The sequence below is a fragment of the Calypte anna genome, chromosome 13 (assembly GCF_003957555.1).
Source record: "Calypte anna isolate BGI_N300 chromosome 13, bCalAnn1_v1.p, whole genome shotgun sequence".
Lineage (NCBI taxonomy): Eukaryota > Metazoa > Chordata > Aves > Apodiformes > Trochilidae > Calypte > Calypte anna.
The window spans coordinates 16,008,249-16,136,485 of record NC_044259.1 but is presented as its reverse complement, the minus strand read 5'-3'; the positions used below and the strand labels follow the sequence as shown (position 1 = coordinate 16,136,485).

Sequence of the window (128,237 nt, the reverse complement as noted above, 5' to 3'; positions counted from 1 at the left end):
ACATCACCCTGAGCTTTCCTTGTGACCAGGGGCTGAGTGTGGCTGGCTCAGACTGCCTTCTCCTGAGGAGTTTTTCACTGGATGCTCCAGGTGGATGAGGAAAGGTGAAAGCAATGGGGAGAGAACCCCAGGAGGAGATGCTGAGCCTTGGCTGGTGGTGGGAGCTGAGGTGTGGGGCAGGGCTGGCACCCACTCGTGTTCCCCTCCCCACGAGGGGCAGGCAGAGCTCCTGGGGGGCTCCTCAGCTCAGCTGCCTGAGGACAGAAAATTGGTGTTGCCAGAGTGGTGGCCACGAGGTGTCCTGCTGCAAGGTGACACGGAGCTCATGTGTCTGTGCAGGGGCTCTGTGAGCAGCAGATTCAGCAGCACCATCACTGCAGCACCCAGGAAATGCTGATGATGTTCATGCCCAGCATTGATTTCCTTTTGACCTCTCCTTTTGACTGGCATGCAGCTTTGCCTCGCCTGTGTTCGATGGGTTGTTACTCCTGTTCTGGCATTCCCTTCATTTTTTCCTGAAGCCAAGGGAAAAGCTAAGTCACCTTTACCTGCTCAAAGGCACCACGGGTCCCATCTCCCCCTTGCATGATTTACCAGGTGGTTTGCAGAAGGAGAGAAGAGGATTTTCTGTGCAGCTCACAGAGGCTGCTGTCTGGAGGGGAGATGCTCTCTGTGTCACTGTTGGCCGCTCAAAACCCCAGAGCTCCTGCCCAGCTTGCTGCTGACCCCACTGTTGCTTTCTCCTCTCCCTGCAAACGGGACTTTTGAGCCATTTCTCATAAAAAAACAAACAGTGGCCTGAAGTTAAAAATAAAAACGTACACCCTGGAGATCCACACTCCTTCCAAGTCTGTGCTGCAAGCAAGGCCTCTGTTTATGTCCTGCAGGGTGCACATTCTGTTCCAGACATCTCGGGTTTTTTCCGTGGGCTGCAAGGAGCAGTTTCAGGCTGCACACACACACACAGACACACACACACACAACACACACACAGACACACACACACAACACAGACACACACACAGACACAACACACACACAGACACACACACACAACACAGACACACACACACACACAGAACACACACACAGAGACACACACACACAACACAGACACACACACAGACACAACACACACACAGAGACACACACACACACTCAGACACACACAGAACACACACACAGACAGACAGACACAGACGCACAGACAACACGCAGACACACACACAACACACACACCCTGGGTACAGTAACTCCAACCCTGCTGCTGGGAATGGAAATCCACCCAGGGCTCTGCAAAGCATTCCCAGTGCTCCCTGGAGCTGTGGCTTTTCTGGAATTGGTGTTTTTTTGGCTCTGACAGTCAAAGAACCTCAGCTTCAAATCCTGGGGGGATCCATCCAGGCTTCTCCAGCAGAATCTGCTCCTCCAGCTTTGCTTTGAGATCTCTCAGGTACCCTGGAAGGTAAACTGCCTGTGCCTGGTGTTACCCCTGAAGGGGAGGGAGGATTCTTCTTCCTGGGGTCAGTGAGAAGGAGTGAGAGTGTCCCCTGCCTGTCCCCAGAGTGGGGCAGAAACCCCCAGGGCTGGTGCTGTGAGTTCTGCTGCTTTCAGAGGAGGAAGGAGCAGGTTTGGATTGTTTGGAACACCAGAGGCACCACAGGTCCCCACCAGCAGGGCAGGGGTTAACTGCTGACTTTTGGTACTGTCCCTAAATTAAGAAAAAAACCCCAAAACTTGAAATCTTTTTCCTTCAGGTTTCAGCTGTGCTGTGCCAGCTTTGTCAGTGTCACTGCAGGACAAGCAGCATGGGACAGGGGTGCAAGGTCCTGGAGCTCCCCAGGGATTCCAGGTGAGGAACAGCACCAGGAGTTGGGTGTCCAAGGGGTGCCCTGGATCTCCTCTTCCCAAGGGATCTCTGCTGGGCAGCATCTCTGCCTCAGCTGCATCTGCTGGACACGTGTGGCCTCTTCAAATGAGCATCTTTGGTCTTGCTCAGGTCCTCTGCTCTCCTGCAGTTTGTCTCCTCCCAGCAAGCAGAGCAGCAGGAAGGTTACTCCTGTGCCTCTCTTTTCATCACTTGAGAGTATTTGTACAGTGGCAGAGTTTGATTTCCAAAGCTCTGCCTGTTCCCAGCTGGAGCTGAAGACATCTGCTCCAAGGGTTGGGAGTCACTGCCTGAGCTCCTGCCTTCAGCTCTGCTCCTGGGCAGCAGCCCCAGCAGGGCAGGGAGAGCTCTCCATGGCAATCCCCATTGAGGGATGAAGGGGATGAAGCAAGGCAGGTAACAGGAAGGGGCTGGGCCTGGGTCTGGGGTTTGAGATCTTACTGCTGCTGCTGCAGGAAAACTTCCTGATGAACATCATGGGGTTTGAGATGTTGCTGCTGCAGGAAAGGCCACTTGGGACCATGGTGATGCGGCAGCCAGCAGCCCCTCCTGCCCTGCCCAGCCCCCTCTGCCAGGAGATGGCATCTCCTGAGTGGCCTCAGAGCCACATCAGGGGGACCCCAGCTCCTTCCCCTCACCCTGATGTTGATGCACCTCAGCTGAAGGTGGTCACTTCCTCCACCTGGTGCCTGTTGCTCAAAGGTTTGAGCAATGCCTGGGGTGGTTGGGCTGTGGGCAGCTCCTTGGGTGCTCCAACAGCCCTGAGGGTGAGGAGCCCAACTCCTGGGCAGAGCTGGGAAGCCTGGGGGAGCTCTGCTGCTCCTGCTGCTGCTCCTGCTGCTGCTCCTGCTGCTGCTCCTGCTTGGCAGGGATGAGGCATCCTGGACCTGCACCTCCTTATCACAACATCCCACAGGAAGTCTTTGGGCTGTAGGTTGGTCCCAGATTTCAAAAGCAGCCCTGGAGATAAGGAGATGTCAGTTCCTTGTGACACACAGAGCTGCTCTGCCTGTGGCCCAGCCCTGGGCAGGGACAGGAGCCCCTCTGTGGGTGCTGCGGGGGGGTGCTGGGGTGGCCCTGGTGCCTTCCTGCTCTCTGTTTGCTGGTGGTTTCCTGGAGCTGCTTTGGTAACACGTTTTTTCTGTGGCTGTGTCTTCTCAGAGAGGAAGTTGTAGACCAAGAAAAGGCTGCAACTCTTCTTACCTCAGGGTGGTGGTGGCAGAAAGGAACCATCGTGCCCTGGATCTCATCTTTTTTTCCTGTGACAAAACCAGGAGCTGACATCAACAAGAGGGAGCTGCTGCCCCTGCTGGGCCCATCACTCAGTGCTGCAGACTCCAGGGAGCTGGGCCAGTCCTGGCCCCCTGGGTTTAAGCCCATAAAGCCATTATTCTACATGCTGCTATTTATTTTTTTTTTTATTTCAAGATTTCATTTCTCCTGCCTTTTCTAAACAGCTGAGAGAGAGAGGAACTTTCTCCAACCACTGTGCTTTGGTTGCTCCCCTCGATCACTTCCTGACCACCAGAACCAGAGTTCTGCTTCATCTGGAACTTGCTTTTCCTTCTCAGTTAACTCCTCAGGGTGAGGTTTTGTGCCTCTGGTGGGACAGGCTCAGATTTTTTTTTCATTCAGGGAAACCACAGAGGAGATGCAGAAGGCTGCAGTGACACAGGGGTGCAGGGAGAGGACGAGGGGCAAGGGTTTCAAACTGGAAGAGGGGAGATTTAGGTTGGAGATGAGGAAGAAATTCTTTAATTTCCGGGTGGTGAGACCTGGAACAGGATTCCCAGAGGAGCTGTGGCTGCCTCATCCCTGTTCCAGCCCAGCTTGGATGGGGCTTGGAGCACCCTGGGCTGGTGGGAGGTGTCCCTGCCATGCAGGGGGTTGGATCTGGATGATCTTGAAGGTCCCTTCCAACCCAAACCATTCCATGGTTCTACAGGGGAGAGGATTTCCTTGGCACCTGAACATCTTGCTTCCTGAAGGCAAATTATTTTAGGGATTTTTATTTATTTTTTTGCTCACAGAATGAATTTCTAGAATGTTTCTTCTGATGCCACCAGAGCCAGAAGGGAAAAGAGCAGCAAGAGAGCATGAAGGAAAAGCCTGGGGGTATGCAGGGGGCATCAGGGCAAGTCACCTGGTGGCTTCCAGTGCTGATTTTGGGCCACTGGTGGGACCTCTTTGGGGCAAACCCCCCCATTTCAAGGCTCTGGCTTGGGGATTGTGAAAGGTGTTTGCCAAACAAAGGCATTTACACACAGTGACTTAGGGAAAGAGAGGGTACAGGTGGGTTTTGGTGGACTGATTTTTCCTGCCAGAGATGCTTTTCACTTTGGAGAACTCTGGTGTGTTTGAAAGGGCTGCACTCAGCAATTCTGCCCTAATTACTTCAAAAATTACAGCTACCAGCAATTCTTATTTTATTATTTTAGATATATATTATACTTTTCAATGGCTTTTTGAGCATGCTGGATGCTAAGACATTAACTACCAAATTTTCAGGGGGTAGATTTATTAATAGCAGCTGTAACTAGAAATCTTGCCTAATTTTAATCCTGTTTTTGATCCTGTTTCCCATATTACCAATCTGACTGATAAGATTTGCAGGAGACATTCTCGGGGAACAAGATAATTACAGCTGTGCTGCTTGTGCTGCAATAATTAATGATCCTGAGCTTTATTCTCTGGGCTTGTTTTCCTTGTGCAGCTCCAAGAGTTTAAATCAAAGGTCTTGATCCCTGTCATTCCACGTGACATTGTTCTGAGGCTGCAAAAGCCATCAGCCTGCAGGCAAATTGATTTTTTCAAAAAATACAGTTTCAAGCTGCAAACCATTTCTGAAATTATAGGGTAGTGAAAAGCAGGCCCTTCCTGGGGAAACTGATACATTTATTTTTATTTTTTTTTTAAGAACTGTAGGCTTGGACTGATGTAAGTGTTAACATGGAGGGCTCTGTCCTGGGCTGGGGAGAAGCCTCATAGATCCTGGCAATTGCCATGAATTCAGGCTCCCATTTTGAGGGGGAAAATAATCCTTAACCAAAATCCAACTTCTCAGATGTGCTGTAGTTGAGTGTCACCTCCTTGCCAGGGTTTGGCTGGGAAGCTGCAGACCCTGTGGGAGCTGTGGAAGAAGCAGGAGCCTGGGCAAGATTAGTCCAGGGCAGGTCCAGGTCCTCACTCTCAGAATTTGGGGATGAATTCCCTCTTTTTCAGGATGTCTGCAGCCAGGGGAGTTTGAGAGGCAATGTCTTCCATCAGCACTGTCTTGTCCTCCACCTTCATCCCTTACAGTCAAAGCCTGAGAGCTCATTAAGTGTTGCTAATTAATCTGTGAGTTGCCTGTTTCCTGCTCAGGCTGCCAGTTCAAGAGGCAGCTGAGCATCATCACTGGAGCATGTGGCAGCCTTTGCTCTCTCAGCAGGAAAAACACTTTCACCAGGAGCACTGTAACCCCCTCCTTGCCTGTGGTGTCCCAGGGGGTTCCATCCACTCGGGTCAGATGTCAGGAGTCACCACACCTTCACACTTGTGCCCCACTTACCATCCACCAGTGCCAGCCCCCTGGAGATGCCTTTGCTGCTGATCCCCATCTTGGGCACAAGTTTCTGCTGAGCTCTGCTCTCTTTGTTTCTCACTCTAACACTTCACTGGCTTTGGTTGCAGATTTGTGTCCACATCCTTTGTTTGGGCCACAACTGGAAGAAAAAAAAAACAGCTCTGGGGTGCTTCCTGTTACTGCCTCAAATTCTCTTTAACTGCAACCCCCAGACTGTTTCCATTTCTTTTGGTACCTTCTTTGAAAGTCCAGCACGTTCAGAGTCCCCTCCTGGAGCCAGGCTCAGTTTGTACTTCACAAACCAGGAACTGCTACAGCAAGTGTTTATAGGAAAGAAAACACTTGGACTGCAAAGACAACTTTGCCTTGGATCAGGACAGCAATGAAACCCAACTGCTGAAAGGCAACCCAGCCTTCTCTGGAAAGAATCTGCCCTCTGGCCAGAGCCCTGGGAAAAATATTAGTCACTAAAAGAGCTTGAAAAGCTCAAATGTTGAGATATCTGCTGGGCCCATCTGTGGCTTCGAGCAGGAGCACTGAGAACGTTCCCAATGGGATGGAGGGGAAGGAGGGGACTTGCAGGGCAGCTCCTCTGCAACACCTCAAAAAACCAGTGAGCCCCACTCAGCTCCCCAGCAGAGCCCAACTTTGCTGGTTCCAGTTGTGCAGTGGTTTTCTCCTCAGCTGTTGGCAACAGTATTTCCTTGACAAGGTTGTTGGTGGTGTTCAGGTGTTTCTGGAAGTCAGTGTGGTTCCTAGAGGCCAGGCAGCTCTCTGCTGCAGGCATTTCCCTGTGCTCCCTTCTCCCATGGCTGTAGGAAATACTTCTCCAGACACAGCTTTGCTGGATTCTCCAAGAACATCCTCCACCACCCTTCAGTGTTTCAGGCTGGGCAACTTTTGCATCTCTGTGTGGAATGAAAGAGCCAAAGATCTCATTGCTCCTCTCTGGGTCTCATTGCCCTTCTCCTAACTGACACAACCTTTCCTGATTTTTTAAATTCACAGGATCCTGGTAAGAAACCAAAACCAAAGCAGCTCATCCTGCTCTGAGCCAGGGAAGTGACTCCCATGGTGGGTAAGTGATTGCAGGCAGGTGGTGTTTGTGTATTTAGGTGGCATCTGGTTTCCCTGGGTGGTGCTCTGAGCCAGGCACTTGGTAACTTGCATCACCCTATGATTCACCCCATCATCTGACCTTCAGCTGCTGCTCTCCTGCTTTGATTTCCTCCTGCTCCCCACCAGTTACAGTAAAGGAAATTCTTCCTGTGTTTCATACACAACACTTCCTTTCGTTCAAGGCAGACTGGGAATGGTTGCACTTCTAATGTTTAAAAACCCAGCCAGGACAATAATCAGGACAAAAATCTAAAAAAACCAGCCCAGGTCAGTCACAGCCTCCCCTCCTGGGTCCCATCCCTGCCAGACCCTTGGGGTGGGATGCCAAGGTTTGCAGTGAGGGTCTCTCCCCATTTTCTCTGCTGAGAGGAGAAGTCAGCAAATCCTCCAGGAGGAGTCAAACTCTGTGTGCTGGCTCTTGCTGATGCTCCCCCCTGCAGCTGAGAAGAGCAGCCAGTGGCCCTGGAAGGTTTGGATTTTTGATGCATCAAGCTAGAGGAGAGTCTGGTGGGCTCCCAACAGGAGCAGCTCTGCTGCAGGAGAGCTGCTGGGCTGTGGGATGAGGCCACCACTGGCTCTGGGACACTGCTGAGGATCAATATGCTCTCTCTGTGGGGATCAATGGCATCCACTGTGCTGCAGGATGGCTGTGAGATGTCACCAAGGACAAAGCCTCTGGAAAGAGGGGAGGAAAAGAGCATCGGGTGGCAGAGGAGTCATCTGCAGATCTTTTTCAAGTTAAAAATAGAGAGGATATTTTTTTTTTTTGCCTGCAGGAGACAGTTTGTTCTGCTTTGCTGCTGACACCACGTGAGCCCGGGCCGGACGCTTCTGCATTTGAAGACTAAAACTGAGAAGGCTGAAAACAGGAACTTTCTGGATATTCTGCATGCCTGAGAGTGAATGGTTTCAGTGAGTGGCCTGATATCATCTCATCCATATGGTTGTGCTTGGGTGGGGGAACTGAAGAGCTCATTAGCTCTGTGGGGTCATTAGAAGCTGGAGAACAGATCCTAAGGAATAACAAGGATGTATGTCACTGTGCTGATAAAAGCAGCTGCCTCTGCCACCGACTGCTGCAATGCAAAGGAACCCAACTGAACAGCCTGGAGGAGCCTGCTAACTCACTGCTGTCAGCAGGAGCTGTTTATACTCTCTTGATTGGAAAAATCAGGCCCAAAACACTGAAATCTGACTAAAAGCAGAGGATGATAGAGGGAATTTTGGCCTACATAGCTTTGCAATGAGTTCACCGAGTGCTGCTGCCTCCCAGGCCTGATCTGAGTCTACTGAGCTGTGCAAGACTTCTCTGGAAGCAAATTACAGTTTACAGAGAGAGGCAGGAGCACAAACACACAGACACCTCTCCTCCAAACATCCAGATCCTCTGCACAGCATGGAGTGATCCTCTGATCCAGATCCTCTGCACAGCATGGAGTGATCCTCTGATCCACATCCTCTGCACAGCTGAGCTCTTGGCTCAGGGTTGCCAAGGACCCTGGCACTGACACCAGCAGCAAGGAAGTGCTGGGAATGGGAAGTTTCCCCCAGCCTCAGGCTTGGTTCAGGTGCTGCAGTAGCTCTGCTGGGGTTTCACAGATCAGTAGCCTTCCTTTGACTGCAGAAAGCAGAGAAATAAGGGCATCAGGGGGTTATTCACAATTTCTTAACACAGTTGACTGCCAGTGAAGTCTAGACTGTTGGCCTGTTAGTTGGCAGCAGAGAGGTTGTTTGTTATTTTTCCACATGCTCAGAGAATTACTCCATTTACTTAAAAAAAAAAAGGGGGGGGGGGAGGATTGAAATCCTATTTACTCAGATCTCTGTCATATTTAAACTGGCTCCTCTCTGCAGGCATGCCCTGCTCTTTTACTAGCTCAACAGCATCAGCCAAAGTGTTGTCCACTTGCAAATGTCATGGATACACAGAAGGGTAATACTGAGTTATGCAAGTGTTTGGCCTTTTGCCTCTGAAAATAGCTACTCAGTAAAAAAAAATACAAATACCACTGCATGTTCTCACTGGGTTACAACAGGTCACAGTCACAACCCCCCCCAGTGTTTGTGAAGCCAGTTTATGGTGGTACAACTTCAAGTAGACCCCCCAAAATTAATGGAAAAGGCATTAAAACTTTGGAATAAGCTTTGCTGAGCTGGTTGCTGGTCCCAGATTACTGATGGGGAGTTGTCCAAGGCAAGAGTGTTCTTCCTTTTTGTTTTTGGTTTGAAGTCTTCATCTTTTCTCTGTCCCCAGCCCATCCTCTTACTTGCCCTCCCCTTTCTAATGGTTTTCAGCAGATGAAGAAAGCTTTGCAGCTCAATTTTTAACCTGATTAAAACAACAAAGCAAATGCAAATGGGGCAGTCTCTAGACTCCAGATTGCCTCCTGTCAGGGCAGGTTTTTCCCTTGCCACCCCCAGCTGTCATTTTTTCCAGGCTGGAGCCTGGACATCTGTATGCTGTTGCTGGAGACCTCCAATATCCAGACAGGTCCATATGCTCTTTTAGCTCTTGCCAGCCAAGTGTTGGGGCTGGAATCAAGTGGATCTGCAGGCTGTGCACTGTAAGAGGAAAATGGCAGCAGACAGACAAACCATTTGATGGAAGAGCCTGGGTTCAGACAGAAAGACAGAGCTGCTCCTTTTGCAGAGTGTGTTTGGGGCAAGAAGTTCTGGCTTTGAGCAAACCAACTGCCTGTATTTTGTAACAATTTTCAATGTTTTTGTCAGTTCTTCCTCTGTTTCATCAGACACTTGTGATAATGTTGTAGACTCTCCCATGCCTGGGGCAGGCTGGGTGCTCTGGTGGTTTGGCAGGAGTCCTCTGCCTCCTGATCCCACTGACATTTGGCAGAGTTTGGTGATTTGGTGGCAGGGACAGGATGGGCAGAGAGCCCTTCCTCCCTCCAGCTGCACTTTTGGGGTCACTCAGTGGGAAATGAGAGCCCTGCCTGGTGAGGGAGTGGGACATGGGGGAGAAAAGAGGTGGATGAGAAGGTAGATGGAGGAGTCACGGGACACCAGGGCTGTTTGAGTATAAATAACTCTCCCTGTCCTCACTGCCTGCTGTCAGAGCATCCCTATCAATGCACCCCTTTGTTTTCACAGAAACCTCAGGAAATGAATAGCAAATACCCCAATTCACTGCTGGCTGGAGCAACTGCTCCTCACTTGGGAATGAGGAGGCCAGAAGCTGGACATGACCTGACAGGATGGCCAGGGGGACACCTTCCTAACCCCACTATGCACCCTCAAGCATCAAATATTTGTTATTCCCAGAATTCTGTCCTCTCTGGAGCTTTTCCTGTGGGGAGCTGGGATTGGGATTGTTCAGCCTGGAGAAGGGAAGACTCCAGGGGGATCTTAGAGCTGCCTTCCAATACCTGAAGGACCTACAGGAAGGGTGGAGAGGGACTTTTCATCAGGGTGTCCAGTGACAGGACAAGGCTGAAATGGTTTTAAACTGGAGGAGAAGAGGTTTAGACTGGATCTTGGGAATAAGTTGGAGGGTGGAGAGACTCTGGAGCTGAGAAGTTGTGGCTGTGCCCTCCCTGGAGCTGTTCAGGGCCAGGTTGGATGAGGCTCTGAGCATCCTGGGCTGGATGAGAGGGGAGGTTGGAGGAGATGAGCTCTGAGGTCCCTTCCAAGCTCTGTGACATCCCATGAAGTCCCTTCAGGCATGAGGAGATGTTCCCTTCAGCTGGGAGCTGAGATGTAGGAAATGGTTAATTTTGCCATGCTGGAGCAATGGTTCAGCCTGCTCCAGGCAGCAGCTGGGGCTTGTCAACCCCTTCTCTTTGCATGTTAATATAATCTGAAGGCTTTTCAATCTTCATGCTCACTGTATTCACAGTACATTCACACCAGCACTCAGCACATCAGAGCCCATCAAAGATGTGTGACAGGGAGCAGGAAAAGCAAGGAAAATTGCAGCTGAAGGTAAAGCATAAGGAGAGAAAGCATCCCTGCACTGGGAAGTTGTTAAGCTTCCCTTTTGTTTCAGTCTCCTTAATTAAGGCTGAAAAATCAGGGTTTGACCTCTGTAATTGCTTAAGTGCTCATGGCTTTCTAGTTTTACCTTTCAGGAGAAAATCTGTAGGTGGAAGGAAAGCCACACCAGGCTTGAGTGAAAGAGGAGGAGAAATGGGTCTGCAGTTTTAAAAATATTGTGATGCAGCAGAGAGGCAAAAACCTCAGAGTTCCCATGCCTCATTCCTACTTTCTGCCATTATCCCTTGAAGTTCTTGGGGTGCACCTCGTGGGGAACTTTGCCTCAGAAGAAGCAAAATCAAGGCCACAAAAGGAACCCTTTGGTTCTCACTTCCCATTTGGAAAAAGTGATTTTGGTTTTTTTTCACGTTTTTTGGGACACAGTTTCAGAAAGGGAAATTCTGAGCTGCAGAAAGGCTGTTGCAGAGAGGGGATCAATGCCCTTGCCTGGGTTATTGGGTCAGGTTGGTGCCATTGGCAAAAATGTAACTTCAATGACAAAGATGCAGAGCACAAAGCCACTCCTTAGCACTTTTGCCTCCCTGATTTCAGCCTCTTTTAGGGAGCTGTGACAAATGTGTTCCACTTGGGAAGCTCATCATCAGAAGAAGCATATATGGTAAAAGAGGCTGACGAGATTCCTCCCACTGGGGGATCCCACAACATTTTGTTTTCCTCTGGTTGGGCAGAGAATCAGTTTGTGTGTCTTCCTTGTGGTGTGTTAACCACACATGTAGCTGGTAGTGCTTGCCAATGAATGAAGCTCTGAAGGGGAATTTTTTGTTTTTTTTTACCCCAAAGCTGAAAGAAATCAGAAACAACAGCCTACCAGCCATGGTGGAGAGCAAGAGGAAGGAAACGGCCAGGCTGGAATAAAATTCAGGGGAACTAGAAACACACAGAATGCTTAAAATCTGACTAAGAGAATTTCACTGTCTGATGACTGTGCAGGGGGAGAGGTGAGGAAGTGGAGTTTTACCCAGAAGAGTCTGGGATACTGGTGAGGTCACAACTCGAGTCCTGTGTCCAGTTCTGGGCCCCTCAGCTCAGGAAGGAGATTGAGGTCCTGGAGCAGGTCCAAAGGAGGCAACTGGGCTGGTGAAGGGACTGGAGCACAGATCCTATGAGGAGAGGCTGAGGGAGCTGGGGGTGTTGAGGCTGGAGAAGAGGAGGCTCAGGGGAGACCTCATCACTCTCTACAACTCCCTGAAAGGAGGTTGGAGCCAGGGGGGGGTTGGGCTCTTTTCCCAGGCAACTCTCAGCAAGACAAGAGGGCAGGGTCTCAAGTTGTGCCAGGGGAGGTTTAGGTTGGAGATGAGAAAGAATTTCTTTCTGGAGAGGGTGATCAGGCATTGGAATGGGCTGCCCAGGGAAGTAGTGGATTCTCCGAGTCTGGAGATCTTTCCAAAGAGCCTGGATGTGGCACTGAGTGCCATGGGCTGGGAACCACGGGGGGAGTGGATCAAGGGTTGGACTTGATGATCTCCAACCCAGCCCATTCTATGATTCTATGTGCACATGGTGGTGAAAGGCATCAGATGAAAAGATATCTCTGGGAGTGCCTGTGAGCCCAGAGAATGGAAGGAACATTGCAGGAGGAGGAGATGCACTTTGTCATTTAGCTGCTCTGCTCCAGCTGATGGATGTTTGAAGCAGAAACACTTCATCTCTTGAGGCTGCAGCCCATCTGTGTAAGGAGCAAGACACCTCTGATTCTTCTAGGACAGGCTGCAGATATTGTGATTCTTCAGTAAATAAGAGCAGGCAGGAAGTGACCAGGCTTTATTTGGGCAGAGTGATACAATCCAGACAAAAGGGAAGCAAATTCTCCCCTCTGAAGAGGCAACAGGCATCCTGCTTGGCCACATCCTTTCATCCCTGAAATTATTTGCTTGTGAAAGCTCCTTAATTAAGTTTAACTAGGGTGGCTTTACCATGGGGAGATGGAGGCTGGAACACCAGTGAGCAGTTAGGATCAGGAGACTCCTGCAGATATTTGGGGAACTAAACCTGAAATGGCCCCTGGAATCATTGCTGCTCTTAGAGCCATCACATCCCCAAACTCAGGTGTTTTTGTCTTGTTTCACAGCTCAGTGGAGCCAAGAAATGACACTGGAACAGCAGCTCCAGCTCCTCTTGAGAACCTCTGTCCCCCTCACGGGTGGCTCTTGGATGACAGAAAGATCATTTGTAAGAAAAGGAATCCTGAGGCTACTCATTTTATTCCCACGTTGCCCATTTCTGCATTATCCTGACTGCAGAGATACAATAGGTGGTAGAATGAGTTACCTTCTTAAAAAAAAATGGGATTAGGATTTAAATTATTACAGATCCGTGAGGATTGTCATAATGCAGATTTGTTACATTTTTTTCTAAGTTTTTTTCCAGCTACTTGCACTTGGGGAGTATTGACTAACCTTTTACAAGGCCTTTAACTATAAACAAGATGATGAAGGACTTGGTTTGCTCCTACATCTCTGGTAAAAAGAAAAATGATAAAGCTAGCCTGAAGGTAAAAATAATAAAAAAAAGAATCTCATAATGGAGAAGGATTCAGACTTCAGTCCTTTTCTGCTTGCTTCTCCTCCTGATAGGAAAACTTCTTATCTTCAGCTTTTCAATTTGGGTTCCTGGCAGGAATCTCAGAAGATTCCCACACTACTGGAAATAATATTTTATGTACTGAAGCTGAAAAATGTTCTGGCAAATAACTAGTACAAACTTCTGACCTTTGGAACAGTAATAGATGTGGTATTTGGAAACGTTAATTTTACCACGGAAGTTCAAAACAATAATAAAAAAAATGACTCTTGATAGGCTTTCTGGGGCTGAAACCCTGTTCTTACCAGATTTTTTGTTTTTGAGAGCATCTTATGTTGTTTCTCTGGTGGTTGCAGTGACTTGGTGAGGTTAAAATGGTTGCTTTTAAGATGCATGCTGTCCATTCTGCAGTGATAGCAGGCACAGCAGCAACAAAAGGCTGAGGAAATGTCAAATTTGCTGAGGAAATGTCAAATTTCCTCAAGATTTTTCTTTGAAGGGAACACTGGAAATATTATAAAACAACTTGGAATGGTCAATAAAGTCCTTGAGGACAAGAGAGAGAGTTGTGCCATAAAGGGCAAAGCGGTGAAGAGAACAGGAAGGAATAGCTGGAGAAAAGGAAGAAACAAGAACACTCTTGTTTATTAGGAAGGAAAGAGAAAAACAAAGCAGGACAAACACAAGTTGTGCGGCTTTGATCTCGTGGATTTCCAGACTTGGGGTAAGGAAGGAAATCTTCTGAGGAGTGTTTGACAAGCAGCCACTGCCTGTTGTCCCCCAGGGGCTGTGGAGCTGGAAGGGGAGGTCTGGGGAGGACATGGGAACCAGCACAGGTCCCTTTTGTACAGATCCCACCAGAGATCCCAGCCCGGAGACTGCTTTGGGTTGAAGGCTGAGATCCGAACCCGGCAGCTGTCAGGATTTCCAGCCTGGTACTGGAAGCCCCTGAGGGGAACGGGCTGAGGGAACCACAGCCCCACAAGCTCCAGGCCCTACCAAGTAAATCCTGACAAATAATTCCCTAGGAACCGTGAGGGAAAGGCAGGAACGATGCAAACCCAGGAGTTAATGGTGAGGAAGCTCCTGGTGCCATGAAGTGACCCTGCCCGTGGGACACCCCAGCTGGAGAAGTGCTCCCCTTCTCGATGTCAAAATGCAATTCATGCCGAAAATTGCACTTTTTTCAGGAGAAACCCCCCCTTTCTTTTTTTTTTTTCCCAAGAGAACCCTTTTTTCAAGGGTTTTTCAAGAGAAACACAGCGGGCAGCGCGAGATAAACACTGGGGCCGCGCTCCAACGGCTGCCACTGACTCTGCAGGCATCCTGAGGGGGGATGTGGGTGCGTTCGGGATGGCGGGGACAAGCGGTGGCCCGGCTGAGGGTCCCCGATCCCGGTCAAGTCCCCATTCCCCTCCCTATCCCACTCCCCATCCCTGAGGTGTTCCCGTCCCCTCCCGCCCTTTCCCGCCCATCCCTCACGGACCGCGCGGCGCCTCCGCCCCCCCCCTCCTGCGCATGCGCCGAGCTCCTCCCAACCCTCGCGAGCCTTCCCCTGCGCGCGCGCGCGCGCGGGCGGCTCCTCGGCCCCGCCCACTCCGCGTTCCACCGCGGGCGGGCGGTTGAGTGGAGGGGGCGGAGCTCGTTGTGGCCCCGCCCCTTCTCCGCCGCCCCGCCCCTCGCCCGTCTCGCTGATTCTCTGGGTTAAAGAGCCCGCTCCCGCACTTTTCTGCCCCGGGGGGCGGGGGGGGGGGAATGTGCGGTGGGTGAACGTGCGGTGGCGGAGGGGGCTAACGCGGACCGTGGTGGTAAGCGCTTGAAAGGAAGGAAGGAGGCGAAAGGAAGCCAAGGGAAAGCATCCGGCAAGGCGTCGCCGAAACTCCTTCACCCGCCCGCGTCTCTTTGCGCGGCCCCGGCGTGCGGGCGGGCGCAGGGAGTCCCGCTCCGGTCGGTAACTTCCCGCAGCCCGTCCCAGCGGCGGGGCCGCGACGCCGCCCGCGCCCGCCATGGGGAGCGGCACCGGGAGCCGGGGGAAAACGGCGGCGGCGTTGGCCAAGAGACCCGGCTCCACCTGCCCCGCTCTCCGCTGCTGAACCCGCAACGCCGCCGAGGAGCCGCCCGCCTGGTGAGCAGCCAGCCCGGCAGCCCCACACCGCGCCCGCCCCGGGGCCTGCCCTCAGCACGCTCCCCCTCGGCCTTCTCCGCTCCTTTTCTCTGAGGGAAAAGCTCTGGGAGGCGGCGCGGCCTCCCCAGCGCCCAGAAAGTTTCGGGGAGCGTCCCCGCCCCGCCACGGGGCAGCGGAGAGAGGGGCCGGACCGGACCGGACCGGGTCGGGCCGGGGGAGCGGCGGTGGGTCCGTGGTGTTCCCCGAAGCATCGCCCCCCGCTCCCTCCTTCTCTCCCCGCTTCCCTCCTTCCCTCCCCGCCGGCTGTTCCTGAGGAGTTACGGACCTGGAGGAGCAGAGCAATAGAATGACCTCTCCTGTGGACCCCCAGATTAAACAGGCTTTAAGAAAGAAACCATCAGAACGGACCCCGGAGGTAAGGGAGCGGCGGCTCCGGTTTTTATTTAAATTTTTTTTTTATTTAATTACTATTATTATTTATACTTTTCCCTTGCTTTCTGCTCGCTGCGTGGTGCTTGCATGCTGCGAGCCAGGCTGGCGCTCACAAACTTCGCCCGTGTAGAGTTTTTTTTGGGGGGTTTTGTTTATTTCTTTATTTATTAAAATAATATTTATTTATTTCTGCTTTCCAAAGTTGGGCTGCCCCAGCCCCAGGAAGGTTTTAAAGGTCCGGCAACACTTTAGATACGGACTTAGGGATGTTTTATGAGCTACTGCTTCAGGTAGGCTGTAGGAAAAAAAGAAGAGGTGGATCACTGGAAAAGAAAATTATGCATGTTTCAGTGATGCAAAACTTCTGGGAAAAGTTGGGGAGCTGAAAGCCTTTGCTTACCTGTACAGCGATGCAGATTTAAACAAAACCAGCTTAATTATGCTGCTCAGGCTTCATAAAGAGATGCCTCTCCAGTGAGTGGGAGTGAAAAGATGTGTGAGGCTGGTTAGCTACAGTAAAACACATTTTCCAGTGAGCTGCCTGCTCTGTCCCTTCCCCAAAAGCTCGTCTGTAATCAGCCATGTGTTCTTGTGAATGGTAATGTCATGGAGCATTAATTTCATAATGAAATAAGTTTGGTAGCATTTGGTTTTCCCTGAAAGGCTGGTGGGAGTTTGTTTGCCTACCCCCAGCCTTTTTTTTTATTTGTTTCCTGTGCTGTGATTTATATATTTACTTTTTTTTTTTTTTAATGTGCTGAAGGATCAGTGGTAAGAAATGATACACTCTTTAGTTTGTCCCTTTGAGACCGGGGAACATCTGTTCTCCCTTGATACTTGATGGAGAGCAGAATGTCCTTGCCTGGTCTTCCTTATAAGTTAATTATCAAAAGATTTCTCAGGGAGATCTGCTGCAGATTTCTCAAGGAGGACAAGGACCCTGATTCCCCTTCGAATTCATCCTTGAAGTGGCTGGAATACACATGTCCAGGGTGTTTACTTGCCCTGGGATATCTGATACATCCCTACTCGTGTCTCTGCTCCTAAATTAATGATGAGGCAGTCCCAGCAAGAGAGCTGCCTCTCTCTTCTTATTTTTATCACTCCCCTCTTACTTCAGACCTTTCTTTCTCTCCAGCTCTGGTCTCCACTTAGGAAAATTCCTCTGCAAGTGTGGTTTGCATTGGGCAACTGGGTTCATCACAGAAGTGTCATTCAGGAGGCAGCATAGTGTGCTGGCTTGTCAGGAGGTTGATTTTTGGGGAACAGGTAATCTCAAAATATCTGCCCACAGCTGCTGGTTGCAGTACTGGTGTCTCACAGATGTGTTGGGCTTTTGGGTATTTATTTGGGTTTTGGTTTTTTTTTTGAGATGCCTCCAATTCCCCCCCCCATCCCTTCAGCAAGTGGAATTTTTTAGAATTGCCACCTGATTTTGGCTAAAATTACATTCAAATAAAAACACTGCTTAACGTTTTAAGGTGAAAAAGGCAGAGCTCAGCATCTCCAGCTGCTGTGGACCATCCAGCTGAGCCCAGGAGCATCTCTGTGGGATGCCACAGAGGCTAACATCAGGGTTGTGAGCAGTTGTGGGGGAAAAAAATAAAATGATTCTTTGCTAATCGAGCTAGTAGCACCTCTAAAATGATTTATTTATTATTTATTTAATATCACTTAATTCCCTTGTTAATCCAGCCCCTTTTTGGCAGGCATTTAGAGGCACTGCACAGTGGGGCTCCTTGTGTTTCAAGCTAAACACCTACTTAGAAGTTGGCAGGGTTGGGACCTCTCTTCTTGTTGCCTGTTGCTGAGTGGGTAATTACAGTCAAATCACTTTTGTTTTTTGGGGTGCTTTCAGTTCTAATCTGATTTCAAGAAAAGCTGTTCCTCATTTCAATAGCACGGGGCATCTGGGGGTCCCTGTTCTGGAGCTGTGCAGCCAAAAAAAACCCCTTCAAACCTCCCCTGTGTGGCCACACTCTGCCAGATTTCCCAGGCATGAACTCTGAGATGTGATGACAGATGGATAGAGGGTGATAAGGGCACTGGAGGAAACAATTACAATGTAATTTATTTATTTTAATTTTTTTTAGAACGGTGCTGAGCATTCTGACTTGTCAACTTTCTTCTGGATGTTGCAAGACTGAGGTCAGGGAAGTCAAAAACCTGCTTAGAGCAGCTTTTAGGGTCAGACTCCAGTTGAGGGTGTACGAGCTGGTGACTCCTGGCTTCAAGCATCCAAGCTGTGCACAGACAAAAAGTGTGGCTTCTTTTCTCCCCTCCTACTCTCCCAGCAAGGTATCAGCTCCTCCCACATGAAATCAGCTTCACGGGGCAGAGTTTTTATACAGGAGGGAAAAAACCCACCAGAATTCCCCAAGCAGTGACTGCTATTTTGTGATGAGCCCAAGCTGCTTGCCCAGGAGTTTCTGTCTCTTTGAGTCCCTTTCTGCCTCCTCCACACTTCAGACCCTTCAGTTTATAAGAGGAGTTTACCTGGGTATTACAAATTACAGGGTTGAGGCTGCACTGATTAATGGGATGGTCTGGTGCTTCCTGCCTATCATCTGTACAGCAGTCTCTGGAAAAATACAGATAAATAATCCACACATCCAGTTTCCCTTTGGAGGGCTAGGATTAGCTACATGATTTTGACTTTTAACACACTTTTTCTTGACAAAGTGTTTGGATTTGTGAGCTCTAAGGAGCTAAGAAGGGAGATATCAAAGTGTTTTTGTAATTTACTTGTTTTGGGGAATTATCTCCATGGCTTGTGCAAGTGAAAATTTTAATTCTTGATGCTACAAATATTTTTGTTTGGAAAAATCTCTGTTAGGGCAAGTTTTCAGTGTTGTGGTAACATTCCAGTGTTTGCTAATTGTTAAAGTGTATAAGTTATGCATATAAGACATGTACCCACTTGATTTTTTTTTTTTTCTGGTTGTTGCTCAGATACTTCATGTGTTATAATCTTCAATATTTTTGGCAGGGGGTGGTGGTGGTGGTGGAATCATTTTGATGAGCTCCTAGAGATTGTAGCTGACATGAAATGGTGTGTACATTTTTATATAATTGCAGTTCAGAATTGTAGGGATCCCTGGTGCAACCTGGGTTTTCTTGGGCAAAATCTTCCAAAATGTTTTCTTGTGGGCTGATAGCCACGGATGTGGCAGATTGGAGCTCTGGGATGGAACTAGACCTGGAGGTGACCAATATAAATCTGTCTGTCTCTCAGGTTCAGCCTGAAAGTGTGGAATTTATTTGCCAGGGTTCTCTCAGATGTTAGTTTTGATAACAGATTATCCTAACAAATCATCTCTGCTCTGCACACTGTCTTGTCAGGCAGAGGAAACCTTTGCAGTAATTAGACACTTAGTCACTTTTTAAAAAAAAAAAATCTATTTTTAAACCACAGGATTTCATACACTTTTAAAATATTTTAATATCTGCACTTATCTTCCAGGGTTATGCAGAGGTGTGTGTGGTGGTAGATGTGGGAGTATTTAGATGTGCAGATGCTCCTGTTCTTGCAGGTTGGGATGTGGGATTGCTTTAGCTGTGTCTGGCACATCATCTTGCCTGTTCTTGTGTCACAGATTGCTGGGGATACCAAATCAGTGATCTGGAGGATATTTTGATAGAAGGAGCTAATTTTCCCAGAGCAGTAGGAGGGAAGGACAAATGCTTATGTGCTCTCTCATGAAAGGTTTAATTTTTTGAGGCCCAGAGTTCCTTATCAGATCCATGCAAAGGCTCTGATGTTAGTTTTTTGGGGAGTGGTTTAATGCCTCCCACAGATAAGGTCTGAGAGGCTGATAGGGCAAAACAGCAAATGATTGTGCTCCTTTTTTTCTTTCTCCTTCCTTCTTGTCCCCTCCCCCTGACCGTATTTTCTTCCATTTTTAAAGGATCATTTTGCCAAGATAGCTTCTTTTTAGTTCTTCATGGCTTTGTTCTAGGCAGTATTTCCTTTCCATGCTTCAGAAAGCTTTGCCTGAATTTGACTTCAAAGAGTTGGAGTTTATTTTTATACACTCAAGCTCTTGTATTTTTCTAGCTTTGTCTTGTTTCTGTAATTCTTGATTAATGTTAATTCAACTTTATTTGGCAATACTAATAACTCCTTCTCTTCCTGTTCCCTTCTTATTAATGCAGTGGAAAGAGAAAAAGCCTGCCTTGCACAACTGTGTCATAACAGGGGCTGCTATTTGGAGGGTGTATGGGATCCTTCTTGACTGCCTAGATATAAAAAAATAGATCTAAATCTATTCATACACAAATAGTACATTGATGGGCATTATAAAACGTCTGTAATAAATAAAATAAATTATTGCTGACAGCATAACAAAGGCCCTCTTGTACTGTAGCACAGCTGAGCCAAACAGAGGAGAACATCTGCTTCTTGTTTCTAGAAATAACTGGTATTTTGAAGTGGGTTTTTTCATCCTTTTAATAATTTTCTGTAAACTGGGTAGGTGAAACAGGGGATTAGCCTTTGTGAAATTCCATTGTTTCTGCAGCTCACTGAGCTTTTAGCAGTGGAACTGTAACAATGGGGTTGTTTTCGGACACCCATTTAACACAACCAGAGCTGTGGAGCAATCCCACAATCTGGATGCTTGCAGTTATCTTAGAGCTCAGAAGAAATTTGTGTTCAAGTTGGAGCTGCTGGGTTGTAGCTTGTAAAAGTTCTTCCCTGCTAGTTTGTGGGCCTCCAAACCAAAATACAACCCAGCATCTCCAACTGGATTGAACACCAATTTCTTCTGAGCTCCGAGATAACTGCAGACATCTAGGATGACTCCTGCCATCCTCTTCTATTGCCTAACCTCTGTCTTATGCTTTCATTCCTATTTTAATATTTAGTGATGCATCCTTCTATAGCTGATGTTTTCTACATGATGAATAACATTTCTGGAGCTCCATCTGAAGGTGACCAGCAGTTACCTGGTATAAAATACTTCAGATTATTCCATGTCTTTGCCAGAGGACCTTCCCAAGCTGGATAATCAAAGATGAACTGAACTCTGTAACTTTTATCCCTGCCTTTGCAGGGTGTTGGTTCTGTCTTCCTGTGGGACTGAGCTTGGAAGTTGGAGGGGCCCTTTAAAGCTGGTGGTTTGGTTATCACCCAGTGATTGGGAAAGTGAACTGATGTGCCTGCAATTCACTACTGATAAATTTCCTGGCTGGGTCATTGTGTACCTTGTGCAGATTGCTTTGCTCTGCTCATATGACAACAATTATTATTTACAATTACAAGAAGGTAAAGCCTTGTAATATAATGATGAATGCCTTTTAAGCAGTCCCTGTGAAGACAGATAGGGTTTGATTTTTCTTCTGGATGACTGAAAAATCAAATGCAGACAAATCAGTTGGTTTATTAGCAAAAGCTGAGTAGTTGCATCTTTAAAGAAAAAACTTGGAAGTGGCTGCACTCTCTCATCACCACCAAATTCTATCAGCATCTTTCTGAGGCCAGAACAGACCTAGAATTGTGAGGTTTTCCTAACTGTTGATAAGTCTCTTTAGATAAATTAGATTGTAAAGATTTTTTTTTTTCTTTTTATAGCCTTCTAGTAGAGTTGAAGTTCAGAAGAGTAGTGCCTGAGGAGTGACACAGTGGATGTCACATCAGTGGCTGACAGCTCTTACGGTTCTTCTAGTCTTAAAAGTAGAATATAGTTTCTTTGTTAATGAAGAAGGTCCTCAAGTTCTTTGGCATTAAGGAAACAGTAATAATTTTAATAATTTTCTTCTGTAATAAACTTTCTCTTTTCCTCCTGCCCTTCCATGCCACGTAGCTTTCAGCTGAAGGTAAAACAAACCCACATCTTTTTTCCCAAGCTGCTCATTAATTTAATGTATTCAGGCTCATGAGAAATACAGTGTCTGACAAGGCTTGGAGCTTTGGGAGAGCTGCCTCTCTTCAGCCATCAGCTTGATGTTTTAAGAAGTTTTTAGTGCTTACATTTTACTCTGTTTGTCTTGTAGGAATGCTTGGGGTGGGCATTTGTCTCTTATTATTCCATCTCTTAATGCAGTGTAGTGTAGTCCTCATCTCAATGAGACCTGTGGTTTTCCTGTAGTAAAAACCAAAAAAAGCCAAGCATTCAAACTCTTGCACTGCCTCAGTAAAATGCTTCTTGATAATTCACTTTCATAAACTCTGTATTTGCCCTTTTTTATGAGATGATGAGGACTGATGTTTTTTGTTGGCCACCTCTCAGCCTTTTACTGCAAAAGCTCCAATTGGAGACAAATTGATGGGTGTTTGCTGGTAGCTGCTCAGTTTGTTTGTGTTTGACCAGTTTTTGGAGCTTGTATTTGTTGTGGAGGAAGCAGGACTGACTGTGTTGTTCACGAGTCTGATTATTTGTGTCTCAGTCAGGACTGATGTATGCTGAGCCATGGACAAGGTACCACAGAGGAGAGCTTCTGGTCTGCCTGTTCTGCAGCTGTTTGTCTGGAATACCTGCAAGGAAACTTAAGGAGTAGTTTGCAGAAATAAATAATTTTTCCAGCTTTCTTAACAGTTAAGGCCTGTTGAATTCAGCCAAATTACAGGTTCATGGTTCCAAGCAAATAAACTGACTTTCAGGGCAGTGTTTTAGTACATAAACTGGCTTTACAGAAGTGGCATTGGTGAACAGATTCTTCTTAAATTTAGAATCTTGTCTTACAAGGTTTCTTTGTTCAAACAAATTAATATTAAACAAGTAGAGAAAGTAACATGAATGTTGCTGAGCCAGTGAGGGGTTTTTTAGGTTTTAGACTGTCTTGCAGATGATGCCTCTGTGCCAAGTGATGCTTTTTGGCTTTGTGTCCAGGACTGGAAGGGTTATGGGAAGTTACCTGCCCTGAAGTTACCTACCTACCAGAACCAGCTGGGTTTGATGCTTGGTTTTTGATTGCCAAATGCTGCTTCTGGGTCATGACTAATGCAAATTCCTTCATGTAGGGCAAAGTCTGCTATGCAGAACAGGGATGCATTAAAAAGAAAATGAAATTACAGCAGGTTAATAACTCTGTGGACAATGGCTCCTGTGCAGGGGCATTGTTTGCAGAAAGTTGAGGGTTTCTGCTCACTGAGTCACTGCCTCAGACATGAAAAGGTGAAAAGCTTTTCCAGTGCTGGTGGTTGTCTCCTGGGTGTAATTTCCAATTCTGATTCAGGAAAACAAAGCAGTGAGTTGGAATGTGGTTCTGGTAGGGGCTGCAAGGGACTGGGGATCTTCAGGCATTGTCCTGGCCTGCTGGAAGTGTTCCTACCCCAGTGCAGCTCCAGCTTTCCTGCAGAAGGGAGATGCTCAGAGAGGTGAAGCTGAAACAGAGCTGTGAGATCCTGAGGAATGATTGAACATGGGTATAGTTGAAAAACACAAAAATACATCTGGTTAAGAACCTGCTGAGCACGGTTGTGTGCTGCCTGCTCATGTGGCTTCCTGCACTGGTTGTGTCTAAAACTTGGTTGGATTGTCCAATTTGAACATCCTATTTGAGTGTAAGGAGCACTCTGTGTGGAGTTACACAAAAATCTCTGAGGCTGTTGCCTAATCTTGCTTGCTCCTGCTTGTTGGGCTTCATTTGAAGGAAGTGGGGCCACAACAAAAGCAGTAACCAAACATTTGGGCTTTGTAATTTGTGTGTCAGTGCTGCTTGCTTTCTATGACTCTTTGTGCTTGCGTGTGCTGCACACCTTATTGGTACAGCTGAGGTTTTTAGGTGTCTTTTCTGCAAGATACACATGGGAAGTAAGGATTTTAAAGGGATTTGCATCTGAGACACTCTTGTATGTGTGAATTTTCTATGGGAAGAAAAAAAAAAAATGATCATGGTGTTCCTGTGTGGTTGTTCTGTTGGAGCTGGCTGGATCAGAGGGTGCTCCAGGCACCTCTGCTCCCAGACCCTTCCTTGGTGGGGGATGGCAGGTGGTGATGTCCTCACAGGAGGCTGTTGGGGTTTCCTGAAAGGGATTCACATCCTTCTCATTCTTTGTATTTATTTTTTTGTTCCAAGGAGTTGGTTTTAGAAAGTGAACTTGTGGTTCTAGGGTTTTCTGGCGTGACAATGGAGTTGTCAGCAAGGTTTTTGTGTCTGGGAGGTTACTGTAAAACAGAAACTCAGTGTTTTCACTGTGTGGTTGTCAGAGGATGCTGGAAGCTTGCAGGGATATTATTTATGGGTCTTTTTCAAGCTGTTGACCAAAGTAACTGTAGCTACAGAACAGAAATCACAGCAGCTTGCTTCTGATAATCTTTCCAGTAAATGCGGGATTTAGTGCTCACCAGATGTGACTCTGCAGACCAGGTCATACATTTTTATTGAGAAAAAAAATTGAGGCCCAGTTCTCTGAGCTCTCATGATGGGATGGTGGTCAATTTACCTTGCAGGACGTTGAAAAATAACTTTTATTTTCTGAATGCTGCTGTCACAGAAGACTTTTAGTGCTATAGAACAACAGCAGAGACCTTGCAAGCCAGCGAGGGTGATGCAGAAGTCACCTGCAGCTTTCCAGTGCCAAGCTCTGTTTGGTTCTTTTCAGCAATTAATATGCAATTAATATTTCTGCTTTTTATGAACCCTGAACCTTGTTACAAAGGAGCAAATGAATTTGGAGGGAATCAGGGTGGCTGCTTCCCAGGGATCTTCTGAGCAGTGTGTGAAGTCTTGTTGCTCTAAGATTACTTTTCCTACCCTTGCTTCCAATTACTGTTCTGAAACACTGTTTTTTCATTCTAGTGGCAGCTGTGACTGAGAGTGAAACCAGAAATTATGATGGAGTTGTGGAATTCTGTATTGGAATTTATTTCCTGTAGTAAATACCTTTCCCATGCAGTGGGGTCATGCACTGAGTTTCATCTGTGGTGTGATAATTTAGCTACAGATTTTCACTGGTGAATTAAAATTAAAGTATGTCGTGGGATATCTTCCTGAAGACCTATTTTCTGTTGCATTATCTGAATTTAAACAGTGATTTTTTCAGGGAATTCTTGGGTAGTAAGGGTGTGTTTTACGAAACTCTTAAGCTGAGTTAAAAGGCAAGCCCAGTGCCTTGTTACTGACCTTGCAGTAAGAATTCCTCAGAGATGTTAGAATAGTGAAGAAGAGCGAGAAAAGGGTGTGGAACAAGGTGGGAAGAGAACTGCAAGTACATTTGGTGGTCAGAAAAGTTGCCAAATGGAAGAAAAATACATTTCTTCCCTGCTTTTGTTCTCTAAAACTGCAAGGGGTGGAGGGCGTGCAGTCGAGACATGTAGGTGTTAAATTCCTGACAGAAGCAGTATTGAAGCCCCAAAACACTGAATTAAAGTAATAATAATTAAAAAATCTTAATTTTTAATCTTTTCAAGTAGTCTGTGAAAACTTGCTGTGTATAAAAGTTACCTAAGAGTTTTCCTGTCAGTTTTATTCTGGCAAAACCAAATCTTGCATCACTTTGTGTAGGAGGAAATGGATATCAGTTTATATGCAAAAATTAATTTTCACTGAGAAATGGATTGGAGAACAGATAGAGGCTTGCAGCTTCTGTAGAGGAACTTTGCTATGCTAATATTGCCAGACTATTTCTAAAACTGGGAGATCTCCTGATTCCAGTGCCCACAGGCTTAAAGTATAGAGGGTTTCCTTTGTTTGATGAAACTCTGATACACCCTTCTTCCTCTTTTGGTTGCAATTCAGTATTTTGGAAATACCCTTGGAAATACACTTCAATTCTTGAGCATTCTGCATCTGATTTCTCCAGGTTCTTTAGCTCTGTTAATTATTGGTTATCTTGTAGCATGTGAAGAGAGTTTAGCAAATTCTTGCCGGATAGAACAAAAATTACTGCCTTGGGGGATTCTCTCTTTGTAATCTTTTTGTGCCTGATTAAAGCATTGACATTTAAGCACTCTGCCCTCCAAAGACTGATGAATAATGGGCCTCAAATGTTGGTCTTTTTGGTCCAGAGGGAAAGAATTTCTTGTGCTGTGTTGCAGGCACATACAGTTTGGCCTTTTGGGCTAATATGAATTTTTACAGAGAGAGTTCCAGACCTGTTGTGTATTCCACTGGGACAATTTGCATTTGAAAGAGCTGGAGAGTGAGGTTGCCCTTTGTAAACTCTTATTTATTTAGCTTTAAAGGCTGATGGCATCACTCCTGCTGTTGGATGTGGCTCTGGGAGGGTTTTTATGCTCTTGTCACAAAAGGTGGTGCTTGCCCATGGCCACCAGATAATTGTGGGGTGTCTAGGGAGGTTACTCCACTTAACTCTGATTTTTGTACTCGGGGTTCTGTGTAACATCATCCAGCCTCCAGCAGGCTGTGTTGGTTTGACCAAGCAGAATCTTTCCAACTCTTGCAAAATGAGTTTCTGCTCCTGTTTCCCATTTGAATGGAAGGAACTGTGAGTCCTATATCAGGCTGCTGACCTCTTGTCAAGCACGTTTGTTTTTTCCATTGGTGTTGGGTGGTGAGGCTTCCTTCTGCAAACTCTTCTCTAGATGCCATTAAATGGGACTTAGAAGATGGTTGCTGGAGTCTTCAACACGTGCTGGTTTGTTTAAAAGCAAGTTTATTATATTCCCATGGAGGCTGTGGTTGAATAAGACTGGAGGAGTGAGATGTTGGAGGAATCCCTGGCATGTTGTGTTACAAATTAGTGTTGTTCATGGTTTCATAGGAATGAGACAGTTGAGATGGGTTTGTTTGGGGTTTGTATTCAAAGGTAACTTCATTCTCTAAAGTTTTTGATCTCTGAGGGTTGACTGGCTGGTGGGATGGAGTAGAAGAGTTGTCTGTGTCACCTCCTCCACTGCAACCCAAGGGATGCAGCCCCTGTCCCCTGTGTAATCCATGGGTGCTGCTTTGATTTAGTACAGAGGTGGGGAAGGCTGTTGCTCAGCATCTTCTCTGTAATTCTGTGAATGTTATTCATGAAGTGTGTTACACTTTGGGAAGCTGGGTACCTGGTGAGTAGGCTGCAGGATTTGGAACTAGAAATTCCTGAGTAACAGTATTGTCTTGTGGTTGATTTTTTAGTCCCTAGCAGTGCACTCATCTGTTGTTTCTCCTAATGCTGAAGCTGTTAATTTTCTTAATTAGAATTAGTCCTTTTGTAACATTATATCAACTGTAATTACTGGGGAAGTGCACAGGTATCTGTACCTCTGTTTATATTGATTTGATTTCAAACCTGTCAACACAGAAATGTGAATAGGCTCAGTGAATGCTCCTCAGTTTGCATTCTTCAGGTTCTTTGTGGTCTCTGGCACAGGAATTGTTGAGGAATTGAAAAGTAGATGTGGCTGAGTGTCAGAGTCTTGCTGTGGTGATTTGCATTCAGATGAATCTAATGTAATTGTGGGAATCTGCCCTGAGATAATTTAGTTTGTTTAAGGGATGTAGCCTACTATAAACCACAGTAACTTTCCTGGATTGCTCTGTTTGGTAGTGCTTGGGCATCCTAATCTCAGGCTGCAGAAGGGCTTGCCAGGAAAACATAATCCTGTTGTCCTCTACAGGAATTCCTTCAGAGTTCCTAATGTTCCTTAGTTCCTTAGTTATGGGATTAAAATACCTCCAGCTTCATTTTAATTCCTGTGGTCGTAGGACAGCTTTACTCCTATGTCTTCTTCCATTCCCCAGTTAAAACTTTCTTATTCTCCTGTTGTTTTAATGTGCTGGTGCGTTGTCAGCAATGTTGAAAACACAGAATATTGTAGTTGGAATCAGTGCAGTGACTGTAATATTCTACTGATGCAACAAATAGTTTCAAGGCAGGTTGTTCCTCTCCGTTCCCTTGATACTGAGTGGGTGACTCAAGTTATAATATTGATAAGAGATGTCATTTTGTCTTCACTATTTATTAAGCAGGACTTAATTTCCTGACAGGCATGATCCTTGCTTGCTTGAATTCACAAAAATATATACTGCAAAAGCAGAAATGTGCCCTAAGAAAAAATAGGAACATTCTCAACCATTTGTATAGAAATTGGATGATGAGTATGGTGGAAACAAACTGCAGTGAAGTGTTACTGTGCTGGCTGCTGGTGTTTGAAATACCTGTGGAGCAGGAGCTGTAGTTCTGGGACCCTTCCCTTGGCCTTGGAACCACTTTGGGTTTGGTTCTGTGTTCTGTTCTGGCACACAGACACCCAGGATGTCCTTACCAATAAACACAGAACTGACCTTTGGATTTCATCCTCTACCTCCTCTCTCCTCATCCCCAGCTTTCTGTACCAAATCTCTTATTAAATAATCTGCCTTTTTTCTTACTGTTTCAGTGTTCTGACCTTTCAGTTCTTTTTTATTATTATTCTTATTATTCTTAAAAGGAAATTTCAGCTGTTGGTACTTTTTGCCTTCTCCTCTTTTTAAAAGAGCAGGGAGTTTCTTTGTGAATCAGGCAGGCTGATGTTTTTGGAGTTCTATAAGAAAGGTTTAACTGAAATAACTGCTATTTGATAGATGCTTGTCCTCTGGAAGGGAGATTAATTTTGACAAGTAATCAGCTGCTCAACTAGAGAAGTGCTGATTGAACTGGAAGCTTGGAATTGCCTCTTATGCTTGTTGATTTTGGGTGACTTTTCAAGAGCCTGAGTAAGGAGGCTGCTTTTATGGGCTTCAAGCTCTTACTGGAAAATATTTGGTATAAAATCCTGTTATTTGATAGATGTAAGCATTGAGATTTAATTTTGGATATTCTGAGCTTCCCACCCTATTGAACTAAGAGCAGCTTGCTTTGGGTTTTCTATCAGCATATAAACCTAAAAGATCCTTTAAGTAATGAGTGTCTGGGAACTTTATGGTAATGTTTTACTTGGAGATGCTTTTTCATAGCTGTACTTTTGTTCTGAACTCTGATAAGGTTTGAACCACATTTCAGTCTTCAAATATTCAAAACTCTCCATAAACTGCTTGCTTTGAAGCAAAGGCATTTGATGTTCCTGTCTCTCCAGTTCAGGGCCCTTGGTATTTCACTCTGCAAAATCAGCTTTTCCAAAGGAAGTTTTTTTCCTCTGGTGAAGTCAGGGTTCCAGAAATGCTGACTCGGTGTGATGAAACAGCAGTAAAAATAATACTTTTTTTTCCCTCTGTGTTCCTTTAAATGTTTTTCTTTCTACCAAAGTTATATCAACACAGTCCAGTGTTGGTAGGTGGAAGGTGTTTATCTTTAGTGGGTGTGGGGAGCTGTTGGTGAGTAGAGAAACTTTTATTTTCATGTAGAACAATTTGCTGTTTTTTTAACAATTCTTTAGCAGTATTCTGCTGAATGCTGGTACTTCCTAAACTGTAGTAGTGGTTCTAGGGCCTCTGTTCTTAAGCAAGATTGGGCTTTCTCAATTTTTTTTTTAAGGTTCCATCTGTTTCCAGGAGTGGAATGTAATTCTTAAATCTATGCCTGTAAACTTTGAGTGCATGTTACAAGTAAATGGTACATAAGAAAAGGAATATATATGCTGTATTAGCCCCATTGAGATACAACTTTTGCAGGAGAGAAAGAAAGAATAAAAAACAGGATAAAAGTCTAAGTGCACAACTATTACTTCTGGCAGTCTGCAAAGACAAAAGTCAGATTTTAGTTTCCTGCTTGTGGCCAGACTATTATTAAACTGATGCTGTAGTTGTAATTGCCTCTTGGATTTACAAGAGAGTGAAACAAAGGCCCTTTTAATCACCATTCTTCTGTATAAAGGTACTGTAGACATTTCCTTTGTAGAAAGGTACTGTAGACATTTCCATTGACATTTCTTCATTTGGAAAAAACCAACATCACTCTTCTGTATGGATAAATGTGAAGTTCAGAGTTCAGGCAGGAGTCGTGCATCATTATGGTCATCATATGGTCCATAGCTGCCTCCAAGCACCAGGAGGTTGTGGATGGATGAAAGATTGTGACTCTAAAAAGTCAAATCCTTGAGCATTTAAAGCTGCTCAACAGGTCAGGTGTGGTGAGGCTCTGCTACACAATATAAATGGTTTTTAGCAAGGTCTTAGCAAAACTCAGCATTGCTCAAAAGCTCTGTAGCAAGTAGACTGAAGCCAGAAAACCATCACCTGTTACAGTAAACAGAAAATTTCTTTATGGAATAGATGCTGGTTTTTTTCTGAATAATAGAACATGGCTCTGAAGTGGCCCAACCAGTTCATTTGACACAAATGTTACTGGATGCAGTCTCAGGCAGTGATTAAGAACATGCAGGAGTTTGCTGCCAGTGTGCTTTATGAGAAGGACTTTAATTTGGCTTTTTGAGTTGTTGGCATTTCCTATAAGGCATGATGAACCTTGTGAGTGCTGCTTAAACTGGGTCAAGATACTTAGTTCAAGTCTTTGGAGAAGATTTTCATTCCCTGACTGACTAATCCATCCCTTCTCCTCCCTAATAGTGCCTCAGTGCTTGTATTTACATCTTGTTTTCTTTTAAAAAGGCCTCCAGGTAAAGAGGAGGAGACTTTAAAGAGAATTGTTGCTCTAGGTATGGCCAAGTCAAGAGTCCTCTGCTGATGTTCTGCACCACTTTTTTATTGAAGTTCAGGCCACTGAATGGACAGAGTAAATCCTGAAGATGGAGGAGTTGCTTCCTGGTTCATGTCATCATCTTCCTTTTCTTCTGGAGACTGCAGGCTCTGCCACGGACATCATTTAAATGCAGTTGAGATTTCCTCCCTTTGAGCTGGGGGACAGCTGGTGGTTCCAGAAGCTCAGCCTACAAACCACCCTCCCCAGGCTTGGTGAATTTGCCCCAGAGATACCTTAATATGTAAAAACGTGGATCAGAGAACATTTAAGTGTGTTTCTGTATTTTTATTTCTGGTATTACATTATCAGGAAAGAATTTGGGAGGACTATTTTTACAATTGGCCTTAAACTCTGACTAAAGGCAGCAGCCTGGATTCCAGCCTTCGATGAAGAAACAGGAAGGGAAGCAATGAAAACCATAAACCATGCTGAGTAACATTTCCTCTCTTCTGCTACACCCCCCGAAGGGTGACAAAGTCTTTATTGAGCCTGACAGGGTTCCTAATAAAAGATGCATTCAGCCTGGATAAGGAGCCTGCTGAATCACTGGGAAGCAAGTCATGGAGCAGGCCGGAGGGAAGCCTCCTAGTTCCAGCTCACACAATCTGCTCCCCCTGCTCCAAGCATTACTTCTGTTTGCCTTACTGAAATCTAGGCACTCAAATAACAAATATCATATGGAAAAATCCAGCCACTGGCCAAGAGGGGGTTAAAATCCTTGTCCTGCTACCAAGTGCTGAGTCTGAAGTTTGTTTCCAGCCTTGTGGTGCTCTCTGGTCAGAGCACTGAAGAGAAGAAGCAGCAGCTCTCTGGGACAAATAAACAGGGGAGTTGTGGCAGCTTTCAAACCAAGCAGCTTCCTTCCCTGGAAGAGTTTCCTACCTGAGAGTGTTTTGAAATGTCAGTGGCATTTGAGAAGCTGTAACCATATGGTTGAGCTGTTGTTTCAAGGACAGAAGTGTGAGTCTGTTTCTGTTCAACTCTGATGGGTCTGAATCTGTAACAGAGCTGTAGAGCACTTTGCTCTGAAGCACACAAAATGCATCCTGGCTGCTGTCTTGTCTTGCCTTGGAAAAGGAATCCTTGGAAAAAGAAGGCAGAATCCCACCTGCTGTCCTTTGCTCTCCTGTCAGAAGTTCTGGAGCAGGGCATCCCGGGTGGCTTGGCAGCCCGCGTGGGTTGGGCGTGGGGAGTTCTGGTGAGCCAAGCATGGCTGCTTGCAACAGGAATTTAATGGGTTTGGGGTGGAATTGAGAGACAGGTTTTGCGTGGCTCTTTGGGACAGGTTTGCATCTGAGAGCAATCTGTCTGGAACTTGCTGACATGGCTGTTTCTTGCATGTGGCTTTGAAGTGTTGGTACTGCTGTGCAAGTTTCTGCTCTTATTCCCTGTGCAAAACTCTAAAGTGAGTGAATAATACCTGCTAGGTATTCTTTGAAACCTCTCATTTAATTTTTGGTGGAGATCTAGGGCATCTCAACAAGTCCAAGCCCATCAGGATCCAGGAACTGGAAGGGGGTTGGGGGATCAGCAAGCCTACCAGGCAGTGCTAAAAGGGGGTTTGAGGGGATTTATGGTTTCTTCAGCTTCCCTGATACTTCAGTCCAATCACTGAGGATAGCTCTTTGTGAGATTTATTACAGTTTGCAACTATGAGGTCATTTTGGAACAATTTACTCTGTTTTCCTTAGAAATAGAACAGATTTCCTGCTTAGTGTGTTAAAATAATCATATGTCACTGAAACACCTGGCTGGGGTCACATCATGTGAAGCCTCATGTTTTTATTTTATTTTTATTAAGTGGAAAATTGTCCTTGGTGCAATGAGTTCACCCTGGGCTCAGAGCACCCACACAGCTTTTGCCCACTTTTCACACTGCTGGGGAAGTTGTGCCAGAGCCATTGCTTGGAGCATCTTGATGTGAATTAACAGTTGGACTGGCTGGATGTGTTGTTCTGGTTTGTTTGGAAAACTTGGCATTCAGAACTCCATACTCCAGGCCACTCTTGTTCCATTGGATCCTTAAATCCAGGCTTTGTAATGTTGCTCCCTGGATTAAAGGCAAAAGACTGGGAGAGAAAACTGAAGCAGAAAGAAATGATATAAACTCACAAATTGAGCTCAGGTGAGGGAGAGGCAGGAATAAACTCCTGAGTGAGGGTGGGCATTAAATTGTTAACTCAGAGAAACTTCAAAGGTGGCTCAATAAATCACTTTAGCCTTAGGACACTGGTAATCTCTGCTTCCAGGAGTTTCCTGGATTAATAAAAGGGTAGAGAGGCCATGGAAACCCTTGGTGGTGGAGGTGGCCATAGGGGGAGAGGATTCCTTCCAGCAGTGCTTGGTGCTCCCGTGCTGTGGTACTTGTGTGGAAGCATCCAGGTCCTGGCTGTGTTTTAAAATGGATGCTGATAAGGAAAGTAGGGATGATGGTCACTTGCCCAGCAGTTTTGAGGTTTGATTACATACTTGTGATGACTTTTTTTTATTTTATTTCAACTTGGCAACTCGGAAATGAGTATTTCCCCATCCTTCTAAAAGTTGTAAGCAGTGAATTCTTTTCAAATCAAGTTTTGGGGTGAATTGGTGATAGTTACTTGACTTGGTTTCATGTGATGAGTTTTCAGTTGCTGCTAGTGAAGCTTCTTTTATTTTTCCATGTTCTACAGTTGTGGTGAAAATGAATTAGCATCTGGCAGGAAAAATGAGAAGTGATCCAGTTGTTGAGTGGTTTACTTCATGGTCTGTTGTGATGAAGATGTTACCATAAAAGAAAGCTGATTTATAGGACATGATATTATTACTAAAAACCTCTGTTTTTACACTGCCTTTGGTTTAGTGGCTGGGTAGGGGTTTTGTTGGAAGGATGTGTGTGTGTGGGTCATAAAAGCTGCTTCTGGATGCAGCTGGGGCTGCTGGTGCATTGATGCTGGGCCATGCTTTCCTTCTGGCCAGCTTCTTGACAGAAAATAGGGTTAATTTCTGCTTAAAGGACCTCTGCCACCTATCAGGGAAGGTGGTTTTCTGTCAGATTGAAGGCTAGAAGTGGGTATACCATTTAAAAGTAAATAGTGTGCTTTACTTTCAGCTGTTATTTCATCTGAAAAGAAAAATTATAGAATAAAACAGTTTTGACCTTGGTTGAGGGCACATGGAGAAATTGTTTTGCGTCAGTAATGGTGTTTTGGTTGGGCTTTGGCAGAAGTACATAAGGAGATTAGCAGGAAGGGTGTGGAAAGGGTCTGTAACTTTTTAGTAAATACTTGAAGCTCTGTTCTTGTAGCACTGCTTGTTGCCCTTTGATACTGTCCTTTTATGGCCCTTTCTTTTCATAGTAGATATCTGCAAATAATCACTTTGTACCATGGTTATGTGTTTGCTCTTTATAACCGGTGTGGCAACATAAATCCCTTTTTAAAACTAACAGCTCCCAGTCCTATTTTCAGTTTGACAGAGCTCAGGTTAAAGAAATCAAAGCTTCCATCTCCATTGGAGGGGTTTTTGGGTGTGTGGGGCTGTCCACGAGGTAGCCACAGCCCCTGCCTGGTTGTGGCCACTGGCTGCAGTGAGATGAAAATCTTGGAAGAAGAATAAAATGAGACTGAAAATGTGGTGTGTCAAACATAATTTCAGTGCCATTCTAAGCATTTATTCTTAAATGAGACAGGGCTAATGGAACAAACTTCACTAAGTGTGATTGATGTGAAATTTTGCTATTGTCAGGAAAAACTGGGCTAGATTTGCTGCACATTTATAGACTGAAGTGGCATGTGAAGGAGAGAAGGAATTCCACCTGGCTGTCTGAAGAACCTATTTGGAGAAAAAAACCAAACCAAAACAAAAAAGAAACCTAAAAATGCTAAACAAAAACCAAATAAAAATTAGACACAAAAAATTGGATGGGTACATTTGGCAGGCTGGAAGAAAGAAGCAGCCCCAGACCTTCCTGGGAGACTTGATTACTGATTTACCTCTTGTACTGAGTGGCACTGGACAAAATCACCTGCTCTGCTTCATCAGGAGAGGGGATTGCTTTAAAAGACAATTATTTTTAGGGAGAGTGTTGCAGATCCTGACTTAAAACTGCCCTTAGAAATGGATGCAGGAGTAGTGAACACATTTAGCTCGTTGCAGTGTTATGTGGCTGGGTAATTTGTGTGTTTCCTATTGGATTTATCAGCATTAGAGCAGCAGTATTGACTGGCTGAAGTTAAATGCCCTCTGCTGTGATGAGGCAGGAGAAGTTTTGCCTTCCCTTTGCTGTGGCTCAGCTGTTCTCTCTGCACATCTCAACAGCCAAAGGCTGAGCTGAGGGATGTTTTCCAGGCACAAAATAAATCCCTTTAAGCAAATCTCTCTTTTGATTTGCCAGCTCTTTGTTCATCAAGCACCTCAGTGAGCAGGGTGGGTGGGTACAGTGGTCCTGGGTGGAATGCAGGAGATGACCCATGCTGCATTTTCCTGCCCAAGGGGCTGTGCTCTGGGGAGTGCTGGAGCTCAAGGATATGATAATCTTACATATGTGCAACTTGAAAAACTTGGTGATTTAACCTGAAGAAGTAAGCTTGTATTCTGCTTGCAGTTTTCTGTGATTCACGACAGCAGAACAAATCTAAAATGTATTTTAAAGGCATTCAATTATGTCTTTGTCTCAATTAGGCAGCAAAACATTGGGAAAAAAAAACTGTAAGAAAGTATACTTAGCTTTGTGGCAATTCACAGCCAGAAGATTAAAATGAGTTTGGACTGTGTGAAATAGGTGCTTTGTAAATACATGTGTTCAACATTCAGGCCTTTTTTGTTTTGTTTTTAAATGCCATTACCAAACCCCTGAAAATTAAAAAGTAAAATCAGAGTTTTATTTGCTTTACATGGCCTGTAATTACGTCTGACCTTTCCTTTGGTTTAACAGTCTATATCTGTTACATTTCTAAACGTTGACTATTAAGCCCAAGAACTTTTCTTAAGTAAATCCATTGTAAATTCTGAGGCTCCTGTTCAGATTGATTTATCTTCTGTAAACACTGTGTACAGGCAGCACTTGGAAATTCAGAACATATTTTCCAAAGCCAAGCTGGAGAGACTGCTGGGTGGTGTATAATGATTTTGTTGTGCATGTATTTCAGGCTACCAGCCCACCTGTTCAGGATAGTAAATTAAATGATGAATAGCCCTACTGAGCTTTTCCCTAGCATGTGGTCTGCACCAGCAGCACAGATATTTCTGTGTCTGAAGAGGATTCAGTGCAGTGAGAAGTTTAAACAGCTGTATCTCCTAATTGCAGCTTCTATGTAAAGCCCAAATTTTAAAGTGGAAAAAAAAAAAAGCACGTTTAAATATTGTTGCTTCAGAAATGTTTGCTGCTGTGGTTCCTGCAGGATGGTGCTGATGTGAAGCTGAGTCTTAGCAGGAGGTGGGAGGCAAATCTAAAACTTCATTGTCTTCTGCCAAAGGGTATTTTGGGGTGACTTCTCCTGGTACCCTCAGGCCAAGGACTGGGCTGTGTTGGAGGGTGGAGCAGAGTTTGCAGCAGGGCTACCAGCTGGATCTGAGGTGGATATGAAATAGCTTTTTGTCTTTAAACGTAACACTTTTACAGTGAAAATGTACTGTGGTTCTCTGCAGCTATATATATATAGTGCCCAGACTACATGGTTTAGGTGTTTGCTAGGGTTCTTTGCTATTAGCAAACTAATTTGGCAGAACTCCCTCTTTAAAGAGGTGTCACAAGGTTTCACCAGTTTTTTAGCTTGGATGAACAGAATTGTCTTATTTGGCTTATTCCACTTGTTGCTTGCTGCTCTGTCCAGTCATATAAATACTATTTTCTGAGATATTTTTTATCTTTTTCAAGTGAAACTTGAGCTTCACTCTTTTCACTTCCACAGCTGAAGTGTGGAGAGGGTTCTTCAAGTTTGCATATGTCCTGACCTCTCTAATAGCTGGGGTTCTGTCTCTAGAATTGTCTCATAAGTTTATGATATCTATTGTGGAAGCTGAGAAAGTGATGCTGAAGTGATTAGATGCTACAAATGAAGTTGCTCATGTCTCTTTTTTTCCTGTTTTTCTTTTTAGGACTTAAATACTATCTATTCTTTCCTTCATGGCCTGGACATCCTCTCCCATTTCAGGGAACATCAGCTAAGGTAAGGTTAGCAGAACTGGTAGCTGTGACTGTGTTTTTTTGGAGATGAGCAAAGCTTTTGTCTGCTTGCACTTGGAGGTGGCAGAGCATCAGATTAGCCAGGTCCATGGCTCAGCTAAGCCACTGCAATAACGTGGCATGGAATCTGGACTAATTAGTTTTGCTAAGAGCAAAGGCAGAGCTTACTCCCTTTTGTCTACAAAGGACTGTGTAGACCGTGCCCTGTGTTCACTCTAGATTACAAAAGCTTTTCAGTGCTTCAGACATTCAGATGATCTCAGAATACATCAAATGGGAGGCAAACAAAGCACAAAAAGTGCGTTGGAAGTATTTGAGTTCCTTGAGTTCTGTTGCTATGGGTAATTCCAACGTGTGGGAGTGATTTAAACACTTAGAGAACATGCTGTATATTATCTATTTGGATAATGAAGAACACTGTAATGATTGGAGTTTTATGGTTCAGCACATCCTCTGTTTAGAACAGAAAAACAGTTGAATTTGAGGCCTTCGAGCCTTAACACCATTCAACTGAAATGTTGGGATTACTGGTTTGTGGTCTTTGAGGATTAAAATTGAAATTAAACTTCTCTCCCTCCCTCAGAATAATGTCATCAAGTGCTCGCTATGAGAGGTACAAGGGCAACCAAGTTCTCTTTTGGTAAGTACACAGCACTTGTTGGAGTTCTCCAGCACAACTGCAAACTCCACAACTGTTTTGCATGCTGTAACACATCACTTGCTTCTTCAGGAACTGTAAATGTAAGATTTGACACAAAATCTTGGCCAGAGTGGTTAAAAGCTGTGTCAGGAGGTGGCTGTAACTGGAGTATTGTGTAGACATTTGAGAGATGCCCATGAATTCCCAGCATGATTCTCACCACCAGCAGTAGTGTGTCCCTGCAAGATGGATTAAATAAAAATCATTTTGTGTCACCTCCTGGGTTGGTGGGAGCTGTGGTGAGGACTCAGTAGGTGGCAGTCTTCCCCTGGAGCTGGCACTGACTGCATCCTCAGGAACCCCCTTGCTTTGGAGGAGCATCCTGAGTTAGAGGAGAGATGGAGCTCAAACACTGTTTCTTCTTTTGCTTTAAATTGCTGGAATTAGTGTTTTAGCTCAGAGATCTGTTTAGTTTCCTACTGGAAGGCAAATGCACTTAAAAAAATCACATTTTAGCATAGTGTATGTTGTATTTATCCTCTCACAGCTAATCCTAGCTTACTGTACATCTTCCTGTACACACCAGTCTAAAAGAGATGCCACCTCCCAGTGCCACAGACCTGTCCCAGGTCGATGTGTGTGTGTGTGGGGCTGTGTGTTGGGAAAGGAAGGTGATGTTGGGCTGTAGCTGGGAAGGATCAATGCAGTGCAGATCTCCTGAGTGAAACACAGCAAGTTCTGTGCAGCTCTGGGCTGAGTGAGGGTTCAGCAGATCCCTTGCCCATCCATCTGGGATGGGGTGGTAAGACTACAGGTGCATGCAGGAAGGGCAGGAATGGAGGAATGCAAAGCAGGTATCAGATATCAGTCTTGTGTTTCATCTGTAGCACTTGACAGGTCCTTGTGGTATTGCTGCCCATGCTGAACTGCTTATCAACTTCAGCATGGCATAAACATTTCTCTGTATTTGTATTTTTATGTACACTTTAATTGAAATGGTTTTTAACTGCAAATTAATTATTTTATTTTGAAGTTTTTAACTTCAGATGTCAAATTTCAAGGTGTCAGAAACACTGAACATAAACATTTTTTAAAAAGTTAATTCTTTGTAGCATTCAATGAGAGGTCTTAGGATTCCAGTCTATGAATCAAACTGGTAGAGTGGTAGATGATTATTTCATTACGAAGATATTTTGGATAATATATTTCTGGGTTCCTGTAAGAAGAAAGGAGATAACAATGTCTTATTTTCTTACAGCTCAGAAACTATTGCAAGATGCTGGTATATACTGCTTTCTGGATCTGTGCTTATGAAGGATTCCATGTTTTTACCACCTTGCAGGTATGCAAAGTTGTTATTATTTAAGATCTCTTTTTTTAATAAACACTTCTGTATATGTTGATGTTACTGTACATTTATTTCAATTTTAAAATATTTTTGTTAATTTGATAGTGAATGAAATGTTCTGCTAATTCAGTCTAAATTCCCATTCACTTTCTCTGCACACTGACATTTCTCTGTGAACTACTGCCCTACTTGGGATTTAAATCTCATTTGGCTTTTTAGGTTTATAAGAGAATTCATAGTTGTCTTGTTAACTTGGGGGCTCTTTGAATAATTCCTGTTGTGTTTTGTAGTGAGTCCCCTGTCTCAAAAAGCATGGCTGTAGATCACACAGCTTCTCCTGTTTGGTTGGGGGCCGTGTTTAATGCTAGATATGATTTTTATGCAAAGCAAGAAAAGAGGAGCCAGCAGCATCAGTTGGAGGGAGCATATGAGAGGAGTCTGACTCCATCTCCCAGCTGAGCAGAGTGAAGGTTGTGACAAGCCTTCACTGAAGCATGCTCTGACTCCAGCTGGACCTCTCTGCACTGTGCTACTCTGCTTGACCTTGTACATCACTCAGAAATTCTGCTGCACTTGGATCTTGAAGCTGCATGTTGCTTATTTGTATTCAAGCTGCACTTCCAGGCTAGGCAGCAGTGGGTTTAAAAAAAAAACCAACAGATAAACTCAGACATGCCTTGGTACCCAGCTTGGAAGTGTGTTTGTGACAGTATCAAAAGTGCTGCTGGCTCTTAAATGAAATAAAAGCTTTCCCCTCTGGGGTGGTTCTGTGAGGCTGCCCATGTGATGAATTTATCTTTGATAAACAACTTGATGCCATGCTCTCTGTGCTTGATGAGCATATGATCCTATACCTGTACAACATGAATGAAATAAACTATAGAAGAGGACACTGTTTGGGATAGTGATTGATCTGTGCTTTTTGTTTTGACAACAGGGAAGTGGTGGGGATTAAAAAAACACCCCATGCCTGAAGTGTTCTGAGATTGCTGAAGGGATGGAGCCATCCTTGCAGCCAGTTAGGTTTTTGGTAGGTTTGCTGCTGCTCAGCCCCAGGCATCAGATAAAGCCCAGATAAAGCTGTTTGATTTGTTAAATATGGTGTAGAGGTGTTCTGCACAAGCAGAGGTGACCAGAGTTTTAGGGGCAGGTGTCACCTGCACAAACGGGATGCAGGAGACTGATGGTGGCTTTGAGATGGCCTGGGGGAAAATGGCTGAGGACCAAAATATAATGTAAGGAAGGTGATAAGTACCAAGGATGAGAATTTAGAGTTCAGTCAGGAGGCCTTCTAGTGCTTTGAAAAGGTCAAATGGCCAGGTTTGAATAATTGTCATTCTGGAAGAACTGGGTAGACAGAAGCATTTTGTCAGACAGGTAACAGCTACTGGGTTTCAGTTTGAAACTCAGCCTTTGTGTATACTCCATGACATTCCCCACTCCCCAACCTTTGTAATGCTCATGTGGTCATTTCAATTTTGTATTTGTCCTCTGGAGCATTTGACAAACCCCTCATGTTTAAAGAACTTCTGTACATTTCAAGGTTCTTTTGCTGGGAACGCTGGAACAGTTTTGTATAAAACGTGAGAAGCAGGATATTGGGGTTTTTTCAGTTAGAGGGAGCTGCTTCCTGGCCCCCTTTTCTTGTAGAGTTGTTGGGTTTTAATCTGTTTTATTTGGCAGTCATTCTTCAGAATTCAAGACTGTATTATAAGGTAGCAGCTTTTGTTTAACAATGATGTGAGAAACTGCTGCTGCAATTGGTTGCTACAAGATGCTCTCAGCCTCCATAAATAAGACTGGAAGGCAGTGATGATTTACTGAGTTTCCTGATACCTTCTCACAAGATGTGTCCTCTTTCTGTCATCTACCCTACAATTACCTTGACAGATAGAAGACTTCAGCAGACAACTGTAAACCTAACCAGGTTAAGATGTTGGTTAAGGTCTCCTTCCTCTGCATGCCTTGTTTCATCCACTTATCCACCATTCAGTACCTTTAGAGCCAAGAGAGCTTCAGGCAAAATTGAACCTTCTTCTGCAGAGCTTCTGGAAATAAAATATTCTGTAGATTTAAACCTGACAAAGGTGCAGCCCCACAGCAGCACAAGAAGGTGGGCAGTCCCTGCTTTGGTGACTTTACTCACTGGAATATTTGCAGACCTGTGACACTGTGCTTGAGAAGAGCTGTCTGTTCAGTTGTTGTGTTATGTTTGTGTGCAAGCTCTAATTCAGAAATTGGCTTAAAAATTGGAGGAGTAAAACTTGCATCCAGTCAGTGTTCTGACACTGGTGATGATGATGATGATGAGAAAAACTTTTGAGGGAAGAAGCAGATGGGTCAGTAATACTGGGTACAAAGTTGGCATAACCTTGATTACCCTGTTGCCTGGAGACTGATTTGTCAATAGGTTTGGCATAGTAGGAAAAGAATTTCATCCAGAGGGATGGCTGGAACAAAAAACCAGGACTGAGTGATTTTGTGGAAGGAAAATCATGTCAGCAAGTTAGAGTTTTTTGTGTTAACCTTGCTTGTTAATCAAGATAACTCATGTGAACAGGATATTTGGAGGAGATTACTCACAGCAAGATAAGCCCTAGGAAATTTATCAAGGATCTGGAGGAACTTTTGAAGCCAATTATGTGGATGAAAGCCTCCTGCAGCTTGGAGAATTGAGCCTCAAAGGGCAAAATACAAAGTCTTGCAACATTCAAGATGTAGTCTTATTAAAAGCAAACACTTCTCTTTTCCAGGCCCTTTCCAAGAAATGAATGAACAGCCCTTCCAAAAAATCTCACAAGTGGAGAAAATTGGAATAATTTTCTTGTTCAGGTTGTGCATTTCTTGGCCAAAAGCACTCACTTTATCCAAAATGGAGGGGTGGTGGTAATGTTTTGTCCTTTCACAAGAGCTGTAGATGCATCAGGGACTCAATAAGCCATGTCCCTTTTTTCCTCTTGGTAAATAGAGAAGACAGAAATGCAAGATCAAGAAAACTGTCATAAGGAAAGAGGAACTCCAGTTTCAAGCTTGGCTTGACATTATTTTAGCTTGTTTCATAATAAGGTAATAATTGCAAAGGACTCTTTTAAGAAGCACAGATAATTCAGTGCTATTCCAAGACTTGCAATTTGCACAACTTGAATTCCTTGTAATTTAGCCACCTTTACATTTTGATGCATGATGAAACCTTTGCTTTCAAATAGATTCAAAGTACCATCTAAAACGAGATAAATTTTGCTTGTACAATCTGTAGTGCTCTTTTCTGCAAGCTGTGGTGAATTTGTCTTTCACTGGAAAAGTAAATAAGCAGCTCAGAGCTCCTGCACTTATCCTACTAGAAGGTACACAGGTATTTTTCTCCTTCTGATCTTCCTTTCCATACTTCCCTAAATAATGCTTTCTGCTTTGAGTGTACCTGCTGTATCCAAGCTCTGTCCCAGTGCTCTTTGTATTTCCTCTTCTCCATCCCAGTCTCTTCCATTTGGCTCCCAATGGCTGTAACTTGGAATATTTCTTTCCTCCTCCATCAGCTGCCAGGATGTGTTCTACTCCCCTGCTGGTATACAGTCAATATAATATTTTTTTTTTTACAAACTCGGTTCTGAATTGTGATCCTGGTTGAAACAATTGTGCTTTAAATCTCTCACTGTGCACGTGACTAAAAATTGCAGGGTTCTTAGGATGAAACTCTGGCAATCTGTGCTTGCTTCAGACTTCAAAGCTCTTTTCAGCTAACTTGTAGACTTATTTCTCTCCTTTCAAGAAGGCAGCTTTAGGCTTACATCCCTGTGCTTATCAAGACAAAACAGATTTCATACTCTCTGCTGGATAAGATGGAGTGGTTACTCAGTGCATCTATGGCTCTAGATGTGGTGCTGTTTTCCCTGGGTATTTCTGTAAGTGGTGGCTGCAACTTGTAGCATTGCCTGACAGCCAGCAAGTAAACTAACACTGCAGCACAACTTGGGAATGCTACCAATAAATGTATTTTGTAAAACTAATTAATTCAGATCTGCTTGTTGGTATTGAAATTCTCCTGGCAGTGCTAGTGCTGTGATGAAAATTCTCTGAGGAAAAAGGGAATGAATGGGAGTGAGAAGAGGCAGTGCACTGGTGAGAGGTCCTGTGTCCTGCTCTGCCAATTGCAGTTCCTTCAAGCTTCTAAATAAACCAAAAGAGCCCATAATGCAGGACTGTATTAATATATCACCTTGTCCACAGTTCCCCTCTCCACAGTAATTTCTTTTTATTCTGTCCATTGTTTTTTCCACCAACTGCTCTGCAGAGGTTTTGGAGGGTGCAAGGGGTGCTGATCCCCCCACAGAAATATTTCTACTCAAGACTCAAAAAGTCCAAGAGATGTGGAACTGGAAGCAAAGGGTAATTTGCAGCTTGATTGTATCTAAAATATAATTTTATTCAGCCTATTTAGTCACATGGAATAACTGCAAAGCTTAGCAGAAAGTAAAGCAAGATACAAGCTGCCTCAAAGCATCTTCAGAGTGTAAAGTAATTAGTGCAGACATCTTGAGCTTGCAGCCTGCAATCAAGTTGTGTGTTATGCAGCCTCCAAAATCACTCCCAATTAAAACTTGGAGCAAGCTTAAGAGATAAACCTACTAAGTGTTGCTGTTACTGAGAGCTAATGCAAAAAAAAAAAAAAAAAAGGGGTTTGATGACTGAGCATTAATTGAAGTTGGTGTTTTGCATTCAGTGATGGATCTTCTGTCTTCAGGTTTCCTTTTAAATCATTTTCTGCTGGTGGTAGGTGTTTGAACACTTAGATACTTTGTTGTTTTGAAATACTCAGGACTTGCACATAGCATGGTCGAGCTGAGGAAAATCTAGAGGAATTAAGATCTCCATGCAGATGGCCAGAAAAAGGAGATATCCCCATGAGGATTGCAGTGTCAGCTGCATTCACACACCAAGTGAGCCCCAGGCAGCATCATGGCACTGTCATTTCCAACTCTGCAGCCACTCAGGTTTCCCCTCTTTGTTACTTCCCAGCCAATGACAAGGAATTTCAGCTGTTAAAAACCCAAACATGTCCATTTTGTATGCAACTCGCCTCTTCCAGGCAATGTGTTTGCACTGGAGAAACGGAGCAAGGTTACTGGATGCGTGTGGAGTCAGGGGGTTCTCTTGGCAGAGGCAAGAAGTACAGTTTGTCTCCATCTTTATGTTCCCCAAAGCAGCCTGACAGGCACTTTGAGAGACAGGAATATTCCTGAGAACAAAATACCTGCATAAAATTGCAAACCTTTAGCTTGTGACACTGATAACTGGTACATCAGTGTCCTACCCAGCCTTACAAGTAAGTCAGTACCAAGTATTACTGCAGATAATCTAGCAACAATCAAGGATAATTATCCTCTGATACCAATTTATATCCCCAATTGGATAATTTTATGGTGGGTTTTTTTTTTTCAGTCCCTGGAAAATACAGATGTAACATTGCTGACATCTTGTCATTGAAGGTTCTGGTACATGGAATAGCCAAAAATATTGTTTCAGGATCTAGTAGAATATTGGAAGTTTGGAAGTGCCTGCTAATTAAGTGTTCAAACAAATCATAAGGCATTCAGTTTCAATCTCCATTTGTTTGGAGGCTGAATGCTCTTCAGGACAGGCTGTGTTGGGTTTTTTTTTTTACCTTTCAAGTGTGCACTGTATTTTGAATATTGCATAATGAGAAAACAGCAGTAAAGAGTAACTTCAGCATATTGGTGTCAAGAAATTCTCAAGGTAGATGTGACTGTTATCTCTTAAATTTGTCAGTCTTGAAATTCCAGGTGTATTTCAGTACTGAGGAGGCTTAACAGCTGGATATTCAGCATTTTTAAACATTTCTCTTCAGAAAGCTGTAGGTTTTTTGTGTGTCCTACATAAAAACTACTTTACATTCCGAAGATGTTATGGTGGAGGCTTTTCTGAGTAGTTTGCTTTGCAAAAATAAGGTTTGTTGTAACAGCTTCAGTGCCTTAAAGCAGTTTTAAAGAAGTATTTTGGGGAATGGGCGTGAGTTTGAGAAGTGGAGCATTCTTGGATATTCTCTGCAGTGAATAATTCTGCTCCATCCCCTGTGTCAGTAACATCAAGTGTATTCTCAGATGCATGTTTTAAGACTTTTGGAGCTCTGCACTCATGGGGGGTTTTTTCTGTATTAACAAATGATGCAGGGAGAACAGGAGAGATGAATAGAGTGAAACAACTGGTACTGAGTTTGCAGTTCTGGGCTTTTAGGTTTTGGTAGCCCAGGTCTGATCCTGTGGCCTGAATGCCCATTAGTGGTTGGTATCTGACAGAATGCCAGTGGAACTTGCATTCCTTTTTCACATGATGCAATTGCTTAAGCATTTTTAATTATGTATGGCAGTGAATCAGGAGGAAAACAAGGTTTCTTGCAAATGAGGCATCCATAAATCAAGGATAAACAAAGCTGCCTTTGGTATGTGGAAGGCATTTTTTTCCCATGACAGTGTTGGAAGCTGGGGAGTGAGTGTCTGAAAGTTAATGATGCAGATGAAATAGATGAATATTAAGTGACAGGAGTGCATATATGTAAGCTTAAAAAAAGCATAGTGTAGTTTATAGTTTTTATACACTGACTTCTTTGGGCTTCCAAACAGAGGGTGGGAAGCTAGAGAATTAGCTATAGAACAGTACTCAGTTTCAGACCCTGTTAAAATCTGTGTGATTAAATATACAAATCAAGCAAAATGTAGTTGTTGGATCATTTAAAACTGTAATGGTTCTGCCTTTAGTAGTGTGTCCTTTGGCATAGTTTTTACTCTATTGTGAGCAGAAGCTTAATTAAGATGAGTTTTATATTTGTATATATATATTTGTATTAGTCTATTGATTGAATTATTTTTCCCTCTTTCTTCTTGAAAGCACACGTGTGGGTAACATGTTTTACCTTCATACTTCTGTATTCCACCACGTGTGGCACCAGTTGGAACTTCAATGTTGATTAATAGTAAAAAACACAGAAATTGTAGCAGATGTTGTCCATTACCACCTTTGGTTATGTATTTGTTAATGGTGTTTTCTTGCCTGTTACTAATGCTGGGGGATGTTACCACTGAAGGAGGAGTCTGCCTCAGCTGAATGGTTTCAGGGCTGAGTTTCTGTTTATCCTGAACATTTCATTGTGTCATTTTACAAGACAATTAGGAATGAAAATTGTTCTTAAGTCCTGATCAAAACTGGTGAGTTGTAAAATAAACAGATGGCAGCAAACCTCTTCAGTGCTAGAGAAGCTACATATCTGTCTGTAGTCTAGAGAAAAACATGGAATAAGTCATTAAGGAAGGTAAAATCTGTGTTTCTTTGGGTGTTAATGATGAAGGAGATTAAAAATTGGTATTTTGAAAACGTGGTGGTGGTTACATCCAGGGAAAAAACACATGCCACCTCTTTTTGAAGGACTTCTGTTTTAGTATGATCAATAAACCATCCCATGATGCACACCAGGAAATAATTAAACTTGACCTATTGACGTGTAAATATGAGTAGTTGATTCTGTAGGATTAGAAGGGTGGGTTTTGTCTTTGGAACATAATCCTTTTCTGAGTGTTAGGTTGTTGTAAAGTGCTTGATGGACCAGAAATGATAATGCCAAGAGCTTGACCTTTGTGACAAGCAGTGTTCTCTTCCCTGGCATTATTGTTTATTGCCATTACTTAATTAGCAGATGTTGCAACATAAGCAGAGGGGAGCTGGAGAGTAGCTGGATTTCATGGATGTGTTTATGTAAAACAAGACAAAGAGAAAAAAAAATCCTCCCTCAGCCTCCAGTAGTTTGATAAATTGTTGTTATACAATAAAATTACTGTGCTTGAATAACCCGCAGCAGAAAATTGTAGCTTTTTCCTAACTACTGGGGATACAGCAATAGCAGTAATCTAGTGTGTGATAAACCCAATAATGATTATTTCTGTTTTACAAAGCTGCAAAACCTGAACCTTTCAGTTGCATGTAATTTCTTTGAGTTTTACTTGGGAAAAAAAAGTATCACTTGTCTTTAGTTTTCTGCTGAATAGAATAGAATTAGAACTGTAACTTTTTTTTTCTTTTACAGTATCAAAAGATAACTTAGCACTTTGTTCTGCTGAGAAAGCATAACATTGGATTTCAGAGCATCTCCAACTTAGAGCTCACATTCAGCTTCCCTGAATGATGTTTCTGTATTTTCTGAACTGAATGAACTTGGTGGTAACTGTGGGAGTAGTTGGGCCATTGCAGCCACACAAGACTGTCATGCCTGAATCACATGCCATGTGGAAAAAACCATGGAAAGGAGGCATGAAAATTTGAGCTCTGAGTTGCTCATGATGTTGATGATCTGTAGTCACTATAGATGTGTGAAAATGCCAACTTGCCCTGTGAAACTTGAGCTTCTCTTGCCTGCTATAGCACGGGGTGAGAACATGTTAGTTGTCACATATGATTCCATGGCAATCATGTAATTTAAAGATTTTTTTTTTCCTTCCAGTAGACCATTAGCAAAATCAAAACTCTTGTTAAATTGAAGGCTTTATCCTAAACCATTACACTGATGGTTTCCTTGTTGGAATAATCTGAAGCTTTGCTTGAATAACCCCATGGTTTAGTTGCTTAAGTTCCTTTCCTGAAAATGCAGGTATCCTATAAAAGTTTTTGTGTGCTATCTAATAAGCACAAATGTTTCCATGTTTTCTCCAAAGCTGGAGGTGTTTCAGGTGACAGCTGCTGTAGAGGTGACTCTGTGCAATTCAAATGTTTCATGAAGCTTCAGCTCTACTTCCCCAGTGGAACCTCAGTGAAAACAGATGGAGCTGCCCCACTTATTTTTAGGATTTGTTTCCACAACTGACCTATCCTCCTCCTCATTCACACATTGGTCTCTGCTTTGAGTTAACTGATTCTTCAGCTATTTCACCTGCTGATACATGTTAAAATGTGCTTACTGTTGACAGCCTGAGTTTGTAACACAGCAACTCCACCACTCAACTGCTAACCCAGCCATGATGCTCTTAAACAAATAGGGTTATTTTCTAATTTCTCTGTCTGGGATTGCTTTCCCTTGAGCTTGGTTGAGCAGGGGAGGTCAAGCATCTCTAACTCAAGCTACCAAGTCTGCAGTGAAGTCAAACTTACTATGTGAAGCCAGATATTTTTAATTCCAGTTTCTACTACAGTCACAAATTCACTGATTTATGAAGTTATTGGTCTGTAACACCTCACTCACCCCCAGCAATTTCTAGCTCAGCTCTTTTTTTTTATACTGGTGGTTCCAGCACCTCAGGTCTGCTTGCATGGTACCACCTCTGGTTTTGGGTGTCCTGTCACCTTCTGGAGTTGATCAGCTGAAGTACAGCAAGATGCTTTTGGTGTCTTGATGTTTGCACCACCCATCCCATTTTACTGCATTTGTGGTGTTCATTTTCATATTTCTTAAATGAACATCATGCCTTTCACATGATGGTACAAGAAGCAACATAAAGACAAAGGTCTCAAATTCAGGCTCAGTTCTAGAGAAGAGTATCTGCCCTGGGTGCTGGGAGATTGAAGGGGGAAGGGATGTGGAACTGAAGGAACTCATTAAAAAGGCTGTGTGTACAAAGAAGTACTTCTGGGGGTTTTAAATTTATGTACACTTGTTTTTACAAAGCCTGTTTAATGCTTAATTAACACTGATGTTTTCTTATCAGAACTGGAAATGCATTGTGAATGCTTTGGAGTATCTGCAAGTAATGATTTTACAAGAAAACCATTCTTTATATTTAGGCTGTACATAGCAAGCTATGATGAGAGGTACTGAGTAAATTCAATTAGGATAATGGTACTATTTGGTTAGAATTTTTCACACAATATAGGGGTTTTTTTTGGGTTTTTTTTGTCCTTTTTGAAGGGTAATGTAGCATGGTTATTTTTATTTCTTAAAAGGTAACCTAGGCTGTTCATCTCATTCTTTTTCATTTTCTTTTTTCCCATCCCACTCTAGTTTTGGCAAACAGTCTGGAGGAAAACGAGGATGCGAATGTATCATATTGGAGCCTTCAGAAATGATTGTGGTAAGAGAGTTTTTTCAAATGTATTCAAATCTATTGCTGCTTTCAGCAAATTCTTCCTGGTTTATAGCTGAAGCTTATTGTAAAGTATTCTATAAAATTGCAGCAAAATTGCCTTGATTTCAATTATACCTATAGCTGCTATCAGAACAGCAGTAGCTATGTAAATTTAATCTAGATGGATAAATGTTGATGATGATTAGGTCATTCTTTCTAAAATTATGCTTACTTGAGTTTCCAAAACCTATTGGTTGTGGTTGAGTTGAGCATTCCTGAGCCAGGCAAGGGCAGCCTCCTATCTGGAATGTTTTAGTTACATCCCCACCCCTCATTTCATTGCTTTTTATCAGCCATGCCAACAGTGCTGGGGCTGTAGGAAGGGCCCTTGTGCTCCCAGTTTTACCCAGTCTTTTTAGGGAAGAGGAGAAGGAATGTAGGAATGCTCAGCTAAGCTTGAAGGGTAAGATTTTTAGCTTAGCTGGTATTGAAGTTTTCCATGTCCAGTTTTCCTTCTGCTTCCTCAAAGTACTTACCAATGTTGTTGAGTTCATGGATGCTTACAGGTTATCAGGCCTTCCCAGGCTGATGTCCAGCAGCTGGAATATTAGGATTGGTTTTCTGTAGTGCAGCCCAGTGTTGGATCCCAGTGGTGTGGCTGGGGATGCTGCTGATGGAGATGCAACCAAAATGTTCTGAGAAGCCACGTGCCTGTTAAGCAGGCTTAGATCTCCAGCCTGCAATAGATATGGTCACATTAAAACTAATATTTGCTGATGTCTTTTCCTTACTGAGCATGTGAATATTCAGCTTCTGTGAGAAATTGGGTTCTCAAAGTAGAGGAACAGCTGTGGCTGTCAGAGATGTCCTGTGCCCAAGGTGCTGGTTGTCCTGTGTGCCATTCTTCCTGTGCAGTGTCAGTCTGGGCTTTGCCAGCATCACTGATATGCTGCAGATATTTATTCCAGCAGATGCTTTAAGCTGCACTCTGCCATGTGACAAATAAATGCAGGTAAGAGTGTGAGAAGCCTGTTTCAGTCCTCTGATGCAAAATAGTTGTGTATTCCCAGTTATTCAATCTTTTCTCCAAGCTAGAGGTTTCAGGGAGAGATTTATGCCTTGAGGGATGCCAGAGGACTGCAGGGGTGATGATAGGTGTAGCTGTGCCATGTGAATGCCCCAGGCACTCTGCTCTTTCACATTTTTACCTGTTTTCTGCTGCTGTGGAGGTTTTGGTGTGCTCTGTCCCCTGCCTGGGGTGAGCTGAGCCTTGCACCTCAACACTCCTGGTATCTTGTAGCAGAGAGTGACAAAAACTCAGTTATCTGATCACATCTAGACCTTTTGTGTCTCTCTAATCCTTCAAGCTGATGTAACAAAGAGAAGAATTTGGTCTGTTGGGAGCAATTTCACTGACAAACCAGTTGCACAACTCTGAGCTTCTGGAACTGGTGCTGCAGGCATTCCCAGACCTGGAGTGCTGCTTCCTACAAAGCCCCACGAGCTGTTAGCAGTGGGAACAGGCTGGAAAGGGCTTGGGAAGTGGGAGAGTTTCCTTACAGGGCTGGCAGGGGACTCAGAGGCTGCAGGTGCATCTGCAAGCTTACAAGAGCTGTATTTCCCCAGGGAAAATAGGTGATAACATGACATTTTAAAGCAATACCCACATCCTTGTTTGACCTCATCACCTTTTTTTTGTAGAAAGAACCCAAGCAGACACGAGCAAAAAGGTGGTTTTCCTGTCATGTCTGCTGCTGGAGAGAAAATCCATTGTTAAAACCCAAAATTCACTATTAAGAAAATCCAATCTTAGAGATATTTCATGAAGCAACTGGAGAGTTGTGTGTGTGTCTAGCTGGAGTAGCTACAACTGAGTTTTTGCCAGAGGATCACCTTGTCACAGTCTTTGGAGAAGACAGTGGTGGCCACATCAGGATTATTAATGCTGCCAGTTGTTTCTGTAGACAAATACACAACCTGGACAAGTGTCCCCTGTAATTTAAACCTCTAGTTTTAGTTAAACCCCACTGAAAATAGAGAGATACCTTTAAATCCTTTAAAGGTATTTTAAATCCTTTTTTAGAACTTCAGTGTATTTTTCTGTAGGAATTATGGAGAACTAAAGTTGGGAAGTGTTTTCTTCATTATTTTATGTTCATGTTTCACAGGTAAATGCAGCTAAAGGTAATACTAATTGTCAGTTTTCTGGGTAGGACCTGAAATAGGGTGAGAAAAACACTTTGTGGTGGCATGCAGCTGGCAAATGAGCTGCACTGACACAAGGTGCACTTGAGTTTCATTTCCCTTATTAGTCTTATTTATTTATCCTATTTCTTGAATTTTATCTCTTTTTTAAATTTGCAATAAGCTAATAAAGTTTAATACATAATGAATATTTATCTTAAAGCAACAAATTAGCTGCTTTAATGTAGTTAAAGGACACCATCATGCTCTGCTGTCCCTGCTGTCTGATCCTTATTTTTTTTCCTCTTTCTTTCTAGAATGTAAATCAGTTTTGTAGCAGGAATCCTCTGGGAACTGACCCATTTTAAAGGCCATAAAATGTGGTCAACTTAAGTTAATGAGGATAACAGATAAAGTGTGAATGGGCACTGTAGCTCATATTTTTGGAGGCTGAACAATCTATTGAATTAATAATAAGTCCATTAATCATGTAAAAAAAAAATGGCCTGGAATTGCAGTGTATCTATCTCAGTGTCCTGAAGTCTCCTTTCTGTTGGTCCTTGGTGCTTTCTTTTTCTTCTTCAGCTCTAACTCTAAGATTGCAGAAGAGCAGCATGACATTTGGAGGTGGAAAATATTTCATTGCTGGCAGGGACTGCAGAGTGAAATGGAGGAGAGTCCTGTGGTCCTCCTCTTCTCATGTGGCAGCTGGGGGTGAAGCTGGAAGCTTTCTTCTAGGGCTAATAAAACACCCATGATTAGAGACTTGCCAATTAATACTCTCCCAGACATCTTGGTACATACTGAAAATTATTAAATACGTGGTGCATTAGCTTAAGGAAGCAGCAGTTGGTCCCAGTTTGAGTTTCTACCCATGTTTGGTTGGTTTGCCTTTGTGCTAAGACATAAATAAAAATATTGTTTGCTTAATTTTCAGGATTGTGGAAGAAAAAAGTTTTATCTTTCACCAAGTGGTTGTTTTAGTTAGTTACTGAGTTTGGGACTTCTTCATAATAAAGGTCATTGGGGGAACCATTGTATTGGAGAAGCTCAGCATTTTTTTAGTTTCTTTGATCCTGTAGGACTCAAAGCAGAGGAAAAAAAAGGTAATACTATAAATAATATAATGAGCTCATGGACTATAGCACACATACAAGAGGTAAAAATTAAATCAGCATTATTTCAGTTTGAGTCAATCTGTACGAAACTCAACTTTCTTGTTTCTGGAAGTTTTTTGTGTCATTTGAGAGCAATATTGCTCCAAACTAGGAATAAATCCATATTTTATGCTAGGTGTGGGAGGATTTCTATACCCAGTGTCTTGCTACCTTTTTTGATGATACCAAATGATGGATTTCAAGGACTTTTTGTGTTGGTTTTATCTCTTTGCCCACATGCCTTGTATTTTTTTTACAGCCTTAGTCTATTGTGCTACTATCTTTGCTTATTGTCCTGTGCATTGCAGACAGGTAGTAAAATTCTAGTGAAAAGTGTGGTTGTCCCTTACTAGAGGAACTCTGATCTTCTGCTTTCTTTGTGGTGTGGTGTGACATTCACTCTTCTTTTCTGGCTATTGAATCCTTAACCTGTGTGGTCAATGTTGGTATTTATATAATTTTTTTTAAAAAAAGCCCTTGCTGCTTGCACCTTCCTCAGACCTCAGATAGACTTAGCTCTTTGAAAAAAGCCATGTGGGAAGTAGGTGTGTTACCACTTTTGTGATGGTTTAGATATTTCAGTTACTTCCTTGTTCATTTCTGTTACTTTCTGGTTTTTGTTCCTTCTTAACTTTTGAATTTTGAATTTCAGGTCGTTTACCCAAGTGAGTGAAGTGAGGGCAATGTAAGACACTGAGGTGGTTCTTTGATTCCAGGGCTAAAGTCTTACATTTAGGGTTTTCAAGTGAAATTTGGAAAAAAAAAAGAAATTAGGAGGGAGGAGGAAGGAGGAGGGAATCATTGAGGACAGTAGAAACTCCTGTAGGGTAAAAGAACTGTAGAGGAGCTGCAGCCTCTTTGCATGCTTGTCTGTTCTGCTTCCTGCTGGGAAATACTTTTCCAAAACATTAAAAGGAAATGGGAAAGGATGGGACTGCTTTTTATAGAAAAAGGAATTGTAACTAGTCAGAAAGGTTTCATGTTGACTTCACAAACAGTAAGTTTACCTTAGTGTTTAATCATAAATAATATTTAATGTCAAGATACGAATCAAGTTCCAGTTACTTCTTTGCAATATGTTGAAAGCAACTGTAAGTCAGTATGAAGCAGCTGTTTATAAAAAACTAGAATATTTAAAGTTGTTTAGGTGTGATGATATTGGATAATAAGTTGTTTTTAAAAAAATCACATACAGGAAACAACTTGGTGCCTTTAGCAACTTGTAAATACTCAAAGAAACTTCTGTGAGTGGAGGAGACGCTGGAAATGAGCATTGTCTGTAACTTGAGTTGTAGGATACGTGTGGGTGCAAAAGTGTTTCTGCTGGGGAGTGACATTGTTTAGAGGATATGTGCACTTTGTTTTTTTTTTTTTTTTTAAAAAAAAACTGTTTCCTGGAAGGAAACTGTGGCCTCTGGCTCATTGTAATAAAACGTAATTCTGAGCCATGCAGCAGAGGTTCTGTGAAACATCCCCAGTCCTTTGCTCCGACTGCTCTCACCTTATGCTTGGCCCTTCCTCATGAGCTTCCTACGGCTCCATCGGCTCTCGGGGCTATGGAAGAACTGGATGTTTAACCAGGAGCCTGACCGTGTGTTTCAGGTGGAGAACTCCAAAGAGAATGAGGAAAACATCTTGCAAAGAGAAGTCCCCCTTCGGCAGTCCCGACGGAGGTTTCGGAAGATCAACCAGCGGGGCGAGCGTCAGACCATCACGGACAACGTGGATGCCAGCAGTTACCTCTCGGTGAGTCTCCTCTCTCTCAGCAGCTCTCCTTGGCATCCTGCTGCTCCTGCAGCTGCCTGCCCTTTGGTTTTGTTGAGGAAAACTGGTGAGATGAAGGTGTCTGTGCTTGTCACTTTAAAAAACTCTTTATTTCTCCTTGTGGAGCAGCGGAGTGCGTTGGAGTGAAGGTGGAAGTGAAGATGAAGCCACTGGTTAGGGAAGAGATTTTGGTTTAAGGGTTTTCACTTATAAGATGATAAATGAATCTTAACATGTTGGCTAGACAGAGAAGGGGTCATTCTTGGGTTTTTTTGTTGGTTTTACTTGGATCTCTTTAGGTAAAATGTAGGAATTGGTGGTTTTCTTTTTTCCTTAATAAATTTGAGCTACAGTTTTTAATTGGGTCAATCAGGAGTGCAGTAGGATAGGGTATTCACACTATTAGGTTATGTTTACTCACTTAAAAATGATTTAGTGGTAACTCAAGCATCAAAAAGTGTAACAGCAACTCATTTACTTGTCTTAAATAACATCACAGACAATACCATCTCTGCTGTGTGATGACACGTACACATGTAGGCCACAATGCTTCTATGAAAGTTTATCTTTACCATTATTTTCCACATACCAAACTTCCTGATTGGTAGCAGGTTATACTTGTGATCTAGACAAATTATTTCGTTGGAAAGAATTGTTTTGGATACTTCCATTTGCTTTGGGAATCAAAGGTTAAATGTTAAAGTACAGTTGTAACATTAAAGTATACAAACCTTGAGTACTCTTCATGTGCAGAAAAGAAACTCCGTTTCTCCCCTTTCATGTCTCTGAAAGGTACAAAGTCTCTCTTAGTTGATGTGTTTCAAAACATCTGATGTGTGCAGATAGTTAAAAAATCAGAAGAATTGCTCTTTTTCAGAATAAACTGCTTGGTTTTTTGCATGTTGGTAGCTGTTGGATCACAGGTGGTGGTTTTAGACCCTCCACAGCATTAGTAAAGGTTACTTTGGCATTTGTCATGTAAGCAGAAGAGCTCTTGCTGCTGTGACAGGAAGAGAAGATGCTTCTTGAAGTTTTATGTCCTCTGCCATCTCGTTTCAAGAACTGTCACGTGTTGAATTTTTGTCAGAAGTGATCTGAATTAGTTACTGACAAAAGGAGATGTTGGAGCCTCATGCCCTGAATAGTTACTAGGAATTAAATTCCAATTTGTGTATGACAAAATCTGTCTTTTTGGTGTTTCTGTGACATTAAATGAGCACATGGAAAACAATTCTCAGGTTTGAGTGCTTAGAGGAGGGAAATCTCAGGAGCAGGTGATGCTGATGCTACCTGTGCAGCTTGTTTGGAGAGGTCTCTGAAAAACCAAATCATGTCTTCCTGAATAATTCCAGGGATTATCATTTATTGGTGCAAGGAGTTGGTGTGATACATTCTCAGGGTTGTGATTGACAAATTCTGTCCTTGTGAGGCTTTTTATTTGTGTTTTATTTCTTTATCTTGCCATGTGTGTCCGTGCATATAGTTTCAAACTGAAATTCTGTTGACTTCCTCTGATTTTTGAATGCATATATTTTGGTCTGCATTTGATGGGGAATGACCTAAACTTGATAAATCAACAGCATACTCATAAACCTGCTTCTGTGTCACTTAGGAATATCTAAAAAGAGTCCTTTTAGCACTGCTTAGGTGTTTCCTGGATGAGTGTGTGCCAAGTGGTGAGGAGTAAACAGCCACCTCTGATAGAAAATCTGCAAGCTGTTGGGTTTTCAGCAGTTTGAACTGAAATACCAACCCTTGCTTGCTGGAATGTGAGCTCCTCATTGGAAGGTGTCACACTCACAGGACTTGGTGTAGTGAAAACTAATTTGTAACTCAAGAGATGACTAAGAAATCAAGACATGATAACCAGCTGCCTGCTTGACAAGTAAATAAAACTTGAGTGCCTGTATTTTTATATATTCCACTACAATCTCGTGAAATAAGGGTTATTTTTTTTTTTTTCTGAGGTATGGTTTGGCCTGTGCTTAGGTTTAATTTGTACTTACATGAGTCTGCTCATAAGTGGCTGTGGGTTCCCAGTGGTCTTGAAAAACAAGCTCCATAATGTGACCCTTCACGTCAGACCATGTGAGAATGGGCAGGCTATGGAGGAAGGTTTCTGAATGAAACTTTTATTTGACAAAGAACTTGCAATAATGTTTTCTGTCCAAGTGGGAAAACTGTTTACAAACTCAACAGGCAGCTTTCCTCTCTGGCATAATGCTAATGAACAAATGCAGGGTTGTATTTCACTCCCCAGCCTGTTACTAAATGCTCTCTGACAGATGCTGAATGGAGCCTGATGGACCTTTTGTGAGCTCTGCTTGCTCAGGGAGGGCTTGGGGCTTTCCAGCCACTCTGCCACGACCTCAGTTGGGCTCTCCTGGTCTCAAAGTACTCCACAAGACACTGTTTAAGTGCCTGATCTCTCAGACAGAGTTTTCTACTTTCCACAGAAAATGTAGATCCTATAGGAGTTGAAATTCAGTGTTGCTTCATCCCAGCTCAGAATTTTTCTTTTCATTAAATAGATGTGTTTCTGTTTGCTTTTAAGCTACCCAATCTCCATTTACTTCTTAAATGTAAATCTCTGTACATTAAATATACTGTGACTAGTGTTTATAATCAAGGTTAAACTTTGTTTTTATTAAACATTACCCATTAGGTTGTGATGTGAGCTTACATCCAGTTTCTCTCTGGGAACTCCCTGCTTGTTATTGCTGGAACTTACTCTGTAGAAATCCTTGTGACTGGCTGGGAAATGGTTTGCAGATAGTTTAAGCAATATTTAAAATGATTTTTATGAACTTTGAAGCTCTTAATTTCTCTTATGCCTCATATTTAAGTAAAAGAGCCCTAGCACTTAAATTAACTTAATACCTTCTGAACAGTTGACATTATTCAGCTGGGATCTTCAGTATTTTTCTCTTTTTCCCCCTTGGATGATCTTATGTTAAAAATGGATCATCTGGTTGGTTTCTGATGAAGGAGTTACCATTGGACTCCTCTGCTACATTTTTGTGGTTCATAGAACAATATTGTTTCACAAGAACACTGGTCTCCTGCAGAACAAGGATTGAAAGTTGGGTTTTTTTTTTTGTTTTTCTTTCAGTGAAATCCTGTGAACATATGCTGACAGTGTTCTTTCTTCCCACTCAAACTGAACAGGTTTATATTTTTGTCTTCAAAGTGCATAGTGATGTGAATTTGTTCTTGCAATACATACACAAGAAAATGTGTTAGACCAGGGGGGTGAAGAGTCTGAGCTCTTGCAGGGGTGCTCAGCAGCTGTGTCAGGGTTCTGCTGGCACTGGGATTTTCTCTTCTCCAGCACAGCTACCCAGCAAGGTCCTGAGGGTAAATGTTGTTTGGCAAAGCATTTCTCAAGTGTTTTTTTCAGCATGAGTAACACTGCTGCCCTGGTTGGAGGAGGTGGCTCTGTCCTGGTGTTTCACATGCAAGGCAAATGCCATGCTGGAAGCCTGAGCACATGTGGCTGGCTCTCTACCTGGGGCAGGCAGCATCCCCTTTACTGCAGGGCATCTCTTTATCCCTGGGCATTTCTGGCTTCTGCTAACTTTAATTTTTGTCACTTTTGTCTCTGCACCTTCATGTCATCCCCAGAGTGACATCCCAACCCAGAGTTTCATCCCTTGGAGAAAGCTTTTACTCCAGCTAAAGGAATTAAAAGGAAATATGCTGTTGGTAGTGGTTGTACCTGCTTCAAACCTGATTTGTTAGTAAGATTGTGTATCTTTAGGAGATAAGCACAGGGTGCATACTACTGCTTGTAATGCAGATAAGAATCCAGGCAGGAACCAGGGGTGTGCAGCAGAATGTTATCACAACCAAGATAACCACAGAGTTATTTCTAGTTCTGTGTCTAGTTCTCAACTCAAGAAGTAATGCAGTTGGATTTCTTCATTACAAAAGGAAAAAGTAGTTGTGATTGCATTCAGCCATGTCCCAAACTTTTGTGACTGGTTTTTAAATAAAAACAATACATGCATAGAGTCATGGAGTGGTTTGGGTTTTAAGGGACCTTAAAGATCATTAAATCCAACCCCCTGCATGGGCAGGGACACCTCTCACCAGCCCATGTTGCTCCAACCCCATCCAACCTGGCCTGAGACACTTCCAGGGATGGGGAAGCCACAACTTCCTAGTTCAATGAAGTGAACATGAATTTTTGTCATTGTTAGTTCATCAGGGAACAGATTAGAGAAATCTGCACCAAACTTTAAGTAGTAATCCCCTTTCTCAGAGATGCAAATTTACCTTTTTTTTTAAAAAAAAAAAAAAAGCAAACCAAACACCTCTTCTGAAAGGATGATGAGGTTTAGAAGATTATTATAATATTAACTTTAATGTACAGTATCTTAATACTTGCATCATGTAAAAACGTTCCTGAAGCCTTGTAGAGGCATTTATCTTCAGAGCAGTTTGTCAGTGAAGATTGCTTGAGTGGCAACTTTCTTGTTCTTTGATCATTACTTAATGTAATCCTGTCAGAGGCTGGAGTTAGCACAGGGTATCTCACAATTGTGGGAAGTTAAGTCGCATTTCAATATCCTGAATCAAACCCATTAGGTTCTTTACCACCACTAATCCTTTCCCTTTTGAATGCTACAAAACCCTGTGGGTCTTCTATAATCTATTTTTAACTGCCAGGTAAATTTGCTGAAATGGTACCTTTTATTGATCTGAAAGAGCTACGAGTGACTTGCAGCTTGCCTTCAGCTGCCTTGTCTTAAGTTTGGACACAGCATCCCTTGGCATCTGTTTATTTGGAATATCAGGTAATGGTAATGAGGCAGTGGCTGATCTCTGAAGGGCTAAAATTGTTCTCTGCTGCTCGTTACAGCTCACTGCTTTTTAGTGTGCTGATGTCCATGCTTCCTATTTTTGACACTTAACAAATGCTTGACAGAATTTTGGCTTTATTAACCGATGAATCAGAAGAAAATTTGGGTCTTGCTGGAATCCACAAGTCTTGCTGTGTGCTTGGTACAGAAATTAATGTCCCTGGTAGCTTTCAGGAGGTGTTGTGCAATGCAGAGAGATAATGCAAGTCCCTTCTTCCTGACACTTTGTCCAGCAGGAGGATTTTCTCTGTTCTCATCTCCATCTTCAACTTTATGTGGGCCAGGTTGGATCCCACCTCACAGGTCAGATCTGCTCCAGAGCCAGCAGTGTGTGGGGAACCCTCCCTTAGCCAGGACCTCTGCAGAAGGTTCAGCTCTGTTAAACTGCCATATTGAGTGGTTTTTTTCCTTTTTTGATCAAAGCAGCTGCATCTGCAGCACGTGGACTTCCTGAGCCAAACCTGTGGGTTTGCTGTGGCTGCACCCAGAGGGAAGAGGAGAGGAGGGGAATGCTCCTGGCTGAGCCCCTGGCTTTTTGGAAATGGAAATTGCTCTCTGTCCAGCTGGGCTTTGGGGCTGGAGAAAGAGGTTGGGAGTGACATAACAGTGAAGTGGCTCTGTTAACAAATGATTTCAGAGGTGTTTGCATGGCTTGTCTGCAACCCAGGCTCAGCATCTCAAGCTCACCCTTGTCTGTCCCCCTGGGACACTTCCCTTTGCCTTTGTAAGCAAGGGGAAAATTGCCAAACACACATTTGCTCCTATTTTCTTTTACATATTGATTCTGTCTGCTGCTTTTTTGGTTTTTTTTTTTCTGCTAGCCATGGTATTGTCAAAGACTGGGTGAAAGTCTGCTGCTGGTTACAATGGGCATTAGCAAACCAACTCCCCCCAAAGTGTTCTGGGCATTAAAAAGCTTCCTAGAAATTTCCATAGACCACTGGTGCTTCCAAGACCAAGTAATGAGAGTCTGCAGTTTCCAAAGAGTAATGACTTGGATAGGCTGTGCACAAAATTTGGAAATACTGCCTGAAAGTCCTACCCTTCTGTGAAAATCTGTGTTTTTCCAGTTAAAATGTCATTTTTGGAAAAACTAAAAACACACACAGCATTTAAACCCCAATTCATCCATAACGAAAGTGGCTGTAGCTATTAAAAACTTATATCCAGGAGGTTTCCTGAAGGTTTTGCAGACTGGAGAAGCAGGTTATAGATAAAATATGGATTACAGAAATCACCTTGGTTTGGAGGTGACGTGCAGCTGTTTAACTGCATTTCAGAGTGACTCACAAATGAAACCACATTGACCTGAAACTGGGGAGGGTTTATTTTAAGGCAGCACCTGTATTTGCTCAGGTCTGGCTGCTGGCTGTAGTGTGCAGCCCCTCTTGTTGCCCTTGGGAGAGCACATGTGGGGATGTGGCATCATTCTGCTCTGTGATGGACAGGCATCTTCCTGCTCTGGAACAGGATACTGAGCTGCTGCTGCTGGGGAAAGCTACCCTGAGAGGTTGTGATCTTTCTTCAAAGCTTCATCTTTTGCCATTTATACAGCTGAAAAAGCAGCTAATTTTTGCCACGTGATCACACGTATTCTGCCAACTGTTTTAAAGAAGTTTTCTTTCCTTCTCTTTTTTCCCTACAAGTGCTTACACTGTAATTTCCAGCTCCTTCTATTCTTCTCCAGCCTCAAAGACTTCTCTTTAAACCTTTCTCGAGTAAGATGAGCACTTAATTGTACAGCTGCTCCCTCCCCAGGCCTTGCTGGAAGCTGGGGTGATGATGGGCCCCATGACCCCAGTATTGTCCCTGTTCCAGCAGGTTTGTGTCACCCTCCCCTTGCTCAGCAGACACCAGAATTGTGCCTGGCTGTCTTTGATAATTCAAGAAAAATGTGTGGCTATTTTTACACTTGTTTCCTACTTGCAGGCCAAGCACATCAGTGTTTTTACAACTGAGCACTTTCACCAGGAAGCCTGGAACTGTGTGGCAATGGATCCTGAGCACAGTCTGCAGGAAACCTCCCCACTCTGTTAACTGGGACTGAACCAGAGAGTTGCTCAAACTTTGACCTGAGCCAGTGGTGTGGGAGGATGTTCTGCTCTGCCTGTTGTTTCTCCATGTTTCTTTCAGCTTGTAGCAGAGGAGCCTTTCAAAAAAATCTGGATATTTTGCAGATTGCACAAGAAGCAGAATTCAGATCATGATTAATGTGCTCTCCACACAACAATCAGTTATCTGGTTCTCCCTCCTCCTTTCACTGCAGACAAATGTAAGCCACGGTAGAAATCAACTCAGTTCCTTGGAAAATGCCTGTGAAAATATTTTATGTAGCATATTCAGAGAGTTAATCTCTGTTTGGATGGGCCCTAAGGGGTTGGGTGGCAGTTTCAAAGTCATTAATTTTTTATAAGCAGCCTCTTCTGCAAACTAGATTGAGAATGATGTGGAAGGGTTGCACCCACTGCTCACAGATGCATCACATCACTCAGGTCGTTCATGGTCTGCACCCAAGAAAGATGTTGCAGCCTTTTTGGGGACTTGGAAACCTTGTTTTGTATGAATTGGCAGTTCTGTTTAGATCCACCTTTTAAATGCTCTTGTGAAATGATCTATTGAGTAGCTTCCTGTAGAAAACCAACAGGGCAGTAGCCAGCAAGCTGGCCGCCTGTATGCAGGGAGATGGTAGCATGTGAGGAGCTGTTTTTTATTTCCTATCTTCCATCTGGGCTGTTTGTGTTCAATATGCTGTGCTCAAGTGGAGCTGCCTGCTTGTTGTTCTCATGTGTAGCCAGCTCAGCCTTTCCCTCAGCTTTAGGTTTGTGATGCCTTAGGGAGAAGCAATGGATTTTGGATCCATTTTGGATTTTTTGGACATCATTTTGGATTTTAGTTTGAGTTGTAAGTTTGAATCAATGGGTTACCACTGAAGACTTCTTTAAAGGACTGTGGTGGTGATGTCCTCAGCATTGTATTCAAGTTAAAATGGTTTTGTAATTTGGAACAGAGAAATTTGCATCAACCCAGTTATTTTTTTTCAGGAGCCTTCTTGACCAAGGGAGGGGCTGAGAATATCCTGAGCAATTTTCAGCAAAAATCACTCTCAGAAAATGTCAGTGCATAACACGAGCATTTGGATGCCCTGTTTTCCTTGAAAAACTTGGCATGAAAACTGTGGTCTGTATGAGAGAGTAGCTAGAAGAATCTCTTTGGTTTTGGCACAAAACTGATTGCTATCTAATGACATTTAACAGCATTTGTAATTTTACATTTGATAGGTGGAAACTTTCTTAATGGGGGTGTATTTGACAGATGAAATACTTGAAATAGTGGATTAAATGGAAGGCTCAGGCTAAATGGGGCCATTGTGGTAGCTTAATTCCTTGTTGAGACTTCCTCTTTGCAAGTCAGAGTTGCTTTCTGTCACCGAATATTAAAGTTTTTTTTGTTCTGATGTGATTAATTTTTAGTTTGAGGTAATGTAGCCACAGTGCTTATATTGTCTTTATGCTTTTGGTTTTTGTTTCTTTTAACCTTTGCTTAACAGTTGTGGTTTGTCAGCTCGGGGTGTAGGAATGGCACCTGGCCCACTGCTCAGATGGGGTGAGAATCACTGAGCTTTTGCTGCTCTCAGCAAACAGAGGGGACCCCAAAGGATGCTGAGGAAAAATATCCAACGTGCTTGGCTTTTTTTTCATTTTTAAAGGCAATTAGGGCTGATCATACCAGAATACCAGGAAGCTTGGAAATGCTTCAGCCTGCTGAGGGAACCCTGCAGAGCTGCTGAGGGTCTGTGCTTCTCCAGCAAGGCACATTTTGAGATCCATTCATTGTGCTGTTGTCGTTCTCCTGATAAACCCCTCAGGAGCACTTTTACCAGTGCCTTACCCACCTCTTTCTCCTCTGTTGATGCTTTTTCTAAGCTCAGGTCATGCTACACCTTGGCTGGTCCCAGCCTGGATCCAGGGACAGCTGAGATTCCTGTCCATGAGCTCCTCGCATAGCAGAGCAGCTTGGGACCCCCCAGCCATGGGTCCTTATTGGGGAAAAGAGTGTTTGAGGTCTTAAGTCTGAGATGAAACTCGTGTCACATGTGCTCTTCAAGCTGGTCACTAGTGCTGGCAAGCTGGCCAAATGAAAATTGAGTGTTCAGCATCACCTTTTGTTTAGAGAGAGATTTTAAAATTTGGTAGGAGGAGTTGGATCCCTCTCCAGTTCCTGCTCTCAGGCTTTCAGTTTGGTGTTAATCCTCAAGAAAACTGACAGAACTATAGGAAGTGGCATTTTAGTGATTTTTAACCTCATCTGTGGAGTTGCTTTTCTCAAGGTCGTTTAACCAGAGGTCTTGTTTTTGTGAGAAATGTGCAGGAACCTCGTGTTCTGAATCATCTTCATCTGCCCGTTTTGACTTGAGGTGCAAAATAGGGTTTTTGTATCTAAGGGAAGATACAAAATCTATGGCTTTCATATTGACTTTTCTGGTGATTGAAATGAGTATCTATATTGGGGGGTGTTGCAGTTTTTCAACGTGAAACTCCAACTGGCAGGTGGGAGCTGAAAATTACAGCCAGGTCCATGTTGGGTTTAGGCTGTGCTTTCAGTTTTGAGACGAGGTCAAGGTGACATTGGAATGAGCAAAATTCTCAATATGCTTGGGAAATTTTGCTGTGGGGTATTGGAGAATTTGTAATTTCAGTATCTCTGGGGGGATTCAGTCTCACAAACCTACTCACAAACCCCTCTTCTGGGGTTGGTATCCACTCCTCCTCCTCACCAGAGACTTTTGGGTCGTGTACCTTCCCAAACCTCCCCACCCCTTGCCGAAATGAGACGTCAGGAAGGAAGGGAGGAGCGTGGTATGAATCATCTCAGTGCAAACTGTACAAGTTTTTGGTTGAGCCCATAGCAGAGGGGGTTTCCCCCTTCCCCCCCTTCGTGCTGGCGTGGTCCCTGTTTGCAATGCTGATCATGCTGCTGCCCAGCCCTGCAGAGAGTGTGCACAGACAGAGAGAGAGCTGCAGGAGAAGGGCTGTAATTTATAAACACATTTAAGCAAGTATGATAAACCATAGAAATGTGAATCACTGCAAACAGGAGATGACCTTTCCCTGCTTAACACAACGTCTGGAATAAGATGGTTTGGGGTAGTGCGACAGCAATGGGGAAGATTGAGTCCGTGGTGCCTTTTTTATTGTTCCTTCTCTATTGCTGGTGCTATATTTAGCAGCTTACATCACTTCAGGGATGATGACAGTCTCTGCCCTCCCTCTCCCCCCTCCCTTTTCTCCTTCCCTTAGGATGGATTGTGTTTTCATACTGCTTACGAGCCCTACAGATCTTGCTGTAGGATTTTTCTACAGCCTGTTAGGAAGCGCTGCCGTGGAAAGCTGTGTACACCAGGATTGCAGCCAGCAATGTCACCCTGAAGGGGAACAGGAGCTGCTTTCCCTGCCTCCCCTCCCTAAAAGGGTCAGAAACAAGGTGGAGAGTTGCATTATTGGGTTTTTTTTTTTCCTTTAAATTCCTGAGAAGCCCTACCGGGGGTCTAACCTTGCCATGAAAATCATGGAATCCTAGAATAACTGGGTTTGGAAGGGACCTCTAAATATAATGATTCATTTAAGCTGCTTAAGTTAAATGGTGGGGGGAGGCAGCACGCCAGGGCCACTGAATCAAGCAAGCTGTGCCAGCAGAGCAGGGGCTGCAGCTGCTTCACCCCATGCTTCCCCATCACCTGCCTTCCCAAAACCCTTCCAACAACTCCAGTATCTGGAAATAACCTCTTGCTGCGGGTGCCCTTCGTGCAAAGGTATTTCTGCATTATGCTGCTGCCTTTTGGCCATTCTCCTCTTGCTCATCTCCTTCCCCAGCCCCCTCCTTGGGCTGGGGGTCAGGATGCTGTAAGAAGGAGAAAATCTAAATAGCTGGGGACAGTGTGACAGTGTCTGCCTGGCTCTGAGGACAAAAGGGACAAACCCAACCCTCAGTCCCAGGCCCCTCGGCACGCCGGTGACTTCTGCCTTTTCAGCCAGTGCCATGATGGCTTTGAGACCAGTGCTCAAACCTCCCCGCTGGGGCTGCACAATGGGCTTTTCTTTGGCTGATTGATCAGGAAAAAAGTAGTGCTGCTCGACAGGGACCTTCTGCTGTCAGCTGCCAGTGCTCTCTGCTTTTCCACAACTTCAGTTTGTGGGGGCCTGAAATGAAGGACGCCTCGACTCCACGGTGAACGGGCAGTTAAATCATGAAAGGCCTTCCCAGCCTGGTAAAAACAGCCCATTTTTCAGTGACTTGGTTGGGCAATTAGGATGTGCAGATTTTTTGAGGAATCAGAAGGATTCAGGCAGCCTTTTGGGAGGATACAGGGAATACCATGCATAGAAACGCATGGAGTGGTCTTTCAAGCATGGGAGGAAATCTGCGTTAAGAAACAAAGAGCACCTTGAATTTGGAGGCTGCAGGCTGAAGGTTTTTTTTCCTTAAAATTCTCTGAAAACAAGGAATCTGGCTTAAAATGCCATGTGCTGTTTGTGATTCTGCCTGGTGCTGCAGTCCTTCACAAATATTATGCTGGTGATCACTGCAGAGCAGCCTTTGCATCAGCTTTTTCTTTCATCTCCTAAATTGCTTTAGTTTGGAGATGAAACCAACCCATTTCTACAAACTTGCTGCAGGGAGCGTGGTGAAAAAAACAAAAAACAACCAACACCTAAGAACAACCCAGAAAAGAGACTGGGGGGGGGGTGTTGGAGGGCGGGGGGAATGCCCCAAAAGCTGGGGTGTGGAAGTAGGTCAGGTTTTCCCCCTGCTCAGGGCTGGCTGCAGCCCCCTGGGACCACCGCTGAGCTGATTGGTGGTGGGAGCAGAGCCATGATGTCATCTGCACTTAAAGGGGAAAAAAAAAAAGAAAAAGGCAAAAAGCAAGAAAAAAATAATAAAAATCATACAAACAAAAAACCAAACCACACACCCGAGGAGGAAATCGAATTTTGTTCCCGTTATTGAGCTGCTGTTTACAGGAGTTGTAAAATCTGGCATCCGTGCCAAAAATCTGGTGGGGGCTGAATTGCCTGCACAATGCAGAGGGCTGAAAAAGCATCTTGGGAGGGGAGGGGTGGTGCTGGGGGGGAAATCTCTGCCCGGGTTGCTGAGTTGTGTGAACGCTATCGGCGGGCGGGCAGGCAGGGAGAGGTTTCCTTTGGCTGGGAGGGTTTTCATTTCTCCTTGCTGGAAATTGTGGTGAGGAGAAGCAGGATCCAGGTAGCACGGCGTTGGAAGTGTCTGGGCTGTTGTCTGCTGCTTTCATCAGCAGGTTTATCAGTGTGGTTTTCTGGCTGATGGTGAAGAAGCTTCTGAAGGCAGTTTTGTGAATTATGAGGAGAGAGAGTACAGCTTCCACGTCAGGTGAAGCTGAGACATCTCTCCTATTGTTCAGTACTTGAAGGAACAGTAAAAGAAGCAGCTGTTTATATAGCCACTATAATGCAGTTGAAAAATCTGAAGGAATTATCTACAGTTCTTGCAGCTTTCAGAAAAAAATCAAATGGATTTGGGGTGTGCAAATTCTGCAAGCAGAGGAATGGAGTTGTGTTTTTCCTTTATGTTTAAATGCAAAGTGCACCCAGGAATTTTTATGAAGCCTGGTTGCATCTGTCACTGTTTTCCTTGTCTAGTAGAGGTTAAGTAAATTCAGATATATCAATGCCAATTTTTTGTTTGTTTGTTTGTCTCTTTAAAGAGAGTTCTGGAAAGCACTGGGGGAAGGTTTTTTTCCTACTGTTGGTGCAACTCTTGTCGCAACTTGGGTTCTGTGCTGGGGAGAATTCAACTTCTGGATGGCTGCTGACTGGAGCTGTTGGGTTGAGATGGGGTGGGGTGTCCCACTGGTGTAACTTGGCTTCCAAAACATCAGAACTTTCATCGTTGGCACGGGAGATGAAAAAGAGCTTTCTGTGGATTGCCTCAAACAACTGATTCAGTATTCAAGAATAAGCAACCAAAAATAAAAACCCCAAACAAACAAAAAAAAAAAAAAAAAGAAAAAAAAGAGGGGATTTTGGCTCTTGTTGCCACCAGGCCACTCTTGGAAGCTCCTCTTCTCTACTGGAGGTATGGCCATCATGGGCTAGTTGGTTTGTGGAGAATTACCCTGAAATCTGAGGGAAACTGGGAATGCTGAGAGGACATGGCGATGAAAATTCTTTCCAAAGAGAGGAAGACGGAAACAGTGAGTGCCCCTTCTTGCAGATGAAGTAAATGATCCCGAGGAGTAAATAATGGTTTTAACAGAGCCAGGAAGCTCTGCCCCCCTCCCTTTCTCTTCCATGCTTTCCATCCTTTCCAGGGTAGCAGAAGTCATCTGCCTTCTAGGAACTGAAAGCATCGTGGCAGTCCCAGCTCGAAGGTGTGGGATCTCTTAGGTGCTTCCTCAGAGCAGCTCTGCAGCAGGCTGGGCTGCCGTCCAAGATACTTAAGCTGCTTGCAAATATTTTGGGTTTTAATTGCACAAGAAAATTCTAAAATGAAATTGACTTCTCTGGGATTAAGACAGTTTGGGTTAGAAAAAAGAATTGGGCTTGATTGAGGGGGAGAAAAGAAACCACCCACCAAAACTTTGAAAACCCACTAAAATGAGGAGAATTATAAACATCACCTTTCAATGGGATATTTACTTCTCGTTCTAGACAGAAATCTTTTAATGAGTGTATGGGATGAGATAAAAATGTGTGCCATGCCATACATAAAAGCAGAAATTACTTTATTGTGAACTGATTATGGGTGGAACTGTGTGTGCGTGCCTCTGAATGTCTGCAGTTCTTTATTTGACTTCTTTCTAAATTCGAATGCAAAGAGGAGCAATAATCCCCCTATATGCTGTTGAAAGTGTTAACAAATACATGCGATTCATTAAAAAAAAAAAAAATCAGGAAAAGAAAGATATTCAGAGGTACAGCATATGCATTAATAGCTGATAAAATGATCTAAAATCTAACCGTGGAGCCAGGGGTGTTTTGCTGAGCAGTTGTTGTACTGCTATGTGTTTATATTAGGTCAATAAAGATGCTCTGCTGGCTGCATCTGCAGATACAGTAGCCAATTGATCTAATGCAGTTTCTAAAGGCTTTCTATACAGGTGATGTCATCCTTTTAGCTCCCTTCCCCTCCCACTCTCTTTCCTCCTTATTAGATATTTCATCTTGCTGCGGAGCATCCAATCGATGGGAGCTTCTCCTGAGGGAGCTGCTGAGAAGCAAGCAAAGATAGTAGGAATTAGGACTCCAGCAGTCAGCCTTGCTGTAGCCATGGATGGACTGTTTTGTTGTGCATTACAGAAATGTTTTAATTGGAAAAGCTAGGCGTGGATTAACCGGGCTGTCCGACTGATGCATTAGAATACTAAGCAACACTGCAGAGTTGTAAACTGCATTAAAAAAAAAAAAAAAAAAAAAAAAAAGGAGGGGTGGGGGGGCAAAAGAGAAAAGGATTTGTATTGCAGAGGCTTTTTAATGCATTCCACAGTGCAAACCTGTTAGAGCATATATATCCTGGAGCTACAATCCGGACACTAATTCAATTTTTGCAGTTATGATGGACGAGAGTATAAAGAAGAAACTTTAATATCCAGGGTGTGGGATTCCTGAATCACCTAAGATGCTGAAGAACCTTTGCAGAATTTCATCTACAATATGAATGTGAAGTTTCTGAAAAGTGGACCCGAAGATAAGCCACTTGTAAAGGCATTTTAGTGAAGAGAAAAAAGGAACCGGAAGAATTCATATCTCACCTTTTTAATGTATGGCTGCTTTAACCTGCAGTTCTAATCCATTTCAGAATTAATTCCATTTTAGCAGCACTTTTTGGGTGCATGCCTCTTGCCTGGGAAACGTGTGGATATTTGTATTGGAAAAGCTAGGAAACATTCTGATTTGAATTCACGTGCTTGTTAAAGCTGGAACATTTTTATAGGAATTGCTGCTGTTAACTCACTGCAATACTGAAAACCACTCAAAAGTGGAAGCTGTAATCAAATTCAGTGTGAAATTCAAGCCTGTGAAGTTGCATATATGTACACTTGCTGCCTTGGTTTATGATTTTTAAAGAGAATCCAGAAGGGATTTTACTCCATATTTTTCTTCGGTGGCTTTTATTTGAGAAAGGAAACTTTTTTTTTTCCCCCCAACCTAAGAAATGGCTTTTCTTGTTCGATGTTATGCCAACTGCCTCCAACCCTGGGCCTCCAAAGTAAGTAAGATTTTTATTTTTTTTTTTTCCTGTCTGTGCTGCATTTCTCTGACATGTATTGACAACCGTGCTGCTGGTTGAATGTTCACTTCTCAAACCCTGAGTGCTGCTTGGCTGAGATGCTGAACTCCTGGCTGTGCACTGCCTGGTCTTGTGGAATCATTTCTAAACAGGAAAAGAGGAGCTGGAAATCTGGGAATTGATTTTATATATGCATAGCTTATAAAATAATAGGGAGTCTAAAAAATGCCGTTTGCTTAGGGAATGTGTGAAAGTTGCTTTTTAGCCTATTAATACATGAAGCAAGTATTACTGAAGTGTTACATTATTATGACTGCTTACATGCACTGCCAAGTTGAAGGTTTTGGTGTACAAACCCACTGATGGTCTCATTTTCAAGCTGTATGAAGCTGTGCTGCCTGTTTGCTTTGTGCAGCATTATGGAATTGGTTAATTATTTAGCTGAACTATGTAATTACAATTATCTTTAAGAACACAGATTACTCTGTGTCTGAAGATGCAGTATTTTGTAGAACTGGGAAGAGTGTTTCTTTTAAAGGAGGCAATGAAATCTAGAACATTCGAGCAAACCTACAGATTGAGATAAAAGCCTTTAAAGAAATTTAAAAATACATTATATGGCAGACTCTTACTGTTTGTGTTCTGGGTCAGAACGTCAGCTGAGTTGTTGGTATTTTATTAATTCTCCTACCAAGAGGTAGTCACCTCAGGCATGGGAATTGCTTTATAAACCTGAGGTTGAAGCTTTATTTCTTATTATTTATTAAAATTTGGCTTTACAGTGCAGCTTATGCAGGCTGGACTAAAAACTGTGCAACTTTCTTGCATGTGAGAGCCTGCAGGGTTGGAAGGCAGTCGGCAGAGACCTTGTGCTCGTGCCATGATGAGACACAGCGTTGACTTTGGAGCAAGAAGTTTGCTCTTGACTTTGGTCCCAAAAAGTTTGGAGTCTTAATCTGTGTGGAGACACATAGCTGAGTGTGCAGAGTCCCTGTGCAGGGTGGTTTTCCCTGGATGGTTTTGGTGTGTCTGATAAAACCTGACTGGAAGCTGGCAGACTATGGGGGCGAAGGTGCTGAGCTCCAGGCTTTCCATGGGCAGCTGCCAAAAATTGATGTGTAAATCCCTGTGGCTGAATTTTGTAGCTGTTTCCCATGTGCTGAGGACACCCCATCCCCAGGTGAAGTGGAGCTGGGGGGGATCTTGGTGGCCTTGGGGGGCAGATGGGCTCCGTGTGCTCAGCCAGGTGATTGCAGCTCCTCACCTTCCAGCTCCTGCTGGCAAAGCTTGGCCTGGTTGTGCCATCATCTGTGTCTCCAGTGTTCATGTAGACCCTCTTTCTTCCCTTTTTTCCTCTGTAGACATTAAATATGAAAGGATGAGTTTGTTTAAGCTCTGCTTACCTGCACCCCCCTTGTTAAGGAGGTCTGAATTGTTGCTTCAGAAATGGGAATGCTTAGTCACCTTGGCACTTCAGCTGGGGCTGCTCCTTCTGTAGAGTTTGGGCCAAAGGGAGAAACCACAAAAAAGAAGCCCTGCCCTCAAATAAGGGCTTGGTAGGGGGGTAAAATAATATTTTTTTATGAAATGAGAGAGGTTTTCATCTCCTTGTGTCAGCTCTGTGGATGATAACCAGTGCGTTGCTGCCATACGAGTCAAGCCATTTATTCACTCATTTATTATTCATAAATGAAATGGTATAAAATGCTGGGGAGGGGGAGGTTTGTTTCATTTTTTTTTTAAGGGCTGAAGAAAACTAATTTAAGTGGTTTTGCATTCCAGTCTGTAGCTAAAAGTCCACAATCCTCCCCAAAATTGTGGCAACCCCCCACAAACTTTGAAACTGCTCTGCTCATGATGCTCTGCCACTCTGAAGAGAAAAATGCATAAGATTAAACACACTGAGCTGTCCCAATTTGTTCCATTTTGGTTTTATTTGAGCATTGTACCATTGCAGTGAGAAGTGTTTTACAACAATGCATGTTACAGCAAGATAAGTGATGTCAGAATTTTAAATATGCAGTGTGTAACTTGGAAATGTCAAGTATCTTACAATAGTTTTGAAACTAGAACCACTTCTTGACATGGAGCAGTGAACAGCTGATTTTTCATTTGTTTTCCCAGTATTTAAATAAAAAGTTTATTTGATTTGTGTAGATACCTGTCCCAGAATATTTTAATTAGTTGCCTTTCAGCTGGTGTAGGGCAATAGTCTGAAAATGGGCTGCTGACTCAGTTGCAGTTAGAGCAGCTCTGGATGTGGCAGTGTAATGACACATCTATTTAATCAGAGCAAAATGAAGTCATGTTTCATATGACTAATCAAAAAAGAAAAGCTTTCATGCAGGTATGTAAAGAAGAAGACTTTTGAAGGTTAACCTTAACCTTGGGAGCTTAATTTGGGTGGCTGTGAAGTGATCCATAGGAGAAGACAGCTCGAGGAGCTCCGTCACTGCCTGGCAGATATTCCCTGAATATAAGGGGTGTCTGTAGTGGTGTCCCCTCATCTCCCAGAGACTCTTTGCCTTTTAGCTTCTGAAAGTAGCAGAGACAAAGCAAAGCAATCAATACAATCTGTTTTCCTGTGTAAAGAGCTGCTAAAAGGAGGGGAAACCAAGAGAGCGAGCTGCGAGCGGTGCGAATTTCTGCAGCGCACCTGAAGATGAGCTCTGAGATTTTCAGCCTTTCTGTACAAGCTCTTGTAGAGGTCAACAGTATTTCTCAAAACTCTGCTGATACTTAAAAATATGTCCAGCATAGATCACCATCTCCTTTGCAGGAAGATGAGGGTTGTTCCTCTGTAAGCTGTGTCTGGAGGTACCGGTGCAGGGGCAGATACGCACGTTATGAGAGATGCTCTGTGCCCTAGGGATGGTGTGCTAGCTGGAATGATGTAGATGTAGAAGATGAGATAAATAGATGCAGGCATCCTAAGCAAACAGAGTGAGTAGGATAAGCAGCGAGAAGTGTGGCAGACAGTGATCAAAGCAGTCCCAGCTGTCAAACCATTGGGACTCCAGAGGAAGGTAGAGGACTTAATGTTGGTCCTGTGGAGATCTGCTTGCACAGGCTGGTTGGATTTGCAAGAACGAGAGGCATTCAACTTAAACCAAATTCCTCTGATACCAATGCAGTGTTTTAAGGGGAAAAAACTGATGTATTTCAAATGTATCTCAGCAAGATTCTGATGGTCTTTGTAATTCTGATGGTAACTTTCACCGTGTCAGTTTAATGGTCTGTAATGCACTTTGTGGGATTAGACTCTTAAACTGAGATGTGTTATGAAGTCACAATGATCAAGAGCTCTGAACGATTTAGATGCACGTAGTTCTCCTCTAATAGAAATTTCATGCACATCCTAACCATTTCCCAAGCCTGGAATGCATACACACTTACCTCCTTTGGGAAGCAGGAGGGCTGGATGGGGAAAATACGGAGTGATGGGATAATGTATCAAGAGAGGATATTTAGAAGGGGATGCTTTTTGAGATAATGTGCTTTTTATAGAAAATAAGGGGTTTTGAATTAACATCTAAGCTTCTAAAATGTTTGCTCCTGAAGGAAAACATTTTCATTTAAGATCCCAGGTGCATGTTAAACTTGTCTTATGGCGATAGACAGCAATTTATTTCCTGTAGGCTTCTGCATTTTTCTCTCTCTGCTGCTTAGATAAAATCTAATAATGCTGAGCATAATAACAAGATGCATTTGCTCTGTAGAAGTTTGTGTTTGGGTTAGAGCAGAAGTCTTGGTGTTGTTTTTCAGTCCCATTTCTATTTCTGCATTTGTCTCACTGGGACATGCTGCAAGTTTTAGGTATCCAAAACAAAAATCCCTGTAACACCATCTCCTGATTCCAGGGGGCATCAATTTGATCCCCAGGATCTTGAGTTGAAACCTTCATGCAATTAAAGATTATTTTCAGCTCCTCAGAAGAAAACCAGAGCTAGGATAGCATGTCCTTGATTTGATTCCCTGTCATCCTTGTCTTTACTAATGAACTTACGTGGGACGTAGCCCTGGTAGGATGAATTCTAAATGTTTTCAGGGCAAACAAAGTGTTCCTTCACTTGGCTTTTTCAGCCATTGATGAGTTTGTGTGGAGGCACGGGCAGTGGGGTAGTTGTCCTGTGAGCTCCTCTCTTCTGGTTCCTGATGGTTCTTCCCTCCTCTGAGCTTTGATTTGTATGGTTTACCTCCATTTTAGGTTTCTGGATTTTCACCCAGCTCCTCAGAGTATTCATGGTCTCTTCTCTTCCATATTTTGTAGTCTTTTTCTCCTTTATCCCCTGCAAGAGAAGGATTGTCCTGTTTCTCCATCCTCATTGATTGGTAAGAGCAGAGCCTCTTGGTAACTCAGCACTCGAATCCCTGAGCTCTTGGACTGACAAAAAATTTGCCTTACACTTAGTTAATAGTGGAGCTCTGTTTTTTATAACAACTTGGAAGATACTTTCTGTAAAACCTTGCTTGATAATTTAAGATAAAAATGGTTTTGTGTGAACAGTGGGACCATTTCTTTGAGCAAGCTTGGAGTTTCTTACACTCCAGTGCCCAGTCTGTTGGGGTTAAATGCAAGCACACCTCATACTGCTTTTCAGCACAAAAAAGCCAGTTTCCTGAAGTATTGTTTTTGTCGGAAATAGGCTCTTGATATGCAAATAAACACCTATCTGTTCATTTATTTCCTCCTCGACTTTGTTTGTTTCAGACCTGCTTTGTTACAACTCTGCTTTCAGCTCCAGCCCAGTTCGGGACCGCCCTGTTTTGCCCCCCTCACTTCCACGAATGCATTTCTTTATGAATACAGAAAGAAGTCCTTTGGTTTTTTATTTTTCCTACATAAACAGGATCTGAGGGCCTCGATATGGAGCTTTTGGCTGAGATTTAACATGTTACAGAGGACCCAGCCGGGTGCATTCCTGGAGCTGATTGTCATTTGTGTGTCATTACAGCAAAGCCTGAGGATGTGTGGAGAGGAACCATCATCACCACTGTATTTTCCCAATCAGTGGATATAAGAGTTTATAAATTATTCAGCAGAAATGAAACTCGATGTAGATTTGGAATTCTGTGTGCCCTGCAGGATTGTCTCAGGATGAGAGCTCCCCAAACATGGGGTTGCTGGAGCTTTAATGACTTGTGAATTGTCAGCTCCTCACACAACTCCAGCATCAGTAACCACTGTCACAGTTTGTTTTCTACTGTAATTATTTAGACAAGGCTCTTTTTAGTCTTGCATCAGCTTTCAGTGGCGAGATCAAACTAAAACGTGAACTCTGGCACTGAGAAAAAGTCTTTTTGAACATTTCTGGCACATTTTGATAAAAACAAACCCATTGCTTGACATTTAAAAAATGTTGCACTCTGAGTAGACTGGACAAGAGTTGACCTGGATTAACTGGTAGTTGTAAAAACTGCAGCATAAGTTTACATGTCAGATATTCCTAGTACTACAGAGCTCTCATCAATACCAGTACATTTTTTTTTTCACTGAATTTTCCCAGCTGAAATCCCCACTTCTTCTCCAGAGCAGAGACCTTTGCGTGTCAGGCGCTTGGTGTTGTCAGGAGTTAAGGCAGAGCAGTAATCTATAATTTACACATATGAAAACCCAATTAAAATTGCATTACATGTGTGGTTTTAGGCAACACCAGAATTTAGTTGGAAATTCTGTCCTCGTTTCACCTTATTGTAGTTAAGGAAATGTAATACTTCAGAGGATTCTATTTTCTACTCACTGTAGGAGCCATGAAGACCAAGAAGCTCTTGGCTATCAGAGGTGTAGAACAACCTCTAGACAGTTTTAATTCTTTTAGATGTCTTTTTGTTACATGTTGAGGTTTTTTGTAAGCCTGAGGTTATTTTAGGTGGGCCACAAGGATAGATTTTAGGGCACTTTAAGATTGGCATGAATGGTCTCACCTTGCTCCTTGTTTCTTTGGTATTCATGTCTGTAGTACTAGTAATAACTGGAGTATGTACTGAAGCTTGTGAATGGAAACCAGTTTTGAAATAAATAATTGCCAGCAAACCCATCTTTTATGTTTTAAAGAGGGAAATAATCTGAAATTTGCACAGTTGGATAGGCACCAGTTTTCTCCACATCATCTTATTGAAGGCTGCAGGATTTCAGCTGAACCTGTTGGGAGAATCTTTTTCATCCATCACTTGGCTTGAAAACTACAAAAAGGCATCATTGCTGCTGTTTGGAAATCTGAAGAATTCTTCTCTTGTGCCCCTGATAGAACATCTGTGGTCTTCAAGGAGGAAATGTTTTTGTTTGCATTAAGTTAGCTGAGGACTGATGTCAGCATAGGAAATTCAGCTGGGCTCATCTTACCTCTCTGTGGATACCTAAGTGGGCTCTTTGGTTATCTCAGAGGAGCAACTTTCTCCTCTCCCATTAACACAGCTCTTAAGTGTGTTATGAACATTTTTAAGCTGGAGCAAACCTGAGCTTTTCTGTAAAAGGTGAACAGAAATCAGAATTGATTTCTATAAATTCTTGGGAGAAAGGCTAATGAAAATTCTGCAGGACAAGTTTGGAGAATTCCAGTTGGGTTTGGTGGTTTCTCATTATTTTAAGGGCAGGGCATGTAAATTAAAAAATAAATTAAAGTAATTTATGTAGTGATGACAAGAAAAAAGTCAGAATTTTGTTGGTTTTATTTTTCCTTAGGTGGAATTAATGGGTTAGATGAGAGCAAAAAGTGGGACGCAGAAGGGTTTTCTTGGTGAGAGCCTGGATGTCAGTGGGAGTAAGCATCACTGCTCATGCTTCAGTAGGTCAGAGAAAGAAAAGAAAAAAAAGAAGGAAAAAAAATTAATTAAAGCAAGCAGTTATCTTGTGAAATCAGTGTTACCCTTCATGGAATGACCTGGGAGGTGCTCCAAAAGGGCAGGACCACCAGTGGTCCAAAGGCTGGAGTTTGATTGCTCCTGCAGGAGCCATGTAGGAAACCCATCCCACCCTTTAGCTCCTTGCTGTGGGGTTGCTCTGTAGGAAATCACAAAAGGTGTGGGCAGTCTACATGGATTGGCAGAGTCAAGGGGACAGCTCCCAGCAGGGCTGGCAAAACTGGGGGGAGCAGAAGAGTGGAAGTGCAAATGGGAGTTAAAAAGAAGGAACTGGTGCAGAACAATTTCCTTCTAATATTAGGAGGATTTTGAATCAAGGGCATCACAGAGAAAAAGGGACATGAAGGGAATGGGAGGGTGGGGAGGCAGAGGACCCTTCAGCTCCTTGATCAGCTACTCTTTTCAGTTGGCAGATTTCTTTAATTTTTGGAACTGCAGGCAAAGGGGCATTTTTTTACCTGGCTGTTAGAGTCTAGACTTGATCATCTGAGAAAGGAAAATTGCAACCCTTAAACCACTTGGGGGTGATGGAGGCTGAGCAGGAGCATTTCCTAGAGCTCAGAGGTTAGCAAGTGTCATCACAGTTAATGCTCCCAGGGTGTGTTAGTGGCTTCCAGCTTCAAACAGTGGGAACATCTTAACAGAGAACCTCAAGCAAGGAACAAAATGGTAAATAGCTCAAATTCGGGGTGGTTAGGCTGCCAGTTTGAGACCTGGTTGGTCTTGTCCTCGGGTGTTGCATGGAAATCAAGCCCGTGTTGTTTCTGCTTATTACTTCTGCTGGCAATGTTTCAGGCAACTTCAGAAAAGCAAATAAGGTATAAGGTTACTGACAATCTGTAAAACCAAGGACAGAAAATTTTGCTTGCACAGCTTATAAAAGGACAGACTGTTCCCTGGGAGGCTGATGCTTCTCCCGTGGCCAGACTGGATCGATTGTTTCTAAACATCCATACAGGGACCTGAGAAAACTGATGGAAAACTTTGTTATCAAGGAGTCTCAGACAACCTTTCCTTCCTTATTGCTCATTTTCTTTTCATTAACCTGCATTTTTAATGGATGGTACACCAGGAGCATTATGGAGCCTGTGCTTCCTCCAGTAATTTGGTTTCTGCTGATGAGTCTTTTGGTCAGTGCCCTCCTTGCAGGATGCTTCTAAATGCATTTAATAAACATGCCATTTACTGCAGGTTGAAACAGGACGGTGAGCTGCTTTTACACATGCAAAAAGATAATTTGTAAGTCCCATGTGGTCTGTGCCTTTTCAGCATGTGGGGTTTTTTTTTTTTCAGATATCCAAAGTCTACCAGGAATTACTGATACTTCTTTTCAAAACTTGTGGCACACAGGCACAGATGTGGCTTCTCCACAGGGGAAAGGTTCCAGCAAATCCAAAAGTCACATAGGAAAAAGAACTCAAAAAGTATGGTCCCTGTGCCAAAAGAGGTTCTGTTTTTTTTTTTCCCTGGAAAGAATGGCAACCAGAAAGACAGAAGTCTCAGTTTAGCATTGGTACAATGTAAATTCACTTCTGACCTCTGTGGTTGCCTCTCTCACTGCAGAAACTTGGCAATGACTTTTCTGTAGCCTTAATTTTTAGCAAAACCTCCCTGGGGAGCACACAGAGGGAAATTGGCCTGAGGCTCCCCAGTCACTTTCAGTTGGGAGTGGATTGGTGGTCATCTCACCAAAGGTCACAGCATTGCTCTGCTGTACAGGGCATCTGCAATCCTCAAAATCTGGGATACCAGAAGTAGCTTTTAATTGAATTCCTGAGTCTTCTGTGTGACCTCACTGCTGAGTAAATGGTGTTTATGTAGGAAGTAAATGTCAGTGCAGACGCACTCTGCCCAGGCCTGGAGAGATGGTCTGTCAGCTCCTGAGAGGGACCGTCCACTGGGATTTATATTCCCATTAATTTCAAAATTAAACACATAAGACTTGGAGAAAGTTGGTGAATGGCTTGTGTAGAGTGTATTGCTATAGGTATGTAGTGTGTAAGACTATATATTCAGTTTTAACTTAGAAAATCAGTGTGATTGAGCTGTGTCCCTGTAACCTGGCAGTTGTCTTGCTGACATCTTTGGTTGTCAGACACCTCAAACTGGGTGGCTTGGAAATGAGAGACTTGCAGATGAGCTGGAGTGAGATGCACTGGACAGCTTGAAAAATGATGTGTAAAAGTTCAGTGTAATTGTTGCCTCCATGTTTTGTGGCTGTGGAGGAGAAGTACTGCCTCGTTGTACATTTGGGGTGGTTTTGGTGATGAAAGTGTAATGAAGTAACAAAACTGAAGAATATTACTTTCCTGTTACACGAGAGGAAATGAGCTGGACTTTGGCTGGTTGGGTCCCTTCCAGGACTCATCAGAAAAACTGAATAACCTGTCAGATTTTGGTGGTTGTGCAGGGGTGTCAGTTGTCTGTGTTGACACCAACGTGGTTCTTTTTGGCAAGTGAGCCTACACGAGATTATCTAGCACCCTGTCCAGTTATATCTTGCAAACAGCAATGGGGTCTCCACCTTGTCCATGGGAAGGTTGTTCCAGTGACTGATCTTGGATAAAAAAATTCACCTCCTCGGATGAAACTTCCTCCCATTGCCTCTTGTTTTCTCCATGTGGCTCCTTGTGAAGGAAGAGTTTTACCTCTTTGTAGCTGCTCTTCAAGTACTGGAATACTGTGCTGAGGTTCTCCTGAGCCTTCTCTTCTCCAGCTCCTTCAGTCTTTCCTCCTGGACCAGGTTCTCCAGCCCTTTGATCATCTCCGTGGCCTTCCTTTGGACCCTTTGCTGTCTGTCCACCTCACACATGCCTTTTTTAATTAACTATTACTCAGAACCTTCTTTAACACCTCTGTCCTCTGCCCTACCTTCTCCTCAGCACTGCCACATCATGAGCTGGCCCTGGCTGTGTCCTGGGGAGCAGGATGGGTTGGACCCTGTGGGTAACCTTCAGAAATCTCACGTATATTTATCAAAAATCAGTCCAGGCTGCTGTTGGTTTTAGGCTTCTGTGCTAAGACAGAGTGATGCTACCATTAGGAAAAGTTTCTAGAGGATATAATGGTCTTCCTTTCCATTTTTTCCCTGGTGCAATTTGCAGTATCTCTTAAAAAACCCCTTGGTAGATGCAGGGGGTTCCAGTGTAATCACAGGCTGTATTTTCCTGACTCTGTAGGAGGGCAGAGCTGTAGGTGGCTGTGCAGACCACAACTTCTATTTTCTTAATTTCCTTTCACTTACAGCTCTGAACTGCAGTATGGCATTTCAGCAGGGGGGGTTGCTGCTAAATATCCCTTTGTTGGGAAAGGTCAGTCCCAAGGATGTGCTGGCACCAGCAGAGGGACTGGCTGTGCCAGCACGTCGGACGCACTCATCCTCCAGTTCCAGCTTCTCCCTTCTTGCAAGGAAATGTAATTGTTATCAGAGAAAGTGACAACTAAGTGGTTTATTTCTCTGATGAGTGTTTATCAGAATTTCAGAGATTTGGAGAGTTTTCCTAGCTGGGACTGCTGAGGCACACAGCAACCCAGAAGATAAAGCAGGTATCTACGTGGACATGGGTGACCTTGGCTATTTTGAATTTGTTCCCCAACATCAAATTTTTCAAGACATGGATGCCATCAGAAGTCTGTTAAGCTTCCCCCACAAAAAAACCCTATGGTCTAATAGTGAGTAAACATTATTCATGAGTAGTTAAGACAATTTTATGTCACTTCCAGCAACTTCACAACCACATCCAGCAAGTCCTTCCCGCATCCGCTGTCATCTCGCTGCAGAAACTGGACTGCTGCTTAGTGAGCTCTGAAAGAAAGAACAATCAGTTTGGGTAATAAAAACGACATACAAAAGACAGAAGCTGTGATTTATTTTGGGAGATTGAGTCGAGTGGCAAGCAGCACTTTAAAGGTCACTTGTCTCAAATAAACCTTATCTCTCTCTCAAATTTAAAGAGATATCGCAGTGGTTCCTTGCATCTAACCTGCATTAAATGTCTTTTATAAGAACATCTTGATGAATGGAGCAGGAACATTGTACCCCTGTGCTTTATGGGTGATGGAAATGAATGGGAGTCCTGGCAGTGGGATTGGGGATGAGTTGTAAGGGATTCATGAGCTGATGAGAAATACTTTGGGAAATTCAATGTATCTTCAATGGGTATTTGTGAAAACTGCATCTGAAGTACATACACAACTGCTTTACTTGGAGAGACATCTTGTTCCAGCAGTGGTTCTCCACCTTGGTGTACAAAGCAGGTATCATCACAAGATTCTCAACATTTAAACTAAATGAGGGAAGACAGAGCTGTCTGTGACAGTGTGTGTCACTGCTTTGAGGCAAAATGGCCTTAACAGCTGCAGGGTTTGGTAGGGAGCAGGCACCTGCCCCTGTTCTCCTGGCAAATCCCACAAACTCAGTTCTGCTGCTGGTTCTGGAGCCATTTTCCAGGTTTAAAAATCATAACCCTTTTGGATAAGGAATATAAATCAAATTTCCTCGTGTCTGTGTTAACCACAGTGAGTGGGGGACTTGCTCAGGGATGGGAAGAAATGTGACTGAAGCTGCTCTCAGAGCCAGTTGTTGGGATGTAAGGCTGAGAAGTTTACAGCAAAGCTGTGCTCTTGTTAAGCTGGGGGTAACCAATCTTTGTAGGTTGGTTGGTTCTCTCATTTACTGAAACTCTTGGAGTTTTCAGTTGCCCTGCAGTGTCTGGGTGACTCCAGCCCTGCCTGGGAATTAGCTAGGAAGGATGTTGTCCTCCCTGGTGGAGGATGTTCTGCCCTTCCCAGGCAGCTGTGACAGATGGGGAAAGCCAAGGGAACAACCTGCAGCAGCACCATGGGTGGAATCCTTGGAATATCAGTGACTTCCCTAAGCTGGGAATCTCTGCAGGCTTCAGGGCAGATAATACAGCACATCCTGCCCTGTGGGTGATGCTCTACATGGCACACAAATGTGTCCTTTAGATGTGTTCAGTTGGACTTACAAAGTGCCCAGCTTGTGCTCTGGACCAGAATTAAATTTTCCTCCTTTGCTTCTGTACCTATTTTTGTTGCTTTTGAAGAGCAATCCTCATCTTGGTGTACGTCAGCACTTGCCCCCTGCTCTGAGAGATTGTGAGAGCCCCTTCTGGCCACTGGTTTGAATTTTGGCAGCTGAAAGGTTTGACCTTTGTGCTGTTCTCAGAGCCTGAAAATAGGTTGGGTTTTTTTTGGTTTGGGGTTTTTTTTTTTTCCTAGGGTTTGTTTTTTTTTTTTTTTGGCTATCAACCTAAACCTCTTTTTTGGGTGTCTAAACATAGGCATCAAAGTGCAGGTTTTCCTTTGGATCAAGTTCACTATTTTATACCTACTTCTTGAAGGGTTTTGTTAATGGAAGTTTGTGAAAGTTCAGCAACCTCAGGCTTTTCAAACTTCCCTTTTCCAAAAACACGTGGACATAGGGATTAATCTCCAGGGTGGGTATTTAGGCTTTCTTTTTGTAAGTGAAATATATACAAATATTTTTTTAGTCTTTCAGTTCCCAGAGTTACTTTGCAAGTAACAATCTGTGCTGGTTTTTGGAGCTGAGAGGATGGGTGGCTTTGAGTGGCAATTAGCAAGGAGAATGTCAGTGGCAATTACAGATGACACAACATCCCCCATGTTCAGCATAACAGTTTTGAAAACCAGAATGATGTCAGAATAGTTTTTGACTTTATTTCTGCATCAGAACATTTTCTTTTTAATGGAAGAATATGTAATTTTCATAATTCATCAGTAAAAAGGTGCATATATTTTATAATACTCTATGCTACAATGCTATTTCCATCTAGTTGAGTGTAAATTTAAAAATATTAGAAATACATGTGGCAGAAAATGATTGTTCAGCTGAATCAAAGGACTTACTGTTTTATAGTGTTCTGTGTGGCTCCAGTTCTTCAAAAGCCTGCTACTAATTTTTTACTTGACTTTTCAATAGAATGGACATGTTTGAGGTTTTTAGTCCTGCACTCCAGTGTATATATCTGTAACCATGTGTTCATTTCCAGATGTGTTAGAGAACTGTCTAAATTAGCTTTCTGTCAAAATCCACCTCACGTTACAGCCAGATAGAATAAAATCACAGAATATTTGAACAGAAGTTTTGTGAATAACTTTGTCTTCAGATCAGACTTACCCATCTTGTTTTTTCTTCTTTCTTTTTCTTTTCCCCAAACCCCTTTTGTTTCCAGCTGCCAGCTGATCTTACCAAGATGCATCTCACTGACAACCCTCATCCCCAGGTGACTCACGTCCCCTCCAGTCAGTCTGGCTGTAGCATTGCCAGTGATTCTGGGAGCAGCAGCCTCTCTGATATTTATCAGGTAAAATTACATTTGTTTCTTCTTTTTTCTTCCTCAATGTGAAACGTTCCATGAACAAAACCAGTGGCTGTTTATCCAGGACTTGCCTTGATGCTTCTCTACATCCCTGTGTCACTCCTGTGACTTGCCACCTCCACAGCCAGAAGTGGAAGAGAATTGTTGCTTTTGAAGGTCACATTTCATTACCTAAGGGATCATTTCTCTCCTTTCTGAAGAGGAACAGAGTTTGTGAGACCATTCTCTTGTTTCTGAGACCTTACTTGATTATTTGTATGTGTTGGTAATAACAGATGTTGTGTTCTGCAGACAAAAGCATGGCAAGGAATGCACCCTCTGCAGTAATTCACTGCAGAAATTTGAGTGTTGCATGGTGAGAAGTTCTCTGACATTCAGAGAGAGCTTTCATTTGGTCACAGAGAAAATACTTTGTCAGATACCCAGCTTGTGTCACACTGCAGTGCTGGTTGGATGGTGATGAAGGTGCTCACCTTAGGTTTGTCTTGATCAGTAACTGCACAGCTTTTCAACTTGTAAGTTGAAATCTGACTACAGCAGTTGGAGAGCAAGTGCTGAGCACAGCTGAGGTGCAGTTTGATTTTGGATACCTGTTCCTTTGGGTACTGTCTGGGTACTAGTTCTGTACACTAAACAGAGATTACTGATTTATTTTTCAGCAAAGTATTGCTAGGTGACTTCAGAAATAAAGCATTAAAAGCAAAAATCCTTTTAGAACACAAGTGTCTCTGCATTTTTATCCTGTTTCATCTACTGCCTCACTACTTCTTTAGATTTTCTTGCTGCCAGTTATGTCAGTGTGCATCCCTGAAACAGGCTCTTGGAGGCAGTGCTGGAAGATTTTATTGTCTACTTACTTTTATTTAAAATTTTTTAGTTGATTCAAGTAGTTAAGAGTCCCCAGAACTAGCCTGTGTATTCTACCTCAACATCTCATGTATTAGGATGCTGATGGACAGTTTTCCTGACCATTGTCTGCCTGCCTGTCTACCTGAGTAGTTTGGAGAGAATGCTCTAAGTGAAAAGCACTTAAAATATATTATTGATAAGAAAATATTCCAGTAATGAGTGAATACTCTGTCACATGTGATTAATGGCATTCCAGATACCTCATGTCTACCCCTCAGAAAATGCTGAAAGAGCATAATTGTTAAATGAATAAGAATTATATAAATAAAAGGAATAGTGGAGTGGAGCATCTAAACAGAGGTGATGTATTTTTGAATGTGAGGTGTATTTTTGCTGAGACTTCTCAGCCAGCTGGGGTGATGCCTGAGGTGGGTCAGATGTCCTGTTAGACTCACATGAGCTCTACAAAGATAATATTACAGCAATGTGTGATCATCAGCTGCAGTGGCATTAATTCTGGAAGACAGCATTGCAGAATCCAACATTTGATAAACTGTGGGTGAAGGTGTGCAACAGGCATGTCATGAGTGGGGAAAAAAAAACCCAGAACAAACCAGCAAAATAACCCAGTGGTTGGTTGGGTTTTTTCTCCTCCCTTCTTTATCATTTAGTGCATATTAAAAATCTTTCATTCCTATTCCCCAGTAGCCTGTTAAAAGGTTCTGGGTACCTTATGGGCTTTACTACTGGTACTTTGCTACTTTACTGTAGTAGATTTAAGTTATTTTTACAGAAATCTCTTATTGTTTGTCACCCAATTACAAGTGCATGGATAGAAACTGTAATAATGTCATGGCACAGCATTTAAATAGCACTCTATTGCAGTGACACATGGATACAGACAGCTTCTGAAATCAGAAAGCAAAAGACAAGTGTTTCCCCCAATATTCATCATATTATGAAGGCAGAGAATCTCTTTGATACACAATAAACCTACGCTTGGAGTGTCATTTATTGGCTCAGGAGCTGAAAGCATTTTTGGTACATTTGAAAGTACAGCTTTCCATAAAGCATTTGGAAAATGATGCTTTGTGTTTCTAGTCAGCTTCATATCTGCTACATGCCAGACTCTCTAGGAGCATCATTAATGTCAGCAGAGGAAAAGCATTTTTTGGAGTAATTTTGATGAAAGTAGCCTCAAAATGACCTTTTGAATTAATGGTATCTTAAGTAGTGCAAATGTAATTCCAGAATAGGAGAATGTTAGAATGGTAGAACCAAAGAATGAAACAATATTTTGTTAAGATTTGGAAAGATTTCTGTTCATCTGCATAGCCTATATCCATCCATAGTGCTGAAATGAGGTTTCACATGTTCCAGCTGCTTCTCAGGATGTTCAGCAGGAAATGATGAACATAAAGCTGAAGGTGAGATCAGCAGAAAAGGAGTCTGCTGTATTAAGCCCTCAGTTAATTGCAGAAACTCAGGAAAATAAATGTATGGAGATATTTTTCTCTTCTCCTGTACCATTACTGCTCCCTGTTGGAGCTTTCCATCCTTCTGCTGAAATCTCCAAATACATCCTGGATGTATTGCTGCATCCAAGTTGCTTGGAATACCCCAAGGCAGTTGTTTTTCTTTTGAGCTATTTTTTTTAATATAAAAAAGGTAAAAAAGACAAGTGATTCCCTGCAACTTTTAACACACCTTCTTTAATTTGCTTGAAGTGAATTTAAAAATTATATTTATTTATTGTTTTTGTATTCAGCCCATTCCTGGCAGTATACTTAGTTTCAGAGCTCCAGAAGCAGGGGAAGCTGTGTGGTTATGCATCCAGAAGCTGAAATGAGGGATTATAACTTCTGCAAAGACCTGCTTTGACCTCAAATAGGTATCCTCAGGGAAAATGAATTCAGCAGGTGTTACTTTGCCCTTTCATGGGACAGCCTTGAAGGCAGCCAGCCAGGGTAACACAGGTAACCCAGATCCTATCTCCAGCTGTAGGTGGGTAGAGCCTTAATTCTGCTATGATGAATTAGTTGCCTCTGTCAGTGGCTTGCAATGCTGTTCCCTTAATGACCAACACATTTACATCTGGTTTTTCTTATCTCTGTAGTTCTGTCAGTGGTGTGCTTAAAGTTTCTCTCTTTTTTTTTAAAAAAAAAATAAAAATCTTCCATTTATCACTTTGGCAGCCAGTGCTGTGTGTGTGCAGCAATGTAACTGCCCATCAATAATTCCAGTTGTGATTAAGGTTTTGATTTTAAAATCTGTGCATCAGAGAGGGAGATTACTGAGGAGTTTGCTGGGAATTCTGAAAAAAGGTGTGGACTTGATTCCCCCTGACAGAACTGATACGAGGAGAGGGGAAAAAACCCTCACTTTCAATAACAGGAATCATGAGTACTAAAATAAATTATTAGGTGGAGTTATTCAGACACAGGATATCTTTTACATGAGGCATATAATAAGTTTTTTCTTTCAGTGCATCCTGATCCAAATTCCACTCCAATATGGGTCATTATCAGGAAAACTTTGCAAGGGGCAGTTCTTATGGCTTTGGCTCCCAAAGTGTAGGCTCATCTCCACGGTCATCTCAGGGCAATCTGCATGGTCAGTGTTTGTCAGACAGAGTTGAAGCACGTTAATTGGCAATAAAACCAAATTAAAATAACAAACAAATGCTGTGAGGTAAACTGTTGTTAACTTGGCAGATGGTCTTACATGACACACACCATTTGAGGCTGTTTCTGCTGCCTTCTCAATAGATACTCCTGGCCTGGAGACCCTGAAAAATCCCTGTTTGTGTAAGGTTTGAGGATTGCAGCTTCTGGTTTCATTTTGTAAATTAGTGGTTGATAAATGTTTCCGTTAAGAATGGTTTAGATATTTGATAATGGAAACAGCTGGGACATCATGCTTGGGAAGAGCAGCTACATCTGCAGACAGCTTTTTGAGCAAAATCCTTCCTGGACCTTCCAGCACTCCCTGAACCTGCCAACGTTTTGTCAACCAACTGCAGGAATCTTGGACACAAAGTCTGAGAACCATCTCTCTGATTTCATAGCTTGATCAAATGATACCTGATTTCTCAAGAAATTGGATTTATTTGTTGTCCTCTGTAGGATTTTCAGCTGAAATTTTCAAGACTCACTTTTCTGTAGAACCTGTAGCCTCAGTTTTGGTATCTTAGCTTGATATTATTAAAGGGAGAATACATACCAGCCTTACTCTGTCTGGAAAAGTTGATCTATACATTGCAGCTATTGAGAAGAAGAAATGCTGGAAAAGTCCTTGAATAAAACACAGTGCTGATCATGTGCTGCTGAGACTCTCCAAGCACAATTTGCACTTGGGCTTAATTCCAAAACTGTTAATGTGAGCTCCATAAGCCAGTGAAATGATGTAATGTAAAACAGATTTAACCCTATATGTATTGTTACCCTCCAGCAGAAGAAATATTTCTGTGAAATCATTTAAGCTTTATTTATTAGCTCTGCTGGCTAGTTATTGAAATAAGGACAAGCTCAGGGGTTCAAGGTCATACCTAAAATCCAGGATTTTCATGAAGAAAAACTGCTCAGCTGTCAAAAGCTCTGAGCTGATCACCAAGGAGCTTGTAGGAGGGTGGAGGCTGAGCAGTCCCCTGCCTTTAAGTCCCATAAAATGAGTGGGGTTTTTCATGGCAAGGAAGGCAGCATGGCTGAGTGAGGACCTCCAGAAAGAAATGGATGCAGTGGAACCAGGGATGTGGAACGAAAAACCCAAACAAAAACCAAACAAAACCAAAACCTATGTTTTCTGCAAGTTGGTGGGGTTTTTTGTTGTTGGTTTTTTCTTTTTTGCCTTCCATCTCTTTGGGAAGTTATTTCCATACAATTACATTATTTAAACTTCACAAGGAATTACTGCAAATGATTCCTATGTGATTCTGCTTTTTGTTTCCAGTGTTGCAGTCTCTTTCCCCATCGCTGTCTGGATCTTCTGCTGAGTTTGATGTCTACATTGCCATCTATTGATGACAGTAGAAATGTGCTTGTGGGCAGTGGTGTTACTCAGTGATAATATTTCATTAAGAATACAGGCTCTCAAATGATGAAAAAGCATTTTGCTTACCTGATTTTTCAAGAAAATAAATGCTATAAAGTGAGAATCAGCCATCAGAGGAACAAGAATCATCCTTAGCTCCTCCTTCCTCCCCCATTTCTGTGCTCCACCTGACACACTTGCTCTGTGCCAAGGCTCCAAATCCATGTCATAATACCAACATGAGAATTGAGACCAAATCCCTTTCATTTGAGCCACTCAAGCTGCTTTGTAATTTTCTGTGTCACACAGAAGGGTTGAGGGGTTTATCTTCCCCTGCTGTTCATCAGAGGTGGAAAGGGAAACAAGACCCAGAGCAAAACGTCCCAGTGTGTTAGTTTTGTTTTCTGAACTTGGGGTCATAATGCCTGTAGCATGGTTTTGCTTGATAGGAATCAAACTTTGTACCACTCTGGAAATCCAGGTTCAGTGTACCATGTTTTGTCAGTGTTCAGGAAGGGAGCTGTCACAATTTCTGGTTTTCATCCTTGGTCCCAGAATTTCCTCTGCTGTTTATTAGCTGCCTGAGAACATAAATCATTACCCTGATACTGAACTCTTTGTCTGATGGGTGTTTTCTTTGCAGGCTACAGAAAGTGAGATGGGAGATGTTGATTTAACAGGTCTTCCAGAAGCACCTGTAGACTCTGAAGATGAAGAAGAAGAGGAGGATGAAGATATTGACAGAACTTCAGATCCACTTCTAGGACGGGATGTTGTACGAGAGTGCCTTGAGAAAGAGCCTGCAGATAAAACTGATGATGATATTGGTGAGGAGATTAAAACAAAGAAAACAGTCTTTTATATAAAACTGTATCATCTAACATCTGCAAGAGAAGCATGTCTGCAAACTGCTCAGTAATGTTAAATGTATATTAATGAATGATCACTCTGCTGTGGTGATACTATTAACTGAATGATTTCTCCTTTTTTACTGTCCAAGACTAGAAACTACTATTTTAAAAAGCATTCCAAGTGTTTAATACAAGGAAGGGATAGGTAGCAAGCTAATGTTGACTGCCTGAAACTGTTGAATTAATTATTAAATATCAAGGGGAATATATTATTACTGTAGTGTAGTTTTTAGGTAATTGTAAACTGGAAAGCTTTTATTGCAATATTTAACTAAAAATTGGTGTTAGTTTAATAGTAAAATCTGCTTATGCTACACTTCACTTTCTCTAAACACTGGAAAATAATTCCATGCTCCTATCAGCCTTATAATTATTGTATTGTAAGGGTATTTTTAATTTTCCTAAATGTTTGAAGCTGAAGGGCTTTACGTTCTAGCCAGACTGCACCCATGAAGGGTCCATTGGAGCACGACTGTAGAGCTGAGTTCTGGTTGTTGGTGACAAAATGCTTCCTGGGCTCATTAGCCATGGGCACTAATGGGGTCATAAAGCTCTGAGCAGTTTATCAGTAAATTTCAGTGAGATTTATCCCACCTGTGAAGAGTAACGTGCCTAAGGAACCCCTGGGCCTTCCAATCTTCATATTGATCTTTCCTTTGTCTAACAGAGCAATTGTTGGAATTTATGCATCAACTCCCTGCCTTTGCAAACATGACCATGTCTGTGAGGAGAGAACTTTGCTCAGTGATGATATTTGAAGTAGTAGAGCAAGCAGGAGCCATCATACTTGAAGACGGCCAGGAAGTAAGTTGCTGCTTAGAACACAGGCACTGGGTTAGCCAGGGCATTTTGGGGAAAAAACTGGAAAATCTGTTTCCTCTCTCCACATCCTGCAGTTAAAATTCTCACTTCATGACCCAAATTCAGAATCTCCACACCTTTGCCCATCCCTTTGGGAAACTCTGCCTGTGTATTATTACCCTGCTCAAGGCTTCGATGTGGCCAAGTGTAGACATAAAACAGCATTCAGTGTGGTGTTATCAGGTCATCCAGGAGTTTATTTCAAAAATGATTTGTGGTGTAGAAAATCCATCATTTCCACTGGTAAAATAACTCTTCTTACAGTGTAGTTTCTTTAAATACTAACAGGGAGTGGTACCCGTGCCCAACAGTGTTGGTATTGTAACATCAGTGCCTAAACTAGGAGCAGTTTCCAGACTCAGGGGGAGGAGATAGGTGTTAATATTAGACTCCCAACATGGGTGCTCTGAATCACTATTTTGGAATACCTGTCCTTGGATCAAGACATCTGCAGTGGCCAGAGCAGGTTATCCCTCCCTGAGGACTCTTGGCCAAACAGGTACCCAGGGGAAGAGCATTCATGTTCACTAAGTGGTATAAATATATTGTAGCAATTAAGCCACTGATTTAAAAAACAATCTATTCATCAGCATTCCTCCCTTCTGAATTAGTTCTGAGAGGAATGAAGAACACTAGAAAGCATTCTTGTTTCAGTCATCTTTATTGCTTGCCTCACAGTGCACGTTTTTTAGTGAATTAAGTGTTGCAAAGCTGTGGTGGCAACAAAATGGAGAGTGCAAGAATAAGCCTTGCTGAAACGAGTGCTTTGCAACAGCTTATGAAATTGAATTAGCTTCACTTTTAAAATTTGGTTTTTGTTTTTTTTTTCACTTCCTCTAGCTGGATTCTTGGTATGTTATTTTAAATGGCACAGTGGAAATCACCTATCCTGATGGGAAGAGTGAGAATCTCTGTATGGGAAATAGTTTTGGGATTACTCCTTCTCTGGAGAAACAGTACATGAATGGAGTGGTCAGAACCAAAGTAGATGATTGCCAGGTAAGATTATAATTCTTTATGTCTCATGTTCACATTGCTGTTGTGTGAGACACAGAACTTCTGCTTTGTGCTGAAAAGCTTAGTCCATCTTGGTCATACTGATAGACATGCAGTAAGAACAGATAAATAGAAAATACCCATTTCCACTTCTTCTAAGCTTTGAACTTTGTATATTTTGTCTGAAACAACCTTTGGGAGATGTAAGAAGGTTACAAGATTTGCCTTCTAACTTTCTTCTATAGTTGAGTTGAACAGAGTTGGTGTCAAATGCAGTGCTGCCATGGTTGTGTTGGAGCAGCCCAGAGGTGAGGAGACACTCATGTTTTGGATATTTTTATTAACAATCCCATGTTCTCTGTTGGCAGTTTGTGTGTATAGCCCAGCAAGATTACTGGAGGATTCTGAACCATGTGGAAAAAAACACTCATAAAGTGGAGGAAGAAGGAGAAATTGTTATGGTAAAGGAGCACAGGGAGCTGGATCGCAGTGGAACCAGGAAAGGACACATAGTTATCAAGGTGAGTTCCTGTGTATTTCATTAATATTCCATTAATCTATCAAACCTTTATTTATTAGTAAACAAATACACTTGGGGTTTGAATCTAGAACACATGCTCAGTTTTTTTCTGCCTCAGTTGAAAAAATTTGTCTGGGAGGAATCAATATTATTTTACAAACTTACTTCCACTTCTTTTTTAATCAAGTCAGACCTCTTCAGAATATATATTTAGTTTTGTACTGGCAGAGCCCTTTGTGCACTTTATGACCTGATTTTTTTGTCATCTGTAGGAGGCACTTAACCTGTGTATTAAAATTAAGGGAGGCTAATAATTGCTTTAGCCAGGTATAACCTGTGCAAAACATGTGAGCTGAGAGAAGCCTGAAGATTTGATTTAAATGCATTAGTGTGTTTTCTCTGAAGTTTGCCACAACTTAAATTTAAGAAGGGCCTATACTGCTCACCTGGTTTTATGTTGACACCCTCTAAAGAAGAGGTAATGATGAGAGAAATCAGTTATTTTTTGCATTTAATTTTTAAGGCAACACCAGAGCGACTGATCATGCACTTGATAGAAGAACATTCTATTGTGGATCCAACCTACATTGAGGATTTCCTTCTGACATACAGAACATTTCTAACCAGCCCCCTGGAAGTTGGAAATAAACTCTTGGAATGGTTCACAGTGGACAGCCTCAGGGATAAGGTTGGTTTGAGTCAAAGAGAGTTGAATTATCGGAGAAAATGTCTCCAAGTTGTTGCCTCCTTGTATTGCTGATAAACCAGGGTTATACTACAGATATGCAAGATATTTTAGAGCAAATTATTTTTCACTAGGATTAAGAAAGGATTCTCCAAGTGCTCTGTCCTAAATCAAGGTATGACATTGCTTCTCTTCTGCAGAGTGATGAATAAACAGAATGTTTCCTCTTTAATTCAAAGATACAAATGCCAGTCTTTGAAATCCTTTTTCACCAGAAATTCAAGGAAAATGTGTTCCTGATCTCCTGGATGTACCTTTTTGCCATTTTTCTTTTCACAAGAGCATTGTGCTTGAATTCCATAAGGTTCTGCTGCAGGATTTTCAGTGTCTTGAGCACATCTTGTTTAAGCAGTTTATTATTAACTCTGTACTTAAAATAAAGTCTGCTCGAGACAGGTGCAGTTGATAAAAATATTTCCATTAACAGAAGGAGGTTTAACTCTTAAGTCTGTGTGTACATACACATGAGAAATGCTCATACCCTGGAATGTTGTATCCATGTCCAATTTGTTGAAAATTATGGCAGTAAAATTCTGAGGCAGCAGTTTTATGTGTTCTGGGTGAAGGAAACCCAACAGACTATCAAAATGCTGTGTTTTTTTGTGGGTAGGAAGTGGTCTGGGGTCTCTGCTATGGTTACTGCCTCTCCTCTTACCTTTTTCCATGCTGTTCATTTGGCAACTACTTTTTTTTTAAGAAAAAATAAAACCATTTCAGTGAATTCAAGAGGAAATTCTTTATTTTTAGAAGAGAAACTGCTATGGACAAAGCTTTTTCTTGTCCAACATGCCTGGATACAATGAGTTGTCAGACTGACTTTATCTGACTTAAATCTGAAGATTTAAGTAAAAGTTCTTAAAGAAAACTTTTTATTATCACAGCATACTTCCTAGGAATTTCTTTAAGGAGATTATTGGGATACTTTAGGGAGAGAAGTTTTCTAAGCAGCATAAGGAAGAGTTAACTGAAGATGCATTTGTGCACCAGTTAGTAGCAGGTGATATAGCCAATTAGGTACAAAAATATTTGGCTTTTTAAGAAATGCTTCAGTTGTTTCCACAAATAAAGGAAAAGAGAAGATGATTTCAAGTGTAAATGTCCTGTGTTTCTCTTTGTTAGGAATCTGTCAGAGGTTATCCTGCCATGTGCTTGGATTCTTTGCTCATAGCTTAGAGCCTGCTGGAGGATCATAGGTACCTTTTAGAGACATGATTTTATTCTTTCTTTATTTTACAGGTTACCAGAGTGGTCTTGCTGTGGGTGAACAATCATTTTAATGACTTTGAGGGAGATCTTGCTATGACTCGATTTCTGGAAGAGTTTGAAAAGAACTTGGAAGATACGGTAGGAGAAAAGAAAAATAAATTACTGTCATACTTCCTGATGTGACAAGTTTTCATTCTCCAGTGTGTTACCAGTGACTAGCACATTGTATGTAGCCTTTAACAGTCACTAAATAACTTTAAACATGGTTTATTTGGGTACATGGCATCTTAAGTCCTTTTTCTTGAGAGTTTTTTCAACTTTTTTCTACTAAAAGCTACTTTGGGCTCAGTTTTTTGTCTTCTCTTTTACAGAAAATGAAAGGGCATCTCAGATTGCTGAATATTGCCTGTGCTGCCAAAGCAAAATGGAGACAAATTACCCTGCAAAAACCTTCTAGGGATTCCCCACTGTTTTTCAGCCTCCTTGGAGGAAGTGACAAGGGGTTTGGTATTTTTGTGGAGACTGTGGAAGCAGGCAGTAAAGCAGCAGAAGCTGGTCTCAAGCGTGGTGATCAGGTAAGGAGAATGAAGTTCATTTAAAATATTAATCTCTTATTTGATATATAAAAAAAAAAGGAGCCAGTTCCAAGCAATTGTAGTATTCTCAGTGAAAAGATGAGGAAAAGCAAACGAGTGGCTTGTGTTCTGTTGTGAAGGCCACAGCTCAGTTTCCAAGTGTTCAATGGGTTTCTGTGAAATAGTTTTCAACACATTTGAAAATATTTCAAAAACAGCCTGGGAAAAGAAAGGAAATTCTATTTATTTAAGGAAATGTTCTGGTCAGACACATGGTTCAGGCCATCAGATTGTCCTGTTGGAGTGATTCCCACCCAGTGGAAGTCATCCCAGGTCCCTGGTGGGGTGGTGACAAACATCTGGCCTTGGATGCAGCATCAGTTCTGCAGGTTCTGATCCACCCTTTGTGGGTTCAAGTGCAGTTCCTAAGGGCCAGAATGTCATCCCAGAAACCAGATTTGGTTAAAGCATTGGTCAGGTACCAGTGGAGGTCCTGGTTTGTTAACAGGCTGCAACCCCACTGGCATGAAAGTAGTTGCTTTACAAGCAAAGTTTTCATTCTACAACTGCTGTGAAGATGGTGTGATAACTTCTGAAAAGTTCTTACTGTGCCTGTGTTATCACCTGTTTATTTGTCTGCCATAAATAGCTGTTCTCCTCATAGTCCAATATTTATTTCCCCTTAAAGATAATGGAGGTAAATGGACAGAATTTTGAGAACATCACCTTTGTAAAAGCTCTGGAAATCTTAAGGAACAACACTCACCTCTCCATCACTGTGAAAACTAACATTTTTGGTGAGTAGACTTCATTATGTGATATATTTTTGTGCATGTGAAGAAAAACTCTGGTCTTTCTGGCTTCAGAAGTGCAATAAGATTCCACCTTTTTTTCCAGCTTGCTTGTAGGAGTGAAAAGTTGTGCACAAGTCCCCTTGTTGTGCCTCCCCTTGCTCAGATAAGTTCCTGTGTGCCAAGGGCTGCACGTTGGGTGGCACAAAGCCAGCCTAGCCAGCTCTCTACTCCCTGAGAAATCCTCAAATGCCTGTTTAAGCAGCTTTAGTATCCCTTCATGCAACATGGCTAAAAGAGAGCCAAGGGATCTGGGCCAAAATCTTTTTTGCCAAGAAACAGCAAAAAAGTAAAACTGGGTTTTTGTCAAAACTTCTTGTAATGGGTGTAGGAACACGACAGGATAAATTGTCTTTACATCTGCAATTAAAGAGGGGATATAAAAAGCAGCATGACATATAAATGTTGGCTTTTAATTGCCAATATGAATATAAACACATAAATACCTCTTTAAAATCTCAGTCAAACCATCTGTTCTTTTTTTTTTTTTTTTTTTTTTTTTTCATAATCCTGTGCAGGCAGCATAATAACCAGAGCTACAGAAAGAACCAGTCTGTGCACAAGGCAGCTCCTTCCTCCCTACTTGTATCTGACACCTTTTGATGGTCTCATTTTCTTCTTTTCCTTCTCCAGTTGCTTTGCTCACTTTTGAATTTCTTTTCATTTGTTGTTTTGGATTTATCAGTGTGCAGGTAAAAAGTTTCAAGATCCAAGCAGCTGGTTATTAGCATCACTCCAGACAAGTCTAAAGCAGCCCTAGTTAACTGGTGGTCCAGACTAGAGTGAAATGACATGAAATTAATGTACCCTGAACTGAGGCAGTGATGGATTGTGTGGATTTGTATTAGAAATGAAAGCAACATACATTTACAAGTGGATTCTAATCTCTTCCTGCTAGAGATAGAATTCCTGATAGAATTTCAGGGTGATGTCCTTGATACATTGGAATGAATTCATGGCTTGAAGCTTTTTCAACAACAATCCTTAAATTATCTTGGTTTTTAATTGAGTGCAAAGTGCCTGCTGCTGACAGTGAGCAATTCCTGTTCCTCTATTTGAATCCACACTGTGAAGGCTGTAAGCCTTAAATCTTACTGCATAATAGAAAAAGGCAACTTGTCTGGGGCTTTCTATACAGAAAGTCTTGGGTGCCTTGCTCAAAGGAGACAATCTTGAGTAATTTGCTGTGCACAGTTACACATTTTCCCAGTATTGCCATGGGTTTGGCAGAAAATTCTGACTTTCTGACTTGAGGGATTTAAAAAGATTTTTTTTAAGATTAAAAAAAATAATAATTTGTATTGATAAATAGATTTGACTGATTTTTCTTTTCTTCACTTTTTTTGTATTTGAGAAGGAACACAGAACATCAACTCTTATCTTTTCCAAGGTATTATATCTCCAGGCATGTCAGTGCCAGTAATAGACTGACTTAGTTTGATAACTGCAATAGGAAATTTGATGCAGCTTCTGTTCAGTAGTATTACTAAAAGAAAACAAAGGCAATTTTGGAAGCTGTTAGTCTATATTGCAGTTATTTTAGAGGATATATCTGCACTCTGTTACCTAAAAGATGCAGACAAAAAGTCAATAAATACATAGAGGTAATTTGTGAGCTCAGTGTTTTCTTGTTGCCTGTCCAGACTAGATCTGTGAAATTTGTTGCAATTTGTGCTAATTTGAAAAGCAGTTAAGAGAAGTCTTATATACAGAATATTTGGTTGTTTCTGTTGACCACTGAGGAGTTCTTTCTGTCAAGGTAAGAAACAGAAGCAGCACTTGAATGGGAAAAGATTCACACTCTTAGAATCAAAATTAAAATGCAATGAATTATGGCTTGTAAGCCTTTGGTTCACTTTCTCAGCAGGGATATGGGTGACAAAAGGTTTGAGGGGCAAGAATTCTCTGTGAAGTTGTAATTCTAAGGTCTGTATCTTCTCTTCCAGTGTTTAAGGAGCTGCTCTGCAGGATAGGCCAAGAGAAGAATGGAATTCCACATATTCCAAAAATTGCAGAAAAGAAAAACAACCGTTATTCCATCCCAGATATGCCTGGAGATGTGGAACAGATGTTTCCTCGTGAGAAAGGAAACAAGAAAATGAAAGCAAACACAGTCTCTGGTGGGAGAAACAGAATCAGGAAGATTTTAGACAAGACTCGATTCAGCATCTTGCCTCCAAAACTCTTCAGGTTTGTCAGAGTCTTCTGGTCAAGCAGTAATTGTTCCTCATTAGTTGTGATATTCTGATTGCTTAGTATCTTCAGTCATTCTGTCTATGTTGCTTATGTTTAAAAAAAAAAAATAAAATGCAGCCAACGTGACCAATAAATGCAGAACAAGACCAAAATATCCTCGCTCTCGGGGAATGCTTTCAAATACCCTGTGTCCTTGTTTTGAAAGCTTGTCTACAACGTGCAATTAAATCACCTGGGTGCCATTATTTTCTCTATTTCCATTCATCCCAAGATGAATAGAAGGAGCTTAATGCCCAGAACTGAACCCAGCTTGTTTTGCAGTGATGGCAGCGTGAGCCAGTCACAGGACGACAGCATCGTGGGGACTCGGCAGTGCAGACACAGCTTGGCCATCATGCCAATTCCAGGAACCCTCTCATCCAGCAGCCCTGACCTCTTGCAGCCCACAACAAGCATTCTGGATTTCTCTAATCCTTCAGGTAAAACAGCAGCAGTAGCTTGGTTTACAGGATGATGACAAGGCAGCTGGGTCAGGATGGAAATTCCATCTTTAAGCAGAATGCAGCACGCTGTGTGCAGTTCCCTCTTTATCTTGGGGCCCCAACAGATCCAAGCTGGAGATTGGCTAAAAATCCACCTGTCTGAACCTCTGTCTGCTTCATTGTAATGTGACACTTGGGTTACTTTTACAAAGAAATAAATTTTGCCACCTCTTTGATATACTGGTGGTTACCAGAGCTGTGGTGGAAGGTGGTTGCCCTTGTCTGCACCTTTTTGTGATCTCTTCCCAATCCCAGTATTCCTGGAGGTTTGGCTTGACCATCCACCATCTCTGAGTACGTATTTCAAGCAGTGTTGTGGATAGAATAGGATTGCCATATGATCAACATAGTGAGATTAATGTTTTAGTGGTTTACAACCATTACCTGTATTCAGCTGCTGCTCCAAAGAGATGAAGAATGTTCTGAACTGTGTGCTCCATCCTTTCATAGTTCTTACTGTAGGAACAGAGTTTATGGGGTGGCTACAGGAGGCATTTGTAGTTCTATATATGCAGCTGCCTGTAAACATGTTAAGTCAGAATCTTGTTTCCCTATTTCAAGTGTAAGTTCTGTGCAGAACTCCATGTTCTGTGAAGTGCCTGCTGGCTATGACTTAGGTTTATGGGAATTCACAGATTTCCCTTTTAAAAGGGGTGTACACAGATATATCCTATCAAGTGCATAAATATCCATAGCAAAGTTGTTCCCTTTTGCCAGCAAATCCAGGTTCTTGCTGTCTGCATGAGAGCTACACCCATGTTCTCTAAGAACCTGAATTAATACTTTCCAAGTTACTGCAGAACATGAAATGTTGATAATAAGTCCTTCTTATCTTTTAATTTCCCATTTTTGAGTGGCAGAGAAACCCCAAATATGTACTACATACCCTTGCTAAGTTTTGTAAACATCTAAATCTTGATTTGGTGTTGACACAGTGTTCTTTTTCTTTTTTTTTTTCCCTGCCTGCAGCTGTTGGGTTTTACTGTAAGTATCCTTGATGCAGAGCATCCTGTAGACCTTAATATTGCATGGCTTGCCTCTTCAACTTAACACCTTCATACATTGCTTTGACATAGTTATTATTGTTAGGGCATGAGATAGTAATAAAATAAAAGGACTCCATAGGTCCTCTTTGAGGGCACAGTGCTGTGCTGAGACTGAGACCTGCATTTTATTCCCATTTCTGCTGCTGACCCCTGGAATCACGTTCAGCAGCTTATTTTGCTTCTCTGTGACCTTGCTCTCAAGGAGTGAAATTGCTTACATCCCTTTTAGAGAAAGGGAGTTTGTAGATGATAACACAGTTGGAGTTTTAGTTTGTTCTTCTGTTGGACTCTATAACCAAAATTACATGCATGAAAACTTGAAACAGGTCTTGTATCATCAACACAAGTTAAATAATGCATGAGAAATTCATTTTTATTAATGTTTACCTGCTTAAAAACAAAGACCATGAAGACAGATATTTGCCTGTAATATAAGTTTCCTTTACCTGTCACAAGTTATCCTAAGTTTTGGCTGCATGGTGATTATAATTTTTTTTTTTACTATTTTTTCCCCACAAAATTGCATTTGACTTTTGTGTTTTATACTTTGAGCATGTTGTGGTTTTTAGGTACAGTGATACCAGGTATAGATGTTTACCTGTTTGGTTGATTTATTATGATTTTTATGAGTGCAGGCATTTCCTGAGTTATTTGGTGTATCATTTTCACCACTTGCACTCTGAAATTAGTTCATAATAGCTACTTTTTATTTTTATTACCCTCACTCATGTATGCATGAGAAGTTTTCAAATTCTACATCTATGAAGGGGACTTTTCTGGTAATGTGACAATCATAATAACAAAACTGGTAGTAGAATTAGTTTTCAGTCAGATTTTTATTCTTTTTTACCACCCTGTTTCCTCCCATCTTCCAGTTTATTTGCAGCAGCTGTTGAGGCTGCCACCTTCTCAGGTCTGCAGAAAACCTGCCATGCTTTAGAGTTTAGAGAGGTGAAAAACTGCTTCCCTGAGTTTGAAACAAGTGTGTGCTCTCACTCTCAACTTTTTTTTTTTCCCAACCAGTTTTATTTGGCAAATCCAGCCTTCTCTATAATAACCAGTGGAGCAGATTATTTCCAGTCACCAAGCTGTAGACTAAACGTGTGTTTCTTTAGATACTTCTTTCCTGCTGGAGGCTGCCTCAGATAAAGCTGTTCTCTAATGCATACATAATACATCAAATGTGCTATAAATAAGCACACTCACCAAAGAATTAACTGCTGGCAGCAGCTCAGTTCCTTTAGGGCCAGAGAGCAAGTGGAAAAGTTTGCAGGTGGTCAGAGGAGCCACTGAATCTCCTTCCCTCTTCACATCCCCAGCCCAGCCACATGTGCTCGGTGGCTTCCCAGGGAAGAGGACCCTGGCACTCACAAGGGGACAAAGATGCTGCCAAAGCTTTTGAGAGCCACTGAGGAGACCAGTGTACAGCCTAGTGATAGATCCAGATGTCCTAAGCTTGGATCATGGTCATGGGATGATATAGTCATTGGGCTGGAAGTGCAGAGAGGAGAAGAGTCCTCTTTTTCCTCTCCAAATGGAAGGAAATGACTATTTCGATGATATCAAGTCCAGCATGGCCTTTTTTTTCTTGATAACTTTTTTGATAGCTGATAGGTGTTTTTTTGTTTTGTTTTCTGGCTACTAGACAGTAAATGATCTTGTGCCTTTTCAAGGGGACAGGAACTTCAGGCATTAAAAGTGTTCCTCTCTTATTTCAGATATTCCGGATCAAGTGATCCGAGTTTTCAAAGCGGATCAGCAGAGCTGTTACATTATCATCAGCAAAGACACCACAGCAAAGGAGGTGGTGAGCCATGCTGTCCACGAATTCAACCTGACAGGAGCCCCAGAGACCTATTCCCTCTGTGAGGTGTCTGTCAGCCCCGAGGGGGTCATCAAGCAGCGCCGGCTCCCTGACCAGTTCTCCAAACTGGCCGACAGGATTCAGCTCAATGGACGGTAAATGGGACCCTGGGATTCCTTCTCTAGATTGCTTTGCCTCCTTAGGATTGAGAGGTTGGAAAGAAGCATCAGGCAGTCTTAAAGGAAATAGGTGTTTATTAGAAGTTTATTTGGTTGGAAGGGACCTCTAGAGGTCATCTAGTTCAGCCCCCCCTGCACTAAGCAGGGACACCTACAACTAGATGAGGTTGCTCAGAGCCTCCTCAAGCCTCACCTTGAACATCTCCAGGGATGAGGACTTCCTTCATGGTAAAGAACTTGTTCCTAACATCCAATCTAAATTTGCTCTAATTTAAAACCATTGCCCCTTGTTCTAGCACTCCAGACCCTTGCAAACAGCCCAGCTCCAACCTTCCTGTAGGTCCTTCAGGTACTGGAAGGTGTCCGAGAGTAAGCAAGTAAATGGCAGTAACTTTACGTTTCCCTCTCCTCTTTTCTTCCTTGTTTTTCTTCCTTGTTTCTTCCTTGTTTTCTTCCTTCCTTTTCAGCACCCAAAGTACAGGGAGCTTGCCTGATGACAACTAAATTTAGCAGCTCAGGATAACTTACCTCACATCTTATGTTTATTCTGACACTTTTCACATAGACTTCAGGACTAAAACCTACAATTAGATTTTTTACAGTGATGTCATGTTGTGGTGCACTGATACTAACCTGAGATAAATTCTTCTATTTCGATGTAAACTGGTTTGAATGTTTCTGAAACATGAAGTGCTTCAGTTTTATCTGATGACCTGATCCATACCAGAAGAAAATTGAATAAGTAAAAAGATTTTTTAGTCTTCTTTGCTAGGCAACAGAGGGAATTTATGAGGAACAAACTTTTGTGTATCTGAAAGTGATCTGCTTGGGACCATGGAGATAAATTTTCCAGAGTTTTTCATTTCCTGAATACTGTGTGCTTCATGTAAATATTAATACACCTCACTAAACTTCTGTCAGAAACCACACTCGGTTTGTGTAAGAAATGGATAAATAACTTAACAAGAGATTCCTCTGGACTAATGTGAATATAAAAGTGTTATTCCAGTGCTGAATTTACAAATGGAAAAGTAACTGACCTTTTCGTGAAGGTGAAAGCTCCAGCACGTTACAGAGAAATATATAGAAAGATATCTATAGAAAATACCAGGAGGAGATGAAAACAGCTTTTGAAATGTTTATTTTTACTCCGTGCAATGTTGGTATTTTAAATTAGATAAAGCACAAGGTTATGCTGTCTTCTTTCCTCTGTCTTTGCCTTTTACTCTGGCTTGTCTACAGCAATGCAGAAACTCTCCTACATAAACACCTCTGCAGTGTCATTCGTGTCCCCCTTGGTTTTGTCTCTGTGCTCTCCAAGCCTCTGAAGAGCACCTCTGATGCGTTACTCTTAACTCAATCATTCTCCAGGTATTATCTAAAAAACAACATGGAGACAGAGACCTTGTGCTCAGATGAGGATGCTCAGGAGCTCCTGAGAGAGAGCCAAATTTCCCTGCTCCAGCTGAGCACCATCGAGGTGGCCACTCAGCTTTCCATGAGGGACTTCGAGTTGTTCCGCAACATCGAGCCCACGGAATACATCGATGACCTCTACAAGCTGGACTCCAAGACAGGCAATGCTCACCTGAAACAGTTTGAGGATGTCATCAATCAAGAGACTTTCTGGGTTGCCATGGAAATTTTAGCAGAGCCCAACCAGCTCAAAAGAATGAAGATAATTAAGCATTTCATTAAGATCGCCCTCCACTGCCGAGAATGCAAGAATTTCAACTCCATGTTCGCTGTGATAAGGTAAAAGATTTCCCATTTTTCAGCTCTGGTTTGGGCTGTCAAAAGCAATTCTGTTAAATCTAAACAGAAGGAAAAGAAATAGGTCTCTAATGAGCAGATTAGGGATGGTGCTGGGTGGTTTTCAGGGAGTTACCCAACTTTTCAGGTGCCAGACTGTGCAGAGAGATGGATTGTTGCTGTGTCTCTTCCTCCCCAGTTCAGTCTGGTTCCAGTGGCTCTGGTTCCAGTGACTCTCACTTTACTTCTTACCTAGCAGAGGAAGAGAAGATTGGGACCAAAGCTCTGTTTGATTGGTGAACTTCAGAAACCTGCCTGAACATTGCTGTCATTTTCTGTGATCCTGCCACCTGATTTCTCTTCCCTTTTTTATTATTTTTTTTCCAGTCCTTGCTACTTTTTCAGTGGGCACTGAGTCATATCTGCCATGATGAGATTGCTTTATTTTTTCCTTTCATTGTAAGGACTTCCTCAAATCAGTCTTGGTTTAGTTTAATTTTCCCTTTCATTCTTTCCTGTCATCTGCTTGCTTTTCTGGGTTTTTTTTTTCTCCTCTCTTCATCTGCACATTCTCTTGTGATTTATACTTTCTGTTCTGATTTATGGTGGATGCTGCTACTTGAACAGCACCACTTCAGCATTTCCCCATTTCCCCTATTTGCAATTTTGTTACAGCCAGGTTTTTAAGATAAAGAAAAAAAAAAAAAGAAGTCATTGTGATTCAGAAGTGAGAGATCTGGATTCATGCTGCATCCCAGCACTGGCTTTGGCAATCCTATTTTTAAGTAGTTTTTTAATGTCTAGACAGTTTATCAAATAGTATTGGCTTCCATTTAGTCATGCATTAAAGAATTAATGAGTTTTTTTTAAGGATACTGGGTAACCACTGGGGCTCCTCACTCATTCCATGGTGAATATACATGTGGATGCTGAATCTAATTCCTGTGTTCTGCTTTCTCATGGTTCATTGTAGGTGGATAAATGACTCTTCCTAGTGCTCAGTTCAGTTTAATCAGCCCATGACTGAATGATCTTTGATCAAAAAAAAGAAAAAGGCAAATAAATCAGCTTTTGTTTTACTCTTCTTTCCAGAGGAATATGTTTTTATTAGCAGATGCCACAGGGGTTCCCTCTGTTCCCTTTATTGGTACAATACTCTGTGCTTCATGAAACAGAAGATACCATCCAGTATGTAAAAGAGGAGCTGTGTGGTGGCATATGTTTGATTTTTATATATTTTTTAATGTGAGAGGAGGCTTTGTTTGCAATATGACAACAGATGGAGAAAAATCTCTCTAAGAAATGAAACAAATGCAAGGTTTGAAGCTTTCAAAATGAGAAAAATACAATAGCAAATTCAGCACCTGTATGATTTTGGATTCAGTGAGGAATATTGGAGAATATCCCTTGCCAGTTCTGTAGCTACAAGAACTTTGCAAAATTCTTCAGCTAAGTTGGTGGCAAATTATGATAGGATGGATATATTTAATTTTTAATCTTATTTTATTTTTGCATCTGACTTATTCCAGATATATTTTTACTCAAAGATCTTTTTCATATGTATTGCCACTTTTGCTTGGGATAAGCTGGGCCCTGTTCTCACTTGCTTCTGTAGCCATATCTTCACCTCATCAAGTTTTCACCTCTTTTATCCTTATTTATTTTTATGGGACAGAAGTGGTTCTCAGATTCCCTGGGCATCAGGACCATGCTACCGAGCAAGTGTTTTGGCAGGCTACCTTAAAACCTGCACCTTGTGAAGAGGGAGCAATCATGCTTTTTACAGTTTTCTTCTTCACAAAAGTAACCAGCAGAGGTTTATTGGGATGAACTTGCAGCCTGCCCTTCCCCCAGCTTTGCACTTAACCTCGTGAGAGCTTATTTTTCATCCTTAAAGCAGAAAAAAACCCACCCCAATCCTTCCTTATGAAATGTAATGATTCCACTAACTCATACAGAAATATATCTGCCTTCCAGTGGGTTAAATCTAGCACCAGTAGCACGGCTCAGAGGCACTTGGGAGAAGTTACCCAGCAAGTATGAAAAGCACCTGAGAGACCTCCAGGATCTTTTTGATCCGTCCCGAAACATGGCAAAATATCGCAACATCCTCAGCAGCCAGAGCATGCAGCCTCCAATTATCCCACTTTTTCCTGTTGTCAAGAAGGATATCACATTTCTGCACGAAGGTAATGTCAAACCTGGAGAAATACTAAATTAAAGCATTGAATAAGCTTTAGCCCTTGCTTCAGTGCTCTGTGATTCACCGGGTGTCTAAAAGATGCTGGCAGCGGCAGGGTGTTTCTGTTGTGTCCTCTGGAGGACTGAAATAAAATAACTCTGAATGCATAATGGAAGAGATGAAGTTTAGAATTAAATACATATTTTGAATATTTTAAAAGCAAAATAATAAAAACAAAATCTATGTTGTGCTGTCCTTATGGTGGGAGAGTAGGTGAGTGTGCTAAGTGGGAGTTACAGTACTTGTAAAAAAATCTCTCCTACACAAAGTTGTTGCTGTGATGTTTCTAGGGTTTCATTCCATGTTGTGGCTTTCAGACATCTATGATGATATGACACCCCTCCTACACCTCCTTTCAGCATTTTCAGGGGGTTTTGTTTAAACATTTTCATTTTTTTTCTCCTTTTACAGCAAGTTCTGTTCCCAGTCCATTGAGGTTTAGTGTTTCCCAGTCTGCCCACTTCTTGGGTAGAATGTTTCAGACCTATTTGTACTCATTTTGGAACACAAACCCTGTTAATGTCAGGTTTATATTTCCTAGGATTATAGAATGCCAGGTTGGATGGGACCTCAAGGATCACCTAGTCCAACCTTTATAGGTATACAGTATAGCTTAAATGAGGTGGCCCAGCACCCATATAAATAATACTTATTTTAAGTACATATAAATACATTTATATATAAATACAAATACATTTAGGTTGTTTTAGTATTTGTGCTGGTGATTTTGTCCATAGTTTACTTTTTTTCCTTCCTATTAATACTTGTTACTTCAGAAACACCAGAGCAATCAGGTGGTCTGATTATGGTTTATGTTTTTGCCAGTTTCCTTTTTTCTTGCTGTTTTGATTCAAGCAGTTTTGTTGCTGGAGGGAAGGGGACTGTGGGGGAGTTATTTTCTTTATGGGCAGTGTGTGTTTCTCTTTCTTACTCTTTTCTGCCTCCTGTGTGTGTGTGTTTCAATACTGCAGGAAATGACTCAAAAGTGGATGGGCTGGTAAATTTTGAGAAACTCCGGATGATTGCCAAAGAAATTCGCCAAGTGATCCGAATGACCTCAGCAAACATGGATCCAGCTGTGATGTTCAGACAAAGGTGTGCAATTTAGAAAGACTGAAGGTGTCTGGGAGTGGGTAGGGTTTGTGTCTGTGTCACTACGTTTGAGATTTCATTGTGGAACCTTCCCATTGACATTTCCCATCAGAGCCACAGCTTTATCAGATCACAACAACCCAATTGATGCTTCCAAGACCTGCTCTTAAGGACTGCTAAACCAATTTGTTGTCTTTAAAAAGCAAGGAAGACTAAGTTCTGCTTTTAGTGATTCATTTTGCTAAAGAAGTTGTTAGTAGGAGGCATAATATTAGGGAGCAAATCATACATATGGATAAATCTGAAACGTTGCTTCAAAACAAAACTCCACTGAGATTACAATAAAAATAAATAAAGTATTTTTCAGTTTGTTCTTAACACAGCTTGCTCCACCTGCATACTGTTTGATTCATTCAGGCTATAAGCAGGTGGAGAGTATTTTCTTGGGGGTTTTTTTTTTTGTTGGTTTTTTTCCCTGATGTCTAATATCAGGCTCTGTGTTAACCAACTGCAGAATAAAAACTCCACCACTGTTTCTAATCTGCTGCTGCTGAGCTCCAGATTATATTTACTGGAACAAAATAATTTCCTGCAGCTTTCCACATCAACAACTCTGTCATGTCCAGGCAGGGTCCTTTGGATCCCTGCCCTGAAGGGCTGCGTCCTCCTCTCCTTCTGCTCTTTATTTGCTTCTCCAGCACAGTTCAGGTGGGGAGCTGGTGACAAGGTGATGCCCCATGATGTCACTACAAGGTTTTTACTTCTAAGGATGACAGAAAAATCTATTGAGTCACCAGTCAGGTGTGTCCCCAGCACTGGAAAAGTCTGGACATTTGGTCACTTGCTTTATACCAGCCCTAAAGAAATTCCAGGTGGTAGGTGGTCACCTCAGCAGAGAAAAGTGTGTGCAAGAGCATGCAGCCTAAATAAGAGGAGAGACCATTGGTTCCCTGTGGTCTTTCTGCCCTCAGGATTCACAGGTGATGATGGGTTTTGTTTTCAGCCATCAGGAAAGAGAAGTATTTTGTTTAAAATTGGTCCAGTTGAGGTTTGAGGTAAATATGACATGTCCCTTGTTAAGGTTTAGAAGTGGATTTCTTTCAAAGTGGAGATTGACCTTCATAATATTGGAACTGAATTAGCAAAATGTCCTCCTTAACATAGTTCCTATTAAATATAAATATATATATATACACACACACTATTATTATTTATATTACACATATAACATGTTATTATATAACATAAACTTAACATGAAGTCACTGATAAGTTGTGATTGATTTTCATAACTTTAGGCACTGACCTATTAAGTCAGTTTATAAATAAATTTCCCAGATGCCCCATGCACTTTGTAGGACCTAGTGAAGTCTAATCATTAAATGAATTTACTAGTAAATAGTTAGCCTTTAGTATGTTTTCCAGAATTACAGAATACATTTTCAAGACCCTAATTTAAATTATGCACACTGACATAAAATACTTAGGCTTGAATATTAGAGAGAGTGCCAGAGATTAAAAGAAAATCATTTCATGTTTTCACATCATTTATATTCATCTTCATTGCCTCTGGTGTTTGATCTATCAGTTTGTGTTCTGAAGCATCTATAAATGCTTTTGAAGATTAAAAATGAGGAAGAAAATAAGTTTGTTAGAAGTAACAGGAGCCTTGATACAAGTTCATTACCAATTAATACAGCCTGTCTAGGTTTTCAGCATGGCTTTGGCTACCAGCTTGTTTCCCAGCAAGCAATCAAGAGAAAACCCCATCATAAAGCTGAGTGCTGCTGCTGCTTTCTCATACACTTACTGCAGTCCTAGTGCAAAGAAGAAATTAATTTAATCAGGCTCTCTGCAATATAAATAAATTAAAGAATTTTTGCTCGCTCCATTAAAATTGAATTTGACTCCTGGGAAATACTTCCCAGGGAAATTTCATGCGAGTTTGGCTTTTAAATTCATAGGTTAAACCTCAAAATAAACAAAAAACTGATAGATGTTCTTCCACATGAAAGCATTTGAGCAAGTCCTGCCCTTGCATCCCATGAAAACATTGTGTTACTGTTTGAGAAGGATTTTGCTGTATAGAATTTTTTCTTTTCTGTTCTTTCCTGTCTACATCTTTCTTCCTGACTCTCAACTGTTTTATTTTTTTTCCTGTGCTTTTCTGTTCAAATACATGCTTCAATGTATATGGCTCTTGCTTACAGGAAGAAGAGGTGGAGAAGTTTGGGGTAAGTGTAGAGATGAATGCAACTAAGATAAATAAAGATTATGCAACTCTTAACATACTGCATCCTCCTCCTTAGTGCATGCATCTGAAATACAGCATGCATTTTATTAACCCTGCAATACATATTTTTTTGGAAGGCAGGAATAAGGGGTTTCAGTCAATGTTATTCTGCAGCTACAAAAGTTGAGTTGCTTTTGTGTATTGGATGAGTTCTTTGAGCTTTGGCTTTATGCATAAAAAAAAAACAACACCCTTGCTGTGCAGTTCTATTGGAAGCTGAACTGTTTTGGGAAATAAATAACCTGTTTTTTAACATGCAACAGCAAAGTTTAAACCTCTCTGCATTTTAATCTATGAGGACACTTTGAATTGTGATCGTGATAAGTTATTTCCCCCTGAAGCTTCAGTTCAAGCTTCAAAGCATTTATTTTTAGTATCCATTTAAAATGTATCTCACATTTCACACACCCAGAATCCTCATTGCTTGTTTGTGTATGAAGTGACTGCAAATGAGAGTCCCAAGATGGGTCAGATCCTTGGGTGACACAAGGCAGTGATGTTCTGATGACATTGTAGCCACATTTTATCTGGTTTTATGTGTAGTTTTACCCAGAAACTGATCCTTTCTACCTGAGCTTGGGTGCTTTTGCACTCTGAAACTGTCTTTTTTTTTTTGTGGGGAGAAATACCCAGCTGGAGTCACCACAATTTCAAACTCTTGGGCTTACTGGGAACACAAGTGAATAAGGAAAAAATTACTTTAAAATTGAAATTGAAAGGAAATTGGAATAAATCACCATAAAAAGTCAAGTCCAGACTGACAAGAAAAACAGTGTGTGCAAAAGCAATAAAATATTTGTCATTCAAAATAAACATAATGTAGTTTCCTGTTTCATTATATGATAAATTAATAGTTTTGTTCCTATCTGTAGGAGTGCCCCCTTGGTTTGAATAGGAGTGAACAGCCCATCATCCCATTTGCTGCTCTTTGCCTATAATATCATTACTTTTTCTTTTATTTAAGCTATGAATTTCTGCCAGCTTTTAAGCTTACATTTTCTCCTTGATTGATTCATTTAAGTAACTTCTTTCAAAATGTGTTGTAATCAGCTCCTTTCTACCACTTCTAGACTATTATTTATTTTTTTAAGCTCTGTGTGCTCAGTTCTTTAGGCTTCTTCTGTTTTATTCTGACTCAGCCCTTATGGCTTTTGTGTGCTGGGGATTGTTTGTTTTGCCACTTGTGAGCCTGTAAATGCACCCAAGGTCTCCATAAACATCTTTACCAATAATTTAGCCTTTTAAAAAAGAGAATTATTCCTCTGAATGTTTCTTTTAAAAACCCAGAAACAACTTTAAAAATGTTATTGTCATTTTCATGGGAATTTTTTCGTGTTACATCTACTGTGAATCTCTGTTTATTGAAGGAATGGTTAGGACTGGTGTGGCCAAAGGTTTTGTGTGTATTTGAACTATACCAAGATCAGGTTTTTTTAGTGACTGACTGTCAGGGAGAGCACCTGATGTACCTGAACCATTTGGGGATTATTTGTGTTTGCTTCAGTGGCTGATAACACTTGGCAGCTCAAAATTAGGAGCATGGAGGAGCATCATCTCTCCTGGATGCAAATCTGGACATAGTTATATTGTCACTGCTTTCCTGACCTTTGTTGGGATGCATTTTTTAATGAATGAGCTGCTCTTCTGTGAATGTTTTTGCTTAATTGGAGGAAGAAGTTAAGTGTGTAATGTCAATGTGCTTTGCATATTTAACATCACTTCTCCCCTTATTTAAACAGTCAGGAGCTCAGTTTTTTAAGAGGATTACACCCATGACTTGCTTCTGTACTCAACTGAATTGCAAGAATTTTCTGTTTAAAGCAGTGGGTACCAAGTGCCTTAAAGAAACAAAGTTCTCACCTTTTGCCACCCTGCACCTGAAGTTGGGTGGGTTTTTTGCAGCATAAGTCTGGGAGCTGATTGGGAACCTTAGGCAGCATTTTGCCTCCTTCTTGCTAGTTCCACTCTTGCATACAAATCTTTTTCTGGACTCAAGTTGCTGCTCTCAGTTTACCCAGAATATTTTAGGACTTAAGACAAGTGTTGTTTTAATGCTGTTCATCTTTTTAACTCATTGACATCAGCATGCACTAGCCCTAACTGAAGATGATTTGGTATTAATCTGCTTTGGCCTGTGCTACTGGAGCTCCTCCTCAGGGCTGCTGAGGGTTAAAGATTTATTTCTTTGCTCTTTTCTAGATCTCTCAGCCAGGGCAGCACCAACTCAAACATGCTGGATGTACAGGGAGGTGCCCACAAAAAACGTGCCCGACGCAGCTCTCTTCTGAATGCCAAGAAGCTGTATGAGGATGCCCAGATGGCCAGGAAGGTGAAGCAGTACCTGTCCAACCTCAACGTGGAGACAGATGAAGAAAAAATCCAAATATTGTCACTTCAGTGTGAGCCTGCATACAGCACCTGTAAGTACAGCAAGCCAGAATGGTGGCTTCATCTATCAAACATAAAAATCTTGCTCCTTCCCTAGAATTACTCATTTAAAATCTTTTCTCCCTCAAGAAAGAAAATTTTTCTCTTCAAAAAATAAGAAAATGCTTTTTAGGAAACAGTGTTTTAAGTGCTTTGTGAACTAACAGTTCCAGCAAGCCACTTTTAATTTTCTGATCTCTGTTGAGCTCAGAGAAGTTCAGTGATGTCTTCTGGTTTGACCTGGAGTTCTGAAGCTGGGTATCTTTTCCTCAGTCTAGAAAGAAAGTCAATAGTACATTAGCTCTGTTCTTGCTCTGCTGTCCTTGTACAGAATTAGGAAGGATGAAAGTAACATTTACCATATGAACAGTAAGAAAATGAAAAGAGACAAAATCAATATAGGAGCTGCAATGGATTACAGCTTAGAATAAACCAACATGCTCAAAAAGGAGAAGTTAGGTCAATACTGTCTGATGGGGCTGACATGGCTTGAAAGTAAAAAATGGAGGGTTAGAGCAGGACAGTTTTCATAATTTCAGCTCCTGTGTGACTGTCTTAACTAAGCAGTTATCTGACCTGCTCTCTTACACAGTTCAGTAAATTCTTCCTTAAAAACGAGGCACAGTAATTGCATTTTACTTAGATCTATAGGAATTTTCACTTGCTTGAAAGGTAGCTTTGTTTCAGAGTGGAAGAGTAGGAACCTTCCTAATGGAATTCATGTTTCAGGTTGTCTGCATGTAGAATGTTAAGGTTTTTTTTCCCCTCTAACACCATTTTGTCTTGGGTAAGTTTAAGTGTGACTAGGAGATGGCATCTTGAAAATAGAATTTTAAATCCTTTCCATTATTCCATATTAAGAATGCAAATCCTTATTATTTCCCCAGGTGCCTTCCCATGCAAATTTTTTTTTTAACATTTAATTTTAAATAGCACTGATGTAGGAATCCTGGCAGTGGCCACACTTGACTCCCTTCTCAAATATGGTAAATTCTGTGTTCACACTGCCTGGTGCCTGGGGTGGGCAGAAATCACAGGTGGCTCTGAGCAGAGCATCAGAGATTGCTTGGAGAGGTGTTCAGCCAGATCTGTACCAGCACAGAATGTTTCTACTCTGAGTGAACACCATTGTGGGTTTTACCCTTTATTCCCCTGCTAAAACAATAAATCAAACCATGTCAGGATGAACTCTGGAAAAATGATCTATATGCAAACATAACAAGTGTGCCCAGGAGACAAATATAAATGTTATGAGGTTGTCAGTTGTCTTAAAAAACTAATTTAAAATCTTGTTTGCCTGTAAATATCTGATTTACCCCTGATTTATCTGTGTAATTAAGCAAATCAAATCTTTGTTTTTTCTTAAACTAAAAGGGGAATGAAGGTTTAGTGGATATACAGATAGGTGCAGAGTAGAATGGTACATTATTCAATTAATTAAATAAAATATTTTTGAAGACTTGGGGAGGGGGAAACCAACACTAAACCACAGGTAATTAATCTCTTTTCTTTATACTCATAGTTTGCAGAGGTAGTAGAAAGGAGAGGGGAGCAGAGTGGAGCCAGGAGGGAGCTGGCAGTCCCTGGTTGGTGTTCTTTGGAGCAGGGGATTTCCTCCACACTTGGGCCACTTACCCACACTGAAGTTTTGACCCAGCAGCTTTGAATCAGGGAGCCTGGTACCTGATTTTGCAGACTTTTTGTGGGCAAATTGGGCTTTTTTTGCACATACCCAACTGAGCAGGAGGTGCAGCTCCCCTGTCTCTTACCTGGCAGTGAGATTCTCCTTGCAGAAGGAATGAGCAGCAGGAATGCTGCAACCCAGGCTTTTCCCAGGGAATTTAAGAAGTCAGATGGCCTTAACTTGGGAGGTTGTTAATTGCTGTGTGATTAAAGTATGAACTGAATGAGTGCCCTGTGTTGTAAATCAACTGTGCCACCTAGTGAGAGGTTTGATGCCAGCTGCAGAACAAGCATCCCTTCTGCTTTCAGTGCCATGTATTGCTGGAGGAGAAGCTGTCAGGCTTCTGCACCTTCTGTACAAACATCTAAAATACAGGCTTTAGGGGTGGTAGAAATAAATCCCATTTTGTGGTGGTTTTGATGAAGTATTTCTGTGACACTTTAAAGAGTTCAGGTTTTTAAAATCCTAACAAGTAGGTGGAATAGAAATAATTTTCAGTATGTTTTACCTGCCTCACACCCTGGTTGCTGTTTCTGGCTGTGATAATCCTGCAGTTCAAAGTGCAAGAAGATATTTACCTGCAATTTTTCCATGACAGTGACAAAGAATTTAAGTGAGAGAAGAGGAGGAAAATCCTCAGAAATGTCTCCAGTACCCATGAGATCCATTGGCCAAAGCACTAAAGCCCATCAGCATCAACAGAACAGGATGAGTCAAGTTCTGCAGGTTCCCACTGTGAATTTATACCCCAGCAGGAAAAAGGGAGTGACAAAGGATCACGTCACATTCAGTGAGTACCTTCTGTTCACCTCTCTGGAGAGCTCTATAGATGAAGTAAATAAGGAGGAAGGCTTTGTAGTTTGGTGGATTATTTGAGGTGCCTTTGGGCTTCGTTTATTTTCGTTTAAAATAGCTGAAGCATATCACTGTGTTTTAAAGAGAGTGTGCTGTTCACTTGGTCATTTGCACAGCCTGTAATAATTTGCCCTAAAACAGCCACTGAGGGAAGGTCCTCCCTCCAAATGTGCTTTTGCTTTGTCCCTTTTTTTTTTCCCTTGAATTAAAGAACATGTTCTAACTAAAGTGATCTTAATATCTCAGACAGGTAAGATGTACCATGTTAAGCCTTTTATTGTTTATTTCTGAACTCTAAAGGGATCTTGCACAAATGAAGTACAAAACCATTGCTTATTCCTTTTCATGACAAAGTGAAGTATAATAGGTAAAAACCAATTATTATTTTTAAGTGAAATCTTTGGATTTAAGTGAAATCATATAATGTTATAACCTCTATAACACCATTGTAACCATTTCATTGTCAAATGGAGCAGCACAGCATAGGGTATTAGTTGCTTCTCCTGAGCATCAGGTTTTTTTCTGTCTCTAAGTTTGCTATTTGCAAAGCAGTGTTATGTATTTATTACATATTATTCTGTATTATAATGCCTTTGACCTATTTGCATAACTTGTATCAGCTGAAAGCTATGATTGTGGGTTATTAATTTGTTGCAGTTAGTGAATTCCATGAAATGATTCTATGATAGACTGAGCAGGAATATCCACTGAAGTGGCTGCAGAATACAGTATATTGCAGCATATAAAATAGTGTTTCCAGTTGATATTTGTTTCCAGTCTCCTCTTCAAAGCCAGTGCAGTTTGATGTGCTCCAGAGGCTTTGCTGGGAGGGATCTCTCCATTCCCATGCATTCCATGCTGCTCTAACAAGCTGTTGAGAACCTAAATGATCTCCTGGACACTGTGTCCTCTGCAACGTGTCTACCAGTGAACAAGAACCACCACATCATCCAGTTCTGAAGGGCTGTGCTGCACTGGTTTTTTTATAAACTTTCCAAGTTGTGTGTGGTGCCTGTGAAGACTGATTGGAGAACTCCTAATGGGGAAGATCTCAAACTGACTTGTTGGCTGGGACATGAGTTGGTTTTAACCCTGTAATAGCATGTCAGGGGCAAGGCTTTCCTCCATCCTTCATACATTGGTCAGTTCTTTGTCCTTTCTAAGATCATGGTTGGTGAATCTGCTGCAATCATTCTGGTTATGACCTGGGTGTCTCCACTTGGCTGAGCAACCAGTGGTAGCAATGACTGATGTAAATTTGAGGTGGAGACTTCTTCCACCTGCAGAATTCATCTGAGCATCTGCCCCTCCCTTTGCAGAAGACCCCAGTGATGGTTCATCCTGGTGCTTCTTTGCAGTTCCAACAGAGCTCCCTAACTTGAAAGACCAATGAGTAAACCATACCTTTGCTTTCCCAGGTACAGGCTCCCCACAGAAGTCATTAAGCTTGTCTGAGGAAGTAAGTAGTAAGAAGCAAACAGATGACACCATGTCCATGGCATCTTCTTTGCACTCCAGCCCCCCTGCCTCTCCTCAGGGCTCTCCACGCAAAGGTAGGTGGGCAGCACCCATCTCAGCAACTCTTCTGTCTGTCCTGGACTAAAAGCAGGGTGGGCAGTGCCAGGGCATTGTTGGTAATGACACTTAAAAGAAATAAATGGTAGTTTTAGAGTATTCATGTCAGGAATAGAATTGTGCCTTTCTGTGAATAAATACATTTTTAAAGTGTATTTCTATCTTTTGGCCTTAAAAGTGACCCATTGTTTAAAAAGGGAGCAAATGTTTTCTTTAAGATATGGCTTAGATGCTTCTGGCAGTTTCCAATAGATTTTTAAGTGCTGACACTCAGCAGTGTAGCAGTTGAGGTGTAGGTGGCTGGTTGTATGAACGGGATTCACAAACCTGGCCTTGTGCCAGTGTTGCACAGAAGCTGCAGCAGCTGAGCTGTCTCCTGGTTTTGCCCAGGGTAGCTGGAACAACAAGTAATAAGATGGAGCTGGAGCTAAAATGCTGTTGTTGTTCTCCAGCAGAGCTGGTTTTGCAGAAGCAGTGCATCCATCTACATCCTCAAGTCACTATTCATATTTCTTGTTCTTGTGCACAGGGCTTTGTATACATCCCTGTCTATCATGATGCCCTGAAAAATCCCTTTATTTTTGATGTCTTCATCTTAAAAGACCTGCCTCACTTCATCAGTAGCCAAGCTTGGATGGGAATTCAGTTGAAATCTCTTAACACCACTCAGTAGTCAGCCAGTGTGGTCAGTGTTGGATGGTGTAAGGTGTTTTTCCCTCCCTTCTGTGCTGCTTTTCCCTCACTGACAGCCCAAAGCCACTGGAGTAGCATGGCATAGCATGGGGGCTCACTGCATCTTCTCCCCTCTTTCAGGGGGAGGTGATGCTGGTCTGTCCACTTCTGCCTTCACAAGATGCTCTTGCCTTAAGGAGAATGCCACTTCTTTTGCTTCAACACATCATCTATATGAGAAACTTAATTACTTGGGTTGCCAACCCCAGTCCCACTGAGATTTTGAGCCCTTGCTTAGAAACATGTTATTTTTGTTAACTTTCATCTGGTTCTTTTGAAAAGAATGTGTTTTTTTCTTTGGGATTACTTCATTAATTCAGATTCAGGTGTATTTTTAGCACTGATCTGATTTGATTGAGGTGACCCATACCCTGTTGTATGTGGAGTGCTAACAACTCATTGAACTAAAATTAGGTGCTTCACAGACAGCAGGAAGACTTTTTAGGCATGAACCACGTTGCACTTAATCTTAGAAGTCATTTTCTTTTGATGAGCTACCTTTTGAGCTTCTTTTTTTCTACCCCAGCGATACGCAGGCAGAATTGAAGAAAAAAAAATGCTTGAAAATCAAGACAGTCTCTTTGCTGTTATTTATCTCCTCACTTACCAAGATCTCTGTTCTTTATTGTAGTTGGTAACATCCAGAGGTCGGATAACTGTGGTCAGATGAATCTCTCTGGCTCTTCCTCATCCCTTGCCAGTGAAGCCAGCAACAAGAACAGTGGACCACGCAGCTATGGAATAGGTGGGGCTTATTTGCAGAAGCAAATTCAGATGATTTGCAAAGCAAGATACAGATCTGACCTGAGTGGAAAGGGAGAAGGAGAGGATGAGAGTGAAAAGGCAGAAGCTGAGCGTGAGCACAGGAAAACGAAGGGCCCCTGTTTAGAAGACTTAGGGAAAGAAGCTTCTCCAGGGAGAGAACAGCTTTTCCTGGCCAAAAGGGAAGCAGAGCACATGGAAGCCTCAGAAGGGAGTGAAAAGGAAAAGGAGAAAGACAGTGATTCTCTGAGTACAGCAAGTATCTATAGCAACAGCAATCTCTGGCCATCTTACTGCCTGTGCATCAAGCCTAGGAGGAGAAGGAAGACTTTATAATGCAGTTTTGGAAGAAAGACTCTGATGTCCTGTGTCAAACACGATTTTATCCAAGTTATTTTAGCATTATTCATGTCTATGTTCAAGCTGTTTCATGTGCTTCCCTTCCAGATATTTGTGTCAGTTATTTATAGCTAATCACCCAGACAGTGCAGTGGAGACAATAAGGTGAAGTTTAGAAAATCAAGGAACAGGTACAGTGGCAGTTCTGTTACTTAGTGTTTTGCAAATGTCAATTTTAACAGTAAGTTCTGCAACATTCTCTTAATTCTGCTCTGGATAGTCCCTCATCTGATGTCACTTGGGTGCTCACCTCCAGCATTGGTCTATATTTGTGTTGGTCACATATTTTTGTGACTTACACTTGGTTGTTTTATGAACACATGATGTTATTTTAATGACTCAGTGTTCAGTGTGTTAATCTCTTTAATTTAAGCTCATGAAGAAGAGCACCTTATTAAGACTCACTCTGAGAAGGTTTGTACTGCAGTGTTAAGTTTGGAGGAGTCCATTAGACAAAGTAGAAGAAAATTAAATATTAATTACTGCCCAAGGAAAAGAAATGGAAAATTAATTTTAAAAGTGCAAATATAATTTTTTCATTAATAAGGATCAGTTCTGTAGTTTGATCATACTGATGTTTGATTTGCTCCTAATCTTAGAGCAATAATCAAGCAGTGAAATTCTCAAATTCCAAGCTGTATGCTCACTGGCATGTATACCAGAGGTAAATCCAGATGCTGGATCATATGATTGGTTTTTTACAGACTTCATGGCATATTCATGGCACTTTTCTGTATTAAGTTGTGTGTACCACTGGCTGGCTTTACACTGCCTGGTCATTTCCCATTTTCATTTAATTGAAATTAACGAGGGCTTGAAAAATTGAAGAGACCTCATCTGTCCCCCCACAATTCATGCTGCAGCAGTTGATCCTATTTGTTCAGGTTAAACTTTATGGTCTGGAGAGTAGCAGAGTTGCAGGCAGGTTATTGGTATCACCAGACTTGGGTTAATAAAATGTAGTGCTAGATGCTAAAAGCTTTAGTACCCTAAAATCTTCAGGGGACTGGTTGTGGGCCAAGAGGCTTTGATTATTTTTTTTTAAAATATCCTTGCTGAAATATGTGTGTCAATACTTCTGCTCTTTTACCAAGATTTTCCCTTCTCTTTTTCTTCAGGCTACGCCCTCATCCTTCCACAAAATCTGACAACTTCTCTGACTCCAGTCACAGTGAGATTTCATCCAGGTCCAGCATCGTCAGCAACTGCTCCGTGGACTCCATGTCAGCAGCTCTGCAGGATGAGAGGAGTTTGTCCCAGTCTCTTATTGTGGTGGATTCAGGAGGAGCAGAGAGAAAAGAGCATCCTCAGCCACTGGCTGATTATGGCCAGCCATGCCCAGGGTGAGATGCAACTGGTTCTGGTTGGGTTTGGTGTCCTGGTGTCAGAAGGGACAAGAAAGCTTTGATCAGGACACACAGTTAGGAGCTTTGCTGTGGTTATTAAGCTCTTGCTAGAAGCTGGAGTTTAATACTGGCTGCCCTGTATGGGAAGAGCCTGTTTTTCCAAGAAACTTGTGTTTCTTTTGTTCCCATGGTGGGGTTCAGGTGGTCATCTCTTGCAGGAGACTGAATAAATTATAGCAGGAGAGAGAGAAGCAAAGCAGGATATTACCAAGTCTCTGAGTCAGACGTGCCAGTCACTTTAGGTTCTCTATTGGGATTATTAAGGATTTTTATTGCCATTTGGTGCAGCAGGGAGACTGCAGGCTTCCTGCCACTGTCTTCTTGGGAGTTTCCACACAAGAGGTGGTGTTATTTGAGCAGAGTGACAGCTTTTCTTGAGATGTCACTTTGAACTGGAAGGTTTTGCTTTTGTTTTAGTAGACATTAGCCTCAATCTGTAAGATTTAATGTGTGGGAGTCTTGGGATAGAATCTGCTGTGGATTCAGTTTGATGGGAGATGTTTGTTACATTTATACACTCATCTCTGAAGCGATATAATTGTCTCTGAGTATTTCCCTCTCATTTCAAAGGCTTATAAGAAACTTTTTCTGCTTTCTGTTGCTTTCAAATGTTAGCTGGTCAATCACCAGGCCTGCTCTCATCAGAGGGATGGCTTTCACTTCCTCCATGAGCAACGAGGAGATCTCCCACGACCACATCACAGTGGAAGCTGCAGACAGCGGCCGGGGAAGCTGGACTTCATGCTCAAGTAGTTCCCATGACAACTTCCAGAACATCCCAAACCAGAAGAGCTGGGATCTCCTCAATTCTTACCGGCACACCCAGCTGGATGGACCTATAGCTGAAGTGGATCCCACAAGTTGTTACTCTGAGGAAGGTTATTTGTATTCTGAAGCCTTTTCCAAAGCCAACAGGCAGTCGAAAGCCAGCGTGGAGCTGGATCAGTCTCGGCAGAGCTGGGCCTCCTCCAGCTCCCTGTCTGACACCTATGAAACAAACTATGGGACAATAAAACGGAGGGGGCTGGAGAACTCTGCAGCAGAGCAGACAGAGGTTTTGGACTCTAAACCAGGGGCTGATACAACTTACAAAACTGTTACTTCAAGTACAGAAAAAGGCCTGATAGGTAAGCCGAGCCAACAGCATTATGGAAGCTTCTACATCTGGTTTTCATTTTGATATTAAGATGTTAAGAAATGACATCAGCAGGTCTGGGGCCTGGATGGCGTGTTAAATGCAGCTTCACATGTGGTTTTCATCAGAACATTACACCAGACTCTGTGTTTTCAAGCTGCCTTCTTTTGCATTAGGAAACCAGGAATAATAAACCAGCACGCTTCCCAGTCACTGTATGGAGAAGTCTTCAGGAAAATGTCAGGCAGTTGCTTTCAGTAGTTTGATTTTTATTTTTTTAATTATTTTGGAAAGACTCAGTGCTGTTGGTGTTCCTCTGGCAAGAAGCAATGAGTGTGGCTTCTTCCAGTTCATATAATACAGACTTGCCATGAACCTGAGAGGGAAGAGCAAGTTCTGGTGGTACAGAGCATTCCTGAGGCACCTTCCATCCACAGAGCTTTGGTCTCTGAAAGCTGAAGGGCAAAGCAGATTCCCTTCCTAGCTTTGCCATGTTGAATTGCTATTTATTTGGCTATACAATTGCAGTTTGGCTATATATGAAAAGAGAAGAACTTATTAAATGTCTTTTCAAAGATGCATAGATCTACCAAGCAAAATGTTCCTTCATTTTTCCAGTGAGTGTAGGCAGCCAGAACTAAAGGAACTGGGTTAGAAGCAAGACAAAACATGGAGTACAAAGCTTTCTAGACTGCAAGTCAGGGGTGTAGCTGAAATGCAGTTTAATTACTGTGTAGATTGCTAGAGGCATTTAGGTTATCAAAGGTAATTGCCTGAACAAACATCACATGTAGGCTGGAGGTCTTGGGATGCATTCCTCCTCCTTGGTTAAGTTTTCTCCAAAACCCAAGGCAGGGTAGAAAAGAGCTGGAAGGGTGCTGCCCAGATATTGATTGCCAGAATCCATAAAAGTGGTGGCTTCATGACTTCATGTGCATCCTTACCTTCTGCAGCATCCAACCTTCCTGCAACCTTTGCTTTGCCAGCAGAGAAGGTCTTGAATGATGAATAAACCATTGCTGGGCATCCAAAGGGAAAAGCTTTTCCATTACTTTTGCCTCTAGTGGACATCAGAATTGAAACTGTTGGCCGTTTTAGTTATATTTCCCTTAACCATGGGTGTGCAATTTCACCCTGTTTTCTTAACAAAGTGAATATTTGAGTAGTCAGCCACTAGGGAAGGGAGAGTTTCTTGGGAAAAGGGTTTTGGATCCTCCTGAGGCTGTGGGTGGGTGACAGAAGTTAGGGACATTTAATCAAGTGCTTTTAGAATGTTTTATTTGGAGAGAATTTATGAAATATTAGGAATTTGAACTTTACAAAGGGCACATTATTTCTACTTTTGTTATTACACTAGATATTAGCTTTAGGGAGCCTGAAGCTTTCTCCTTTCAAGGAGAGTGTACCCACCCACCTCTGTCCTCCTGCAAAACCAACAAAGACCAAAGGTGGGAGCTTGCTTGGAGGATCCAGCCCTTCCCCATCCTTTCAGGGAGAAGAAAACCTCCTTTTCTTCCACTCCTTTCTCCCAGTTAAACACTAGTTAAATGAAAAGGATTCCTATAAAGCAGCAGTCTGATTCTCCACCTATGCCCACATCTCTCTGCTAAACCCCAGACTCTGTGAATTCAGCTTTATTTTCCTCTCAGCCCAAGCACAAATCAAGGCCATCACATGTGAACCAGTTCTTGTTCTTGCTGCCACCACCCAGAATCTCCCAAGGCCACATCACAAGAAGAAATACACTTTTATTTTCACCCTTTCACATTCTTATAAGATAAGGAAATGTTACAGCTGCTGAAAGAAATGAAAACTAATAATGAACATGCACTGTTTAGAATGTATCCACAAGAAGAATGCAAATTCACTCAACTAATAGATTTTAAAAATTACCCTTGCTTTGTAACTCTCCTGTTGCAACATGTACATGGAAAAAGCCCCAATTTAACATGCACATCAGCCCCAGACCTGGGGGTGGGTGGGAAGGAGGGAAACTTACAGAAAGTTAAGCTTTGGTTTGGGAGCCTAACTGATCTGAATGCTGATGGAACAGGGAAGGAAACTATGGATGTGATAGTCAGTGTTTGCTCTTAGAAAATGCAAAATAAAAATGCAGTTTGCTTCCTAGAGGCAGCTTTATGTGGTTACATGAAATGAAATTTCATGTAGGACAGGGGGATTTTTTCCCCTCCTATAGCATAGCTGATGGATGGTTTAATGTCTTACTGCACATCAATTGTACAGTGATAATTTTATTATAAATGAAATAATAAGGATGTTAAGGCCCTGATGGGTGAATGAAGTGGATGTTGTTCAGGTCAACCAACAGTTCTGGCGAGCACAGCAATTGCAAGCTGAGTGTAGAGGAGCTTCAAGTCCTGTTTCCACTCGATTGGCAACCGTGCCCCATGAGTTCATGGTTCTGTTGCTACTCTGACTTCTTAAAAGAAGCAGGAAACCAGAAATGGAGCATGAAATGAGCTGCTGGCTGTCGTTATAAACCAGTGTTTTCTGCATCGCGTTTTCGTTATCAGTTTCTGTTTTTGCCATAGTAACATTCATGAGTTATTTATTATTTTTTTTTATTTTTTTTTCGTTTTTTTTGGTAACGTTTTTTGTTTTTCCTTTTGTTTTCTTCCTTTAACATTTCCATTGCTTATTTCTTGTGCCAGTGTACTGTGTCACCTCACCTAAGAAGGACGATAGGTATAGGGAGCCACCGCCCACCCCTCCGGGAATATTTGGGGATTTCTTTAGCCGACATAAAAGAAGGATCGCCCACCACCACACCTAAAACCTCCAGACTATAGTGTGGCAGTGCAGAGGTCAAAGATGCTTCCCAGTGACCTCTCCTAGACTTTCATCAGCTCCTCCTGGTAGTGACCTGGTGCCTCTATCTCCTCGAAGATGCCTCAGTGGCATAGTCGGCAGCCGTCCAGCCCCAAGCTAGCAGACATGCCTGACGCAGATAGTGAAGAGGATGGTATGTGCAACCCCTGCCTTGGTTAGATGTTAAGTGAACTGCTGTGTGAATCCTGGTCTGTGCAGTGTTTTACCTCACTGGGCTTTTTCTTGGGGGTCATTCTGGAGATTAAACAATTTGGGTTAATCTTGGAACAGACAGAAGTTGCGTACGCGTGCGTCCAGGAGTGCATGCGTGCAGCACAAAAGAATGCCTTCCCTGGGGAAAAAGCATTTTGACACTGAGCAGACTTGAAATTATATATAAATAAATATATATAAATATTCCTACGAATCTCCCAAAGCACAACTGAGATACTTGAGAGCATGTAGATACGATGTTATCTTTTGTTTCTTGAAAATCTCTCCCCTCTTGGGGGTGATGCGGACTTGAAGGGACACTGTCGGGCTAGAAAGTACATCCAGAAAAACTCCAGCCTCTCTGGGTCACTGAATTGATGTCCTGCTGGTTTAGGCTGACATCAGGATGATGACCCAAAACACCTATTTTGGATTTGGTGGAGCATTAGACAACCATTAACCCATTTCACATTTGTATCCTCAGGAGCAATAAGCTCCCTGAGCTCCTCAGCAGAGATTTCTGGAGGCTGGGGCTTAAAATACTGTATAATTAAAGTGAATTTCTCTTCTGTGAAAAATGTATTTTAAAAAAATGTGATTTCTAAGCCCAACTTGGCCTGACAGTGTCTCCTCTTTCAGTTCAATTCCTCATGATTTTGTTTGAAGCAACAGCCAGTACTGCTGAGCACAGCATCTTTCCAGTGACCAAAATGCAAGAGGTTGTTGGGTTTTTTTTTTTGTTTCTTGAAAAAGCCTGCTCTTACATTGTGTCAAAATTAAGGGAATTTCTCCTTTATTGTTTATCTTGCTGATTTGCTTTCAGTCCCTGTGCACTGATGTGATCCCTGTGGACCTTTTGCTAGTGAACTCTTTTTAATTAGAATGTTGTGGTCATTTCCTTCAGTTTTGGTCTGGCTTAAAGTGAGCATGGATTTAGAGTAAAACCATGTCTGATGGAAAATGATCCTATGTTGGCCTTTAAAAATATGTGAACACTGTTTAACATATATATTAATACTGCAGTCCAACTTATGGTAAAGTTGCCCAGCATTAATCCAGTTGTATTAAATGTTTTTGATATATAAAGAAGGAAGTAATTGCTTCAAACATTTTAATCTGAACTGTTTTCTAAACTAAATTTAACCATACACTTCTAGACACGCTTCTTTTACTATTTTTTGAAGTGCCTGGTTAATTTTCCTTGGGATACAAAGCTCACTGCATGTTGGAAAGTAATTTCCTGGCTTTTTCTCCCCCAATCAGCAGCTTTGGGGCTATTGGGAGCTGGCATGCTATTAACTTCTGGAGAATCTGAGATTCTCTGTTTTGCAAACCCAGCTTGATTTGTGTATCCATACCTCAGCCTGCTTGAGGATTTGTTAAATGGTGATACTGAATATGTTGTGGTCAATCACTGGGGGACATGGTGAGGAATTAGTGAAACCCTCCCAGAACCTCTGTAACCAACCCCCGGGTGCTGCTCCTGAGTCTGATGATGAAATCACTGACTGCTTTTCTTTTATTTTCTCTCTTTTTTTTGCAGAAGATGAACAAGTCTCAGCAGTCTAAGCCTCGGGTTATTTCTGTCAAACCACTTCACAAAGGATGTGGGGAGAAGGACCAGACAATTCTGTTAGCAAATGCGTAACACCTTGCTGCTACTAAACCTCAGATTATTGCGTTGCCTCTTGTCCACGGATGAGTGGAACGGGTTGGATCACATCTCTCTCCCTTCCTTTCACTCTGCCACCACCTAAGAAAGCTACTTCTGCTTTCTGTGAAATACAAAACTGTTCTCAAGGAGGTCTGGATCCCAACACTGGTGTTGTCTGGGGATGGACCAGGCTTGTGCATTTGGGAGGACCCCTTGTCACCACCACTCAGAATTCGGAAGCGTTCTTCTCCACCATCCCATAGAACCCTTGGGTAGTTTTCCATCATTGTTGTTTTCTACATGCCCATTACAAGTCTAAGAGTGTTATTTTATGAACTTGGAAAAAAAAAAAATATATATATCAAATGTCAGCAAAAGCAAAGGACATTGCTGAAGTATCAGAAAATAATTTATTAATTTAATGTTGTTTTTTTTAAATGGGAATTTCCTTTATTTGTGTTGGCAGTGCTCTGGCTGGCTAAATGCTTAGTCACATGTGATAGTAAACCAGCTACACCTAAACTGCTGTGCTCTCAAAATAGACACAAAATTAGGAATTACATTGATTTAGAGTGGCTTTCAGTGAAATATAAACAGAGCACAAAAACCCTGCTTGGCTGCTGCTCCCCTCCTACCCAAACCCCAGCACAACTCCTCCACCCTGGAAGGATTTTTGGAAAATTTTGTAGCTTGCAGCCAACTAAGTGATGGTTGGTGCTCTCCTCCCCTGGCAGGTGAGTGCAGTGGAGGAGCCAGAGCACTTGGGGAGCTGTTGGAGGAGTTGGAAGCTTTCCCCCAAAAAAGCCTGAAGCAGATTTTTGCCCTGCAGAGCTCAGCATGCAAAGTGTGTTGCTGGAAACCAAAGCTTCAACTCGTGTGTTGTGGGATTTCAGATCATCCCACACCTTCTGGCCTCTTACCAGAGATGCACAGGATTTAGGGTGCAAGGTTATCTTAAAAAAAATAATTTAAAAAAATTAGAATTAATGATAGATCACCTTCATTTAACAGTGAAATTTGTGCAGCTGAATATTAAATGCCATAATGCTTTGTGTAAGGTTATAATGTGTCTTGTGATGGGTTAAAAAACCCCTGTTGCCTTCAGCTGGAAGATACAGATGATCTCAAAACATGTTTAAATCCCAAATAAAACTCCCAGGGGTGTTGATGCCAGTGAGAGTTCTGCCCTACACCCAACCAGTATTAACATGTGATCCTCCAGTTTGACTGTGGTCAAAGAACTGGGTTGATTTTGCTTAGCCAGCCAGAGCTCAGAGGGGTAAAACTGGAAATACCTGCAGTTTCTTTCTTCTTTCTTTCTTCTAGCCCATGATGCCCCATTCTAGTGTTAAAATTGGACATGAATGTGTGAATATGTATTTAAACATTTAATTGTAAATCTTCGTTGTGATGTTTACAGCCTAAGCTAGAAAGATGTTTGTCATTTTTTACAGTGCCTCAGAAATGATTTCTCTCTCCATAGTTGTGAAGAGCTTTAAGGGTTTGGTTTTTTGGTTTTTTTGGTTTTTTTTAGTTTTTCCTGGATGTGTGCAGGGGGGTGCAGGGTGAATGCAGCATTTTCTGAAAACTACACAAAGTACCAAAAAACAACCCAAAAGCCTTTGATGTGCTTTTCCCGTGGCAGCTTGGAACTGATGACCCAGCTTGGGTCTGCATTCAGAGTGGTGCCAGGTTCAAGATTCCTGGGTGGCTCAGACTTGACCCATCCTGATTTTGGGATTGGGAAGGCAGAAAGGAGCAGCAGTGCTGAGGAAGGGAATCCTCACTCCTAAGTAAGTAGTTGGCTGGATGAACTTTTGGCACAGGTATCTGCAGAGCCAAGTGGTTGGGGGGAAAAAAAATAATTAAAAACCAGTCGTGGTATATCCATAATAAATACATTTTGCTTTATTTGAGGCCTTAATATGAATTTAATGAACCTGCACAGGCCTTAATGAACCAAGATTAATGTCAGTGTCAAAGCAATGCAAGGCAAAGTGATTCTTTGCAGCACGTGGAATGCTGACAATTGATGCTTCTTTGGGATGGAAATCCCAGTCCCAGCAATCCCACCATCAGCTGCAGTTGCTTGGTGACTTCTCCATGGAGCATGCAATGAGCTTGGTGTTTCATCAGCAAAACTCATCTTGTGTTGTGCCAGGTCAGTTGAATCCCACAGTTCCCCTCCCCTCAGCTGCTGAGTTGGGGTTTATTTTTCAGCCTGTTGAACAAAAGTACATAAGGGATGAAGGGCTGGTAGGAAAGTGACATCCTTTTTCCCCCAAAAAACCCGAGTGCTGTCTTGGAGGATGTGGGAAGGCTCTTCCAGGGGTTAAGGTCTCCTCTGGCAGCTTGGGAAGAGCAGTTGAAGAAATCACGCATCCACCCGTGGTGTTCACACATCAGCAGCATCCATCTGTCCCACAGGGCTTTTCAGGAGACTTTTTTGGAGTCCCAAAAGTCCATAAACTTTATTGGAGTGAGTGAAAAATCTTCACTGATCATCTTTTCCTACTATATCCAATACAGTTGGTGTAAATAAATAATGCATAAAGTACAGACAAATGAGCTCTCCTCCTCCTTTTTGCTTCTCCTGCCTCTCACAGTGTGGCTTCTCTGCTGCTCCCTGCTGGGATTTTCTTTTTCTTTGTTTTTAAACACCTGATCACATTGATCAGGGCCCCTAGCTAAATGTAGTGTGTCTGGTATGGATTTGAAGAGACGTTATCCCTTTTTTCAGTCATCCAGGTGGAATGAAGGGTGGTGCTTAGTGTAGTCTCCTGGATCCCTGGTTCCTGACTTGGTACCCCCAACTTGGCTGAGCAGTTAAAATGCCTCCCATCACCTCCTCCCACTGCAGGAGCTCAGGTTGCTCAATTGCTGCTTGATGTTTGCTCTGGACTTGTGGATGAAGGATGTGTTGGAGCTGGCTGTGAATGAACCCTACAGGATTTCATGAGGCTTCATAAATCATAAACTTCCAGCTGGCTCCCAAAAGAGCAGTGAGGCTTCCAGGTTGGAGTTAGAAGATCTCTGAGGTCTCTTCCAGCCTGGGCCATTCTGTGATCCTGTGAATTGGCCTCTCCAGTTGCAGAAGGGGAAAAAAAATGAGCTGGCTGAGGATGGGTTTCACCCAGCAAATACCCAAAATCAGGGCCAGGGGGTGGCTGCAGGTGTTTGAAGTTTTAGCAGCGTGGCCGTGCAGGACCGGGTGGGTGTTTGCAGAGAGCATCTTCCTGCTCTGCTGCCTCCTTCCTCCTCCTTCCCAAGGACTTTCAGAGGTGAGTGAAACTTCCCTGGGAAGTGGGCAGAGTGGGGATGGGATGTCCTGGGGGCTGCCTGCCCCCCTGAGCCTCTCAGGGTTGCCCCTTTTCAGAAGGAACCTGGGTGGCATCAGTGCTGGTGCAAAACCTTTCATCCCCTCCCAAGTCCTTCCCTGGACTTGGGAAACACCAACCTCCCACTGGAGTTTTTATAAAAATGTTTGGCTCAGAATTTATTTTTTTTTCTTCCAAAACTAAAACCTGCCACTGCCTTTGCAAAAGCTGCAGAAAAAAGGGATACTTTCTCTTTAGAAAAGCTTTACACATTATATTTTAGAGTGCTTGTATAGAGGGTAATCGACCTTAAAGTCCCCACCCAGCTTTTGGCTTCTGTTGTGCTTCTCATTGTTTGTTTTTGTTTTGGTTTTTTCCTTTATTTTGATATACCTGGAATGCAGTTTAGCTTGGTATTAATGAAAATTCTAAATATGTGAGCATATGGCAAAACTGCACAGATGTAATGATATTCCAATAGCAATGTACTGCACAAGTCAGTGATTGTAAGTATTCTGTAACAAGCAATGTTTGTCTCCTATTTTTTGATACCTCTTACACTTATGTCTTTTAGAAAGACAGTGCCTCTGTATGCTTTTGTATTTTTACTGAGTGATTTGTAAATATTTGTTATATTTTGGTTAAGAGAATGTTTAAAAGTACTGTTTATTATCCAATCTATTAATATGTTGGAATCAATAAACAATCTACATATATTCACTGGTGCCAGCAGATCTTTTCTAGCCCAGGATGTGGAAGCTGGAGCCAGGGGAAGCCTGGCAGGAATTTTCCTCACCCCCAGGCTGGGTAAGGAGCAGCCAGAGAGTGGTTTGTGTCCTTGCAGGGAGTGATGGAGCCTCAGGGCTCTGGCTTTGCCTCTCCCCACTCTCCATGGGGTGGAGCAGCTGGAAGAGCATCTCAAGCGGAGCCCCTGGCATGCCTGGAGGAGGTGTTGGGGACAACCATCTTCACAGCAGGCTTTGCTCAGGGTCTGGCTGGCCTTGGTCTTTGTCCCCTTGGCTCTGCAGTGGCCTTGGGGACATGGGAACAACAGGCTGGCCCAGGAGGGGACAGAGCCCACTGGTGCCAGCATCCCTTGAGTCCTGTGTCCAGTTCTGGGCCCCTCAGCTCAGGAAGGAGATTGAGGTGCTGGAGCAGGTCCAGAGAAGAGCAAGGAGGCTGTGAAGGGATCCAGCAGAATTCCTGTGAGGAAGGGCTGAGGGAGCTGGGGGTGTTGAGGCTGGAGAAGAGGAGGTTCAGGGGAGACCTCATCACTCTCTCCAACTCCCTGAAAGGAGGTTGGAGCCAGGGGGGGGTTGGGCTCGTTTTCCTCCATTTGGACTTTTCTGCTCAGCTCTCTGATCTCAGGGAATTTTCTGGGAGGTTGTTAGATTTTATAAATATTTTTCAACAATTTTTTTACCGTTTCAAATGTATAAAATGTATAAATTTATTATAAATCTGATAAACCCCCCTCTTGCTAGGCGAATTTCAAAGAGCATCCACAAGAGGGCAGCATTGCCACGGTTTTGTCCATCCCTATCCAAAGGAGAAAAAAACAAATGGGAAGGGAACGAAACCCCAATATTTATTTAACCTCCTCTCAGCTCTTGGTGTTGCTGGCTCCTGGCTCTGGCAGATTTTTTTTTCCCAGGATATTGCCCCAGAAGTTTTTGTTTCTCCTGGAAACAGAGGAAGAACCAAGTTATGTAGGAGATGAATGTTAAGATGGGTTCATAGCAGATGACACTAAGCTGGGGGGAGTGTGGATCAGCTGGAAGGCAGGAGGGCTCTGCAGAGGGACCTGGACAGACTGGAGAGTTGGGATGATCCCAACGGGATGAGGTTCAACATTCCATGTGCGGGGTCCTGCACTTTTGGTGACAACAACCCCAAAAGGTGCCCAGCAGAAAAGGCAAGGCCTTTAACACCGTCTCCCACAGGATTCTCCTGAAAAAGCTGTCAGCCCATGGATCAGCCAGGAGCACCCTGTGCTGGATCAGGAACTGGCTGGAACGGGCCCAGAGAGTGGTGCTGAACGGGGCTGCATCAAAATGGCGGCTGTGGTGTCCCCCAGGGATCAGTGTTGGGCCCAGTGCTGTTCAATGTCTTTATTGATGATTTAGATGAGGGGATTGAGTCCATTATCAGCAAATTCACAGATGACACTAAGATGGGGGGAGTGTGGATCAGCTGGAAGGCAGGAGGGCTCTGCAGAGGGACCTGGAGAGGTTGGAGAGTTGGGCTGATCCCAACGGGATGAGGTTTGAGCAGGCTCCTGTCCCAGCTGTTCCTGCAAGGGATGGAGATTTGGGGGAGAAGCAGCACCCCGGGTTTTGATGTCTCTGCACCCCCTGGGTGTTGGGTGTTGGGCAGCTTCTTCTCTCTGTGCTGTTCTGCACCTATTGCCTGATGAGAGGCTGAAAAATGGGTTATTCCCTTGACCCAAGGGGCTGCTTCAGAGCTCTGCTGCACAAGTGTCACCTCGGTGCCTGAGTGACACCTCAGCCACCTTTGCCACTTGCAGAGGGAAGTAATTAAATTTAATTCAATAAAAGTCAGTTTCCAGCAGTACTCATGGCATGGAACTGGAGACATCACTTCAGCACCAGGCCCTGTGTTTTTTCCAAGGAAAGAAGAACCAAAAATCTGCTCCAAGCCCTGGAGATGGGAACTGAGGCTCCTCAAGCCCTTGGATGTGTTGCTCTCCCTCTTAACCTTTCTGTTTCT

General features: G+C 42.4%; 1 protein-coding gene across 5 annotated transcripts; it reads left to right on the top strand.

Annotated features, from left to right (window-relative positions):
- Window positions 1–14,824: 14,824 nt before the first annotated feature.
- On the top strand, window positions 14,825–126,223 carry RAPGEF6 (Rap guanine nucleotide exchange factor 6). 5 transcript variants are annotated; one of them, XM_030459348.1, is made up of 31 exons: window positions 14,825–15,643; window positions 36,242–36,312; window positions 36,913–36,969; window positions 38,228–38,311; window positions 48,312–48,381; window positions 53,319–53,462; window positions 81,685–81,816; window positions 87,353–87,536; window positions 88,288–88,424; window positions 89,322–89,480; window positions 89,846–89,998; window positions 90,521–90,685; window positions 91,979–92,086; window positions 92,320–92,523; window positions 93,212–93,320; window positions 95,321–95,564; window positions 95,892–96,049; window positions 97,082–97,096; window positions 98,877–99,117; window positions 100,513–100,896; window positions 102,871–103,082; window positions 104,107–104,230; window positions 106,437–106,460; window positions 108,719–108,939; window positions 111,229–111,420; window positions 112,904–113,038; window positions 114,424–114,537; window positions 116,072–116,296; window positions 116,975–117,486; window positions 120,167–120,477; window positions 122,080–126,223. In XM_030459348.1, the coding sequence occupies exons 1-29, from the start codon at window positions 15,575–15,577 to the stop codon at window positions 117,028–117,030; spliced, it is 4,191 nt and encodes a 1,396-aa protein (XP_030315208.1). In that variant the 5' UTR covers window positions 14,825–15,574; the 3' UTR covers window positions 117,031–117,486; window positions 120,167–120,477; window positions 122,080–126,223. The 5 variants fall into 5 exon arrangements, with proteins under 5 accessions (XP_030315208.1, XP_030315209.1, XP_030315210.1 ...); XM_030459349.1 differs by lacking the exon at window positions 97,082–97,096; XM_030459350.1 differs by lacking the exon at window positions 106,437–106,460.
- Window positions 126,224–128,237: the final 2,014 nt, after the last annotated feature.

What these genes read in the sequence shown, in the direction of transcription:
- RAPGEF6 (XM_030459348.1), top strand. Translation starts at nt 15,575, where the DNA reads ATGACCTCTCCTGTGGACCCCCAGATTAAACAGGCTTTAAGAAAGAAA. An exon ending in TGTGAAAACTAACATTTTTG is followed by an intron (nt 93,321 to 95,320) that starts GTGAGTAGACTT and finishes CTTCTCTTCCAG; the next exon opens with TGTTTAAGGAGCTGCTCTGC. An exon ending in AGGATTCAGCTCAATGGACG is followed by an intron (nt 99,118 to 100,512) that starts GTAAATGGGACC and finishes ATCATTCTCCAG; the next exon opens with GTATTATCTAAAAAACAACA.